General features: G+C 43.0%; 5 protein-coding genes and 1 long non-coding RNA gene across 11 annotated transcripts; 2 read left to right on the top strand and 4 right to left on the bottom strand.

The window, feature by feature from the left end:
- Positions 1-5,441: 5,441 nt before the first annotated feature.
- NAA35 (N-alpha-acetyltransferase 35, NatC auxiliary subunit) lies at positions 5,442-28,483 on the top strand. 4 transcript variants are annotated; one of them, XM_053408879.1, is made up of 23 exons: positions 5,442-5,465; positions 6,094-6,226; positions 7,455-7,488; positions 8,809-8,923; positions 9,535-9,609; positions 10,865-11,032; positions 11,722-11,788; positions 12,371-12,414; positions 13,027-13,077; positions 13,451-13,534; positions 13,986-14,100; positions 15,498-15,676; positions 17,535-17,594; positions 17,671-17,777; positions 18,408-18,474; positions 20,632-20,730; positions 21,498-21,676; positions 22,449-22,585; positions 23,268-23,335; positions 24,409-24,549; positions 25,005-25,127; positions 26,209-26,289; positions 28,145-28,483. In XM_053408879.1, the coding sequence occupies exons 2-23, from the start codon at positions 6,103-6,105 to the stop codon at positions 28,202-28,204; spliced, it is 2,178 nt and encodes a 725-aa protein (XP_053264854.1). In that variant the 5' UTR covers positions 5,442-5,465; positions 6,094-6,102; the 3' UTR covers positions 28,205-28,483. The 4 variants fall into 4 exon arrangements, with proteins under 4 accessions (XP_053264854.1, XP_053264852.1, XP_053264856.1 ...); XM_053408877.1 differs by lacking the exon at positions 5,442-5,465 and adding an exon at positions 5,551-5,669; XM_053408878.1 differs by lacking the exon at positions 5,442-5,465 and adding an exon at positions 5,756-5,822.
- Positions 28,484-29,996: 1,513 nt separating this feature from the next.
- On the bottom strand, positions 29,997-56,146 carry GOLM1 (golgi membrane protein 1). Its single transcript, XM_053408890.1, has 10 exons — positions 56,054-56,146; positions 45,536-45,686; positions 44,578-44,757; positions 41,702-41,756; positions 40,077-40,179; positions 38,966-39,098; positions 36,529-36,697; positions 32,230-32,541; positions 30,608-30,730; positions 29,997-30,266 (listed from the first exon to the last, which is right to left on the bottom strand). Exons 2-10 carry the CDS (start codon positions 45,662-45,664, stop codon positions 30,193-30,195), a joined length of 1,278 nt encoding a protein of 425 aa, XP_053264865.1. The 5' UTR covers positions 45,665-45,686; positions 56,054-56,146; the 3' UTR covers positions 29,997-30,192.
- An 8,367-nt stretch (positions 56,147-64,513) lies between these two features.
- Positions 64,514-78,668, bottom strand: LOC128423564 (protein starmaker-like). Of its 2 annotated transcripts, none has more exons than XM_053408884.1 (5): positions 78,328-78,668; positions 74,141-74,251; positions 72,379-72,432; positions 68,751-70,047; positions 64,514-64,832 (listed from the first exon to the last, which is right to left on the bottom strand). In XM_053408884.1, exons 2-5 carry the CDS (start codon positions 74,213-74,215, stop codon positions 64,567-64,569), a joined length of 1,692 nt encoding a protein of 563 aa, XP_053264859.1. In that variant the 5' UTR covers positions 74,216-74,251; positions 78,328-78,668; the 3' UTR covers positions 64,514-64,566. The 2 variants fall into 2 exon arrangements, with proteins under 2 accessions (XP_053264859.1, XP_053264860.1); XM_053408885.1 differs by having other exon boundaries at positions 74,141-74,246.
- Positions 78,669-80,758: 2,090 nt separating this feature from the next.
- Positions 80,759-89,730, bottom strand: ISCA1 (iron-sulfur cluster assembly 1). Its single transcript, XM_053408894.1, has 4 exons — positions 89,569-89,730; positions 86,094-86,147; positions 84,770-84,875; positions 80,759-83,357 (listed from the first exon to the last, which is right to left on the bottom strand). The coding sequence occupies exons 1-4, from the start codon at positions 89,647-89,649 to the stop codon at positions 83,209-83,211; spliced, it is 390 nt and encodes a 129-aa protein (XP_053264869.1). The 5' UTR covers positions 89,650-89,730; the 3' UTR covers positions 80,759-83,208.
- Positions 89,731-89,842: 112 nt separating this feature from the next.
- Positions 89,843-96,186, top strand: LOC128423574 (uncharacterized). 2 transcript variants are annotated; one of them, XR_008332798.1, is made up of 3 exons: positions 89,843-90,119; positions 94,490-94,569; positions 95,627-96,186. It is a non-coding gene; the product is annotated as an uncharacterized LOC128423574 (long non-coding RNA). The 2 variants fall into 2 exon arrangements; XR_008332797.1 differs by having other exon boundaries at positions 89,853-90,024.
- Positions 95,365-136,922, bottom strand: TUT7 (terminal uridylyl transferase 7). The gene is made up of 29 exons (XM_053408861.1): positions 136,736-136,922; positions 133,013-133,528; positions 129,408-129,586; positions 127,733-127,849; positions 126,032-126,209; positions 125,211-125,299; positions 123,873-123,924; positions 121,512-121,581; positions 119,919-120,045; positions 118,104-118,223; positions 116,902-117,036; positions 115,072-115,252; positions 112,004-113,154; positions 111,280-111,430; positions 110,463-110,549; positions 110,128-110,228; positions 108,125-108,182; positions 106,686-106,789; positions 106,073-106,162; positions 105,873-105,986; positions 104,664-104,741; positions 102,589-102,766; positions 99,988-100,035; positions 99,800-99,891; positions 99,380-99,495; positions 98,776-99,092; positions 97,960-98,033; positions 97,747-97,810; positions 95,365-96,362 (listed from the first exon to the last, which is right to left on the bottom strand). The coding sequence occupies exons 2-29, from the start codon at positions 133,506-133,508 to the stop codon at positions 96,295-96,297; spliced, it is 4,635 nt and encodes a 1,544-aa protein (XP_053264836.1). The 5' UTR covers positions 133,509-133,528; positions 136,736-136,922; the 3' UTR covers positions 95,365-96,294.
- Between the last annotated feature and the right edge of the window lie 6,060 nt (positions 136,923-142,982).

Below are 142,982 nucleotides of genomic sequence, written 5' to 3'. Positions count from 1 at the left end.
CCTTTGGGAATTAAAATGAACATACTAATTATAGACTGTAGCAGGTTATCGTCTTTCCCACGCTTGTACATTTTTCTTGGAGCCTTTATACACATTCCTCATAATTTCCTAATCCACAGAGTATGCATAGTTGTTCTTCATACTTTCTACAGTTAAGAGTTCTACACATAATTAACTGTATTGTTATTCATCACTCATTTTTTGGAAACATATTTCTTGTTACCATGGTACATTAAAAATGACATTCCACATTGCAATTTATTAATACCATTTATATGCCGCCCACGATCAAAAAAATAGAGACATGGCCAACTAAAATAAAAGTACATGAAAACTAATACAATAAAATGTACATCAGAATTCACAAGTAACTAAATTGCAGTAAACCACTTAATGGGGCCGAAAGGCTGAGTAAATGAATAGGTCTTCAACAAGTGTCAGAAGCACATTACCATCAGAGCTTGCCTAATTTCAGGAGAAGTGATTCCATGGAGTGGCTGGCATGGCAGAGAAAGCCCTCCTGCTATTTACCAGAAGATGAACATGTACAGACTGCGGTATAACCAGGAGGGCTTCATTTACAGACCTCGGTGGTCAGGCAGGTTCATACGGGAGAAGGTGCTCTCTCAGGTAGCAAGTAGCCTGGCCCCAAGTTGTTTAGGACTTTAAACAGCATCAGCAAAACCTTAAATACAACCAGCGCAGATCTTTCAGAAGTGATTGTCATATGCTCGCATTCAGCAGCACTACCTAAGCACCTTGTGATATTCTACCATTGCAAAACTCCATGGCACTGCTAGGTGGCTGAACACCTCCCTTTTCGTCTACTTGGCAGGAGGGGAGGCGTTCTGCAGAGCTTTGCTGCCAGTCCATCTGGGTGGTGGAACGAGGGTGGCACCCCTTGAGGATGCCGTCTGAGGTGGCCACTTCACCCTGTTTGGGACTTGGGTCTATATGTATGACCCTTTGGATGAGCAGCAGCCTAGAATATTTCTTGACAAACAAGAAGCCTGTGCAAAGTGCAACAGCCGTGTGCACTTGCAACTCCTTATGCTTTATGTGTTCTAAATGAGGTTACCGTATGTATTTGTAGCTCTGTATCAAGTTTAACTTTGCCTTTTTACATGATCAAATGAGATATGCAGCAAAAATAAACAGAACTGCTACTGTAAGCATTTTAACTCAAACGTTTGATTTTACTGTCTCTTTGAATGGGCTGTAGTTGCTTTGTTTAAATCTACTGTATTAGTTTGTATGTTTTTATTATTATTTATGATTATTACATTTTTATTTCTTACTATGCCATTAGCTGCCCTGGAAACATAAATTTATGTCTCAGGCGTGGGGTATAAATTATGAAAATAAATATGTTGCAGTGTGAAGTGTTTCTTCTTCATCATCCAGGCTACTTTGTTCAATTTCCTTTCCAATGCAGTGTTCCAGGTATTGCTCCCAATGTAGTCATTGAGCATGCTCAGTTATCAGTGGGATGATTTGCCAATTTTCCCCTTGAGGGTTCTTAATATTTTATGTATTTTGGATGCGCCACATACCTTGGGGTTCCCCCAAGACTGCCATTACTTCCCTCTTGCATATGTGTAGTACCAGGCAATGGAACTCATACCTGGACATCTGAATTAGAGGGAACAATACCAGATAAATATACTTTTTAAAGCCCAGTGGTCAGGGACCAGTGCTCAGGGATGATGGGAGTTGTATTCCCAAAACATCTGGAGGGCCGAGTTTGCCTATGCCTTAGTTAGAGACACCACTGAAGACTACCAAACCTTTGAAAATGCAGAGGTAGATTTAACTAAGGATGAGAACAACCATACTGTCTAAGTTCCTTTATTTTTTAATATTTCAATTATTTTCTTTTTTAACCTTTTGTATTATATTATTATTATTATTATCATTATCATTATTATTATTATTATTGGTATATGTCAATGTAAACATATATTTTGGTTGATGGGTGGTTTTTAAAATTGTATTAGCCTGTATTTTTTTTAACCAGTAGTTGATATGGCCACAATGGTTGAAAAGAACAATAATAAACTAACACATCTGAGAACCACCATACCACGACGCTAGAGCATTAGTTTTGCATGCAGAAGGTTCCAGGTTCAATTCCCAGCACCTCCAAATAGGGCTGGAAATGTCCCCTGCCCCAAACCCTAGAGAGCTCATGGAACCTCTGGTGCACAGATGTTGGACTACAACTCTCATCATCCCCAGCCAGCTTAGCTAATGGTCAGAGAGGATCACCCTATCTGCATAACCTAGGAATTCTAAAATATAGACGCGCTTTTACTCTCGCAAGATTGAATATATTGCCCTCGGCTGTTCTTGAGGGGCGATTCCAACAGATTCCACACGAAAAACGCTTATGTCCCGGTGGAGATGGCAGTACCGAATCATTGGCGCACGCCCTTCTGACCTGCACTCTTTATAAAGACTTGAGGAATGACGTTATCACCCCTCTTTTATTGTCCATTCCGGGTCGCCCAACCACTGCCACAGTGTCTTTTCTCTTGGCAGACAAAGATAAGCAGGTGACAGCAAAGGTTGCAAGGTTTTTAGCTGGGGTTTATTACCGTTTAACATTTATTTAAAATATGTGATAAAATGAAGCAGGAAAACAAACTGGAAAAGGTACAAATCCTATGACGTAAAATTGGAATTATGAATATATATTTAAAAAATTAAAAAAATTCCAGTAGCACCTTAGAGACCAGCTAAGTTTGTTCTTGCTATGAGCTTTCATGTGCATGCACACTTCATGCACACTGTAGAAATGTGCATGCACACAAAAGCTCATACCAAGAACAAACTTAGTTGGTTTCTAAAGTGCTACTGGACACGGGGAGACACACACACACACACACACACACACACACATAATAATAATAATTTTTTATTTATACCCCGCCCTCCCCAGCCAAGGCCAGGCTCAGAGCGGCTTACAAGCAATAATGAAAACAAGATGAATGATTACAACTTAAAAACAAAAATAGAATACAACATTAAAATAATGGAACATTAAAATATTAAAATGTAGCCTCATCGCAGGAGGAGAAGGAAAAGAAAAAAGAAAGAGAGGGAGGGAGGGAATCAAATTGGCTGCAAGCCAAAGGCCAGGCGGAACAACTCTGTCTTACAGGCCCTGCGGAAAGAAATCAGATCCTGCAGGGCCCTGGTCTCATGAGGCAGAGAGTTCCACCAGGCCGGAGCCAGAGTTGAAAAGGCTCTGGTTGAAGCCAATCTAACTTCCTTAGGGCCTGGGACCACAAGGGTGTTGTTATTTATGGACCTCAAGGTCCTCCGTGGGGCATACCGAGAGAGGCGGTCCCATAGGCCATGAGGGTCCTAGGCCATGAAGAGCTTTAAAGGTCAAAAGCAGCACCTTAAATCTGACCCTGTACTCCACCGGGAGCCAGTGCAGCTGGAAAAGCACTGGGTGAATATGCTCCCATGGCAGAGACCCCGTGAGGAGCCTCGCTGCAGCATTCTGCACCCGCTGGAGTTTCTGGGACAGCTTCAAGGGCAGCCCCGCGTAGAGCGAATTACAGTGGTCAAGCCTGGAGATGACCGCCGCATGGATCACTGTGGCCAGGTCGGGGCGGGAAAGGTAAGGGACCAACTGCTTGATGCGGCGAAGGTGGAAAAATGTCGCCTTGGCTGTTGCTGTAACTTGCGCCTCCATGGAAAGGGAGGCGTCAAGGATTACCCCCAAACTCTTAACGGAAGGCAATGGCACTAATTGGGCCCCCGCAAGTGAAGGGAGTTGGTCCCTCATCCCCATGCCATCCCGACCCAGCCATAGGACTTCTGTCTTCGAAGGATTTAGTTTCTAAAGGATTTTGTTGTTGTTGTTTAGTCGTTTAGTCGTGTCCGACTCTTCGTGACCCCATGGACCAGAGCACGCCAGGCACCTCTGTCCTCCACTACCTCCCGCAGTTTGGTCAAACTCATGCTGGTAACCTCGAAAACACTATCCAACCATCTCGTCCTCTGTCGCCCCCTTCTCCTTGTGCCCTCAATCTTTCCCAACATCAGGGTCTTTTCCAAGGAGTCTTCTCTTCTCATGAGGTGGCCAAAGTATTGGAGCCTCAGCTTCACGATCTGTCCTTCCAGTGAGCACTCAGGGCTGATTTCCTTCAGAATGGATAGGTGTGATCTTCTTGCAGTCCATGGGACTCTCAAGAGTCTCCTCCAGCACTATAATTCAAAAGCATCAATTCTTCGGCGATCAGCCTTCTTTATGGTCCAGCTCTCACTTCCATACATCACTACTGGGAAAACCATGGCTTTAACTATACGGACCTTTGTTGGCAAGGTGACGTCTCTACTTCTCAAGATGCTATCTAGGCCTGTCATTGCCCTTCTCCCAAGAAGCAGGCGTCTTTTAATTTCGTGGCTGCTGTCACCATCTGCAGTGATCTCTAAAGGATTTAGAATATATATATTCTACTGCGTCAGACCAACACGGCTACCTACCTGAATCTGGAATTATGAGGCAGAATGGAGGGAAGTCTTAGCTTGTATGAGCAAATAACGAAAAAGTATCATAAGGATGTATTTAATATTATAAAATGGAAAACTTAATAAATATATTGTTGTTTTTTTAAAACCGAGAGAGCTGGAGCCTCGGCTGCACAGTTAGGAGGAGCGGGGTATCTCTGCCCTCAGGTTTTACCTCACTCGCTTCTTGTGGACGCAAATCCCCAAATTTCACGTGGGGTGGCAATCTTTATAGTGCAGGCTTTGAAACTCAGGGCTACACTGACTGGGTAGTGTGTCCCAGACCTGGACCTGTTTTAATTCTTTGTATTACCTTTTTAACCTAATGTGCCGAGCCTATTTTGGGGCTATTATATGTTTTATATACATCTGCATTTTAGATTCCCGGCGCTGGCAACTAAATTTTTACATTATTGTTTTAGGGTAATTTAAATGTCACAATGCCAGTAATATCGTTTGAATTTTGTTTTGTCAGGTTGCTTCTCTCTAGTATTTTTGTCTTATCCTGCTATGGCTGTATGCTAATGCAATAAAGGTTTGATGATGATGATGACCTCACTCCCAACCTTTCTCAGCTTCCTGCCCCCCGGCCACAGGACCGCACTTAATCCATTAAGGTCGCCCCCCAGCAAACGCGGCCCTAGAGACTCCCCCCCCAAAAAGCCTCCCCGCCTCAGGAGGCAGACGCCATTCTCGCACCCGACACTCACCTGCCCGGGGCGATCCCTGTGGGGAGCCCGCCCTGCATTGCCCTCGGTCGGGGTGCGGAAAGGACGGGAAAGCGCGGGACCCCCCCCCCAGCCCCCTTCGCACGACACGCGCAGACCCGCTTTCCTCCAACCGCTTTTCCAGGAGCGGCTGCCCCCGAAGGAAGCGACCCGGAAGTCCGCTCCCAGTCTCTGGGAAGAGTTCCTGATTTCTTATCTCTATGGCGAAAGGAAGTACGGGCGCGACGTCTGCATCCCTTGCGGGGAAGGGAGGGGGGGCAGGCAGGTGCGCGCGCACGATGAGGAGGGGGAATGTTTTGGTCCTGCGCACGCGCAGCAGGCGGGCCGGCGCTTGGGCGTTCTCTCTCTGGTCCGCGCCTGAGAGTGGGAGGGGAAAGCGGGTTCCTTCGGCTGCGCTGCGCGAGGCGAGCGACTCAGGTGAGGCAGCCGCGGGGGGGGGAGGGGAGAAGGTCGACCGCTTCCCTCCCCCCCCCCACCCGCTTTCCCTTTTCAGCCGTTAGGCTCCGAGGCGAGACAGGGAAGGGGCCGTTTCGGGGCCGGGGAGCCTCATTCCGCCGCCCGGCGGAGCAGGTGGGAAGAGGCCCCGCCTCAGGACTGAGGCTGCGGAGGCGTCTCTACTCCAGCCGCCTTGGTCGGCGCGGGGGGGGGGGTCAGCAATTAACACGTCACGGCCAGGTTTTAAAACTGGCTCTCTCTCTCTCCCCCCCCCCCATGATAGTCTGAAAACCACAGTGACAGGACAAATGAGCACAGTTAGGCCCCTTTTCAAATAAAGCCCTTCCACGCCTCTCCCCAGTTCCAAAGGACCAGGTTTGAATGCTCTTTCTTTGTTTCCTTGCAGGTTAAGATCATGGTTATGAAGGCTTCAGTAGAAGATGATGATTCGGGATGGGAGCTCAATATACCTGAGAAGATGGAAAAGAGTAACACGAGCTGGATAGATATCACCCAAGACTTTGAGGACTGCTGTAGAGGTAAATTAACACCCCACCCCCCAAAAAGGTTTTTCTCTGCACAAGTTGATGCCATGCCCTCAAAACGTCTAGAGGGCAGATATGATACAGTCTCTGTAACTGAAAGATATTGTCGTTGTAATATAAAAAAAGGTGGAGTCTGTGTCACATGAACTCTGCTGCTACGCCTGCTGCCTGCCTCTCCTTTGATGGGGAGACATGCCAGGCAGAAACTTAGTGGAGAGTTGTGGACTTGACTTGGACCAGTTTGAAAAGTCCTTCCCATTTCCTCCATTACTCTCCCACCTTATGCGCCAACAATCCACTTTAATTAGTGGCAGCAGCTGCTTTTTGCCACTTGCTGAGATTAGGGGGTTGAAGCCCTCTTGGGGGCTGCCAAGATTTGTTTGTGTGTGTGTACACACACACACACACACACACACACACACACACTAATGGATAGTGGAGAAATCAGGATTTCCCTTTTTTCTTGTGCAGCACAGGTCCAGAGGTTAAAATGGGGTCACTGGCCCAGAGATTTTAAAAAATCAGCCATGCCAAATTCTGTTTCATGCAACCCTCTTTCAAAAATACTATACTGTACTTTCTTCTTGGTTATTCTTATGATAGAGGCATGAATGGCTTACCTTCCTCTTTTTCTGGGAAGGGCAATGTTGACATTAGATGTGTATGTGCTGGACCTGAGCCCTAATTTCGATGAATTGCTCAGTGTATTTTGTTATGATTCTCTAAAACCCTGGATTTTAAAGTTATTTTCAAAATTCTGATTTCTGCTTATTTCTCTTCATCTTTCTACTTATTTCTCTGAGTCCTGCAGCTTAGTTTAAGGAGACAATCAGAAGATTCTACTTCTCTTTTAGATTAACTGCAGTATAGTATGTCTTCCAAATCCTAAACTATGCTTAGTGAAAATAAGCCAGGATTGAAACTCATGTTTTGAACTTGGTTTGTTTCCACTAACCATACGAAGATCAACCATGTAAATTCAGATTATGCAACAAGCTTTGGTAAAGGGCAGTATATAAATGTAAGCCTCATGTTGCTCACAAAGTATGGAGAATGTATGAGCCAAGGTTGGGGAAAGTTAAGCTTGATGTTTTAATACTAAACTGGAGCTGAGCATTATGTCAAAACCAATCCAGTTTATTTTTCTTATTTATTATATATAATAGTTTTTGTGAGTAGTTATGTAAAGTTTTTGAGTTGTTCTTTTTTAATTTCCTTGTAGAATTGAAGTTGGGCGAGTTGCTTCATGACAAACTGTGAGTGAACCATTAAAAACAAGTTCTCATAATGTTTTTCTCGCATCTTAGTCTGAAACAAACACATAGAAGTGTCATCTACTGATTTTTGTGGTGCTTACTCTTAATCATGTGCTCTTGACAAATCTGTTAGCTAGTTAAAGAACATTAATTAACATTGTTTTATGCTATCAATCTGAAAACTGTTTAAAGCAACCTAGAGCTTCAGCATTATGCACACTATGCTCGGGAGGACTTAATTCTGTATAAATATGGTATAGTCATACTTGCAGCCTAATAACCTGCTCAGGAAAAAAAGCTGTTTAGGACTGGGGTATACAGTTCCTATATAAACCAGATTCTTATGCCTCAGCCAGAAACATGCTTAGTCAGAAATAACTATAGGTAGAATATTAATCTCTGGAACTGTTTTAACTGGCCTCTTTCATAATTGTTAATTCTGCTGCTTAGTTAAGTCCTCAATTTCTTAAAGCTTTGAAACCTTAGAAAGCTTGGGCACATAACATACATTTGTAAAAGCTTTGTAAAAGTAGATGAAGATTATAATCATTCAGATTATGGAAAACAATTAAACTCGTGTTCTATATTTCTTACATTTGTTCACTCTATTTTTTTCACTGTGGATATGACAGTCACAATAATTGCAGTCCATCATATATGTATTTTACGCATGCATGGAATGCTTAAGTCTATTAGCAGATTTGATTTCAATGTAAACTCTGACATCTGTGGACACAGATGAAGTCTCCTCCCTGAGAATGCTAATTCCTTTACATCAGTGATAAGAAACCTCTGTGGCCCTCCAGATATTGCTGGGCTACAGTTTCCATCATCTCTGACAATTTGCTGTACTCTTGGGGTTGTTGGGAGATGGAGTCCGACAACATCTGTTGGGCAACAAATTCCTTATCCCTGTATCAGGGAAGCACACTTGCCAGTGTCACGGTGAGACTTACTTCTGTGTAGTCATGAATAGGATTGAATTGCTAAGGTATATCCATAGTAATGAATAATCTTACTGCTTCATTAATTCTGCATTTAGCTGGTAGTTTGCTTCTCAGTGTGCTGAATCTCCCAATTCCTTCCTTTAAAATGTTTTTGAAGACTTCATATATACGTTCTGCATCTTACCAGGGCATCTTACTATTCACTTAATTTAAGGTGACTACTCACCAGTTGCATGATATGAATACATTGTATAAACTCTTTGATTTTATTTCACAGTATTTGGCAGTTATGCTTTGAAACAACTTTTGCCTCATATATGAATTGATTAGTTCCAGCTTAGGTTTTCTTTTCTGTTTGTGTTGCTCTCCTTAGTTTTGGTCTTTTTGAAGCAATGTCTGCTATTGAAATGATGGATCCCAAGATGGATGCTGGTATGATTGGAAACCAAGTTAATCGAAAAGTTCTTAACTTTGAACAAGCTATCAAGGTTGGCACACTTTGTGTTTTTGTCAGCAGCTTGGTGATTCATGAAAATGATTATCATCATTTAATGAACTCTAATATGCTAAACTTCAAATTTAAAGCAGTGTGTAATTTCAAATCTACATGAGTGTAGAACAGCTCTGTTCCATTATTATTATTATTATTATTATTATTATTATTATTATTATATCCCGCCTTTTTCTTCAACAGGGTTTAAAGGCAGCTTAGTACTAAAATAGATACAGTGTAAAACATAGGGGATGGGAAGCAATAATTAAAAAACAATTAAACATCAACTCTCTCTCTCTCTCTCTCTCTGTGTGTGTGTGTGTGTGTGTGTGTGTGTGTGTGTGTGTGTTGATGATGTATTAAAAAATGCAACCATTACAATAAAACTATGCATGGAGGAGAGGTTCTAAGAGAGGAGGCAGAGAGAACTATATGGACTCTTGTTCCATCACACAGCACTACAAACTCAGCAGAAAGCTGCACACTGCTTCTAGAGTCTCACTTCCATTTGTACACATCACTTTCGCGTCCCTGCCCCCATACATAGGCTGATGAAATTTAATTTGCCAATGATGGAAATTCATGTGTGCACTCTCTCTTTTTTAGGATGGTACCATTAAAATTAAAGATTTATCATTACCTGAGTTGATAGGGATCATGGACACTTGTTTTTGCTGCTTGGTAAGAATATTATGTTTTTATGTTTGATTAGTATGAGTACTCCAGGAGTGTTTTGGTAGAAGTTCCCAGTCAAGTTACTAGTTAGAACAGCTTATCAATTTTAACTCTATGGAGTTTCTGGAGATGCAGTTCTAAACACAACTACTAGATTTCTGTTAATGTGGGTGGGATTACTTCTGAGTAGACATGTATAGGAGTGCACTTTGAATTAGGGTCCAGATTAGAGCTATGGTATAGTTCTTCCAGACAAATAATTTTTAAAACATGGCTCAGTTTGCATAATCAAACTTCTGACAAAATGAAAAATGTACAGTATTACATTTCATCCTCCCAGATTTTGTTTCCTTTGCAGAAATAAATTTATGAATGTAAACTAACATTGGGTAAAATCCAGGAAAACCAGCCATGCATCACCCACTATGCTAGTGCATCCTTTGGAGGGAAGGTGAATTCCAAGGCTAGGTAGATTGCAGCCCTTACTGGTGCTCTTGTAGTGAATAAGGCTGTGTTTGGAGATCTGACCTATTTGGCCCTGGTCTGTCTGCCATGCCACAGCCTCCTACATACAAATGCCCTGATAAGAGTAGTGACAATCTTGCAGCTACACTAGTCTTGAATAAACATCCCCTGCACAGATCCTGACTGATGTCTAGATGCTTTCCTGCAGGACATGGTAGTGCGTCCGTTGTTGGGCCAATCACATATGCTGTTTTATACCTCGAGCATATGTGAAAGAGCAAGTGAAAGGTCATTGTCCCTGACTTCCTTTCGATTGCAGTTTTCTGACAGGGCTTCTGTTTTAAGGCCCAGCTTATTGTGGAGTTTTATACCTGGTGAAAATGTGGTAGAGCAAGTTGGAAGGTCATTGGGCCTGAAATCCTTAAGAATGAATGCCATTTTCTGGTAGCACCTCTTACGTTGCCACTCAAAGTTCATTTGTGCATGAAGTTTCTACTCCCTACCTTCTATGACTGCCTAGGATTCCAGATTGTGTCCATGAGCCTTACTACTTTATAGAACCTATTTGGTGCCCAATATTCACTGAAGTATAATGGATGTAAAACACATTAATGACGTAAATCAGAGCATCTTTGTTTTTTCATGCTGTCTGTAGAATGGAGTAGGCAATACTCAAATGAACATTTTCCCACCTCTTTTGGATCGTGGAATTGAAGTTAAATATTTAGTTACTCTTTAGTGAAAAAATATGAATTGAGTAACAAAAAGAATTGAGTAAGCTTGATTTCTTTTTCAGATTACATGGCTGGAAGGCCATTCTTTGGCACAGACAGTATTCACTTGCCTTTATATTCATAATCCAGACTTTATAGAAGATCCTGCCATGAAGGCATTTGCTCTGGGGATCCTCAAAATCTGTGATATTGCTAGAGAAAAAGTAAACAAAGCTGCAGTATTTGAAGAGGTAACTCATTGTTCAGCTGATGATTTCTCCTACCCATTATTAGAAAATACAACTTGCCTTGTACAACTTTTTTTAGTTTGCTGCTGTCTTCCAATTGTAGTTCCTGGTGTTAAACTCATAATTAGTTCTTTATTTCATAATTCTTTATTTCATAAAAAATTATATACCTTTCAATTGGTTTTTTAAATCTCATCGTGGCTTACAAAAAGAATAAACAATGAAATTATAAAAAATTGCGTGGGAAACTGATTTGTTAAACAGGTTCATGGGCAGCAGTGTTTTGTAACACTATGTCAAGCATAGGCAACATGATGCCTTCCAGATGTTCTGGACTACAAGCCCCAGCATCCCTTACCATTAGCCATGCTGGAGTCTGTAGTCCAGAACATCTGGAAGGACACTAGACTGCCTATACATCAGCTATATTATTATTCCAGGAAATTATATATAGCCTAGAATAGTTATCTTTGTTCCCTAGTACTTTGATGGAATGATGATTTTAACATTTTATATTACATTTTACACATCTTGCATTTTTTAAAAGCAATCTACTCAAATTATCTGTAGGCATAGCTTCCACCTAAAACTAGAGCCAGATTTTCAGTGCTTTGTGCATAAAGTTATGAAGGAAGCTGTTGTTGGTAGATACACCTTGATTGTAGCACTTAATTTTTCTTTTTTGTGTTTAGGAAGATTTTCAGTCTATGACGTATGGATTTAAAATGGCGAATAGTGTGACAGATCTTCGCGTTACAGGTAAGAGCTGAAACAATTCGGTCCTTTTTCTGGGAAGAAAGTTGTGCTTCATAGGTTTTAAAGGATAAGATTCTAGTCCTATGCACAGTTACCTAGGATCCAGTTCCATTGAGCTCCATTGAACTTTGACATAAGTACTAATGCTCAGTCATTATGCACAGATTGTACGGTCAAGAAATTAGCTGTATTGAGATGGTCCTCCAAATGTCTTATCAAAGCCAAGCTTGCCATTATGTCCGATCTTGGTTAGGATTATTTGAAATACAATACCTTCAGAATAAGAATGCTGTCACTAAATTAGTGAAGGCAAATCAAAATAATAGATTTAGGGTTCTGAATTTTAAGATTTTAAGGGCTAAGGAACCTATGGCCTTCCAGATGTTGTTAGGTTGCAACTCTGGCCATCATTCTTAATAGTGGGGGCTGATCAAAGTTGTGCTTCAACATCTGGAGGGACACAGGTACCCCCTCCCTGATTTCGTTAGAATGACTGTTGCATGTAGCATGGAAATGTTCACTTAGATACACAAAGGAGTCTGCCAAGTGGCATTTATGCTTCTAAACTGAATTACATTTTTCCAGGTATGTTGAAGGATGTTGAGGATGACATGCAACGGCGAGTTAAGGTATATTTCTTTTATTCCCCCCTTTTTTATTTTATATAGAAATTTGTAGCACAGTTAATGCAAGCTAAATATAGCCCCAAAGTGGTAAAGAGTACAATATAATATAAAACACAGAATCACAAACTTCAAGCTGTAGTTGCTGACTCTTAGTTGATCTGCAATATGATGTAACAATCTGGTGGCTCTTCATAAATTCTGTCATAACAAAACATGTCTTAGGTTCTGACACCAGGACCAGGCTGTATTTATAAATATAGGCCAAATTCACATGTACAAGCACCTGGGAAGGAGATCATGGTGGCTTTGCTCCTTCGTGGTTGTTTTGCTGCTGCACAGGTCTAAGCCATTGTTTTGCTTATTGTGTTATCTGAACCAATCTTTATCTTATGCCTTGTCTTAGTGAATGAGGACATAGAGTGCTCTCATCTAAACAGATTACTAGGAAGGGATAGGTAATGGAAGACTTTATAAACTACTTAATCCAAAAATTTCTAAGCACTGTGTATAAAACAAAGATCTATAAACTATAAATAGAATCAACAGAATCTGAAAAGTGAAATTTGTACATCACTTAATATCCAATTAAATTGTTTCTAATGTGTGTTATTGTAGAGCACTCGAAGTCGACAAGGGGAAGAGAGAGATCCAGAAGTAGAACTTGAAGTAAGGATGGTTGCATGCTATTACAGATTGTTAAAAGGTTACTTGAGCAACTTTTAGTGACCTAGAATATGCTCTAAAATAAAATATTTCTCAAGAAACTACAAGGAATTATGCAAAAAGACCAATCACATAGTTGTTTATTTTTGTTTTGTTTTTTTACAGGGCTTGAATTACGCACCAGATTATCTAGTATCTAAATATACATTAATCGCTTAAGATGCAATAATTTAATCTTATCAGTAATAAAGTCCCAGTATTGGAAAACAACTTTTGTATATATGAGTAGTAAATGTACTTGTAGCATTTTGTCTAAACTTTATTTTTCTGGAAATTTGGAAATAATTAATTTTGGGATTGTTTCCCCCCCCTATAGCATCAACAGTGCTTTGCAGTATTCAGCAGAGTGAAGTTCACCCGAGTATTACTGACTGTATTAATAGCTTTTACCAAAAAAGAGGTATGATTGCTACAGAGTATTGCTGCTTCAAGTGTTAAAGGCAGATGGGTATGTGAAACCTCGCTGTTCAGTGACCCCTTATGGCTGAATAAAGATGCTGGGGCCAAAGAATGGTCGTGCTGGACAGGAGGCTGCTGTCTTCATGTCCTGCTTATGAGCATCCGAGAGGCAGGATGATGGACAAGATGTGCCCTTCATCTGTACCAGTAGCTGTTTTATGCCACACTAATGAAGCCTTTAGGATTACTATCAATTGCAGCATGTATAAAACAGAAGCATAGCTTTAGAGATAAACTTTTACAATTATCTAACATATATAACATTTTTGTTGCATAATTTTATTGCTTTGTTACTTGACCATATGGTAGACATTTATCCGTTGCTCTTGAAATACTGGTGTTATTTTATTGCCTAGTGTCATTCACAGAGATTTTTTAATTGCCTTTTTAAGACTAGTGCAGTTGCAGAAGCTCAGAAGTTGATGACTCAGGCAGCTGACTTGCTTTCTGCTATCCACAATTCTTTACACCATGGCATTCAGGCTCAGAATGACACAACCAAAGGGGGTAAGCAATTATCTTCAGAAGTGTTCTCTGCCTTTGTTCTCTGTTGAGGTATAAAATCACTCAGTGGCCTGTTGCTACTCTCATCTAGGTTGATCTTTTGTCTTGATCTATTACTTTACCTTCTAGTTATTCAATCATAGATGTTTTTATTGAACATCCTTCATAATATGTGGTTGTTCAGCTAATGCAGTCTTGTTCACAGATGCAGAACTCTTGTCCACAGAATGTAAAAGGTTGCAAAATTCTGTGGATTAAGAATCATTCAGACAGCTTCCCATCTTGTAAAACTCCAAAAGCCGCTCTAAATAAATGGGCATTGGAGCTATTTCAAGAAGGAGAAGGTTCACATGTCCTTAGGGAGGTTATTCTAGTGCAAGATTGTGGAAGCTTTTTAGCCCAGTGGGTCAGATTGTTATCTCTCCCACGTCTTGTGGGCCAAGTGTGACAGAGCTGCCCCCCAATCAGTCACCTGTTGGCACAAGGATGTCAGGTGATCTATATTGCTTTTCTTCAGAAACTCCTTTCAAAGCACTATTTTGCTCAGCAATTTGAAAAGGGCTTTTCAGGCACCACTGATTTGCAGTACAAACACCCTGTCTGCTGAACCAGGTTTTAAACTGCCCCACTCCAGATGCTTGCGCTCTGCACACAGGTGGGGTGTGGCAGAGCTTTTGTGGGTATTGGCCAACTTGGCAGCAATCTTTTACCTCATTTGCCCTCGGGATGTTATCAAATGATGCTATACCATGCTTGATGGCATAGACTTCCCACGATACAGTCAGAGATTTGCATAGGTGCTGTGAAAAAGCAATCATCTGGCTCTCATTGATAACAGTTCACTAGCTGTGATTTGATACGTGTGAATCAGTACAAGGTTGTTTCTCAGAACACCCGACTGATGAGTCATAGTGGGCTATGGCCCTCTTAAAAACTCATGGCCAAAATCCAGTCACGTTGCATGTAGCTCTGAGACAGCGTCATCAGCACAAAGTAAAGCATACATTAATACACATAAAATGGTTTCCCTTCTGAGAAGAAAAATGCGCAGTCATAAATCATAGTCACTTATTGATATATTGGGTTTTTTGCAGGTACACTACTGCTCAAAGCAGTTTGCAAAAAAAAAAGAATCTGTCTAAATACAACAGTACAAATAATCATAATGCATAATAGCAATTACAATGCCACTAACAAGTCTAAATTACCTTGAGCATATTATTTTTCTAATATTCATTTTAAATTGCTTAATTGACAAGATGAAATTGCTTAATATTTTGAATGCCTTGTTTTCCCCCCACCCTAATTCCCCCCCCCCAGATGAAGTAACTAGTGTATGATACAGCACTTAATTGGGATTAAGAATAGTAATTGAACGTTTGTCTTTCTTTTTTTATTAGATCATCCTATTATGATGGGTTTTGAACCCCTTGTTAATCAGAGATTGCTTCCTCCAACTTTTCCTCGATATGCAAAAATTATTAAAAGGGAAGAAATGGTCAACTATTTTTCAAAACTTATAGACCGAATAAAAACTGTCTGTGAAGTTGTCAATTTAACTAATTTGCACTGCATACTGGTAAGTATCAACACTGTTAGCTTTTTGTTCATAGGGACATAAGAGAATGTTACTTGAATAGCTCCCGGGACTTGTGCACAAATATCGGCATACTTTTTCTTTGATTTTACTTCTTGTTGTTTCACATATGGAATAAATGTAGAGGAAACTTAGACTATAAAACTTTGATGAAAACTAGGGAGAGAATCTTGGTGTGAAAACTGGGGTGTATTCAGTGGAGGCAGACATCAGCATTTCTTCTCACAGAAGGCAAGTTTTTGCTGATTTCCCCACCACCACCCACGGCAGTCCACCTTGTTATATTTGTTATACAAATTCCCCCCCCCCCAACCCTCAGTAGCAGCTTTTCAAGGGGTGCAGGGAGTGTGGCTGCAGTATGTAGGGAGGATCTGTGACAACGATGTTGGGAATCTGAGGTGAGATGCCCAGGCAGTGGAAGTTGCCCTCAGTGCCAGTCATCATACAGAAGTTGCTTAAGGTCCAAAAGAGTTTACAGCTGCAGAAGATAAGGCTTCAGTAATTTAGTTTTGAACACTGATACAGTCATACCTTGGGTTACAGACGCTTCAGGTTGCATTTTTTCAGGTTACGGACCGCCGAAACCCGGAAGTACCGGAACGGGTTACTTCCAGGTTTTGGCGGTCGCGCATGTGCAGAAGTGCTAAATTGCGCAGAAGCGCCGAATCGCTACCAATGCGTGCGCAGACGCGCTGTTGCGGGTTGCGAACGCTGCAGGTTGCGAACATGCATCCCGCACAGATCACATTCACAACCTGAGCGTCCACTGTGTATTCATACAGCTGGTAGTAGTAGTAGTAATAATAATAATTAATAATAATTTATTATTTATACCCCGCCCATCTGGCTGAGTCTCCCCAGCCACTCTGGGCAGCTCCCAATCAAGTGTTAAAAACAATTCAGCATTAAATATTAAAAACTTCCTTAAACAGGGCTGCCTTCAGATGTCTTTTAAAAATAGGATAGCTGCTTATTTCCTTGACATCTGATGGGAGGGCATTCCGCAGGGCGGGCGCCACTACCGAGAAGGCCCTCTGTCTGCTTCCTTGTAACCTCACTTCTCGCAATAAGGGAACCACCAGAAGGCCCTCGGCGCTGCATCTCAGTGTCCGGGCTGAACGATGGGGGTGGAGACACTCCTTCAGGTATTTGCAGATACAGATATATACAAGTTCAAAGTATTTATGTTGCTCCAGCAATTCAAGATGTAACACAGACTTCACCTCACTTCTCACGGTTGACCCTGACACACTAGGACAGACTCCGACACAGACAGCACAAGACCCCAGACACAATGAGCTCAGGTCGGCACTGGACCATTGTCATAGCAACTGGCTTGGCTGACCTTGGACCTGTTGGCTTATCTCATACATGGGGTGATTTGTGCTCATGAAGGAAATTAAGCCCTTCCTCCATGTCCAGTTCCTCCAACAAATTGGGTGTCCAGTCTTGCGCAGACAGAAGTGCTTCCACTTTGTGCCACTGCTGGCTACAACCCTACAGTTAATGCAGAACTCAGGGAAGTTTTTATTTTTCTTCTCATTCTATCTGTCAAAAAATTCTCCATACCAAATGGAGATAGTAAAACTCAGCCAACTCTCTCACTGTGTCTTAGAGAACCAATACCCCTCTCCCTTTCAACACTTTAATGGTATCTACCTCAGCAAAGTGGTCAAGGAGTAGACAAACAAATCAAATTATAGGCATTTAGGAGGTTATTATGGAGAGTCCTTTCTAATGGACTCATATGTTCACTGGAAAGCTGAATTTTATTTCTTCATGGTGTAAATCTTTGTGTTATGCTAATCATAATTTTCCTCACATTCTGTTTATAAATTAGGATTTTTTCTGTGAATTTAGTGAACAGTCACCTTGCGTTCTTTCAAGATCATTGTTACAGGCAAGTAGAATACAGAAAATACGTTTTAGGTGTGTGAAGTCACTGTGTGAAGTAACAAATTTACTGTTTGTTGCAGACTACTTTTCTTGTGGATAACAAAAAGGTATTTGGTACTCATCTCATGCAAGATATGGTGAAAGATGCCCTGCGATCTTTTGTCAGTCCTCCAGTACTTTCACCTAAGTGAGTAACAAAATCTAGTTTTGAGATTATTATATGCATGTTTACCTCATTTCTCATTATTTAACAAACTCACACAGCATCTGACTAGATTCAGTTAAATGAAAATTGTTCATGCTTTGGGTCCTATAAAAGGCAATTATTTGCAGGCTGTGATACCAGAATGGGACTTAGATGCTACCTTCTACTGCATTGTAACTCTGTACGTGAATAATGGCCGATCATTTGCCTCTCCTTGAATGTCTGTAAGTAGGCCAAAAGGAGGTGATATTTATCTTCCTCATCAGGCAGTCCAGCATGACTGCAGTTGTTCCCATGTAATGCCAAACTTTTAAAGAGGAACACAAAAATGTTAGATGTAAATCTGCAAGGAACGCTTAGAACCTAAAATATGTTTATCTATTTTCCCATTCAGGATCATGCAGCTTTTTATACTATCAGCTGCTTCATAAGAATGGAGTCCCTAATGAACACAATCTCTCACTAGTTTTCAATGCTTTTGGTTTACACATCCCCTTAGAAACAGTTCTGAGATCAATATGGCACAGCCATATTCAGGATGGTAAGCCAACCCCTTGATTTTACAACACTGCAGGATTTTCACTTAGAACAATTTTGTCCCTTCTCTCTTAGATGTTGTCTATATAATAACCACCAGGCTAAGGACTACATTGACTCCTTTGTCACGCACTGTGTTCGAGTGAGTATTGATGGCATTACAGCATATCTAAACACTTGTGCACATTAAGTATAAAAGATGGTATATTTTCATGTAAAAAGAGGACTGTTGGACCAAATGTTCATCTAGTCCATCATTCTATTCCTACAATGGCCAACCAGATGGCTATGAGGAGCCCACAAACAGGAGGGCGGTACTACTCTTTCGCTTGCATTCCCCAGCCATTGGCATTTGGGGGCAGGCTGCTTCTGCTCCGAGAGGTAGTGCATGACTACCATGACCAGTAGCGTTTGATGGTCTTAAGTGGCATGCATTGTCTAGTCCTCTTTTTAAACTTTCCAAGTTGGTAGCCGTTGCTACATCATGTCATAGGGAATCCCATAGCCTATGCGCTATGTAAAGAAGTACAGTGGTACCTCCGGTTGTGAACGGGATCCATTCTGGAGCTCCGGTTGGATCCCGAGGTTTCCGCAACCGGAGGGACTGCTTCTGTGCATGCACGCACGGCAAAACACTTCCAGGTTTGCCACATTCACAACCTGAAGTTTAAGTTATCAAAGGGTAACATAAGCCAAGATACTACTGTACTTCCCTGGTCATTCCTGAATCCCTTCTGTGACACTGGGGGTTGATATTATGACAGAGGGAGAAAAACGTCTACGTGAGGACCATGATTTATAATATAACTCCTTGGGAAAGGAGGAAGCCCAGCCTGAAGTTTTGGTTTCAGTAAGTTTTGTCCCCATGGCAGAAGTAAATGGAGAAATTCTGGATTTTACTGTAGCTGTGATTGAGTAGCAAGTGTCGCCTGCCCCCAGCACAGATTACTCTCCTCTTCCTTGAGTTTCTTCAGTTTATCTGCCTGTAGGGATTGAAGTTACTTACACTTTGCAAGCTTGGATGAAGCAGTTGAGGCAGCAAAAGATAAAGTACAGAGATAGTTTGGATGGGCATTCTAAGTCACCTCACCTTGTTTTTGTGTAAAACAGACCTACCTCAGTCCGATGCTTCCCCTGCAAGCAGCATCTCATTGGGTCCTCAGGCACCTGATTAGGCTTTAGCGCTCCACCCAAATTGCAAGGTTCTATGGGAAAAGATAGTATCTATGAAGCAGAACTCTTAAGGGTGCAGAGATCTCTGTGATGGAGACCTTAAAATACTTAGGAAATGTTCAGAACATTCTCTATCGCCTACTCTTCCTCCACCCCCAATAAATAGGAAAGAAAGAGGACTGACTCCTCATCCTTCTGAAGGCTCCTTCTCCCTCTTTACAGACTGTCCCTCAATGCCTGCTAAGGGCACTGGGACCCTTGCTATTCCTGCCCCACGGAGGATTAGATGAAAGAGCTATTGGGGTCAGATCAACCTTTAGAAGCAAGCTTTGTCCTTGTTTGATGATGGATAGAATGTTAACGTTTTAAAAGGCTTGGAGAGATCTAAGCAGAGGTTTCCATAGTCTGCATGCTGAAGAGCAATTCTAACACAAATGTTGAGCCTCCAGCTTTTACCATATAAGGCAGTGGTAGCAAGCTTTTACTTTGTTACTGCATCATTCTACTGAATCAGTGAAGTTAAATATCAGGCAGCGGGGGATAAGAAACTGGCACCCACCTTAATCAAGATGTCACTAGTAGCAATATCTATCACAAAGCTTATAACTGGCTCAGACTCTGAATCACTGATCCCCTCATCTCATACTGTCTTTGGTGAACCTCCCAACAACTAATCATGGACCTGTCAGAGAAAAAGAAAAAGTTTCTGCCAAATCCTACTTTTTATCCCTGTGATTTCTTTGCTAGACACATGCAGAAGTTGTATCAAGTGTGTCCAGTTGCATCTAAAGCATCGTCTTTGAAATGAGTGGCATCTTTCTACACCTGTTTGTTTTAGCAATATGCAGGATGTGTTTGGTTCTGTGTTGTCCAACCAGCACATAGACTTAGATAAATAGCACCCTGACTGCCTTAAGTCAGCACTGCAATTGAGCCAAGACCTCAGCCAGGTTTCCTTTGTTGGTGTTTCAAAAGGGCCACGTTGGGCACTGATGGGCACAAACAAAGTGTCAGGCTACCTCTAGTTAACTTAAGGAACAGCCTTATGATGTGTAATGCAAATAAAGTCTAGGGTGTGAAAATGAAGTACAAGTCTAAAAATTCACCAGACTTTCTTTTTCCCCAGCCATTCTGTAGTTTGATTCAGATTCATGGGCACAACAGGGCTCGTCAGAGAGATAAACTTGGCCATATTCTCGAGGAATTTGCTACTTTGCAAGATGAGGTAATTCAGAGGGAGACACAATACTGTGCAGAGCATAAGATCATGAACAGTGCTTTGTGTTTTCTATCCTTCCCCCACAACAGCTCTTGTAACGGTCAAATGTGTAAGGTGTGCAGTCAGCATTAGAACCTTGGACAGAGTTTCTAATGGCCAAGCCTATCTGCTGCTGCTATTCCTTCCTCGTGCCTCCAAGACCCCATTTGCAGGCTTGCTTTCTTGTACTTTCCTTGCTGTTTCAAAAAGCACTTAAATTTAATCCAAATTTCATTGTCCAGGAATATTTACCTTTAACTTTTGGGGGAAAATTTTTTTCTTTACACATGGCCATACTATGTTTTATTGACAAGTGCTTTATCTCCTTAAAATGATGTGGCATTTACACAGGTGTATTAAAGTAGAGAATATGCACTGGGATTAGTGAAAGGAAAAGCATTTCACAGTGGGAAAATGCTGATTATAGTGGTTAAGAAATGTCTAGGTTACACAAAAAAATTAATGTGCCTAAGAAGCAAATTTCTGGGGTGTGACATTCTCTGGGAAACAGAGTGCTTAATTTAATATAAATTAGAATATTTTGAGCATGACCTACTACTCCTTTGAACACTTCTTCAATTTTGCTGTTTCAAATATATGACATTGTTGTCATCTAGCTTCCAGCTCTGGATCTGGAATGTGACTGCAGGCATAAATCGTGACTCTTGTCAATATTGTTTGGCAATTTACAGACGTGATACTTGAGCATAACGCCACTTTTTTCAACTTGTTAGGCAGAAAAAGTGGACGCAGCACTTCACAGTATGCTGCTGAAACAAGAACCCCAAAGGCAGCACTTGGCCTGCTTGGGCACCTGGGTCCTTTACCATAACCTTCGCATCATGATACAGTATCTTCTGAGTGGGTTTGAACTGGAACTCTACAGTATGCACGAATACTACTACATATATTGGTAAGAGGAACAAATTACTTGGGAGCAGGGAGGAGATATTGTTGTCCGTAAAATACAATGCATTCTGTAGCAGAATAGGCAGTGTACCATAAGTGCATTCTTTGAACTGCTATTTATACTGCACAAGATTTGCAAGAATTTACCGTAAATTGCAAGGATGTTTGTTGTAGGGCTGGGCAATATCTGGTTTTTAACATTGTGATATATCGTCAGGTAAATACAACAATAGGCTGATGTATCATGATGTTTGAAATGCATCTCATCAGCTTCTTCCTCCCCGCCTTACAGTAGGAAGAAGCAGCCAAGATACATCGCCCAGCCAAGCCCCAGTACCTCTCCAACTTGTGTGTGAGCCAGAGGGACATTTTTGAACTGCTCAGCTGAGGCATGGAAGCCTTTCTGTGCCTCAGTTGCACTAGTAGTGTGATAGCTAGAGGAAAGATCCTGCTCTGTGCCTGCTTTGTGGTTTGCTGCCCGCTGCAGGAGGCAGAGGAGAGCTGGACCGGTTAACAGACAAGCGCATTCTCTGGCTTCAAGCAGTTTATTGTGAGGGCAAATATTTTGAACTGGTTTATCACAATATGGACTCAAAACTAGTTTTCAACAATCTGTCACCATATTGCCAAGGCCTGGTGTGTTGCTTATACTGAAAACCTGTTTTTGTATTTAAGGCATTTATAATGGTGCTTTTCAGCTACTCAAGAATGTGGTCTTGGCCATCCCAGAAACGTAACCAAACTTCGCCTAAATTTTGTACTGTTTTCTGCTGTAGGTATCTCTCTGAGTTTCTCTATGCATGGCTAATGTCAACACTCAGCCGTGCTGATAGCTCTCAAATGGCAGAAGAAAGAATAATGGAAGAGCAGCAGAAAGGCCGGAGTAATAAGAAAACCAAGAAAAAGAAAAAAGGTATAGCTGCTTTTCAAATACCTTGAAATTGATGTTTTTCCTGTGTTCAGCCATCTAAATAAGGTTCAATAGGTATTTCACTTATCTTCATATAGTATGAGTAATGTTTGTTGTTAACAATTTTAAAATGTAGATTCATAAGACTGTTATCTGTGACTGAATAATGAAACTGAATGATGAAATTGAATATAACTATTTATAGTTACTTTCCAAAATGGGTAACCACTGAATAAAGTGTTTTATTCTCTGTAGTCTAGGGATTACGGAACTAGATCTCGCCAGTAGGCCAGATCCTATTTCCCCTACTACCCAACCCCCAGGTCAGATTTGGCAAGTGCGTGGGGGAGTCCATCTGTTAATCACCTGATTGAATCCCCTGTGATTGAAACCTTACTAATTGGCTGAACATTGGTGCTTCACTTTTATTGTTGGGTAATAAAACTCCTAATTCATCTATTTATCATCCTATTTTAGTTCTTTATACAGCAACAGTTCTTCTGCCCCTGAGAAGTCGAAGCATGATTTTTGTTATGGCTACATGAATCTTGTAGTTAATTTTGGGTTTTGCAGGGTAGTAGGTCTGTCACTTGCAAAAACTGCCATAGTTGTTTACATCCTGGCTTTTTTCATTCTGGTGAAATCAACATTACATGGTAAATATTTCTGTATACGGAATTTGCAGCTCGTCCTCTGAGCAGAGAGATCACCATGAGCCAAGCCTATCAAAACATGTGTGCTGGAATGTATAAGGTGAGTGGTGTCTTGTGGATTGTGATTGTAAAGATAACTTTTTTTAAAAAAAGAAAAGGAATTTGGATACTTTTCAGAAATAAGGCAAGAAAACTGTACTTGAACACTCCTAAATGACTGCATGTTTTCCTAAGTAATGCTTTGTGTAGGAACAGTGCAAACATAACTTAACTATGAAACAATTTCAGTTGTTGGCTAAATTGGATCCCAGACTAGTTAGTATCGCTCTTTCAGCTCAAAAGCTAGCTATGGGTTGGGCTTGGCAGGGGAATTTCTGGTGCTGGGAGGGAGAGAGCATGTGATCCTATAGTTTAAGAATGAGCAGTGTTATGTCTGCATTCCGTGACACTTTTCCAAATGAGTTAGTGTGTGGATAGAACTATAGTCAGTGTGTTGTGGTGTTAAAAACAAAGATTATGATCCAAAGAAACTGTGTTTGTCCTCACTTAAGATGGGATGCATTTTATATGCCAGATAGTACCTAAGGAAGTGTTGGCATTCTTTTTGTTTTGTTTTGTGATGACAAAGCAGAACTAGCACACACAGATTGTTCTGTACAACTTGTATCAGAAATTCCTCTCCTTTATACTGGCATAATTTGTTTCTAAGGTGTGAGGCTACTGGAATCAGTTTGGCAGATTGGTAAATACTTTTCAGTTGTAACACCCCTTTCAAGAGACCAATGAGTGGAAACCATATGTGTCACATTTCATTGTGTTGCAGCTACATTTATTTTTCCTCTGGCCTCTTTCTGGAGTCACTTGTGTCTGTATGTGCACCAGTGCTTCTGTTGCTGATACAGTGGTACCTCAGGTTACATATGCTTCAGGTTACAGACTCCGCTAATCCAGAAATATTACCTCGGGTTAAGAACTTTGTTTCAGGATAAGAACAGAAATCGTGCAGCGGCGGCGCAGCGGCAGCAGGAGGCCCCATTAGCTAAAGTTGTGCTTCAGGTTAAGAACAGACCTCCAGAACGAATTAAGTTATTAACCCGAGGTACCCCTGTACATTGCAATAAGCAGATTTCTCATTCTGTGTGTTTCTCTTCCCTGTCCCTGTTTCTCCTGAAGACTATGATTGCTTTTGATATGGATGGCAAAGTGAGAAAGCCGAAGTTTGAGCTTGATAGTGAGCAAGTTCGGTACGAGCACAGGTTTGCCCCTTTCAACAGTGTCATCACGCCACCACCCGTACACTATTTGCAGTTCAAGGTGAGCCACAAGAACATTACAGGACGTGTGTATATTATATGGTTTCTTTTCCCTTCCTCTTGGATCTTTACCAGTTTGATGGGTTTCCCTCCATTGTAATGGAGGCAGGCAACACTCTGTTCAGTAAGCAGGGCATATCCCAAGGTTCCTTCTTTATTTGCCTGCCTACCTTGGGGAGCATGCCATAGTTAAAACCAAAGCACATGAAATAAAAAGCCATTTCCCCAAGTGTTCATTAGTTGCAAAACATTAAATCTTTTTAAATTATTTAATAGATCGCCTTTTATCCAATTACAAAATTATACAAGGAAGAACTAGGGAGTAAATGTGTAGAAACTATTTTGCTTCATTGTGCTGTCACCTCTGTGCCTCTAAAGTGTAGCCTCATTCAAAAGAAGGATCTTTCTGGGGGATTTTGGCTATTCTTAAAGGATGCTTATTTTTCTCTCATTTAGGAAATGTCTGACCTAAACAAATACAGTCCTCCACCTCAGTCCTCTGATCTCTACATGGCTGCTAGCAAACACTTTCAGCAAGCTAAAATGATCCTGGAAAATATCCCTAACCCAGACCATGAGGTGAGATCCTTTCTAACATATTGCTAAGAATTGGCTGTATAAATTGCTGGCATTTGATTGGGGTGTTTTTTAAACGGAGAACATTTAACGTTGCTTCAGTTACAGAATTGGAATTATCTCGGTATACAAATAGTATTGAAGTTTGCAAAATACATTCAGTGTCCCCAACTCTGCTAGTATATATCCTTATTAGCATCAAATGTATCTCCCATGCCCTAAAATACCTGAAGTCTGTTTGAGTTTATGGTGGATGGAGATTCCTCTTTTAGGTTTCCCTTCAGGTGGCAAATGGATTTTAGGATCTGCTTTGAACTAACAAAAGTACCTTTTCTTCTTACCCCATCTTCCAAAATCTTATATCCAAGTCTATAGAGTAGCAGCTGCAGCTGTTTTGGTTTGGCTGATGACAGGTCTTGATGAGGTTCCATGTTTTGAAACTCATTTTACAGAAGTCCCCTTCCTCTTAAATTCAGCAATGGTTTGCTGATCTACTCCTATTCCTGAATTGGAGGATAAAGATTCTGTTGGCCTTACTGTTCAGTGGTGGTGCTCAGCTCTCTTCAGACTTCCTTTTTTTAGATGGCCGTTTCTACATGTGCTTATGGATTTCTTCGAGCCCTGACAGTCAAATGAGGTGTTGATTAGCTAGCTGTTTTAGGACAATCAGCTGTACTTTATTCACTGCCTTCACAACTTAAGTTCACTTTGGGATTTGGGTTAGAGGATCAACTCATCTCCCCATGTGTTTGTTGAATGAATGAATGAATGAATTAGGGTTTGTATTTTAAGTGCTTTTCCTTTAAAAGCTATTTGCCATATTCTAGCACATTAGGTACATTTCAGCCCCACTGACTTCAGTTTGACGTTAGTATGCATTCAAATTTTAACTGCATTTAAATCAGTTTGACTTAATACTTAATATAACTTGAAAGCAAAGTGTTGGTGTTTGCGTAAAGTTTTGCTGCTTTTTAAATAATACAAAAAACGAATACAGTAAACACTGCAAGTGCCATTTTATTGTGAATTCAGTTCTTCTTTTTTCTGTCTGTGAACTATATCAAACTTTAATATTTCTGTTTAGGTCAACAGAATTCTTAAAGTTGCTAAGCCCAATATTGTGGTCATGAAGCTGCTGGCAGGAGGTCACAAAAAGGATTCTAAAGTAAGCAGATTGTTGCTAAATTAATATCACTGCTTTTGAAACGTAGCATTGGACTATCAGAAGGGGTAGATGTATTGCAAATACGTTACATGCTAGCAGGCCGTGATTAAAGAGTATATTTTTAATGGCACACTCAAGAATTGGTGCATAGTTTCAGTTAAAATGGCAGATAACAAACTATATTGGTGGGGCATGTTGCTGTAACTACTTAATAGTATAATATTTAATACATTTATTCTAAAGGACATTGTGCTATGTTGTAATACAGTGGTACCTCGGGTTACATACACTTCAGGTTACATACGCTTCAGATTACAGACTCTGCTAACCCAGAAATAGTGCTTCAGGTTAAGAACTTTGCTTCAGGATGAGAACAGAAATCTTGTTCCGGCGGCGTGGCAGCAGCAGGAGGCCCCATTAGCTAAAGTGGTGCTTCAGGTTAAGAACAGTTTCAGGTTAAGTACGGACCTCTGGAACGAATTAAGTACTTAACCCGAGGTACCACTGTACCTTAAAAGTCTTGGTTGAGCTGCAGCCCTTTACCAAAATACTTGAGAATAAGCCCCATTGAACTCCATGTCCTGATTCGTACATAACACCAACCCACCAGTTTTGGGGGTGGCGCTGTGGGTTAAACCACAGAGCCTAGGACTTGCCAATCAGAAGGTTGGCAGTTCGAATCCCCGTGACGGGGTGAGCTCCCATTGCTCAGTCCCAGCTCCTGCCAACCTAGCAGTTCGAAAGCATGTCAAAGTGCAAGTAGATAAATAGGTACCGCTCTGGCGGGAAGGTAAACGGCGTTTCCGTGCGCTGCTCTGGTTTGCTAGAAGTGGCTTAGTCATGCTGGCCACATGACCCAGAAGCTGTACACTGGCTCCCTCGGCCAATAAAGCAAGATGAGCGCCGCAACCACAGAGTCATCCGTGACTGGACCTAATGGTCAAGGGTCCCTTTACCTTTACTTTCCTAAGTGAACACACCCGATCTCCACTTCCCAGACTAGTGTGCAGATTGGAATGTAGTTCTCTGTAGGAATCTCACACCGTATTTTTATGAAGTGGTTGAGGGCTGATTTCAGTGCTTTTTGTTCTTTTAAAAGATACTAGCTGCCTTGCACAGCTCAAAAACATAGCTCCCACCACTCAGGGTGAAAATAAAGCTGTCATTGGAGTGGCAAGTCATGAGGATAAGACATCCCTCCCAGAGACTTGTATAGAGGAAAGAATGGCTTTTTTCCACGCATTGTCCTTGAAAGCCTCCCAGGATCATGGTATGAGTGAAAATGACAGCTCCATAGCTGTCAACGTTTCCCTTTTTTTTAAAGGGAAATTCCCTTATTCTGAATAGGATTCCTCACAAGAAAAGGGAAAAGTTGACAGCTATGGACAGCTCAGTGGGTTTATCATGAGCTGCTATTCCCAGAGCCAGTTTCGACCCCATTTTCAAAATGTGTGGCAGCAGCTGCGCTTTAGTCACTCCAGGCAGTTTGCGCCTATGAAATGGGAAAAAATAAAGCCATCCCTTATATTGCAAGTACTTTGAAGACCCCCAAAGCAAACCCTAACCCCCCCCCAAAAAAAAATCAGTCTGCACACAATCAGGATGTATTCAAAAGGCACATGAAATGGATAAAGACTGGCCCATCCATCCCTAGTCCGATATAGTGCACTTGGCAGCGTATCTAATTTTTGCGTAAGTTCTGTATGGTTTGTGTCTGGAAGAGATGGTAAAGAGTGCTTTGTCTCACCTTTTTGCTGTTCATCTTCAGGGTTTTCTCACTCTTGGAATCCAAAATGCTTAATTAAGGAGTCATTTGGACATCCTTTAAAGTATCTTTCAATGCTTTTTCTTCTAGGTTCCGCCAGAATTTGACTTCTCCCCTCACAGATACTTCCCAGTGGTGAAGCTTATTTGAGGCAAAGGATTAGAAGAACAAACAATCTATAATATGTACAACAGAGCTGCTTTGGGAGGCTTTTATACTGTGCTCAAAAGGGACATGATTCACTTGGACAAAAGTACTGTTGTATTGGGAGTAGCTTTATTTTGGCTTCCACACAGCCTGAGTGACAACTGCTGTTTTAAAGTGGTTTGTGTAATGTTTTACCCTTGGGCCTGATTTTAACAACTTCATTGTTAAAGCATTGTATGTTTTGGTTTTACTTCAGTTTTACCCATAAATCATTTTTATGAATGGCTTTTGAATATTTGTCAGCATTTCAGAACACACTTGCCCACTTCAAAGGTACCCTGCAGTAAGGGAGCGGTTATATTTTGATGACTAAAAAGCAGAACTCGCCTCTGAAGGAACAGTGGTAGGCTCTGCGGATGTGCTGCATGTTTTCATTAGACCACATATGAAATGTTCTTAACTTACACACACACACAAAAGTGTATTGGAGTTTTGCTAAGAAATAATTTGGAAGGCATATCCTTTTAGAGTGCAAAATCTTCAAAAGAAGGGGGTGAAATTTCTGGCCACTGGTTGAGTATTCTAGACAGATGTCTTTGGATTTAATTGCTGAGAGTTTGCATTCAGGACTTGACATTATTTGGCAAGCCTTTATACATACATGGTTGCACCTTTCTCTCCATTTTTTTTAAAGGCTGCCCTATACCAAGTTATTTCCGTAAATTGTAAGACTTAAAATGATTTGGACCACTTTTATTTGGTTAGCTAAATGTTCTGTGCACTATTGTCATATTTTAGTTTTTGAAGCATAATACAGTTGAGGGTTTGGGATTTTTTTTTTGTTTACACGTTTGAAGTATCAGCTAAACAGCTGTAAACAGCACCATTAAAGGTAAGGATATGTCTATGCAAATAAAGAGCCAGCTAGTTTCATGGAATGTTCTGTAGAATACATGTTTCCTTCTTCATAGCTTAAATAGGAGACCTAGACACACTGTATAGTACATTTTGTTTCCCCTTGAAGTATGTTTTACTTGGAATAAGATACCATCAACCAGGCTATTTGGGTTTTTTTACTCTTTAATTTAATTCACCATTGATCGAAATAGGTTTTCATTTCACAAAGACTAGGCTGTTTTATTGACGTAATCAAAATCAGCTACGTAATGGCATATCTAATTGGTTAGCCTTGTGCTTATGCCACAAGTGGAAGGTAATTGCAAAAGAAAGGAGGCCATTTTTGTTATTACCATCAAGCATCCCCAAGACAGTTCTGGAAGGTTAGGGGATTCTCCAGAGATTTTCAATAGCTGGAGGGAGGGGTTAGGATTTGGGTGGGGGTATCCACCCCCTGCCTCAAAAGTGCTTGTGCAAGGGCACCAACTGGATATAACCATTAGCTGATAAACATGAAAAAAGATTATGGAGCAACAAACTTGTACCACATTTACTATGTGCCTGTTATTTTTAAGGGTCACCACTACGGTCAAGGATGAATTTCAACAGGTATAAAGTTCTATGACCCTATACTGATTCCACTTCAGTACCATGCTCTTTCCGATTTGTGTGATAAGATTAGAGTACTGAGATTTGTTTTACATTAAGATACTTCGTAAGAAATAGTTGATACTATCTGAGGCTTGTAGATTCATCTTCTCCATGTTTTCAAGTTGCAATAAGATCATAAATCATGCTCTTGGCTACTACTATGGGCAAATATTTCAGTGTTTAAAAACTGGTTTGTCACAGTTCAAGGAGAACCAGAAGAACAGGTATAGATTCAATTTTTTTAAAAAAAAGACTTCCTCCTGAAATGTTTTCATGGCACACTTCATAGGAATAGTAAGAACATTACATCAGGAGACAAGTTAATAAGGTCAGAAATTATTTAAATAAACCCTAATTGATCCGCTTCAGTCTGACATTTCAAGCCTTGAAGGTTTCAAGCCTTGTCTCAGTGTTTGTAGTTGTTTCCTGCAACAACTCATTATTCACAGCCTCTGTTGATGTTCTTCGCCAAGCTTAAATAAGTGGTTTTGCATGTTGGGATCTTCAAGTTTCTGGACTGAAAAGAAGAAATTTTATGAAATTCTAAATACATAGAGTTCGGTTAATTAGATATTTAATCACAGAATATTTAAACATAAGCATTATGCCTGTATGTTGGTCATCGTGCAAAATTTACATATTTTCAACTGACAGTTTTTCACAACATAATGGCAGCTGTCAGGGTGACGTCCCATGTTGCTAAATTAGGACAAAGTTCGCTAAATACCCAGTTCGAAAATGTTTTAAATGTCACTGAACTAATGAAAAATCTGACTGATCACTGTGCAAAATAGTTTTAAGGTATTCTAGAATATCTTTGAGAACTATGACCTTCAGAACAGAAAATGCACCACTTACCATTAAAGTTACTTTGGTTGTCAACAAGAGCAGCTTGCTTATCTGTTTCAGATTCCGCCTCGTTCATTTCTAAATTGTAGTCCACTACGTTATCCTGGTTTGCTGTTTTGATTCCAAATTCACCTGCAAAGACAAGTCAGAATAATTCTTTTTATGAATCTTACTGAATATAAAAGTTGTCTTTTACTGTAGAGCATTCAGTATTTCAAATATTAACACTGGGCTTTCTTGGCTCATTACAATCAATCAGTCAACCAACCAACCAACCAGCATAGGCACGTTACATTTTCAGTAGTTAGGCGAGATTACTAATGGTTTTATTTAAATATTGTAATACCTGATAGTGCTCATTTGTCTCTTAACACCTTTATACCCTGGTAAATTCTTGCCACCTGATCATTTCTTTGAGATACAGGCAATATTTGCATTAGTGGCATGCTAAATCAAACATATTCTCATAGTCACCTCTTTATTCCTCCAAGGGGTCTGCTGTATGATCTCGTCTTACCAATAGGTAAGGTTCTTTTAACAATTAGCAAGAGGCTGGGTGGCATGTCCTCCCTTAGGGTTTGGAATTAGGATGATCTATTTTAGAAACCTGCTAAAGGTAAAGGTAAAGGGACCCCTGACCATTAGGTCCAGTCGTGGCCGACTCTGGGGTTGCGGTGCTCATCTCACTTTATTGGCCGAGGGAGCCGGCGTACAGCTTCCGGGTCATGTGGCCAGCATGACTAAGCCGCTTCTGGCGAACCAGAGCAGCGCACAGAAATGCCGTTTACCTTCCTGCTGGAGCGGTACCTATTTATCTACTTGCACTTTGACATGCTTTCGAACTGCTAGGTTGGCAGGAGCAGGGACCGAGCAACGGGAGCTCACCCCGTCATGGGGATTCGAACCACTGACCTTCTGATCGGCAAGTCCTAGGCTCTGTGGTTTAACTCACAGCGCCACCCAGGCCTTGTCAATGCAGTAGAATGAGTTTTGGATGTGTAGCATACTGCTCTACTGCAGGAATGGTCTGCATCCAGCACTCCCAAGAAAATTGACATCCTCTTCACAAAATGTTTTATTTAAAAAATAATTTTGACTTCCTATGTTGTGAGGCCCTCAAGGCTTCCTCCACTGGGGGAAAAATACCATTCCTACAGGTCCAAGTTGTTTGAGACCTCCCCAAAATCTGTCTTTAATAAACTGGGCACACACACACACTTTTGACCTCTGACCCCTGGCCCGGCTGCCCAAACAAGGTTAGTCACTCCTGCCCTATGATAACCTCTAGCACAAAGAGGGAAAGTAGTATGTTCAAAGTGAAACAAGCTCACTTCTAAACATGGTTTTGGAACTAAAGATGCTCCACCATTTTGTTTCTAGTGGTAGATAGACAAATAATATACTTCAAATATTGTGGGGAGGAAAACAAGCAAACATTTGGCATTCTGCTTCCTCAGCGATAACTATTAATTATAAACAGGAATGGAAGTTTGACACCAAGTGCTACACCCAAAACACAGTTTTTCAGGAGTGATAGATGTCAAACTACAGCTGGTTATATTTTTCCTTTGCTGTTTGTTTATACCCTCAAATATGTCCTTCCTGGACAGCAGCCAAGCCTTTATACTAACCAGTCTTTCTGGTCTCCTGTTCATCCTGCTGCAGCTCATCATTTAAAAGGTGCTCTCGTTCAACTTCTTCATCGTCTGCTTTTGCTTGATTGGCATTTTGCTGGCGCATAACTTCTGCCAATTTGCCTGCCTGCTTTTCTGCTGCTACTTCAAGTACATTTTTAACTTCTTCATACGGCTTCTCTTCCATTCCTGGTTCTGGGGGCAGACCTTTATTATCTGCGTTAAGCTTAGCAGCTATTTGTAGGTTGTCCTGTTCAAGAGAGTGTTCCTCTTCCTTGGGTTCCTTTTCGTTGACAGCAAAAGCAGTTCCTTTTGTAAACAATTGTAAAAGCACAATAAGAACACAGTGCAAGAATGGGATTGGCATGAAAATTTAAGTATTTTAAACTTAAGCTGCTTTTCCTTGCCTAACTTGTTTCACAGAATGGGCACACCAGCTATTGAAACCAGAAGTCCATTGCAGTCTTTTGGTTGGTTAAAGGAAGCTTGTCATACAAGACACTTACTGAACACATTGTTCCAGTTCTGGAGACCATCCTGAGCGTCTCTTTTAATATTCATGGACTGAGAAAGTATATGGCTAGGAAAGATCTGGAAGGCATGCAACCTGATCTAACCTTTACACTGACTTGAGATCCTCCATGCCAAAACATTCTTCATTCATTAGGTCCTGTTATCCAGCACAGTCAAATCAAGTATAAAATGGAGGAAGAGGTGTTCGCAAGGTACATGATAAAGGTAAAGGGACCCCTGACCTTTAGGTCCAGTCGTGGCCGACTCTGGGGTTGCGGCACTCATCTCGCTTTATTGGCCAAGGGAGCCGAAGTCATGTGGCCAGCATGACTAAGCCGCTTCTGGTGAACCAGAGCAGCACACGGAAACACCGTTTACCTTCCCGCCGGAGCAGTACCTATTTATCTACTTGCACTTTGATGTGCTTTTGAACTGCTAGGTTGGCAGGAGCTGGGACCGAGCAACGGGAGCTCACCCTGTCGCAGGGATTCGAACCGCCGACCTTCTGATCGGCAAGTCCCAGGCTCTGTGGTTTAACCCACAGCGCCACCCGCGTCCCAAGGTACATGATACTGAAGGATTAATATGAAACTGGCAATGTGTACGGTTTTGCTGCTTCCAATGGGCTGTTCCACTTTCAGAGTATGGATAGTAATAGTTGATAAATAAAGAGGAACTTTCACCAGGTGTATTTTGTATTATTTCATGTTTACTGGGCGGGGTCTAGGAATCAGCATGATGGCGAATGAGATGGGACTTTTTCACTCAGTAAAACCTCCCAATGTCCACACCTGCAATCCCTTAAAAAGGACTCTGAATAAAGATGGAAAATCAGTAAATACAAAGCAGCAAGTGAACATATAGCAGAGTTTTCTGGGCAAGCTGGATATTTCTCCTTAAGATCAGCAAAATGGGTGCAGATTTTTATACGCTTCTCTCACGAGCTAGATGTTCAACATTCATCTCACAAATAGCAGCACAAAATACACAATGACGCAGTACAGGTATGACTCACTTGAGTCTATTTACCTGCTGTAAGCAGATTTTACTACCATCCTCAAGGCAAGAGAAAGTTGAGGGGGGTATTAATCAAGGAGGTGCATCAAAAGCGGGGGGGGGGGGGCAGGATCTGGAATCTCATTTGGGTTTGGGACAAAGTTCCATCTTCAGAGGACAGCTTGGGACAGGATGTGTCAATGCCCAAATGGTATGCAGAGATACATGAGCAACAGACTGATCAACAAGAGAGGAGTGGAATGTTGCATGCAGTGTCAGAAAAGCAGCTTAGGATCTAGTAAATTTTTCACTGTAACAGCAGTCAACAAGCATAGACTTGCTTAGGCCAGTTGGTTTACAACAGAGGTGGTTAACCTTTTTCGAACTGATGGCCACATACCCGCGGTAGGTATGGTCAATGGTATTGTATGTACACCTGCACGCACACATGCAGCTATGTACATTTAGGAATGAAGAAGTTTTATCTGCCATTTTGCCCTCAACTGAATGTTACTTCTCAATGTCCCGCTGCACTTAACTTGAAAGCCCTTTCCCCCAGGCCTTAACTTTGTATGAGGGAGAGAATGTGTGCGATTGTGGTAGTGGCTCCCTTGGAGCAATTTTGGGAGTACAGTCTCCTCCTCTGTGATGATTATTCTGCATTAACCATCTGAACTAGGGGGGACCAAGGCAGCACTGCAAAGGCTTTCTTTCATTGGTGCAGCAGGGCAGGTGTCCTAAAGTCTGAGCTATCATTTAAATAATCATCTCTAGTCCTCCAAGAAAGAAAGTTAAGAGGCAAGATGTGCAGGTACCTTCTGAAACTATTTCTGTACAGTGAGTGTTGTATATTTTTCCAAATACTGAGGAATGATCCCTGTTGATTAGCCAGCAACTCACTGTGTGTGTGTGTGTGTGTGTGTGTGTGTGTGTGGATATATAATCATGTTGTCGGGGTGGTTTGTGTTACACCACATTCCTCATGGCAGCCATTTTGTGGCTGGTGCTCACAGCAGTCTCTTCAAATTCAAAATGTGCACAGGGGTCCAAAAATGTTGGGAGACCCTTGTTCCACACAGTGACCTATCAAGCAATAGCCACTTCCACACTACATGGTAAAGGTAAAGGGACCCCTGACAGTTAAGTCCAGTCGTGCATGTCTCTGGGGTTGTGGCACTCATCTCGCTTTACTGGCCGAGCAAGCCGGCGTTTGTCCGCAGACAGCTTCTGGGTCATGTGGCCAGCATGACTAAGCCACTTTTGGCGAACCAGAGTAGCACACAGAAACGCTGTTTACCTTCCCACCGGAGCAGTACTTATTTATCTACTTGCACTTTGACGTGCTTTCGAAATGCTAGGTTGGCAGGAGCTGGGACCGAGCAACAGGAGCTCACCCCATTGCAGGGATTCAAACTGCCGACCTTCTGATCGGCAAGCCCTAGGCTCTGTGGTTTAACCCACAGCGCCACCCATGTCACTACATGATAAAGATACAGTACAGCAAATGTGACTTAAGACCTTTCCTGCTTTGCAATGACACACAGCATGGAATGGCATTATAAACAAGGGAGATACACTGTTGTGTTTCCAAATGTCATGTGAGCAGCGACTGAGTTTGTGAAAAAATACCGGTGCAGCAATGCCTTGCAAACAATAGGGTCTTTGGTTTGGATTACAGACGGGAAAATCCCTTTTAAAACCTAGCAGCAAACAGAAGGAAAATGAGGCCACTAATCAAACACCTGGAAAATGGTTTTAACCCAGGACCAGATTGCCCTGTCTAGGATCCCCATCATTAGCTGTGACCATATTTCATTCATTGGTGGGGTGGGCGGGAGCCCAACGAAAACTGAAAGCACATTCCCTTGTTTTACAGGCAATGAAAGCATCGCTTCAAGAACTGAACACTCACATACCTATATTTCTAGCATTGCTAAGCTCACAACATGACTACTGTTAAGATAGTAGCCCTGAGAGCCTGAAAGTGATAGAATCACTGTTTCAACTCTGGCCAAAGTCACAACTTTGTATTGGGGAACAAATCTTATTCATGCAAAGTTGTTCTGTGTTTTGGACTACAGTGGTGCCTCGCAAGACGAACGCCTCGCAAAACGAAAAACTCGCAAGACGAAAGAGTTTTCCGTTTTTGAGTCGTTCCGCAAGACGAATTTCCCTATGGGCTTGCTTCGCAAGAAGAAAGCCCATAGGGAAATCTCCGGGGACCTCTTTTAAATGCTGGCGGTGGGGAGCAAAGCCTTTCGCCCCCCTCCGGCCTTCAGAAGAGGTCCAGGAAGGCCGGCGGGGGCCGAAAGGCTTTGCTCCCCACCGCCAGCATTTTAAAAGCTGTCCGGGACAGCGGAGAAGTCTCCGCTGTCCTGGGGGCTTTTAAAATGCTGGCGGTCGGGAGGAAAGCCCTCCTGTCCCCGGAGCTTGCGGGGCGGGAGGTGGGGAGCAGGGCTTTTCTTCCCACCGCCAGCCTTCAGAACAGCCTTCTGAAGGCTGGTGGTGGGAAGAAAAGCCCTTGTCCCCCCCCCCCCAGCCTTCAGAAGAGGTCGGGGGACAGACTGTCCCCGGACCTGGTCTGAAGCGGTTTCCATAGGAACGCATTGATTGATTTTCAATGCATTCCTATGGGAAACCGTGCTTCACAAGACGAAAAACTCGCAAGAAGAAAAAACTTGCGGAACAAATTAATTTCGTCTTGCGAGGCACCACTGTATTTGTTTTAGATGCTAACCCCTGATAAAGAGATTGGAAATTAATGGTAATCTTTGCTACAACACTTACCTTTTTCTCTTTGATAAACTAGTTCTGCCACATTTTTTATGCTGGGTGGCGTTGGCTTTGAGATTTCTAGTTTCAAAGAATCATCAGAGATGTAATGTTTTCCTTGAAGTTCATTTCCCTGTTTTGTCAGGTCACGCTGCCCGAACTCTGTTGGCTCTTGAATATTTATCTAAAACAAAAACAAAAAAACAGCCCTACTTGATTCATACAATTCTTCAACGCAAATGAATAATCTACTATTAGAATTTTTACTTTAAGTGGTTTCACAGCAAAATTAAAACAAAGTCCTTGCTAGAAACTGAATGACAGTAAAACACGGCTGTTTTCCCTTCTTGTGGCTGCTTCACAAGCCACAAGATAATGCAGCCTGCTATGTTTGGAAGAAGTTACATTTGACAATAGGTAAAGGGACCCCTGACCATTAGGTCCAGTCGTGACCGACTCTAGGGTTGCGGTGCTCATCTCGCTTTATTGGCCGAGGGAGCCAATGTACAGCTTCCGGGTCATGTGGCCAGCATGACTAAGCCGCTTCTGGCGAACCAGAGCAGAGCAGGGAAACGCCGTTTACCTTCCCGCCGGAAGGGTACTGTCAGGGAACTGCCATCGGAGCCAGGAGTGGAGGCAAGGCTCCCAAGCGATGCCGGAGAAGGGCCCAACAGGGAGAGAGGGGACTCATCAGCCGGGGAAGGAAATCAGTGTGACACCAGGGAGAAAGGCGGGCAGAGGCGGGCTTCGGAGAGATGGCTCCAGGACTCTTCGCCAGAGACCAGCGGGGAGAGCACAGGTCCTCCACTGCCCACGCCCACCCTGCGCAGAAGACTTCCGCGCAGGGAGGCTAGGCGGAGACTATCCGTCAAGGAACTTTTATGTTGGAAGAAGTTCAGGAAACGCACACTGACGGATTCTGCCAGTGACTGAGACAGCCGCGGAGTCAGGGCTGTCCAGCCAGGGAAAGGTTTATCCAGGCAACCTTGCCAAGAGTGGCGGCAACTTACGCACGAGCAACCCCCAATTTCCATTACAGGTACCTATTTATCTACTTGCACTGGCGTGCTTTCGAACTGCTAGGTTGGCAGGAGCAGGGACTGAGCAACGGGAGCTCACCCCGTCGCGGGGATTCGAACCGCCAACCTTCTGATCAGCAAGTCCTAGGCTCTGTGGTTTAACCCACAGCGCCACCCACGTCCCAACATTTGACAATAGCTACATGCATATATTTCACCGCATGCCTATGACCTGGGGAGCAGGTCCCATTAATTTCTAGCGGCAAGTTAAACACTTTTCTCTCCTACTGAAATCAGAAGAGACTAAGGTAGTTTTCAGCTTTACCACATTGTGACAGGATCTAACCGGATTTGTGATTGATCTCTCCACATAATTGTCTGCTCTTAAGAAAGGCTCATGCAGGGGGATGACAATTTTAATCAAGGCCGCTGTATGAGGAGAGTCAACCTCCCCATAACCCTATGGGGGGGGGGACACCCATAGAGCTGCTATTAGCGACAGAGGGAAAAGAAAACAAGCATCCTGTATGTTTGGATCAGGTCTGTGGCAGTGGGGAGAACAAAGCCTTCTTCCTCCCCATGCCAGCTTTCAAAAGATTATTACTTCAGGTGATTCAGTCAGAGTTCTCTCATATAGTTGGCAGAGAGAGAGAGAGAGAGAGAGAGAGAGAGAGAGAGAGAGATGAAGGGAAGGTAATTTTGGCTTTCATGCAACGTGACGACTTACAGGAACAAACTTTGAAAGCTATTTGGATACTTGTGAGCAATTTTATTTTTAAACGCATTATAAAAACTCACTTTTTACGGTTAATCATTTCCGGAAACCTTCACAACTTTATGAAAATGTACTAAGTACAACTTTTATGTGCCACTCCCTGTCACCTATGGTGACAAATGATTTTATGTCCACACAAAAAATCTCAGTTAAGCAAGAGGAAGTTTACCTGTTGGCATAGAATGGAGCTATACTATTTACAAAAAAAAAAAATGAGGGTCAAAGGTTTTGAAGGAAGAAGGTGTCAGAAATCTTCAAACAACAGGTGTTGAACTGAAAGTTCCTTGTTTAAGTTCAAGAACTTAAATAATTTAACTGAAACAATGTTGATTCTTTTAAGTTGCTGCTGTAACATAATTCTAGTCACCGGACTGGGGAGTTAGATAAGCATGCCAAAGTTTGGCAGTTCTAAAGTTAAATGAGCACACTGGAATTCCAAAAGGTCAAGGAAGCAACAAATGGAAAGAATATGCATTCAAAAAATGGAGATGGGAAGAGAAGTATTGTGGTTTACCTTCTTCCTACTTTGGGCCATCAACAATTGTAGTTGTTCAGCCCCATATAGAGGTCTGGATAACGGCCTGAATCAGTTCAGCCAGCCTGGTTCACCTAAAATTTGTGTATAAATACCCCTCTAAAACAAATTTTAAAAACTTACTTGATCATTTCTCTCTAATATTTTCGAACTATTCTTCATGTCTTCTGGTATCTGACTGCCTTTCTTGCAGGCTGCTTCTATCCTTTCTTCACATTGTTCTTTCAGTTCCTTCATCTGACTGATACATTGAGACCTAGAACCAAGCAACAGAATGTAAAATGTGATCTTTAAAACACGAAAGATCTGCACAACTTGAAACCCACAAAGTCAAACACAGCCTGTCAGACACATACTCTTGCCTTCTGCCTGATTGACAACCTCCTTGTTTTTGTAGTTCTAAAGAGATCATGAATTGGAGGTTTATTGAGCCCCTCGTGGGGCTTGTACAGTCACAAATTGTGCAGGCTCAGTGGCAGATTTATAGCTTTGCACAGTAAGTGCAGAATTAGGGCCTCGTGGTCCTGAGTAACCTCCCATCTACTAGTGTATATTGTTAACCGAGAGGCTATCTTTGAAACAGGACTACCAGCAATGTATTGCCAATTGCTGAATTTGAGTGTTTTAGTTGGTTGCATCGTTTCTGCTTTTCACTTCTCCTACTCCCTGATTAAAGTTAGTACAGGCTGGTCCATTAGCAACTAGGGCTTAGTTCAAGCAATTAAAAAGTGTTCAAGCAATTAAAAAAGGTCCCAAAAATCTCAAAGCCGCACTTGTTCCTGTCCGACCCTGGCAGACATTTCTGCCAATCTCCTGAGACAATCAACTCTCTGCACCACTCAGCCAATTGGAGGCCAATTGTCGTTGCCGTGATGACAATCCAGCTACATTAGCAGATATACTTTTCTGGTAGACCCAGGAGCCAGCAGAACCGAGGAGGGATGTAGGTAAGGCAAGTTAGAAATATCCTATATTTAAATGCGAAATTGTACCCAACCTTTGTCGTTTTGGTTTGTTCACAGGTACAGTATTATAATTAAATTCTTAGATTTGTGAGCCAGTGAAGCAAAATATTTACAACAGCAAACCTGATTTTTATATATTTAATCACATTGATTTCAATGTAGGAAACATATTGTTTAAAATCTAAATATGTAACAAAAGCTAGTGCTTGAATAACTTGGCTTGTGGCCATTTTGCCTATACAGAAGCTGGCCAATCGTCACATACTTACATGTCATATGTAATTTTTTTCTGAAGGTTTGTCTGGTTTTTCTTAAACCTGTAAATGTCAAGTTGGAGCCTTCCACATTCCTTCTGCAGACCCCTCAAGTTTTCTGATTGAAAATTAAATTTTATTAAAAACAAGCAGAAGGAGAAAATAATGAACGATGAGTAGGAAAGAACATTCTTATTTATTTCACCAATTATTCATAGTAATTAGATTAAAACGCTGCTTCAGTCTTTTCGGTTTATGTGACCTGTGTAGCTCAAACATATGCATGTTTAGTAAATTCCACTACATTCAACGGAGTTTACTGCCTGGTGTCTGTGAAATCCATACGGCACAAGCAGACTTCCATTTGCTCCCGGCGACTTCTCCTTCCTTTCTGCCCCCCAAAATCTGGAGCAGGTTTGGGGGCAGTAGCGGGGGCGGGGGGGCGGGTAACAGAAGTTCTGGTGTGCAAGCAGAAGCCTATTCTGCTGGTGAACGGGCACAATTGATTATCACCCTATACATGAATTGATAAGGAATACAGCCTTAGAAGCATTACTGGAGGGACCATGAAGCTATCATCCCAACTTCCATCTGCAAGAAGAATTTTCTGTTCACCTGAGTGCAGATCTACTTTTCCCTCCCCTACTTTTCCAAAGCTCCCCCTCCCTCCAAAAGAAGAAAAAGCACTTTGGGTTATTTTGTTTGCTTTTGCACCAAAAAATACTGGGAGAATATTGAAAATGCACATTTTTAAAAGAAGAGTATTAACTGTATTTTCCTCCATATAACGCTTTGAGTTAATCCTTATAGTCTTGAATGATTCTAGCCTGAAATCCAGTAGCCTACGACTTCCATTCCTATTCTACCTGGCTCTTTTCCCTTGAGATTTGTGGACCTTACCTCCTGCAACTACCTTTAAGTCCCTCACAAATCAGTGTTTTTTTTAAGATGAAGGTTCTCCTCCCTGGATACAGTTATTTATCCGTTGATGTCTGGTTAAATAAGATTTATTTATTTAGCTCTCTCATCACAGTTCATATCATTAACTGCTACATTAGAACTATATTAAGTGCATAATTAGATGAGACAGCCATGTCTAGCTCTCTTTAAATTTTTGAAAACACAGCCATAAGTAGCCAAATTTGAAATGAGGCTATTGCACTGGGGGACAGGGGGAGGAGAGAGGGAGCTAACACCATGGCATTTAATTGATGATTATTCCCTTTTCCCAAAACTATCCCCAATTGAGCAAACAGAAGCTGGCAGGGGCACCATGGCAATATTAATAAGAAAAACAGCATTGAGAAAGGTTTTAAAAAACCAAAACCCTCCCCCACAATGGCAATCTTGATCTAATAAAAGAGTCCCTTTCCGGCTGCTTTTAAGAAAATAAAAAAAAAGGATTTCCTAGGTTGACCCAAGGCTCTGTCTTCAAGTAGTAAGTTTCTAGGTCCCACAGTTTTATTCTGTCTCTGTTTAAAGCGGGTGGGGGGGGTTACATTCTGAAACAGCTACAGCTGCCCCCATACTTTCCTACTATTCCAGCTTTGGGGGAAATGTATCAGTAGACATACAATGGGCAAAGGTATAAAAATAAGCAAACTTAATTGCTGTGCAGATGGTGCTTTGCTGAGATTTACCTTTCAAATTCTGGATCAGTCTTTCATTTGTTGTAATGTTATTCATCAGCACTGCCTGTATGAAAGAAAGAAAGAAAGAAAGAAAGAAAGAAAGAAAGAAAGAAATTGTTTGAGTGCTTGAAAAACAATGGTTTCCATTTCTACATTATCCCAGCCCTATGTATTCGTTGCCTATGTTCACCAGACAGGAAAATCAAAAGAGCTAAGATCGCAGATTGGCCATGGGGCCAACAAGAAGACTCCACTGGAATGCTACCTAAATGCTGGGTAGACTTTTAAGAAAACAAAAAAATTGTCCCCAAGTGGCATAAAGAATCATCTTTTTCGGGGGTTATTAGCACAAGGATAGGTAGAATATACATCACGGGTCAGCAAACATTTTCAGCAGGGGGTCAGACCACTGTCCCTCAGACCTTGTGGGGGCTGGACTATATTTGGGGGGGGGGAATGATGCAAGAGCACCAGGAGCCCCAGTGGCTGCTTACCTGTGTCTTGCGAGTGGCAGGGGCTGCCGGTGGCAGCAGGGGGACAATGAGTGGCAAGCGAAAGGGCTCCAGAGAGAGGCTGCTTAAAATGGTGGCCGCTGAAGCACTGCTGCTGGCACCAACAAAGCCCAGCCCCCTCCCTCCTCTAGGCAGGGCAGGGAGAAGCCAGGAGGAGGGAGGGAGGAGGCGCCACTGCCGTGTGAGAGAGAGGGAGGAAGATCAAAAGAATGTGTGTGCTGGCAATCCACGCAGCGATTCCAGGTCCTTAGTTTGCCTCCCCATGATATACATGAATAATTATAACTGTTTCAGCTGTGATTCTCAGGATCATCAAAGCATCCAGCAACAATACGCAAATCGGTATACTGCACTTTTAATTCATCCCCAAACATGAAGCTCTTTCCTTATCAAGCTGCCTCAATTTAGCCTACAAGTTAAAACTGTGTGTGTAAACTCTCCTCACAAAGAGAGAGACCACTGAGGAGGCTGGTACCATTTGCTGCTGCTTTGACAAAATCCTGTGAAGCCGTATGGAGCTCAAATTCAAACTAGCTAGGAAACTCCGCTTAATTATGTGGGCATAAGATCTGGCAAACGCCTTGTAGCTAACCCTGCACAAAGTTAATGCAGGCAGCAGGAGAAGGAGAGATCAGCAAACACAGAAGGCCTTTTGTATTAGCTCTCCTTTAAATCTTGTTCTTAAAATAATACAGCAAGCCCTTGTTTGTGTAAAAAAGAGAGCCGATTCATTTATTACAGCTAGAGCTTAGATATCGGATCACAAAGTTGAACTGTAGCTAGTTTTGCAAAAATGTCTTGCTCCAGCTGGAGGGCAGATGGTATAATCCTGCTGGTAGTAATTTCCTGGAGAAAGAACAGCTACATAAAAAAATAATCAATTCAGAGCATACAAACTACTTCATTGTATATCTGTAGTATACATGTGTCAGTTTATTATGATCAAGGCTGTGCTTGACTACTGTGCAAATACAGAATTATAGGTATCAGATGGATAAGCCATGGTTGGCCCCACCCTGGCTGATGTTTAGACTCCCCCAAACTACAAGCAGTACAAACCTTGGCCTACAGCTCATGTTTTGCCTGCAGCAATACAGATTGGCTTAGCTCCAGGCAGTGCAGCAGTAGCAGGATGACCAAGCAAGGAACAAAATGGCTGCCGTTTTTACTATGAGTGCCTGTGGCTTCACACACTGGCATGGTTTGGCTTGTTGCTGCCTGTGAATCAAGGCCATTGAGTTGTATCCATTGGTTGCAAGGGCAGAAGGCAGCTTGCAGTCCAGTCTTTCTCTTCCTCTTCTCCCTGATGTAGACACCAAGGACCCTCTCTAGAGCGGTGGCTCCCAGTTGGTGGTCTGTGGACCCCTGGGCTCCCACGTAACCCACCCAGGAGGTCCGTGGCACCTTTCACATAACAAAAGCTTGGCTTTTGAAAAAGGGGAGGTCTGCAGTACTTAGCTAATTGGCAGCCACTGCTCTAGAGCGTTGGAGGAGCTCCTGAGTGTACATAGTTGCAGTACAAAGGAATTGGCCAATCCTTCCATCCAATTTTGGGCAAATCCCCCATCCCTCTGCAGTGGAGAAAAAGCACACCAGGTTGCGTTTGCAGGTACATTTGTATGGAGCCCAAGAAACCTACCAAAAACCTCACAAGGGCACTTCCACAGCAGACTCTCTGCTAAAATGTGTACATTTGCATGTACCTTTTTAGGATCATTCTAGATACTGAGGTTTTTCTAGGATGAAGTAACAGCTATGACTCAACCACTCAAAGGACAGTGTGCTACAATTCTTCCACTGTGGAGAAACGGCTAGTAATCAACGTTCAGACTGTTAATCCAATCTGCCAGTAGATGGAAATGATCCCACCAAGCATGACATTTCACATCCCTCGCAATGTGGAAGGAGCTGTTTGTTAGTCTCACAGCTTGTCATACCATCTTCACAACACCCCACCTCAGTTTTCCTCTTACGTTTTTTGCCCCTCAAGAAGCTGCTTACAGCACAAGGTGTGTATGTAATAATAAACTCTCTTTAAAATGCCTTTTTATTTTTAACCTCATTGTTTTGAATGTTGTGTTTGCCACCCTGGGCTCCTTTGGAAGAGTATTCTTTATTCAATAAATAATCATTTTATATTAAATAGTATCTATACAGTTTTAAGGCACCTTCCCTTTCACAGACAGCAACAATGGCGAGGCCCTTTCCATTATGGTAGAAGAGACGCAGTACCGGGATTTTTTTGACCCTAAAATAATACTGGATAAATCCACAGTCTCTTTTGCAAAAAACGACTTAGCAGCAGTAGGACAAAGGAGGAGCTGCATAGAGAGGCCCAGATCAGAGCGACAAGGATAAATAAATAGATCTCACCTTCTCATCCATGTGTATTTTGTTAGTGTTTTCCATCTGGAAGTTATGCAGGCTCTGAATTCTGTCAATCTGTTCCCTCTGTTTTTGCAGCTCTCCTTGGAATTCATTTTTTTTAATTTCTACCGCACCTCGTTCTACAGCCACCCGGCGGACTCTTCCTTCTAGCTCCATTACGCGGTTCTAGGAGGCAGCAGATAGAAAAATCCAGAAGAGAATGTTGGCAATCTTTGCTGTAAATGTGTGTAATCAAAATTTTAACTTCCCATTCTATGCTTGCAGAAAACAAAATTGGACACCGCACAATTACCAGTCACCTGTGAGCCCATGCTAAATGCTTCTAGAACATGGGATAGAATGGATGGTAAGGGGGGAAAAATCACTAGGAATATTGATAATCAGTGCTGATGTGAGGAAAGATTCTTGTTCCTTGGGTTGGGGACAGACAGGATTGTGTGTAGTTAACAGGAAGTGAGGCAAAAACACTGAGTACAGAGAGAATGAACACAGAAGGAGCTATTTTCTCTTAAGTAGGGAGTAAGGCAGAAAATGGACCAAGGGGCAGAGGCACTGGGGAGCTGGGTGGTTGTTCCACACACTAATTCAAAACAGCCAGTCCCAACTTTGTCTCTGGGTCTGTGTTCATATATGTGTATCCATAGGCATGAGAGAAACAGAGTTTTTTACACTGATATAGCAGGCAGCAAGGGTAGCATAAAGCTCCACAATTTCCTGGTTGAGAAGGATTCAGTATTTAACTACCATCATCACAACCTTTTCCCAGGCACTTCTCTTTTCTCTCATTATTTGCTCTCCTGGCCAGCATCCAAATTCCTGTCAGGTATGATGATTTGGAAACCCTGAAGTGCTTTTTAAACTTCAATAATTCACTGCAATTCTGAAGAAAGGGAAACCTCTTTGCTGATTCCATCAATGTGGAAAACCAATAGAAGAGTAATACCTGCAAATCAATACTGCGGGAACTTGCAATCCAGTAATTGAATCCCAGAACTATTATACAAGCCACAAGTGCCGCGACTAGGAGGGGTGGAGACTTCATCCCGCGGCGGCTGTTTCCTAGGCCCACCATCTCAAAGTGAAGATGTTAATACCTGTTGATTGAAAGGGGGGAAAGGCATATTTACACTTCCCTTCGCTGAACTTGCAATTGCATCCACGTCACACCAGAGACACTAACAGCCCAGTTACAAGCTCAGAAGTAAATCCTGTCGATTTCAACACTTAAATCTTATAAATTCCAGTTCTCTTGTTCTACAAAGATGGATAAACAAAAGACAAATATAATCTGTAAACAAACGAAATAGTCTTTAAAAAGTTTCTACCATTTGTTTTACGTAGTATCTCCTATTAACATCACTCAATGATTATTTTTTTAACTGTACATGAAACCTTGAGATCATTTTAAGATTAAGGTAGTTGAATGAATGAATGAGGCAGAAAAGGTATTAGTTACTGAAACTGATATATTTGATCATCTTCAGTTGTATCTCCTTGAGTAGCCCTATGGCAGCTGCTAGGGAAGGGGAGAGCCGCCTCAGCTGGAACACTCAGCAAAGTTGGGTAGATCATGTCATATCAGTTCTGAATTTTACACAGGAATTATCTAACTTATACAGTGGAACTTCAGTTTTTGAACATACAGTCATACCTCGGGTTGCGATCGCTGCGGGTTGTGCATTTTCGGGTTACAGACGCGCCAAACCTGAAAGTACCGGAACAGCTTGCTTCCGGGTTTCGGCAATTGCGCATGCGCAGAAGCGCTAAATCGCACTTTGCGCATGCACAGAAGCACCAAATTGTGTCATGCACGTGCGCAAATGTGGTGCTGTGGGTTGCAAACGCTGCGGGTTAAGAACGTGCCTCCCGCATGGATCACGTTCGCAACCCGAGGTTCCACTGTAATCCGTTACAGAAGTCCTTTCGACTTCCGAAACATTCGAAAACCGAGGATCAAAGGGCTGTCAGCAAGTTCAATGGGGAAAATGGAGAAATGAGAAATCGACTTCCGAGGCACGTTTGAAAACAGAAGCATTCACTTCCTGGTTTTCAGTGTTCAGCTTCCAAAACGTTTGTTAGCCGAGCTGTTCAAAAACCGAAGTTTGACTGTACTGTACACTTATTATCTGGAGGCAAGGGAAGGGGAAACTAACTATTCTGCTCCTTCATTCACACAACACATTGTTACAACATTCATTTAAAAAAGCAATTGTCTCTTTCTGCATGTGTTATGCTTGCGTTTGCATCTACTTTAGAGAAATATTTCCTTGTCAATTAGGCCTCACTCTCAACAACCGTTTGGCAACATGAGCAAAACTCCATTTCAACAAACCCTGCTATGCCCTGGAAGAAGCGGTGGCGAATGAAAGTTTAGGTTTAACAAAAGTTCTTACTGTCACCCATTACTATAATCCTCAGCACAAATATTATAGAAAATGTAGGAACAATTGTGTTCATTTATTGCCTGGCTTCTCTCTAAAATAAGATATCTCAAAACGCAATGCAACCAATAGATTATACTAAAGAATAACAATTTAATAATGTGTTCAGTTGATTGCTTTGTGTTAAACACACCATTAAAACATGATATATAATGGGATTTAGCAAATATATAGAGCTGAATTAGTACAAGCCTCAATGAAATTAACGAAGCTTGAACTAAATAAGAAGTATTAATATTCAATATGCTATCTTTACCAGTCAGCCAGGCCCATTTTTATCCATTCCACATTGGGTGGGTCTTCACAGAGAAGTGCCTTTGAGGCAAGAGCAAAGTGCCCCTTCTATCACTGCTGTGGCAAAGATTTCCCCCCTGGTTCAGATCACATATCTCTTGGTTTTTAAATCAGACTACATCTTGCATCAGCAGTTATTAAGGCTGCCCTTGAAAACTGTTCAGTGGTGCAGAATGCAGCTGATCAGCTTCTGGAAGGCAGGAAGATTAGGGAATGCAAATTACACCAGGGTTCCAAAGTCAGCCTTCCAAGCACAGACCCAGGATGATAAATGTAATCTCTAAAGCCAAGGATGGCTAATTTGTGGCCCTGCAGATGACAGCTCCCATCATCACTGACCGCTGGCCATACTGACTGGGGCTGATGGGAGTTGTGAGTCCCACAACATCTGGAGGGCCACAGGTCAGCCAGCCCTAAATTGCCCAAGGCCCTTGTTGTTGTTGTTGGTCGTTTAGTCGTGTCCGACTCTTCGTGACCCCATAGACCAGAGCACGCCAGGCACTCCTGTCTTCCGCTGCCTCCCGCAGTTTGGTCGAACTCATGTTAGTGGCTTCAAGAACACTGTCCAACCATCTTGTCCTCTGTCGTCCCCTTCTCCTTGTGCCCTCCATCTTTCCCAACATCAGGGTCTTTTCCAGGGAGTCTTCTCTTCTCATGAGGTGGCCAAAGTATTGGAGCCTGAGCTTCAGGATCTGTCCTTCCAGTGAGCACTCAGGGCTGATGTCCTTAAGAATGGATCGGTTTGATCTTCTTGCAGTCCATGGGACCCTCAAGAGTCTCCTCCAGCACCATAGGCCCTACATACCTTGAATAGCAGAGCAACCTAGCAATAATGAACAAGTAGCTGCCCAGAGGAAATGGCAGGCTCGCTCACAGCATTATATTTGCTTAGCAAATTACTGGTTCCACTTAAGACATAAAGGAGAGAGACACTTAAGACATACAGGAGAGACCTATTAGGATTGAATGCTTTTGCTTTCTCATACAGCTCATTTCAGCAAGGACATCAATCACTGCAAATCCAGATAAGAGATGCCATGGAATACAATGAAGAGACAATTTCACCATGACGTGTTCCTCCCCTTTCCTGGTGATGATATTGTGTGACTGAGGATAGGTTGGTCCTTGAGCAACAAGCCAGGGTGGATGCTAATCATCACTATCCTCTCCAATGTTCCAAGGCAATCTTTATGTTCAACTAGGGACGCGGGTGGCGCTGTGGTCTAAACCACAGAGCGTAGGGCTTGCCGATCAGAAGGTCGGCGGTTCGAATCCCCACGACGGGGTGAGCTTCCATTGCTCGGTCCCAGCTCCTGCCAACGTAGCAGTTCGAAAGCACGTCAAAGTGCAAGTAGATAAATAGGTACCGCTCCGGCGGGAAGGTAAACGGCGTTTCTGTGAACTGCTCTGGTTCGCCAGAAGCGGCTTAGTCATGCTGGCCACATGACCCAGAAGCTGTCTGCGGACAAACGCCGGCTCCCTCAGCCTATAGAGCGAGATGAGTGCTCAACCCCAGAGTCTTCCACGACTGGACCTAACGTTTACCTTTAGGATCAACAAGATCCTCAAGGAGGATCTTGGTAATACTATGTCAAATATAAAAGGTAAAAGAATGAAGAGATACTGAATGCTTCTGAGCTTCATCAAAGCCAGTTCTGGAAGTCTTCCAAACAAAGTGTCTTTTAATAAGGAACACATCCTTTTCTCCCCTTATGATTTGTACTGAACCAACAGTGTAGGGCAGAAAGCAAATATTCCACATTACCATGTCTGACTTGAAGTTAAGCCCAACAACAATAAAAACACTGCAAATCTTAGTCTACTGCATGCTGCAAATCATACTTGAAAGAAGTGATGCCACAAATAAAGGCTATTTATCTGATGAATTATCAGAAAGTATAATTCTGACAGCATACGGCTGGTAGACATTGCTTGCAGATGACTTGCTTCAGTTATCAGGAAAAGAGAAAGTCTTTCCCTAGAGGCACCGTTTCCATATGGGAGGGAAAGAGGAAGGACCGGTAAGTACATGCTGAATCACTAAACGGAGAGACTCAAGCCAAGAATGGATAAATCTCTGTGGGATCTGTGGAACACATGGCAGAAATCACTGGCATTTCTGTTTAAACCCAAATACAGCAGGCTAATGTTTTATTTATTTATTGAATGAATGTATACAGCCACCTATCAATAAATATTCTCTGTACAGCCTTACACCAAAACATTTCTGAAATATACACAAATTAAAGCAAATAAAAACAGAGGAAACTTCCTTAACAACAGAAAGAGCATTACAAAAATGTACAGCCCAGACCATGGGTAGGCAAACTAAGGTCTGGGGGCCGGATCCGGCCCAATCGCCTTCTAAATCCAGCCTGCAGACAGTCTGGGATTCAGCGTGTTTTTACATGAGTAGAATGTGCCCTTTTATTTAAATAACCTCTGGGTTATTTGTGGGGCATAGGAATTCGTTCATTTTCCCCCCCTTCAAAATATAGTCCGGCCCCCCACAAGGTCTGAGGGACAGTGGACCAGCCCCCTGCTGAAAAAGTTTGCTGACCCCTGGCTCAGACAATGGTGTCCAACAATTCTGTGAACTGCCCTAAGACCTTATGATGAAGGGAGGTATATAAACCAAAACAAATCAAAACAAGAAATGTTTGTAAGGAACAGAATGCAATGTTGTTGCCAGTTCACAACCCTGAAAATATGAGTATATTGCTCAAGGCAAGAGGCAAAAATGGCGGCTTCTACTCCCATTTCTGCCCTGGTCACATGGTCTGGCTCACTTCTGTCTGCTGCATAGTCTTCCAACTATTTTGAAAGCTACTATTTCTAGCCTTGAGTCCTGCTCAAATCAACAGGCAGGGAAAGGGGTTCAAATGACAGGAGAGGACAACTGGAGGAACAGTAAAGAAAAACTTTGCTGCACTGGGGAATTTAAGGTTTGCACACATATTTTCTGGTTTGGGACTCATCCAAAACACAGTGCAGTACTGACTGTATTCAAATAGGAGGTGGCAGGATTTGTCTAGGTCAGATATGTTAAAATTTTAGCCGCTAAAACAAGTAACAGTGTACTCACTGGTATTTTAAGATTAGGAATATGGGAAGCTCCTGATATCAAGTCCATGTAGTTCAGTGTTGACAGTGACTGGCTCAGAGCAGCTTACAAAAACTAAATCACTAGAAGGACCTAACAAAACAATATAAAAACAGTTAATAATTTCTTCAAGGTATTTATAAGCAACCTTCTGGGGACATGCCTCCACAAAGTGATGCTTAAGAAGGGAGTCTACTTTTTAACATAAATTGTTAAATTATAATTAGTGAATGATGTATATAATATATATATATATATAATCTGTATTATGGTTTGTTTATTTACCGGTATATAGTTGTACTTCAGTCTTTACCAAAATGTGTTGGCCACTGTGCCATTTAATTACATTTCATATTTTCAGTAACTACTTTGAAGCTTTGCTGCTTTTTGCTTGCTTGTTTAACCCAAAAAGCCTTCTATTTGTGATCCAAAGATGTTGTTGTTGTTGTTTAGTCGTTTAGTCGTGTCCAACTCTTTGTGACCCCATGGACCAGAGCACGCCAGGCACCTCTGTCCTCCACTGCCTCCCGCAGTTTGGTCAAACTCATGCTGGTAACCTCGAAAACACTATCCAACCATCTCGTCCTCTGTCGTCCCCTTCTCCTTGTGCCCTCCATCTTTCCCAACATCAGGGTCTTCTCCAGGGAGTCTTCTCTTCTCATGAGGTGGCCAAAGTACTGGAGCCTCAGCTTCACAATCTGCCCTTCCAGGGAGCACTCAGGGCTGATTTCCTTCAGAATGGAGAGGTTTGATCTTCTTGCAGTCCATGGGACTCTCAAGAGGCTCCTCCACCTTAAACCAGGTGTGTGTCAAGGGTTGCTAAAAGGCGCATTTACACACTATTTGCTTTAACAGCCAAGCTTCCTTTTGAAATGTAAATGGAATGTTAATGAGTAACACTTATAGTACTACAGTACTGCTTTACAACCACAATTACATAGTTCTCTGACCAAACCAAGAATTTGGTGGTAATTGATACTGAAATTGGTTATTCTTTACCAAATAACATTTTTTAAAAAAGCATTTGTCTTTTGCTGTATTATCAAAGATCCTGCCTGGAATGGATGGTTGCTTTATCAGTAACATTCCATTATGTTCGCTTCTTGCTTTTATAAGCAAAACATCAGAAAAGAGTCTAATCTTGAGAACTTAGAAAAGTAGTTGAGAAGTTTAAACACCCTCACCAAACTCTGCACATGGTTGAGTATGTGTGTGCATGAGTGTGTCTGTGAGAGAGAGCATGCATGCTGTTCTACACTCTTCCCCTTTTCCCACAGACCCCAGTCAACCCTTTACTACTTTGTTCCCATAACCTGGGGTACAGTACATTTTAGAGGCACTTATTTTACATATCCATTGCCGATCTATGCACAATGCAAAACAAGCACACACAGAGAGAGAGATAAGTATGCAGCCACCAATATCCCCTGAAGTCTTTTCAGAGCCCCATAAACTCTACATTCAGGGAAGGGTCAGAAATTGAGCAAACTCCAAAAAGTATTTTTTTTTCAAAGGGCTGGGAATAACTTCATCATGAGGCCCCCTGGTGATGGTGGGTCCTTGAAGAAACCAGATGTTATGTACTGAGTTGAATAGGATTCAGAATGCAGCAGTCTGATTGGTCCGCAGGAGCCACCCAATCCAACGCCAGGTGGAAGTGAATCCGCAACCTGATTGGCGTACAGGAGAATAACAGAATTAGCCAATCACGTGGGACCCATTGTGTAAATAATGTATATAAAGCTGACATTTTGGGGGAACTTCCATTCCTCACTACTATGAGCTGAATAAAGAGCATGAAATCCACTCTCGACTCCAAGTAAATTTCACCATGGTGCCCCATAGGCAGAAAGCACACAGGGAGAAGTTGCCATGGTAACAGGAGGCGTGATGTCATCATGGGGGAAAAGTGGGTTTTTTGCAGTAGGCTTTTGAAATTGAAAGGGACGCGGGTGGCGCTGTGGGTAAAAGCCTCAACACCTAGGGCTTGCCGATCGAAAGGTCGGTGGTTTGAATCCCTGCGGTGGGGTGCGCTCCTGTTGCTCGGTCCCAGCGCCTGCCAACCTAGCAGTTCGAAAGCACCCCCGGGTGCAAGTAGATAAATAGGGACCGCTTTCTAGCGGGAAGGTAAACGGCATTTCCGTGTGTGCTGCGCTGGCTCGCCAGAGCAGCGATGTCACGCTGGCCACGTGACCCGGAAGTGTCTCCGGACAGCGCTGGCCCCCGGCCTCTTGAGTGAGATGGGCGCACAACCCTAGAGTCTGTCAAGACTGGCCCGTACGGGCAGGGGTACCTTTACCTTTGAAACTGAGGGGGGATACTGGAAGGCACTGGCTGGAGGCTGCACTGAGCGGCGGGGGTGGGGTGGGGGCTGGATGGCTGCTGCTTTGGATCCAAGCTTGCTGAAGCTACTAGGGGAGCAACAAGAGACACTCTTAGGCCATATTCTCCACAGAAGGCTTTAGATGTAAATATGTGTAAAATAAACCATATTTCTGAAAAAGACGCTAGTCTCTGCTGTACCACTTTCCAAAGGAACACAAACCCTAGTTAAATGCCAAGACCCCTGGAAACTCTTGCTCGGCAGAGATTGGAGTGGCCTGTAACATTATGTTAATATCCAACATTATGCTAATATCTTAAAAAGTGTAATATAAACACCGACAACTGGCTAGCGAGTGCTCCAATTGGAGAACAGCCTTTACCGAAGGTGTCGTGGGCTTTGAAGACTCTCGAACTTAGGACGAAAGGGAGAAACATGCTAAGAGGAACCCACGCTTGGCAAACCATCGCCGTGATCAACTCCCGCCCAGAAACCTATGTCCCCACTGTGGAAGGACGTGGGGAACCAGAATTGGCCTCCACAGTAACTTACGGACCCACTGTTATAACTGTGTTTATGGAAGACAATCTTGCTCCGTTAAGAGTGATCGCCAAAGAAGAAGTTAATATCCAAGCCTTCATATGTATTCCAACTGATTAAAAAATGCTCACCGTAATGAACTATATTTTCCCATCAAAGCATAATAAATTACACTACAATGGTTCTATTTTTTTCACAGTCAAGATGTAAAGAACTGAAGTCGCAGTCTGCATGAAGTTTGATTCTAAGGGGACAATCCTATGCTCAGTATAAAGTTGGCTGAGTGATTTCAGGGCACCACGTTAGTGCTTTTGCACTGTCAGAGAAAGAGCTACATTGGTTGGGCAATCTTATTCCCTTGCATGCATCATCAACAGAAGGGAAGAAGTAAAAGCTTCTCACGCACCCTTCCCATGCAGCCTGCAGCAAAATGGCAGGGCAATAGAAGTGGCTATTGCCCTGCCTTGTAGGTTCCCGCTCCCTCCATAAATATGCAGTGAAATTACTCTGTAAATAATTTAAACCTGATGCACAGTGACGTAATTTTTGGATTCTTGTGTCATAATTTGCACACTGTCTAACAGCAGAAATAAAATAAAGCATCACTCATTATCATAATCACGTGCAGTGTAATCCACCTACAGAATAATGCAACTCCCGAATAAATAACTCCCCCTCAGGTGTCACTTACTACTGATACTTGCTTAGAGAATGTATTTATACGGCATTGTTTTTTGAATACACCTAGAGGGCCATATAAAATTGGTTGACTGCAGCCCACATGATGAGGGTAACTCGTCTTCATCATGAGAAATGTTTGTTTCTGAATTGTTAACTTTTCAATGTACAAAATAATGCTGAATTCTTAAGAAAATACCTGTCTTCTCAAGTGGTATGTTTTAAAGCTACCATTAGTGTCATCTTTAGTGTACTGCATTTCAATTCCTTAAAAGTACTGAGACTAATCTATGTATTATCGGGACAAAAAAGAGAGGGCTTAAGCAATGCATACAAAATAACCACCAACACTTTCAGTGTTTGCAACACAAGCATTTTATACCCAAAAGAATAGCTAACAGCAGCAAATCAAGTTAAAACTAGTCTACCTGTATTGTCAAAGTGATGTTAAACTTTTAGAAGCTAAAAGGGGGGGGGGGTAATTTTGAGTAAACTAGTTAAATTTTTTTCTATCTCCATAACTGCGCTACGTATAGCCCAACTGAGCAATCCAAAGTTTGTGTTTTTGTTACAAGATTTGGTAAAGGGACCCCTGAGAATTACCGGTAGGTCCAGTTGCGGGCGACTCTGGCGTTGCGGTGCTCATCTCGCTTTATTGGCCGAGGGAGCCGGCGTACAGCTTCAAGGTCATGTAGCCAGCATGACTAAGCCGCTTCTGGCGAACCAGAGCAGCGTATGGAAACACCGTTTACCTTCCCGCCGGAGCGGTACCTATTTATCTACTTGCACTAGACGCGCTTTTGAATTGCTAGGTTGGCAGGAGCAGGGACCGAGCAACGGAAGCTCACCCCGTCAGGGGATTTGAACTGCCGACCTTCTGATCAGCAAGCCCAAGAGGCTCAGTGGTTTAACAGAAATTAGATACTACAGTAGATATGAGAATCTGAACATCAAAGAGGAAATACTTCAAAGATACCATGCAGCAATTCAACAACATTTTCGAATCCCCCGCAAAAGCACAAAGACATATTAATAAATGTCACAACCTGAAACACTCAGTATATACTATCTGAATCACAGAGTAGATTATTTAACTGTAGGGTCTTAATCTCAAGACATTCCGTAGGCCCTCCTAAAAATCAATTAATGACTTCAGCGTAACTGGATTCGTGGCAACTTGAAGTATCTCAAACATAAACCAGAACTGGGAATTAGCCTGCATTTATGGGATGACTTTTTCAACCAGTACAAGTAATGAGATCCCACAACCTACATCCTTCTTCTTTCCATGCCCCTTTCAGAGGTGCCAACGTCAACAGTGGTCTCTTCTTAAGAGCAACCATGACTGAGCAGGTTTAATTTTCCAACCACCACCAGCTACTTCACTCCCTAGAAATGTCAGATTGCAACCTTCTCAAGCCAAAAGTCTTTTTAAGGGGTGAGGAGCCAATAATCCTGCTGGACTGCGCTTCTTCTCGACTTTTAGATGGGCAGGAAAGCCTTCGGGAGACATTGCCAAAGCGCAGGTGAGGCTCCCCGAGGAAAGGAAGAGCGCGCATTCCGATTGCGCCCATCCCCACCGTTCTCTCGTCTGGTGGGAGAAGGGGGGGGGTCTGCTGGGGACGCCTCGATTTGGGAGGCGGGGGGTGGGAGCTGACCTCGCTTTAAAGCGCCATCGGAGCCCCCGATAAAGGCAGAGCCCCCTTCAGACCAGAAGAACGTGGGGAGACTTCGGAGCGCCCCCACCTCCCCTCGCTCCAAATGGAAAGGTCGAGGGGAGCGCAGGGAGAGACGACCCCGCCGGCAGGGCAAGCAAGCGCGCCCTCCTCGCGCGGGGACTTCGCTGCGCCCCGAGGAAGACCCGCGGCTCGCGGAACCGCGCGCGCAAGAGAGAGAGAGAGAAAGAGCCGGCCGTGCGCGGTGCGCCCAGAAGCCCCGGCCTGCGCGGAGACGCCTCCTGCCCCGCTTTCATTCCTCGGGGAAAGGAGAGGGCCTTTTTCTCGGCGCAGAAGAAGGCAGGGTCTGAGGAGAGGCAAGGCGGAGAGGGCCGCTGGAGGAGGCGCGGCGCGTTTGGGGGCTCACCTTCCGCGCTCCGCGCCGCCTGTCCTCACCGGCGAGGCCCGCTCCTCCCGCCGGCTGCCCGAGGAGCAGCAGGGCGAGCGCCGCTCCCTGCCCCCGGGGAGAAGGCGAGGAAGCTGCCCCGGGGAAGGTTTCTCCTTCCCGCCGCCTGGGCAAACCTCCCCGCCTTCCTTCAGTAGCCGCCGCCGCCGGAGCGTCTGGCTGAGGGAGAGGAGGAGGCGGCGGTGGGGAAGCCCAGAGGCGAGCCGGAGGAGCTGGCGCTGCTGCTGCTGCTGCAAGGAGGCACTGCGGGCAGAGCAGGAAGTGCAGCAGGCGGCGAGGAAGCGGCGGGAAGAGCTGGCGAGGATGGCCGGGCAGGTTGCGCGCCGGGAGCTGCCCCCGCGCCGCCCCCGGCAGCCGCTTGCGCGCGCGCGCTCCGAGGAGGAAGAAGAAGCGGCTCCGTCCTGCAGCACCTGCTCCCTCTCGCCCGCCGCCCGCTTCCTGTCTGGGGAAGAGGGGCCCGCGAACAAAGGCTCCTCCGGAGAAGCGCGAGACAGCAGCCGGTGGAGCCAAACCACGCGAGCGTTTCGGGGGGGGGCTGCTGCGCTCAATAGCACGGGGGGGGGTCAAGGTACACATTAGGGCGCACAGAGGGAGCGTTTTATTAAAGGAAATTGAAAATAAAGAGGAACGCTTCCTCGAGAAAATGCACAAATGCAATAGTAGTACGAAAGAAGGAAGGGCCGTTAGTGGTTTGCACAAACCGAAATATGTAGGTTTAGAACACAGTAGAAGTGATCCCAAACGTTATTAACACACTGCTGCCGACTAAAAGTTGCATGATGCAGCAGAGAACATCAGCCCTCAGTGATGCACATATTCATAAAATAAGCATGAAATGGGATGGCTGGCACAATTTCAAACTATGCCTTCCATGGGAAGCCTATTGCTCCAAAATGACACAAAGGCTCCTAATGGTCTTTTTTTGCAAGAACAAAGTGATCAAATCTAAGCTAGATGTTTAGGATTGCAGACCTGTTTAACATAACCTTAGCATACCAGATTTGTTCAGCCAGTGAAAGGAACTTTGTTTTCTTTTTCTGTTATTTGCCTATACAGTGGTACCTCGGGTTACAAACACCTTAGGTTACAGACTCCGCTAACCCAGAAATAGTACCTATGATTAAGAACTTTACCTCAGGATGAGAACAGAAATCGCGAGGCAGCGGGAGGCCCCCTTGAGCTAAAGTGGTACTTCAGGTTAAGAACAGTTTCAGGTTAAGAACGGACCTCCAGAACGAATTACGGTAAGTTTGTAACCAGAGGTATTAGATAAACAGGAAGAAATAAAGGAAAGCTTTGTTAGACATTTCAAAAGCCTCTATAAAGCTGGCAGTGAAACAGATGAAGAAATAACAAAATACCTGCAATGGAAAAACATACAGAAGATACGGTAATTAGGGATAAGACTGAATACATAAACTCCCCTGTATCTACAATGGAAGTACAGTGGTACCTCGGGTTAAGTACTTAATTCGTTCCGGAGGTCTGTACTTAACCTGAAACTGTTCTTAACCTGAAGCACCACTTTAGCTAATGGGGCCTCCTGCTGCTTCACCGCCAGAACACAATTTCTGTTCTCATCCTGAAGCAAAGTTCTTAACCCGAGGTAATATTTCTAGGTTAGCAGAGTCTATAACCTGAAGCATATGTAACCTGAAGCGTATGTAACCCGAGGTACCACTGTACATCAAGCGATAGTAAAACCTAAAACAGGAAAGTCCCCAGGAAAGTCTTACCACAATGCATTACAAAAAAAAAATATAGAGGATTCCCTAGTGTTACCTATGAAATTATTGATAAATAAAATTTTGGAAGAAGGGAAAATACCTAAAACATGGCAGCGAGCACACATAGTAATGATATTAAAACAGGGCAGAAATAAAGAACTTATAAACTACTATAGACCGATCTCCCTACTTAATAATGCTTATAAAATATATGTGGATATCTTAGCTACAAGATTTTTAAAAGTATTGAACAAATACATTAATCAAGATCAGGCTGGTTTCCTACCAGGCAAGAAAATGAGCAATAATATAAGGGTAGTAATTAATTCAATAGAATACCTGGATATGAACCCAAACAAATAAGCAGCTTTTATATTTGTAGATGCAGAGAGAGCATTTGATAATGTATCTTGGAAATTCCTTGAGAAAACAATTGAACAAATGGATATGGGAAACAATTCGCAAGGGGCTTAAAAGCAATATATGAAGGGCAAAATGCAAACCTGATAATAATGACATGACAGAATACTTTAAAATCGAAAAAGGGACCAGGCAGGGATGCCCACTTTCACCTTTATTCTTCATCCTAGTTTTAGAAATATTAAATGAAGAAATAAGACTAGACCAAGAGATGAAAGGGATAACCCTAGGAAACAAATCTTATAAGTTACGGGCATTTGCAGATGGTTTAGTATTGATGGAAGAAAACCCAGAAGAAAGCACCCAAAAGGTATTAGAGAAAATGGGAGAATTTGTCAAAGTCTTGGGGTTTGCATTAAACAAAGAAAAGTAATGGTTAAAAATATGGGAGCTAAATAAAAAGAGCTAGAAGAAAAATCAGGATTGAATATAGTAAAAAAAGTAATATATCTGGGTCTACAATTACAGTGGTACCTTGGGTTACAGACACTTCAGGTTACAGATTCTGCTAACCCGGAAATAGTACCTCAGGTTAAGAACTTTACCTCAGGATGAGAACAGAAATCGTGCGGTGGCAGCGGGAGACACCATTAGCTAAAGTGGTACCTCAGGTTAAGAATAGTTTCAGGTTAAGAACGGACCTCCGGAACAAAGTTCTTAACCAGAGGTACCACTGTATTGGAGAGGAATACATTGATTTTATTTTATAAATTGATTTTATTTGATAGTTTTTATGCTGAAGGGAGAAGAAACATCTAATATTCCCTTCATCTTGTTAGATGCAGAGTAGAAGTCTTGACATCAACATCACTATGTCAGGGATTTGATGATCCCTGAAGTATTGTACTTTTCAATTTTGATTCTTATCTCTAGAGATACCTAGCCTGGATCTCTGTATCCCAAGTGAGTCTGAAATTATATTCTACAATTACTCAGATGATACTTGCTCCTTTGGTACGTTAGTACCAAAACAGGAATGACATCTCAAGGCTGACAGAAAAAGTATCTGGTTCTTCACATGGTCAGGTGCCTTTTAGCAAGATTGCATTAAACATTTTCACCTAAAGGCTTAGATGAAAACTTTCCACAGAAGACAGGTCTGGTTAAGGTGCAAAAAGCCTATGACAGAGGATCACACCATGGGGTTAAAAATCTGCCAATGTGATAATACAAATGCCTTGTACATGGACACATGTTCCTTTCTGCAAGGAACCATTACAGGACTGGAACTTAAGTGCTTCCAGATGTGCTGCTTCAAGCACATCTGTGGACACCCAACAGATGTATAGCAGGCCTTGCACCTGAATTTTTAGGGCTCCTCCACAGCCTGTTCATTCATCCTGGTTTGCAAAGCTTGTTGTTGTTGTTTAGTCATTTAGTCGTGTCCGACTCTTCGTGACCCCATGGACCAGAGCACGCCAGGCACTCCTGTCTTCCACTGCCTCCCGCAGTTTGGTCAGACTCATGTTTGTAGCTTCAAGAACACTATTCAACCATCTCGTCCTCTGTCGTCCCCTTCTCCTTGTGCCCTCCATCTTTCCCAACATCAGGGTCTTTTCCAGGGAGTCTTCTCTTCTCATGAGGTGGCCAAAGTATTGGAGCCTCAGCTTCAGGATCTGTCCTTCCAGTGAGCACTCAGGGCTGATTTCCTTAAGAATGGATGCGTTTGATCTTCTTGCAGTCCATGGGACTCTCAAGAGTCTCCTCTAGCACCATAATTCAAAAGCATCAATTATTTGGCGATCAACCTTTATGGTCCAGCTCTCACTTCCATACATCACTACTGGGAAAACCATGGCTTTAACTATACGGACCTTGCAAAGCTTACTCAGTGTTTATTCTTATTTGTCTAGAGAGGAAATATAGGACAATGAGCATTCATCCTGATTCGCTTGCAGGCTGTTTGCATATCTTCCCATCAATGTTTTGTTCATCCCATCCCTTTCCTAACCACAAAAGTCAATGCTGTTGTTTTTTTAATAGATTTGGTGTGCTAGGGTGACAGAGCACTTCAATCCATTTAAACTGCGCAAACGTAAATATCTGGTATTAACTTGAATCCTTCCCACAATATTGTGACAACCTGGAAGCACCCTCAGAAATAATAATAAAAAAAACATTTTCATTCCATGAGCTGCAGAGGGCGAAGGAACAGTAGGCAGCCAGAACAAACAGAAGGTTGGGAGGTGAACTTTAAACATCCACATCCGCACCCAGCAAACATGCACATACAAACCTTCGCTGGTTGCCTTTGTCCCAGAGGCACTGCAGTTACTTAACCAACTTGGCAAGACTGCACTGTCCCTTGCAAACGCACAACACCAACTGTTACAGTGGAAGCCAGAAAGTATCCTTCCAGGGGTGCATTTCTCCTCAAAATCATGATCCCCCCCCCAGATGATCACTTAACTTTAGTAACATTAAACATGGCACCTTTAGAATAGTTATTTCAAGCGTGCACCTAAAGCAGGGGTCAGCAAACTTTTTCAGCAGGGGGCTGGTCCACTGTCCCTCAGACCTTGTGGGGGGCTGGACTGAGAGACAATGGACCGGACTATATTTTTTTGGGGGGGGGAATGAACGAATTCCTATGCCCCACAAATAACCCAGGTATGCATTTTAAATAAAAGCACACATTCTACTCATGTAAAAACACACTGATTCCCGGATTGCGGGCCAGATTTGCAAGGTGGTTGGGCCGGATTCAGCCCCCGGGCCTTAGGTTGTCTACCCATGACCTAAAGCAGGGATCAGCAAACTTTTTCAGCAGGGGGCCGGTCCACTGTCCCTCAGACCTTGTGGGGGGCCAGACTATATTTTGAAGAAGAAAAAATGAACGAATTCCTATGCCCCACAAATAACCCAGAGATGCATTTTAAATAAAAGCACATATTCTACTCATGTCAAAACACGCTGATTCCCAAACTGTCCGTAGGCCGGATTTAGAAGGCGATTGGGCCGCATCCGGCCCCTGCCTACCCATGACCTAAAGCAAGGGTATTGTTCCAGTTCCCTTTGGAGGGGTAGATTTACTATAGCAAAACTCCCTCTGGCAAGGGGCAACCACATTGCAGGCGATTGCTGGAGGCAGCATAAAAATAACATTTATGTATGTATGGACAGTTCCCATCATCCCTGACCATTGGGCATGCTGGCTGGGGCTGATGGGAGTTGGAGACAACATAATCAGAAGGCCTGTGGGTTCCTTATCCTGGTAATAGATGCCTAAGGAGTGGTGCTCCTCTCAAAGTAGTATTGGGGGTGGGGTGGGGGTGGGACTGGGACTGGGAAGCAGATGAGAAGGAAAGGTGTCAGGCGTGTTCTTTCCATTCTTATGTACCCTTCATCAAACAAGTTATCAGAGGGCAAGGTACCAAAAAACTAAAACAAGAGAACAATGCATCATCAATGAAGCACTGACACAATATAGATTTCATAAATATTACATCTCCCTCTTTTTTCTATAGATACATTTGGTGTAGACACACAAAACTCCCATGTCAGTGAAAGCTTGATGGAAGAGAAAAGTGCCAACCACATTATTATTATTATTATTATTATTATTATTATTATTATTATTACCCCACCCATCTGCCTGGGTTTCCCCAGCCACTCTGGACGGCTTCCAACCAAATATTAAAACAATACAGCAAAAGAGGAGGGCACAGTCCAATTTGTTCTTTCCTAGAAACTTCATTCCATTCCCCCACTTCCAGTTTTCTACCTCACCCTCCCCACCTGGCAGTCAGCATCCTGTGCACATTGGGTATGCCAAGCTCTCATTGGGCTGTTCCTCCTCCCCTTATTTATTTTTTCCTTTTGTATTTCTGCAACCTTTTCCCTACCTGACCGAGCCGGTGGCGGGGGTCCATGGGCCAGCTAAATGACCCCCATGGGCCACTTTTAGCCTATGGGCCTTAGGTTGCTGACCCCGACTTAAAGCAAACAAGACTAGACACAGCTTAATCAGATGCACTTTTAAAGATTTGGAGCTCACAGTTTCTTTTCTTTTTTAAAGAATATTTATTAAGTTTTCCAATTTTTTAAACAAACAAACAAACAAAACAAACAGAAACATTAAACAAAGGCATAAAATTCATAAACCATACTTTTAAATAACAAATTTCTCAGACCTCCTCATACTTCTCCTTCTTGTATCCCAATTAAGATTATTTGTTCAGCAAATCCTTCATTTAAAGCATTACAGCTTGTAACATTACCTTATTTTTCAAACCCTTTCCCCCCCATCTATGTTCTTATATATCATTGCAGCTAGAAACCTCTCAATTTCAATCCAACACCATCTAACTTTCTTAAATTTTACAATATTTCTGAAAATAGTCCTTGAATTTTTTCCAATCTTCTTCAGCCGACTCTTCTCCCTGGTCACGGATTCTGCTCGTCAATTCTGCCAGTCCCATACAGTCGATCAATGGAGCTCACAGTTTCAAGTCAATGTTTTATGGTGGCACTGGTGCACCCAATGCAATTGATCCATTACTGACCCTTCTCTTATAGCCTGGCCATGAACTCCCTCTCCCCCCCCCCGATTTCTCCCATCTGAGTGGCATAAGCCTCTACAGGGTGCAGCTGTTGTAACCTGAGTTGCTGTATCAGCCAGTGCAACGACATTCCAGATGTTTTGATATCAGACCAATCTTATGCGGTTTGGGGTGTCTCAGAGGCCACTGACTTGAAGGGCCATAAATACACCAAACCACATAGGATTTGGCTGAACATCACAATCACAAAGCGCAGCATTGCAACATTGACTTAAGAGAGCGAAGGTAGTTCTGCATAGGAATTACATGAGGCTGCTGCCATCTCGTGGCCAATTCAAGACACTATTGATTCTGATATTTGACTCATTAGCCGTTGCAGCACGACAGATGGCTTTATTTAACTATTCTGTGCTAGTCTGAGATTCAGGTGTTGATTTATTTACACTTTTTGTTGTCTTTGCTCTTTGCACCGGCTCCTTTATATATCTGCATCACAAAGCAGATTGTTAGATTGGGCAGCAACACCTTAAAGGAAGATTCTCCCTGGTTCTTCAAGTGTAAAAAAATACATAGTGAAACATCCATTAAATAACTTTTGATCATTAACAGATTATTAATGATAACTCTGGAACTTGATGGTTAAGTTGCAATATTAATTGCTATGTTTCTAGTTTTCCAGACCATCAGTAACATGACAAAGTTATGACGCCTGTCACTTCCAGGCTATGTACTGCTTCTGTCATGTTCATTACTCAGTGACTTTGAATAATATATTTAGGAGGTCCTTAGAGGTCATTGAGCCCAACCCCCTACTCATTGCAAAGGAAACTTGCCTAGGAGGTAGAGCTATTGCTCTGCAGCAGTTGCAACTCCCATGAACAAGCTAGCATTGCAACTTCTCCCAATAACAATCTAGTCAACCTGTTTGTAAGTGACATGGCTGCTACATGGCAGTGTTAAGTTCTTGAAACAAACACCTATATGTAGGGAGTAGGGCTGGGCAACATCTGGTTTTCAACATCGCGATATATCAGCAGCTAAATATGCAATACAGTGGTACCTCTGGTCACGTACTTAATTTGTTCCGGAGGTCTGTTCTTAACCTGAAACTGTTCTTAACCTGAAGCACCACTTCAGCTAATGGGGCCTCCTGCTGCCGCTGCTGCACAATTTCTGTTCTCATCCTGAAGCAAAGTTCTTAACCCAAGGTAATATTTCTGGGTTAGCAGCGTTTGTAACTTGAAGCGTATGTAACCCGAGGTACCACTGTATGCTGATATATCACAGGGTCTCTTCACTTTGCCCTTTCAGTGCCCTCCTCATATATACGATGCCATATATACACATGTGGAGCTGAAGCTAGCTGGGGATAAAAAGGGCAAGTCATGGGAGAAACAAGTGATTCTGTCTGGGGTCAGCTAGACAGATTTTTGGCAATTTGATTCTCCAGAAGGGAAATGAGGACAGCAAACTCGCCCCTTGGTTGCGCAACTGCACTGAAGGTGGCTGCAGCCAGATCCAAAATATTTCTGAATGTAAAAAGGTGAGGTCTTTCAGTGATCAGGTGGCCCTACAGAGAAATGTTAATAACCCAAATACAAGATTGTCACATGATAGAGATAGAGGCAGAGGCAGAAGCAAAGGATTACGCTTGGTCTAGGACCATTGACCATTGGCAATGATGAGAGTTGGAGTCCCACAACATCTGATCCCTGGTCATGGCAGATGCCAAAATGCCCACAGACGCAAATGGCTAAGTAGCACCACACAACTCACCCAAGACCGAAAGGTGTTTAATGCCATTTCAGACAGATTTTCTCCACTGTCAGACCCTGCCCTCCAGTAAGTCTGTGTTTTGTGCAAACAGGACAACCATATTCTCAGAAAACTTGAGAGAGTCATCAACTATCCAGCCCTTCGGGATCAAGGGGAGGACGTACTCTGTAAACTTGGCAAAGGTGGTTCCTGTGACTCCGTAGCTGTAAGACGATTTCCTCTCCACGCCAATTGTTTTGGGTTTCCGTTTTGCAATGCCTTTGTATAACTTCCACTGTAGATCCCTCAGGCAATCAAAAGTTACATAGCCTGTTTCTTAAAAGAAAAAGAGAGAAGAACACTAGATGCAAACATTGCTTTTATTATTCAAAAGGGGGGGAGGAGGTATGGCAGAAATAGATTAAAAAGCAACCACGAACAAACCAAGCCAAGTGAAGCCAACCCAAACTGAAATATACTCAGAGTCGCAAAGTGATTTCATGCTCTTTATTCAGCTCATAGTGTTGAGGAGGAATGAATGAATGTCCCCTCAAAGTATCTGCTTTATATACATTATTTACACAATGGGCTGCACATGATTGGCTAATTCCGGAATTCTACTGTAAGCCAATCAGGTTGTGGATTCACTTCTATCTGGAGCATGATTGGGTAGTTCCTGCCAACCAATCATACTGCTGCATTGTTCTAGGACCAATCAGACTGCTGCATTCTGAATCCTATTGTTCTAGGACCAATCAGACTGCTGCCTTTTGGATCCTATTCAACTCAGTACATAACACAAGCCAACCCCAAGAGTGCCAAATATAGCCCAGTGAGGAGGACTGAGCATGCCCAGTAGGCATGGAATGTTGAGTACCTGTTGGAAAAATCCGCTCCACTTCCCAGTGGGGAGGAGTTGTGGTGGATCGCGTGGCCACCCACTCCCCAGTGGGGGCGGGGGACTTTGTCCCCCATTGCCCAGGGATCCCGGCCATGTCAGAGCCCGGCCGGCCAATCCGCTGGCCTGGGGTGTGTGTGTGGCCGGGACAGTTTAAACCAAGGAGTGAGCCGGAGGACTTCCTCTTGGCTTGCTTCCTCAATCACCAGCCCTCCCTCCCTATTTGCAGGTTAGGCACTGGCCTTGCTATGGACTTCAGTTGGTCACCTTGGTTGTCCAAGGGGCCTGGTAGGAATTTTTCCACTTGGCAAATTGGCTCTGGCCACTTGGTTTTCGCCAACCTCCTAGCAATCATCACAACTTTGTTAGGGTTGCGGTTAGGCATTGTTTGACCTTGTGGGGGGGAGGGGAGGTGTGGCCATCACCTGCTCCTCCAAGCTTAAGGGTATTCCGTTAAAGGAATCCGGGGGTGTTGATCTTGTCCGAAGCCCGGCTGGGGGGCTAAGGCCTTGACACGACCCCGACGGGAACACCAGGGGGAGCTTGAGTTGGTTCGCACCGACAGGGCTCTCTCTACCGGTGGTTTACCCTGACTGGACTTCCTGCACTGTGGGCAGGAGTCAGATATAGTCAGGTCCAATCAATGCCTAAGCCAATACCGCTCACATTCTGTAATTCAATAAAGTTGTGGCCAAATTTGCCCAATAACATAAACCTAATATCTCTGTCCTTGTGTGAGTTATTTCCCAACGAAGGGGTGGTTGCAGGGTCTCGATACGCAACAAAAACAGAAAATGGGAGAAAGGGAAGAGAAGGAAGTGGCCTGGTTCTGCCGTTTACCACTTACATTATCCTGGAGGAGGTCATGCCTGATAAGCTGAACCGCTGGAATAGGACCACTCCTGTTGAGGAGAGATGACACACTGCAACAAATTTGTTGCAGCTCCCACTTGCACTACTACCTCTGCAACAATTACTGCTACTAATTATATATTTGTAGGGACGCAGGGGTGGCGCTGTGGGTTAAAGCCTCAGCGCCTTGGGCTTGCCGATCGAAAGGTCGGCAGTTCGAACCCCCGCAGCGGGGTGCGCTCCCGTTGCTCGGTCCCAGTGCCTGCCAACCTAGCAGTTCGAAAGCACCCCCAGGTGCAAGTAGATAAATAGGGACCGCTTACTAGCGGGAAGGTAAACGGCGTTCCGTGTGCGGCTCTGGCTCGCCAGATGCAGCTTGTCACGCTGGCCACGTGACCCGGAAGTGTCTCCGGACAGCGCTGGCCCCCGGCCTCTTGAGTGAGATGGGCGCACAACCCCAGAGTCTGTCAAGACTGGCCCGTACGGGCAGGGGTACCTTTACCTTTAATTATATATTTGTAATTTCCCCTGCTGCCAAGTTAAGAAGAGACACTTTTATAGCTGATTAATTGATCAGTATATGTTTAGTGGGATTGTATGGCACGTTGGGGATGGGACAGTACCTCTGGTGGGGGACACGTTGTGCTCTTCCTAGGGTGGGTTGTCCCCACCTGTGGCTCCTAGAAGCTGTCGGCACGCCGCAGTGGCCACACCCTGGGAACAGCTTCGACTGGCCGGCTAAACCAGATGAGGGTAACTGATGGGTCTCAGTGGGTTGGAGACTTCCCCTACCTGCGAAGTCAGGCTCTGGGAGATTGAGCAGACAAGACCAAGAGTGGGTCCAACGGTCAAGAAGGCAGCTACAGTGGTGCCTCGCAAGACGAAATTAATTCGTTCCGCAAGTTTTTTCTTCTTGCGAGTTTTTCGTCTTGCGAAGCACGGTTTCCCATAGGAATGCATTGAAAATCAATTAATGCGTTCCTATGGAGACCGCTTGCCAGGCTGGCGGTGCGGAGAAGGGCTTTTCTCCCCACCGCAAGCCTTCAGGACAGGTACGGGAACAGAGGGGAAGGCGCGCAGCGCTTCTCCTGTGTTCCCGGGGCTTGCGGTGGGAGGAGGGTTTTTCCTCCCCACCGCCAACATTCAGAACAGCATTCTGAATGTTGGCGGTGGGAAGGAAAACCCTCCTCCCACCGCAAGTCTTCAGGACAGCCATCCGAAGGCTGGCGCGGGGAGAAGGTCTCTCTGCCCCACCGCCAGCCTTCGGAGGAGCCTTCCGAAGGCTGGCGGCGGGAGGAGGTCTCTCCGCCCCACCGCCAGCCTTCAGAGGAGGTCCGAGGACAGTGGGGAAGACGCGCTGCGCTTCCCCGCTGTCCCGGAGATTTCCCTATGGGCTTTCGTCTTGCAAAGGAAGCCCATAGGGAAATTCGTTTTGCGAAGCACCTCCAAAACGGAAAACCCTTTCGTCTAGCGGGTTTTCCGTCTTGCGAGGCGTTCGTCTTGCGGGGCACCACTGTACTGCATGTATTGTAGAGGGAAATGAGCGGCAGATGGGGTTTGCCAACCTGTGAAGGTACCCCATCTTGTTGGCATCTGTCTGCTTGAGAGAGACAACAGATTTCACCTCTGGGAGTGAAGTCAAGTTAGCAGTAGTGAAGTGACCTTCCTGGGGGGCAAGCTTGGGAAATGGGTATGGAGATCCTGGGAGACAGGGTTGTGTTTGAGAGATAGGGATGGAGATGGGAAAGAGGATTTGTCTGAGGGAGAACTGGTTCTGATTTGAGTGGAACATCCACAATGAGAAGACTAGAGCAAGAGGAAAGAGCCTCACAGCTTAGATGGGAAGACTGGGTTAAGTGTCTGGGGGAAAGTATACAGTCAGGAGTTAACTGGAGGGCTGAGTTTGAGTCAGGAGAGGTAGAAGCTGTGAGGATACTGTCTACTTGGGTCTCGTTCCAGTCAGGAGGGGAGAGTTATTCTAGGAAAAGAGGACTCCCAAGCCAGTAACAAGGGGTGAGGTGATCCCCTGGGTCTGTAATACTAATTGGAATACCTCAGGAATGGGATTGCTAAGAGAGTGGGTAACTGGGGAAAAAGTGCTCCTCGCTCATGAAATTGTAAATTGTAGACATTCATTTAACTGAAGTACCATGAGGTGGGTCTGCTATACTTAATTGGGAGCAGTTAGTGGGGCGAATCTGCTACATATTAACTGGTGTTAGTGGTGGGATCCGCTACAGGGGTGCTTTCATCATGGTAGCAATCAGGCCCAAATAGTTTTAAGTCCACCTCATAGTCATGTTTATGATCAGAACTAAAGCTTGAACATCCAGTCTCTGCTTGCCTGGAGTCTTCGTGTCATGCTTTTTCCATTGCCAACCATAAACTATTTAATTTTCTATACTTTCACTTAAACCCACTCATTTGACTAGGCTGTAAATTGTGCTGGAGCCTAAGAGCTCCCTTCATTCCTACTTGTACATAACAGAATAAAATTTGCTAACCTCGAACTGTTGGTAGCCTATGAGTGGGTTGCTCTGCTAACGCAGCCCGAGACAGTAGTTTCTTCTTTTGCAGCTTCAGTGTAAAATACTGTATTCTGCACAATATCTCTCCCGAAAGACACTGCTTTTGAATGGCAGAAATTGGCAAGGACATGACCCTCTTGATTAAAACCAGGTAAGGAAGCAGGTGTGCTGGTGGCAGTTCCATGAGGTAATGTTTCTGTTGCGTTCTAGAAATAACGCTTTTGCTTTTTAATTTAGACTGAGTGGAAGGCACAGGTGCAGAAGTATCTTTCGCTTCTTGGGAGTCCTTTGCCAAATCCGGATCCCGTGAGTCTTTTGCCAAATCCGGATCCTGTGAATCTTTTGCCGAATCAAGATCCTGCGAGTCTTTAGTTGAATCATGTTCCCATGAATCTGGATCTTGTGAGTCTTTAGTCAAATCAGGATCCTGTGAGTCTTCAGTCAAATCAGGACCCTGTGAACTAGAGTCCTGTGAGTCTTTAGCCAAATCAGAATCCTGTGAGTCTTTAGCTGAACGTGAATCGGAGTCCAGAAAAGCTTTAACCAAATCTGGATCCCAGTAGTCAACATCCCATGAGCCTTTAGCCAAACCAGGATCCCAGGAGTCAGGATCCCAGGAGTCCTGTGCCAACTCAAGAACCCATGTGAAAGGATCCCAGGAGTCCTGTGCCAACTCAGGACCACGCGAGTCTTTGGTCAAATCACGATCCTGTGAGTCTTTACCCAAATCAGAATCATGTGAGTCCTTAATCAACTCAGAATCACGTGCATCAAGATCCTGTGAGTCCTTAGTCGACTCAGAATCCTGTGAGTCCTTAGTCAACTTAGAATCCCGTACGTCAAGATCCTGTGAATCTTTAGCCAAGTCAGATTCCTGTGAGACAAGATCCTGCGAGTCTTTAGGGGAACCGGAATCCTTTGAGTCATGATCTTTTGAGTCTTCAGCCAAATCACGATCCTGTGAATCTGTAACCATAACAGGATTCAGCAAGTCAGGATTCAATGAGTCTCTATTGGAATCCTGTGAATCTTGAGCCAAATCAAGATCTTCCTTTATAACAGCCTCTTCCTGAGATGCGCCACGGTCAATGTGACGACATTTCGTGACCTTCAAGGTTATGCCACCTTCATGCTCTCCAAACTGTCTAATAGATTTTGTGATTGAATGGATGGCATGGAAAAGCGATGCGTGGGACTCCATAAAAGGCAGCCTATTGACATGCTGTGCTTGCCCTTGTTTAACGCTTTGAGAGGTCATTATCAGTTCTGACACCTGCACCAAAAAAAGACACAATGCCCTTATATCAAGCAATGGCCAGAGGCATAAGTCATAGATTAAAACATTTCTACCCTACCTCTTGATCTATGGATTCTACAAGCCAGTTAACGGCAGTGCTTGAATGAAGACAAAAACCAATAAAACTGAAAAAGCACAGTAATACACAATGCAACAAATCGAGAAAGGGCAGCACCAGTAATCTCTCAGTGAGCCTCGGAAGCTCTCCGGGAGAATGCTCCACCTTTGGTTGGAACTTAAAGGAAGGGATGGGAGTTCCACCCTGCTGGTGCCACTGTTAAAAAGTCTCTACCCACTATGGCTACCAACCAAACATCTGACCCGGGGGAGATATAGAGCAAGACTCCCACCCACCCCCGTTCATTGATCATGCTGGCTGGGACTGATGGGAGTTGTAGTTCAGCATCATCTGGGGAGCAATCCATCCCTGAATTAAGGTATTCCAGGCGGGGAGCAATTAGGGTTCGGCTTATCACTTCTTTCAATGGTTTTAATGTAAGGAAAGGAAAAAAGGAAACAATAAACAAGGGCTTGCTATAGCGTGGAGTGTTTTTGTTCAAGGTCCCAGCAGCTCCCTTTATTCCTCCTTCTCAATTTTCCACCCCTCAACAGCAATCCATGCCCACTGAGCATGCTCGGTCTTCATGGGCCTGTTGGGTTTCCCTCTCCATTTTTGGGGAGGAGGTGGTGGTTTTGTGTTTGTGTACACTGGTGTCTGTTCCCGACATCATGAACAAGTGGGGCTCCCCCTTTGATTTCTATGGGTACCCTTCGCTTCCATCTCTGGAGACATTTAAAAATACTTCCTTAGTGTGAACCATGAAACCACCTGCCAAAACAATGAAATGAGTTTTCATTGGGCTGCTTTGGGTGTTCCCCCCTCCTTCATGCATTTATTCCTCCTAGATATCCCCCCCCCAGTAAAAATTTGGGTGGTTTTGAGTTGGCTGATACCTCCTTGTTGTGTATGTGTGTGGTGCAGAAAAGGGTTCAAAGGCTTTTATTATTTTACAGTCCTGTGCCATGCAGCGTTAAAGCCATCGTTTTCCCAGTAGTGATGTACGGAAGTGAGAGCTGGACCATAAAGAAGGCTGATCGCCGAAGAATTGATGCTTTTGAATTATGGTGCTGGAGGAGACTCTTGAGAGTCCCATGGACTGCAAGAAGATCAAACCTCTCCATTCTGAAGGAAATTAGCCCTGAGTGCTCACTGGAAGGTCAGATCCTGAAGCTGAGGCTCCAATACTGTGGCCACCTCATGAGAAGAGAAGACTCCCTAGAAAAGACCCTGATGTTGGGAAAGATGGAGGGCACAAGAAGAAGGGGACGACAGAGGACGAGATGGTTGGACAGTGTTCTCGAAGCTACCAGCATGAGTTTGACCAAACTGCGGGAGGCAGTGGAAGACAGGAGTGCCTGGTGTGCTCTGGTCCATGGGGTCATGAAGTGTCGGACATAACTAAATGACTAAACAACAACATGCCATGCAGCTTGTTTTTAAACTTGGCTTCCCATACATCAGTAGCAAACTTAAAAACTAGTTTCTAATATATTTGCCTTCCTACCATCCTGGCCCTGAACTGGAAATGCATGGAGGAGGAAACAACAGTGTTAAGATCGTTGCACCCATGCGGGTGCCGCTGTGGTCTAAACTACAGAGCCTAGGGCTTGCCGATCAGAAGGTTGGCAGTTTGAATCCCTGCGACGGGGTGAGCTCCCGTTGTTCGGTCCCAGCTCCTGCCCACCTGGCAGTTCAAAAGCATGTCAAAGTGCAAGTAGATAAGTAGGTACCATTCTGGTGGAAAGGTAAACGGCGTTTCTGTTCGCCACAAGTGGCTTAGTCATGCTGGCCACATGACCCGGAAGGTGTCTGCGGATAAATGCCGGCTTCCTTGGCCTATAGAGTGAGATGAGCGCGCAACCCCAGAGTCGTTCGCGACTGGACCTAATAGTCAGGGGTTCCTTTACCTTTACCTTTACCTGTTCCAAGCACAGTTGCCACAGATACTGTTCCGGAGAGGAAAAAAGCATGCTTTTTTAGAGAGGAATTATCCCAGATAAACCTGTTCTGGAAATGTCATTTTATGTTAGTTAGCTTGTGACAACCGGCTTGTTCGATCATCTGAACAGCACCAGATCAGGGGGGGAAATGATGACTCTCCATGGATGCTGCTGAACGACAACTCCCATCATCCCTGACCACTGGCAATTCCTTTTTCTGCTTTTATAAATCTTATTTTTAAAGGAAAATTATGAGAAGAAAAAACTGCAGAACGGTCTGTTGCTTTTTCATTGTGAATCACTCACATTGCAGCTGTTCTTGGCTGGCTCATCATCTGGACTCATTTCAGCTGCACTTTGCTGAAAAAGAAAACAATTGAGCTCTGGGAGGCAGAAATCAGAAACTATCACCCTTAGAAAAGGCCTAAGATAGGGCTTCCCACTTTCACTTTTTAATTTTATTTTTAAAATAATATTTTTATTAAGTTTAACAATAGAAAAATAGGACAATAAAAACACAGAAAAACAATATAAAACACAACAATACAAACTTTCACAATACATAAAATACAAACATTTAACAAAAGGGAAAAAAAGAACAGTCAACACACAAAAAATAAAATAGGAAAAAACACAAATCACTCTTTTCTAGTTATTTATCTTCAATTAACTTATTTTCCTGACTTCCTCACGCCTCCCTTTTTTATATCCCTTTTTAACAATTAGTTCAGCAAATTCTTATCCTACCCACTTTCACTTTTTAATTTAGTATATAGCATAGAGAGGTTAGCTAACTTGGATTACACCCAAGTATTTATTTTGACAGAGTTTATATACTGCTTGATTGTAATAAAACCTCAAAGTGTTTTGAAAAAAGAATAAACAATAAAACTATCAGTTGATTTCAACTGTGTTTTTTTAATATTTAAAACATTCAAAATATAATTAAAAGCAAAATAAGCTAAAACCAGGTTTAAAACCATGACAGCTTCTATGACACAAGATATGAAACTCTCAATATGAAATATGAAACTCTCAGAATTAATGGTTGGTTTACTCCTGTGTATCGTTAGGCTCTTGCATTCATGGGTGTTTGCTACAATTTTAGCGATTTATTTATTTATTTATTTGTTAGTTAGTTAGTTATTATTTCTGAGATTTAGATCCCTCTCTTCACCATAGATGATCTCATTCCAGTAATGATATAGAATGCAATAAAATATAAGATGCATTTAAAACGGGGGGGGGGGATTAGTTATAATAGAAAAATAAAACACAGAGCAAAACACTGATCACCATCTTGCTGTGCAGGCCATCTGCACACATGTTCAAAACGAGTGGAAGAAGCTGGCACCCCAAGAGAGACAGCATTGGTGCCTGCCAAACCTTGGGGGCAGGAGGGTGTTGAACAACCAAGGGGCCATCACCAAGAAGGCCCATTGGTGAGTAATGGGTTCTCTGACCTCACGTGTTGATGTCATTATCAGAAGTGCTTCTTTAGCAGGTGGCAAAGGACAGGCAGGACAGTACAGGGACAGGTGCTCCTTTAGGTAACTGGCTCCCAAGCCATTCATTTTAGTCTCTCCAATTGTGAAATATGACAGGTTTCACTCTATAAATGGTGCCATTTCAAATTAAGTTTGATCTGGAATTTGTTATTTTTTAGATTTGCTTTATCATTTTAAGTCACCCAGAGAACTACCCTTACTTAGTGACTGATAAATAGAACGGATGAATAACAGATTTCCTAAGGAAAGCCCACAATGGAGATGTTGCCAATTTTATCATTATGATCCTTATGTGTGTATGTGTGTGTATTAAACCTCTCTTTCAACAAATCAGAATTCTGTCTCTTAGCCATTAAAGTTACAATCTCTTTTTTGAATTTAGTATATACATGCTTTGGTTTTCATTTGTTTCCCAGGTAAGTGTTTTGTGTATTTCCCCTCGACTCTGATAAAAGAAAAGATTAAAAAACCAGAAAGGAAAGCTATAGATAAATAAAAATATGGATAAAGTGGAAGCGACTGCAGAATTCTCTTTGGCTTTTTCATTATGAATCACTCACTTCGTAGCTGAAGAGAAACAACTCATTCTTCTCCCCATCGTCTATTCCCTCGCTCTCCTCAGCTTGACTCATCATGGCTGCACTTTACTGACAATGCAAAACAACTCTGTTCTGGGGAGAAAAAGACAAAGAGGGATATGCAGCATGGACTTGTTGAAGTTTAATGTTGTTACAAAGCCAGAGGAAATTTCTAGTTGCTGCTTCATATTGTTTTAAACGCAATGTTGGGTTTTCTTGAACATGGCACTTTGACTGGATTTATCATGTTGTGAATTGCCAACCCCCCCCCCACAAAACCACAGCTAGAGGGGCAAGTAGAAAAAATATAATTGAATATATAAATAAATACTGACAGGGTTCGCGGATGCTGAAATAACTTGGCATGCCTTGGGTACTATACATCTTAGGGTAGCATGACTTGGGCAGGGCATCATTCGCTGTCTCAGGCAGCAAAAGGTTTGGGGCTGGCCCTGGCTGCTTACTAATTCAGGATTATGCTTCATGCATCTGTTGACCCATGAAAACCCACGCCAGAATACATTTGCAAGTCTTCAAGGTGCCAGAAAACTCTTTTGTTGCTTTTAATGCAAGAGATGGAAAGTTGCTTCCATTTCTCCTGATACGTTTGCTCAAAGTTTGCAGTAAGGCTGGAAGACATTGGCTATATTTTAAGCACCCTTCCCGACTTGTTTGTGGGGAGGTTATATAAAATTGTGTCAAGCAAGTGTTATCCCATTCTTTCCAGTGCATTTTCTCATAACTACCCTCATTGCTAAATGTCTGGTTCTTTTTGGGGAGGGGAGAGTATTTGTCGCTCAAGAGCTCCAGGTCAACTTCAATCACACAACCCGAATCTGCCAGTATGTGACTGAATCCCACCTGTTTGGAAGTGTCCTAGCATAGGAGCCCCTTCTGTGAAATGTACCCATAATCCTCTTTCCAACATGTGCACAAAGGCACTTCCAGATGGTCTGCTTATTCACACAAAATTGTGTTGCTGTCCCACCTATTCTAGTAGACCAATTATCCCATCAAAATTACAAAACCGATAGGAAAAGTGAGGGGAAATTGCACTAGCAGCATTAGCTGGCAATGTCCCATAACCTCTGCAAAAACATCAGGATGACAGGTGTTCAATAAAGCAGGTGACAACCTCTAGCGAAATTTTGAGCGAAAATGTCAGCGTGAATGCACAGGAAATTTTGGTTGCCTCCAGAGGACCTATTTGCTGAGCATTCCCTCGAATTTGTGTGTGAGGAGGCAAGATGACCTTTTGTCCGTTTCACCGTAAGTGTTATCCCACTTCCCACTGAATTTTCCCATCACTGCTTTTGGGTAAGCAAGCTTGTGGCAGAGAGTTTCAAATCCAGGATTTTGCAGACTTGGGAAAGGTACAAATAAGGGCAATCAAAACTATCATGGAAAAAGATACTTTGACACAATTTGGTCTCCTGTTTCTCTTTTATTGAAGAAGAACAAGGTATTTCAATGCCATCATCATCACAGAGTTTTCTTTGGACATGATTGAAAATGTCTAGTAAACAGATTGCTAGTTGGGTGCCGATGGGAGCCAACATGACAGTGATGGCAGAATGAGAATTGGGGTGGCTGTTTGTTCTGTGGTATTATGCCATTGGACAAAGCCTTAGTACAACTTTTGATTTTGTTTCGTATAGTGGTTAGTACTCTGCGTTGTGAAATGTATTGCTATGATTTGCTTTAATAAATGTGCAATTTTATTTTGTTTTTAAGTGCAATAAAAATGATCATGGATGTGGAGTGACTCGCCTGTAAGGAAAGATTGCAGCATTTTGGATGTTTTAGTTTACATACCGATAAGAGGTGGCATGATAGACGTCTACAAAGGCATGCCTTGCAGGGAAAGTGGAAGGATATTTCCCTCCACCTCCGTCTCTCATAACACCAGAACTCCTGGACATCAAGTGAAGCTGCCAGAAGATTCAGGACAGGTAAAACAAAATCCTGTACTTCATGCAGTGCCCAATTGAGCTATGGAACATGTCCCACAGGAGGCAAATTAATGGAGGGCCTTCTGGTGGTTCCCTCGCTGCGAGAAGCCAAGTTACAGGGAACCAGGCAGAGGGCCTTCTTGGTAGTGGCACCCGCCCTGTGGAACGCCCTCCCACCAGATGTCAAAGAGAAAAAACAACTACCAGACTTTTAGAAGACATCTGAAGGCAGCCCTGTTTAGGGAAGCTTTTAATGTTTAATAGACTATTGTATTTTGATATTTTTTTGGAAGCTGCCCAGAGTGGCCGAGGAAACCTGGCCAGATGGGCGAGGTATAAATATATTATTATTATTATTATTATTAAGCTATCAATGACTACTAGCCACAAAGGCTATGCTCTGCATCTGGTTGGCCTCTGTGAAAACAGGACACTGGACTAGAGGGGCCTCTGGCATGATCCAGCGAGCTCTTTTTACATTCTTAACCAACCTTAGTTCTGTAATCTGAATTTGCCTCTATGCAACTGAATCCCTAACCCCCCCCCCCCGCAATTGGTGACACCACCAGTCATCATCCTCTGTTTGGCTCTGTCTAGCACAGAGGTTTTCAACCTTTTTGAGTCCACAGCTCCCTTAGCCAACTACATTCTTTCTGTGGCACCCCTGTGGGCAGTGCCTTTTTTCCTCTCTCTTAAAAAATGTTTAGGGGTACTCTCATTCCGACTCAAGAAAATCACCATTTTATAGTTCAAATCGGGGAAAATAAATACAGTACAGTGGTACCTCAAGTTACAGACGCTTCAGGTTACAGACTCTGTTAACCCAGAAATAGTACCTCAGGTTAAGAACTTTGCTTCAGGATGAGAACAGAAATCGTGCAGCGGCAGCAGGAGGCTCCATTAGCTAAAGTAGTGCTTCAGGTTAAGAACAGTTTCAGGTTAAGAACAGACCTCCGGAATGAATTAAGTACTTAACCCGAGGTACCACTGTAAATGGACAAAAGTACAAAGATTCACAAAATGTTTAGGGGTATGCGTACCCCTGCGTCCCCACAGGGGGGAAAAGCACTGCTTGTGGGGCTCAGAAGCCCAGTTAGGTCACACCTTGCCTGCAGAGCTGGCAGCCTCCTCCCCTCTCCCCTCTCCTTGGGAGTCCTCTGGGCAGTCCCTGCTGCCCTCCCTCGTCTCTGAACTGCCCCCCAACCCTGCCCCAAAGAGAGGTGCCTAGCAGGGGCACCATTCTCTTGTGGAGCTTTATAGCCAGCAGGGCTGCTGCAACAAACAGCTGTGCAAGCCTTTGGGAGGTGGAGACAGGAGAGGGCATCCGAGGAGGAGGACGGAGGGAAGGAAGGAGGGACAGAGACCAGTGTTGCCTGCAGCACCCCTGACCATCATTCAAGGCACCCCAGGGTGCCATGGCGCACTGGCTGAAAACCACTGGTCTAGCAGTTTGGGAATGAAATGTCTCAATCACAGTTGTTTTAAATTTCTGTTGACCTCAAGTGCTCAGCAGGGGACACGGGTGGCGCTGTGGGTTAAACCACTGAGCCTAGGACTTGCCAATCAGAAGGTCGGCGGTTCGAATCCCCGTGACGGTGTGAGCTCCTGCTGCTCGGTCCCTGCTCCGGCCAACCTAGCAGTTCGGAAGCACATCAAAGTGCAAGTAGATAAATAGGTACCGCTCTGGCGGGAAGGTAAACGGTGTTTCCGTGCGCTGCTCTGGTTTGCCAGACGCATAGCTGTCAACTTTCAGATTTGAAAATAAGGGATCAGCAGCCTCACCTGTCCCGGGGAAAGTCTACGGAATATCTAACAGGGATAGCAGTGGGAAGCAGCGGGAAACAGCGCTGGAATAAGGGAATTTCCCACAAAAAAAGGCAGAAGTGGCTTAGTCATGCTGGCCACATGACTCAGAAAAACTGTCTGTGGACAAACACTGGCTCCCTCGGCCTGTAATGCGAGATGAGCGCCGCAACCCCGGAGTCGGTCACGACTGGACCTAATGGTCAGGGGTCCCTTTACCTTTACAAGTCCTCAGTAAAATCTGTCACAATATTTGTACAATTATAGTTATTTTTATTTACTGGGGGGGGGGCTCCCCTGGCTACATGGGCGACAGAGTGAACCCTCCCACCCAGCCTGGAAGCTGCCCAACTTTCCCGGCTGCGCTAGGAGCCTTCTCTACCCTTCACACGTGCCAGCATCATCGTTACTCACGGGATTGATGCAGAAAGCAACTTCCAGGAACACCTGGACTCAGAAGATTTCAGGGCAGGTGCATTTTGGGTTGCTAGGAGACGGCGGGGGGAGCAAAGGACGCTGCCTCCAGCGCCAAAACAAAGCCTTGAATCCTTGGACTGGCTGACGGGGCGGAGTCGCGGCTGGAAGGAACCGACGGGGCGAGTCGGCGCTGCAGAAGGGCGCCGATCTACTGGATCGAAGGGAACCCGATCGGAAGCAAATCGTGCTGCCCAGAAGAGCAGCGGCGGGCCAGCAAGCGCTGCGAGGCCGGCAGCCGTCGGCGCGGGGAGAGGTTTTCATAGTGACCCCCATTATCACGCCACAACTTTCCCTGCCGGGGGGGCGGGCGGCACCGGGGAAGGACGCCCGGGGAAGGGAATCGGGCCGGGGCTGCTGCTGATTTCAAGGAGGCATCTGCCGTCGCAGCGTTTCCGGGCCCAGATAGGGCTGGAGGGAACCGATCCGATCATTGCCCTTCTCCAAACGGTGCCCGGACGCGCCGAGTCCCGCCCGTCGAATGCGAGAGGCGCGGAGCCCGGCGCCTGCTGTGCACCGAGGAGGCAGGAGGCAGATCCAGGCAAAATCGTTGCCCTGCGAGGGACCTCGGTGTTGTGTATTGAGTCAAAGGATTTTATATCTGTATTATTATTATTGTCTGTATTTGCATTAGGGTAAAGTAACTGCCTTTTGGTTCCAGAGGGTACAGCTACTATTGGTTCATTTAAGCTGCTGTATTTGGATCCTCTGTCTTACTGGTTTCCTCCAAAAGGCAGGACTGTGATTGCCTGATATTGTTCCCTCCAAAATGTATCCTGTCTAGCTAGTTCCCTGTCCCTATAAATGTAGCTCTCCCCTCCTCAGTTCTCAGTCTTGTTTGCTTTAATAAAGAAGTGTTACTACAGAACTGTCTCCAGCATATTATGTCAAGAGAGCTGAAATCACAAACCCCACGTCACAACACTCGGGATTCCCTTAAGGGCCTGTAAGACAGAGCTATTCCGCCTGGCTTTCAATTTGAACTTAGCCTGATCTTTTATTCCCCTTCCTTCCCTCCCCCTCCCCTTTTTATGAAGATTACCCGCTCTGGGATCCCACAGCTAATTCTCCCCTGGTCTCCTCACTGGCCCAAATAGGACTAATTTAGCCAGCTAGCCCTGGTGATCATCTAATGTTTATTGGGTGGATTTGCCCCCTAAAATGGTTTTTGAATTCTGAATTTATTGTTTTTCACCTTTTATGCTGTTTTTTGTTGCATCAATTAATTGTTTTAAATTTGTTGCTAGCAGCCCTGAGCCCGGTTTTCTGAACCGGGAAGGGGGGGTATAAATAAAATTATTATTATTATTAGGGCCAACCTTCGTGTGGAGAGTTGACACTCGGCCTGTCCCTGCCATCGCTGCTTGCTGCATGGGATCCCAAGCAGTGCTGGATTTACGTAGAAGCTAAACAAGCTATAGCTTAGGGCCCCACTCTCATGGGGTCCCCCGAAAAATTTAAAGGAAAAAAACCTGGATGTACATTTCCAAAATATAAGATAAAAAACAAATAAAATAAAACCTACATACAGCAACAGTGTTTTGTGTTGTGTAAGCTCCTATGATGCAAGTCTTGGGCCCTGCCTGGTAGCCTGCTTCCTAAAATATCCCTGGTTTGCTCATTTCTGTATCAATTACTTTGATAAAATACATGTTTTGTTATGTGCAAATGGCTTTAGGGACCTATTAGGTCCATAAATTACCATATAGCATATATTCAACACAAAAAACAGCGACAATTTGTTGTTGACAAAGGACAGCTGGACATATAAAGGGCCCCATTACCTTCAGTAGCTTAAGGGCCTCATCAAACCTAAATCTGGCCCTGATCAGAGTCAGAAGTTTTAGATGCCAAAATTCAACCCAGCCCCAAAGTTTTGATGTTTATTTAGCTTTGAGGGTGCCTTACTTGCTCAGTGCTGGAATTAAGTAATGGGCCTTTATTAGAAGCCAGGCTTGTGGGACGTGTGCCTTGAGGTTGGTGCAATGTCTAAATCCCTAGAAACCCCTAAATCTCTATACACACAGCAACCATGAGAACATAGCAGCGGGAGATGGGAGTGCAGGATGTCACCGTTGGCTCAGCTGAGAGATCAGCAACTTTTGGCTCTTCCACTCCTTTTAACTTTTTCCATTCTGACTCATTGTTATAAGAACTCTGTAACCAAGAACTAGTGATTGGGTTTCCTTTTTTTCTTCCTCCCTACCAATCCATTTTCCTTGAGTGTTGCTTTTAGATTATAAAATGGAGGGCAGAGATTGTCTTACAGATATTTGCTTTGGTTGAAGTGTAGGGTAAAGATCCTTAATCTAAAGCAGAAATCTAAAAAATTCATTTAGGATTGGATTTGATGTAGAAACTACAAAACGTGTTTTCCATGTTTAGCAAAAGGTAATATTTATTACATGTCAACATTACATTATTGCACACGTGATAGATGATTAATAGTTACAATCTCTTAAGCTACTGCTAACAAAAATTTACTTCCAATTTGCGCATTAGGCATTTAAATACAATGTACTTTCATAGTACTGAAGTGCACACTTTCATAAAACACAGAATATACAACATTTCTAAAAATATTAAGATGTAAGAATACAGCAATACCATTTTTACACAGTACTGTCTACATTCAGTGTCCTCTTCATTAAGAAGCAGTCAAATACTGGGGCTGTTCTCCATATGGAATTTTTGATTGCACTAGCCCAAAATTTCCACAGGGTAGAAATGCAGCAGTCCTAAGCAAAGGTTCTAATAGTCTCAGACATGCTCTTATTCACTGGCCTGGTTTGCACAGTACATTAAGCCATGGTTTAATGTAAATGAGTTTCACACTGGTACACACTCTATGTAGTGCTTATTCTTCATTCCTGTTACTGACACACCAAATGAAACAAGCCAGAGTCTAACTTCTTGTCATCCAAACCCAGCCTCATGTTTGTTCCCTTAAAACCAACCATGATCACTAAGTTTGTTTGGGAGGAAACAAACCCCAAACTTCAGTTTGGAAAAATTTCTTTTGAGTCCTGAATCTTCCAACATACTGCTTCATAAGAAGCACATGAGTTCTAGTGCGCCAACATGCCAAAGTTGCACAGAACCGTCTTTCCCTCGTTCAAGCATTTTTTTAAGTTGCACATTTGGTAAAAAAGGTAAAAGACTCGTGGATGGTTAAGTCCAGTCAAAGGCGACTATGGGGTTGCAGTGCTCATCTCGCTTTCAGGCCGAGGGAGCCGGTGTTTGCGCACAGTTTACCTAGTTGCACATTTAATTTACTATGTAGGAAAAGCCTGCCTTGAGCTTTTCCAAGGAAGTCTGCAAAGGCAGGGATTCCACAGCTTACCAGTTTGATCCACTGCCGAACTGTCCTCACAGTTAAGATTCCCGCACTCCCAATGTTTAACTTAAATGCCAAGGCCTGAATGGGTAGAACTGTGGCAGCTGATAAGGTTATTGCACTAGTAATCTTGCACTGAAACACATGTACCTTCTTCCCAACACTGCATAGCCCTCTCACATCAAGCATAGCATGAATGCCTGTCTATATAAGATAACTGCCAGCGTTAGAACGTTAGTTATATAGCCTTATGAAATGCTGGGGTGAAAAAATGGCTCTGTGTTTTCTCAAACTAATAAAAGAGCCACCACCTTCTTATGTGCAACAATATGTTAGCTGGAAGATCATATAAGCAGGCTTGTTTTTTAAAAAATGCATTCTTAATATGAAACATAATAAATCTCATTGAAATAAAAACAGCAGATTTAAAAAAAATTACTCCTCCCTCCCTACTTGAACAGTCGTTATCAACACTCAAAGTTGGTTTTACAAGTAAGATGTTTTGTTCTTATTTAGGTTGTAATTTGAAGACTTCTTAAAATTAACTCTGGCCACAAGCTGTTAGGGTAACAAAATCACATCACCCAGAAAAAATAGTGTCCTCTGCTGCTTGACAGGAACATAAAAATAAAATAAAATATCTAGACTTAGGAAATGTAGGGAGTGGTTTTAGAATTAGCTTCAGAATATTTTTAACCTGATTAAAACAAGCAACATCAAAGATTCTGCATTACCTTCTTTAAAATCACAGTGACTACATTGTTCCTTAAAATATTAGTGACTTTCCTGGTGGCAACCAAATATTATTAATACCTCTTAGAATAACATAGGATGGTGGGAGAGAAGAGGGGGCAGAATATCTGCATGTGTATGATGTCTGAAATGCAGATTAGATTGCAATCCTAACCCTACTTACTTGGGAGTAAGTTCCACTGAATTCAAGAGGACTTACTTCAAAGTAGATATTGTTAGGACTGCACTGTGACTCACCTCAACTCTGTTAGATCATATGCCCCTCAAAATTCAGACTTAACATTTGAAGAGAAAGTACTAAAAATACTTTGTAAAATTCTAGTACATGGTAGGATTATTTTTGCCTTAAATCATGCATTAATGTTAGGCCTACAGTACTGGAATTCCTTCTAATCCAAGATTTAAAAAGTAGCCATATGGCCTTAATACAATATTTTTCAGTCTTGCAAAATATTTGTGAACAGCTTTTTGCAGATTGAAATTTGAAGAGGTATCTCACAGTAAACCTAAGTGTTCTGAGCTTCTGCAGACCAATTTCTCTCCACACTCTTAAACCCAAAATATGCAAGGGCTAAAATTTAACACACAGATTACACTTTCAAAACACAGTACTTTTATTCTCCTGTAAAGGCAGCTGTATATTACAAAGCCTAAAGATGTGAAAACACACACACTGAGTGATTACTTCAGAAAGCAGTTTTGTGGTCTTAAAAGTTAACAGTCCCGATGTTTTAAATGTTAAAGCTTTCTCCACAACCACACGTTCCTTTGATGTTTGGGTTATTGAAAACAAATTCACTAGACAGTTTGTCTTCTATATAGTCCATTTCAGTTCCTAGAAGCGTGAGTTGCGCTTTCTTTTCAATAAACACTCTAACACCTTGACAAAAAGAAGAAACAATTATGAGATTTGAAAGAGAGCAAATTCTGGATTCCCCACCCCCCCCACCCCATGCAAAATATTTGTGAACAGCTAATCTTTGTCCTAGCATGCATCAAGACACATTATTTCACCCAGAGACAAGCTACAAAGACCTCAGGCCTGTTGTACTACAGTTTAACACCCCCCTCCACAAATTACCATATTTTTCGCTCTATTGGACGCACTGGACCATAGGACGCACCATAGGAGGGGGAGAACAGGAAAAAAAAAATTTTTTTCTTGTTCTCCCCCTCTAAGTCAAGGTGCATTCTGCGCGTTCAAGGTGCGTTCACCCGAAGCCTTTCGAGCTGCTCTTTGGGGCTGGCGGGGGGGGGGGGGGAGCGCTGCTTTCCCCCACGGCCAGCCTCCAAACCAGGTTGGGGAACAGTGGGAAGGCGGCGCTCCACCTCCCCACTGTCCCCTGAGCTTGTGGGGCTGGCGGTGGGGAAAGCAGCACTTCTCCCCACTGCCAGCCTCCAAACTAGGTTGGGGAACCGTGGGAAGGCGGCGCTCCGCCTCCCCGCTGTCCCCCGAGCTTGTGGGGCTGGCGGTGGGGAAAGCAGCGCTTCTCCCCACTGCCAGCCTCCAAACCAGGTTGGGGAACAGTGGGAAGGCGGCGCTCCGCCTCCCCGCTGTCCCCCGAGCTTGTGGAGCTGCACAGCACGCCCCAGGCTTCAGGATGCAGGCTGCTATCTGCAGGAACTCCCGCCGGGCTCCCAAGGCTTGCGGATAGCTTCCTGAAGCCTGGAGAGCGAGAGGGGTCGGTGCACACCGACCCCTCTCACTCTCCAGGCTTCAGCGAAAGCCTGCATTCGCTCCATAGGACACACACACATTTCCCCTTCGTTTTTGGAGGGGGAAAAGTGCATCCTATAGAGCGAAAAATACGGTAGATTGCAACCATTGCATGGTTGCCCTGCTCTAACTGCAGAAAAAGTGCTTTCTTTCTAATTCAGCATAATTCTAGTCAGATTGAGCTGATGCCACCTATTAGTGATTTATTTTCAATCTCTTTAAAATGTCTTGGCAGTGTCAATTCTGATGGACCATTTTTGTCCATTCAAAGCTGTGATTCAAAGCATAAACTTAGAAGTGCTGTTCCAGTATGTGAAACTTACCACATAAGAAGCACATTCAAATATTAGACCTTTAATGGCTAGTTACAGAAATCAAGTCTGACTGGCGACAGCATCAAGTTTATTGAGAGAAAGTCAATTTATCAATGAAGTGAATTAGGGTTACTTTTTAATTTACAGACACCAAATTTAGTGAGAAACCTGCACAACTGAGATTAAATGGCATTAACGATATTTTAGAGGAGGAGTAAAAAAGGACTTACAATTATCTCTGGGATACCAAAACACACTTACCATCCTGTACTACTTCCTCATCAGAGTCCCCCTTTGATTTTGTGTATTCTAGTGTATAAGAAAGTCCATTACAGCCTCTTGTACGGACACCAACTTTAACGCCTACCTGAAACATAAGTTTAAAAAACCAGTAAGAAAACTTTTTAAATTAATCTAAAAATTTCACAGCATCAGCAGAAATAGAAATTGTTTTCAAACATGCATAACCTCAGCTAATATGATTAGTACATTTACACTGCTGCACAAAGTAGAATTATAAAATAGAAAAAATGTTTTTTAAATGGTACAGAATGTTAATACAGCAAGCCTACAAGGCAACAGTCAATTAATCTACTAAAATGTCATGTCTGCATAGAAACGAAGGCCTGACATTCTCTGGTCTCCCAATCAGGAAAAGGTAATAAAGTTTCAGTGACATCAACAATTTGTGCATGATTCAAGCCTGGTAGATTTCATAAGTTGCATCCAACTGTATCCACCTGCTGATAGACAAGCATCTTCTGGATAAAAAAACCTAAGTGTAAAAGGGAAGTGGTGATATTTTTTGCCAATTCTACCTTTCCTTTACCCCAAAATCTTCTGCAGACATTTGAAATACCCTTTGAAACAGCATAGGAGGTGGTGCAGGGGGTTATAGGAACATAGAAAGCTGTCATACAGAGTCAGACCATGGTCCATCTAGCTCAATGTTGTCTATACTGAATGACTGCAGATCTCCAGGCAGAGTTCTCTCCCAGCCTTAACTGAAGATGCCAGGGATTGAACATGGAACCTGCATATAAAATGGATTCTCTTCCACTGAGTCTCAGCCCTTCTCCAGTGGAATCTGCAAGCAAGCAAGCAAGCAATCCACACATTTCCTGCTTCCAAATGGAAGCTTTTGCTGGATCTAAGAGCCTTCTAGCAGCAGTGGGACACAACTGGATACATCCCAACAGCACTAACTTTTTAAGGACTGGGACAATGGACTTAATAACGAATGAATCACATGTTATTCCAGACATTCTCACATGATATCAAGACACTCAGCATGTTTCACTTTATTTTTAATACATGTGAAAAAACAACAGTGAAGCTTCATCACTATCAACATGCAACACTCTAAAACCATTTTCACCAGGAACAGCATTGCCTTTCTCCACTGTTGAACATGCAGTTGCAAGATTAGTATAGTTTCAAATTTAAAATACAAAGTCCATCATTCACTCTATTTTACAATGTATTAATTCACAGGGTATCGGCTAGAACTATAACAAACAGCAGCACATGTAAACAAATATTAAACAGATGAGTAATGTCAGGCATACTCTCCATCTCTACTTACATGGTCAGGTTTGTCTTTAAGCAGTTGTTTTATCTTCTGCACAGCAGATGGGGTCTGAAATGTTTTTAGGAATAGCTTTGGATTAGATGAATACTCAGCTGCATCTTGTTATCTTAAATCAAAACCTGTTTTTCCCCACCACTTTCAGAGCCTAGGTTCAGTACAAATTCTCATATCCCCACGATCAACAGCTCATACTAGCAACGAACAGCAACTATTTGATTTCTTGGTATTTTAAGATCAGGTTGTAACTAGAGATCTGTGAACTTCACTCGGTTTACTTCAAAACTGGGCTCAGCGTACAATAGAACTCCTCAGCAACTCTAGTTTTATCAAGCACAATCCCAGAATTTGGTTGCCACACTTCCAATGGCATAACATGGTCTCAATCCACTACCCATCTTTGAATCCAGCCCAATGTCTCCTTTCCTTTCCATTTCCCTAATTTGATGGCAACTGGGATACCTCAATCCTTGGATGCTGCAAGGCAACTTCCCAGGCACCTGAGAAAAATTGTTTCCCCAAATCCTTAGTATAGACATCAGGTGTCCTGGAGACTACTATGTTGCTGCTGTAACACACAAAGTGCACAGAGGGAGGCACATCAGCTCAGATAATAAACAGAGCACAAGAACAACTTTCTGGAGAGATGTCGCTTTGTTTGAAATTAGAGTGAGCATTAAGAGTTGGATAAATTTGTAATCCAAACCAAGTAACCATGAACTTAGGTAATGCCACTAGTTCTAAACATCTTCAATTACCGTACATAAATAAGGTGACTTTCTGGAATGGATTCTACTCTGATTACCCCTAATTGTCACAAACACTGCAGCACAGAAACCAATGCAAATTTCTGAGAAAAGAATAAACTTCAGTAAAGTATAAAAAAGGAATCAACTGTCAGGGATAAATCACCCCGAGTAAGCGAAGCTAACGTATTTTTTGCCCTATAGGACGCACTTTTTCCCCTCCAAAAATGAAGGGGAAATGTGTGTGCGTCCTATGGGGCGAATGCAGGCTTTCGCTGAAGCCTGGAGAGCGAGAGGGGTCGGTGCGCACCGACCCCTCTCATTCTCCAGGCTTCAGGAGAGCCCCAGCACCAGCCGCACAAGGTCGGGGGACAGAGGGAGGCGGAACACCGCCATCCCGCTGTCTCCCGAAGTGGTTTGGAGGCTGACAGCGGGGAGACCCCGCCGCCAGCCCCGCAAGCTCCGGCGACAGTGGGGAGGCGCAGCGCGTCTTCCCGCTGTCCCCGTACCTGATCTGAAGGCGGGCAGTGGGGAGAAGAGCGCTTCTCCCCGCTGCCTGCCCCGCAAGCTCCGGGAACAGCTGGGAGGCGCAGCGTGTCTTCCCGCTGTCGCCGGACCTGGTCTGAAGGCGGGCTGCGGGGAGAAGAGCGCTTCTCCCCGCTGCCGGCCCCACAAGCGCCTGGGGGGGAAATAATTCCCCCCCCTTTATTTCCCCCCCAAAAAACTTGGTGCGTCCTATGGAGCGAAAAATATGGTAACTCTTCATTAGAAGAAACAAGGTAAGTTCAAAAGCGCTAGGCTTAATGAGCACAGCAATTATTTGGTAGGTCTTGCCCCTACGAGGCAGTTGCAGAGGCTAAAGATCCCAGCCTTCCTACAACTGCCTAAATCCCCTGCTCTCCTGGGTCCTTCCCAAGCAATCTGAAACTTCGCCATTGCACCTGTCTCTGTTCCTCCCTTTTCATACCTCTTTTGGTCCTGGGAGACCAGGGGAGGAGGGCAGCCTGTCACAGCAGCAGGAGGAGACACCCTGGATTCTTCACCAGCCTGACTCATCTCTGCCTCTTGGCTCCATCCTGTCCTGCTTCCGGACTTCTCTCTGCCACAGACTCTCCCTGCTCACCAAACCCTGTTCCCTCTTCCAACACCTCTAACCAACTGAGCTATCCAGGCTGACATCCTCCTCCCAAGGCTTCTCCCTCTGACCACTCACTGTCAACCCACCACCAATCCCCAGGCTCTGAGCCATCATCCCTTGGGGGCTCTCTAGCTGGTGCCTCTCACCATTCCTTGATGTCCAGCCAGTCCATGACATCAACCGCTCAACCTGTATATGCTAATCATAGTTAACAGCTTACCATGAAGAACACACTGATCTTGACTACTTTGCTCCTTCCTGCTACCAAACAGGAAGAACAAACCACGATCTTGGGCATAGGGTTATATCCAATTCAGGTGACAAAACAAGCCACATTTGTTCTTGCCTTACTGACTACCCAACCAATCTGTTTAAGTTGGCAGGGGGAGAGAAGGGTCAGGCACAAGGAGGCCAAGGAATGAACCTAGCAGGTGCCATCCTGTTCCCCTGCATGCACTCCTCAAAGAAGTTGTCCAGAATATGAAAAGAGGGTTTATGAAGGAAGGAAGAAAAAACATGCTATGCTACTCATACTGCGTTTGGCCTATGAAAAAAAATTCCTTTCTCATATTCTTCCCCCACTTTGTAAAAAGAAAAAGAGATTCCAATGATCAGAAACAGAGGATGACTATGCTACATTTTCAATGGTTGCATGTAACATATTCAGTGGCTGGAACTTATCTGAAGAGCCCTATGTGTTTTGTTTAGGGAAGTTTTTAATATTTGATGTTTTATCATGTTTTGAATATTCTGTTGGCAGAGTGGCTGAGGAAACCCAGCCAGATGGGCAGAGTATAAATAATGAACTGATACTACTACTACTACTACTACTACTACTACTACTACTACCACTATGTATCTGGTCCACCTTAGCAGAAACAGGACTTTCCCAAGTTAATTCCTTTCAGGCAAAGGCTTGGGAAGCAACGAGACTGCATGGGGGGGGGGGGCGCCTAAATTATATAATTGGTATCTGAATGATTGGTATTAGTAACTGTACAGTAGTACCTCGGGTTACATACGCATCAGGTTGCAGACTCCACTAACCCAGAAATAATACCTTGGGTGAAGAACTTTGCTTCAGGATGAGAACAGAAATCGTGTTCCGGCGGCGCGGCAGCAGCAGGAGGCCCCATTAGCTAAAGTGGTATCTCAGGTTAAGAACGTACCTCCGGAACGAATTAAGTACTTAACCCGAGGTACCACTGTACTATAATTTGGCATTCTTATTATGAGGCTATTATTGGACTGTACTGTAATTGAAAACGAATGAAAATTCTATTTTACACACACACACAGATAACCTGCAGGAGGAACAGCGTAAGATCTCCCTCCCCCCTGTGGCGAATGGCATCTCCCAACAGAGGCAAGGAGGGGAAACGCTTCACCCTGCGAACTTCCGCCTGCCACCCCCAGTTCCTGATGTGGCCTCTAAGACCTGCCCCTCCCCCAGCCCCTGGAACACGCCGCGACTGCGCCTGCGCAGTCCTCTTGTTTACCGGCCAGCGGAGGGTCGAGAAGCCCCGCCCCCAAGCGAAAGGTGAAGTGCGCGCGCACCCGCCTTCCCTCACCCCCCCCAAGGACTGACCAGTGTGAGGGCGGCTCTAGTGGCCTGAATCTTCCTCTTGCTCACGGCCCGAACGGTGGCTCTGACCATGGAAGAGGCCATCTCTCCCGCTCCGCCCTGTCAGCCCCGTCCTCCGAGGTTGTCCATGGACACGGCGCACGGAGCGACGCGCAGCTCGACGTCACGGCGCGCGGGTGGCGTCACGGGAGGGGGCGGGAGCTTAAGGACGGCGCGCTCCTATTGGGTACGCAGCGGGCCAGTGGGAAGTCCGCCGTGAAGGAGGTGTCTCGCGCACGCTCTCTCTTCCTCCCACGTCCTTCTCAGGATGGCTGACCAATCAGCGGAGAGAGGAGGAGCGGGAGAGGCGGGAAGAATTCGATTCCGGCCCTTGAGGAGAGAGAGAGAGCGAGCGAGCGGATCGCCCGCTGCGGAGGGATATGAGGGCGAGGGGCGCCGGGATTAGTTCTCTGCGCGGAGGTGTAATACTTAGGAATACGTACTTGGAGCAATAACAATAGGAAAAACAAAACATTTGCTTTGTCTTATTTAAAACTCTCCCCCCACGCATTGAGGTCTGTCAGAAACCCAGGTTGCATTCTTTTATTTTGGGTGCCTCAAAATAAAATTCTTTTATTTTGGGTGCCTTTTGTTGTTTAGTCGTGTCCGTCTCTTTGTGACCCCCTGGACCAGAGCACGCCAGGCACCTCTGTCCTCCACTGCCTCCCGCAGTTTGGTCAAACTCATGCTGGTAACCTCGAAAACACTATCCAACCATCTCGTCCTCTGTCATCCCCTTCTCCTTGTGCCCTCCATCTTTCCCAACACCAGGGTCTTTTCCAGGGAGTCTTCTCTTCTCATGAGGTGGCCAAAGTATTAGAGCCTCAGCTTCACTATCTGTCCTTCCAGTGAGCACTCAGGGCTGATTTCCTCCAGAATGGAGAGGTTTGATCTTCTTGCAGTCATAGAATAGAATCATAGAATCATAGAGTTGGAAGAGACCACAAGGGCCATCGAGTCCAACCCCCTGCCAAGCAGGAAACACCATCAGAGCACTCCTGACATATGGTTGTCAAGCCTCTGCTTAAAGACCTCCACAGAAGGAGACTCCACCACACTCCTTGGCAGCAAATTCCACTGTCGAACAGCTCTTACTGTCAGGAAGTTCTTCCTAATGTTTAGGTGGAATCTTCTTTCCTGCAGTTTGGATCCATTGCTCCGTGTCCGCTTCTCTGGAGCAGCAGAAAACCACCTTTCTCCCTCCTCTATGTGACATCCTTTTATATATTTGAACATGGCTATCATATCACCCCTTAACCTCCTCTTCTCCAGGCTAAACATGCCCAGCTCCCTTAGCCGTTCCTCATAAGGCATCGTTTCCAGGCCTTTGACCATTTTGGTTGCCCTCCTCTGGACACATTCCAGTTTGTCAGTGTCCTTCTTGAACTGTGGTGCCCAGAACTGGACACAGTACTCCAGGTGAGGTCTGACCAGAGCAGAATACAGTGGCACTATTACTTCCCTTGATCTAGATGCTATACTCCTATTGATGCAGCCCAGAATTGCATTGGCTTTTTTAGCTGCCGCGTCACACTGTTGGCTCATGTCAAGTTTGTGGTCAACCAAGACTCCTAGATCCTTTTCACAAGTCCATGGGACTCTCAAGAGTCTTCTCCAGCACCATAATTCAAAAGCATCAATTCTTCAGTGATCAGCCTTCTTTATGGTCCAGCTCTCACTTCCATACATCACTACTGGGGAAACCATAGCTTTAACTATACGGACCTTTGTTGGCAAGGTGATGTCTCTGCTTTTTAAGCTGCTGTCTAGGTTTGTCATTGCTTTTCTCCCAAGAAACAGGCGTCTTTTAATTTCGTGACTGCTGTCACCATCTGCAGTGATCATGGAGCCCAAGAAAGTAAAATCTCTTACTGCCTCCATTTCTTCCCCTTCTATTTCACAGGAGGTGATGGGACCAGTGGCCATGATCTTCGTTTTTTTGATGTTGAGCTTCAGACCATATTTTGCGCTCTCCTCTTTCTTTTTTTTTTTTATAATTTTTTATTGGTTTTTCAACATATAATATAAGACAATACAAACAACAAACCCTAACAAACAAACATATAAACATATATAATTTCATAAATTTTCTCATATACCCAATTTCAACGACTTCCCCATGCCTCCCTTTTCTGCATCCCTGTTTTAAATTTTTTCAGCAACCCCTGGTCTGAATTACTTATTAATTCCTTTCTTTAACCCTTTTCTTTCCTCTTGTCCAATCATTTATCGCTGCAAATCTGCTATGCTTTACCCATGACATTTTAACACTCAATAATTTTACAAGAGTTTTTAAGATAAAGTTTAAATTTCTTCCAGTCTTCCTCCACCGTCTCTTTCCCTTGGTCACGGATTCTGCTCGTCATCTCTGCTAGTCCCATGTAGTCGATCACCTTCGTCTGCCACTCTTCCAGTGTGGGTAGTTCTTGTGTCTTCCAATACTTTGCTAGTAGCACTCTTGCTGCTGTTGTAGCATACATAAAGAACGTCCTATCTTTCTTTGACACCAATTGTCCTACTATGCCCAGGAGAAAAGCCTCTGGTTTTTTGTGAAAGGTACACTTAAGCACCTTCTTAATTTCATTATATATCGTTTCCCAGAAGGCCTTAATCCTTGGGCACGTCCACCAAAGGTGATAGAAAGTACCTTCAGTTTCATTACATTTCCAGCATTTATTATTGGGCAAGTGATAAATTTTTGCAAGCTTGACTGGGGTCATGTACCACCTATAAATCATTTTCATAATATTCTCTCTTAAGGCATTACATGCCGTAAATTTTATACCGGTGGTCCATAACTGTTCCCAGTCAGCAAACATAATGTCATGACCAATGTCCTGTGCCCACTTAATCATAGCTGATTTAACCGTTTCGTCCTGTGTATTCCATTTCAGCAGCAAGTTGTACATTCTAGACAGATTCTTAGTATTGGGTTCTAACAATTCTGTTTCTAACTTTGATTTCTCCACCTGGAAGCTGATTTTCCTGTCCTGTTTGAAAACTTCATTTATCTGGTAATAATGAAGCCAGTCTCTTACTTTAGACTTCAATTTCTCATAACTCTGTAAATTCACATTTCCACCTTCTTGTTCTACAATTTCCCAATATTTTGGCCATTTAGATTCCATATTATGTTTTTTAACTTCCTTAGCCTCCATTGGTGACAACCACCTAGGGGTTTTATTTTCCATCAGATCTTTATAACGAATCCAAACATTGTATAGTGCTTTCCTAACAATATGGTTTTTGAAACTTTTATGAATTTTTACCTTGTCATACCATATATATGCATGCCATCCAAATCTATTATTGAACCCTTCTAAGTCCAAAATGTCTGTGTTCTCAAGAAGTAGCCAGTCTTTCAGCCAGCAAAAAGCTGCTGCTTCATAGTACAATTTTAAATCCGGCAGGGCAAACCCCCCTCTTTCTTTTGCATCAGTTAGTATCTTAAATTTTATTCTGGGCTTTTTGCCCTGCCAGACAAATCTCGATATATCTTTCTGCCACTTCTTGAAACAATCCATTCTGTCCACAATCTGCAGTGTTTGAAACAAAAACAACATTCTTGGCAAAACATTCATCTTAATAACAGCAATACGGCCTAACAAGGAAACGGCCTAACAAGGAATGCGCTCTCCTCTTTCACCCTCATTAAAAGGTTCTTTAATTCCTCCTCATTTTCTGCCATCAAAGTTGTGTCATCTGCATATCTGAGGTTGTTGATATTACTTTAGAGTAAATCCCATTCAATGCAGTGAGACTAGCCTTTGAGCAAAGGTATAATAATAATAATAATTTATTATTTATACCCCACCCATCTGGCTGGGTTTCCCCAGCCACTCTGGGCGGCTTCCAACAAAACACTAAAATACAATACTCTATTAAACATTCAAAGCTTCCCTAAACAGGGCTGCCTCCAGATGTCTTCTAAAAGTCTGGTAGTTGTTTTTCTCTTTGACATCTGGTGGGAGGGCGTTCCACAGGGCGGGTGCCACTACCGAGAAGGCCCTCTGCCTGGTTCCCTGTAACTTGGTAGAATGAGCTGCACTCTTAAAGACATAATTTGGCGTCTCGTTCAATAGGATTGTTGAATAAATTAACTGAGAGGCCTTTTGACCAATTGCAGTAAATGGTAAAGGACCCCTGGATGGTCAAGTCCAGTCAAAGGCGACTCTGGGGTTGCGGCGCTCATCTCGCTTTCAGACCGAGGGAGCCGGTGTTTGTCCAGTCAGTTTTCTGGGCCATGTGGCCAGTAGGACTAAGCCGCTACTGGCGCATGGAGGACCGTGACGAGTGCAAGAGCGCACGGAAACGCCGTTTACCTTCCCGCCGCAGCGGTACCTATTTATCTACTTGCACTGGTGTGCTTTCAAACCGCTAGGTTGGCAGAAGCAGCGGGAGCTTCACTCCATCACGGGGATTCACACCATCGACCTTCCGATCAGTAAACCCAAGCAGCTCAGTGGTTTGGACCACAGAGCCACCTGCGTCCCACTGCCAATTGGAGAATCATGAATTCAGCATCAATAAGTTTTGGCAGACTGACTCCATTTCCTCAGGTCCGGTGTTGATTTTAGTTCCCGCAGCTTTTCAGAAAGCAGTCCCTGTATTAGTTTGCACAATCCATCCAAGACGAGGATATGCAAAAAAGTTATTTGACCCCGGTTGCAATACCTGCTAAACTATTCCTGATGTAGGTGGAGCCGGATCCTTTCTGGGTTCTGGAATTTGGCCTCTGAACCTAGTGCCTTGTTTGGGGCTAAAGCTCCCATTCTTTCTGAACACTACCTATGCTGACTGGGGCTAACAGGAGTTATGATCTAAAATATTTAAAAGACACCAGGCTGGGGCAGACTGCTGTTAGCAGACATCCTTTATTCTACAGCTATCTTTGAACCACAGATTCCAGAAGAAAGCCAGTTTACTGGGTCATAAAGGAGCTTATATGAACAAGGTTTCACTTTTGTAAGTACTGCTTTGAGGGCATCTGTCAAAGGTGGCGTGAAAACCTATTAAACAGAACCAAGTTCTACTATGATCTAAAGATATTGGGGACGTGTGATTAGAAATGCTTCGCAGTAATTTTTATACTTCCACTAGTTGACCAGAGAGATTTCGACATACAGCACAGTGACTAAACTTACTAAACGTATGCAAATTGTATAACAAGCTCCGCATAGCAGGTCAACTGCTCAGATGCTTACTTAAATGTACAGTGTCAGGAATTGTGAGAAAAAGCCTGAAGTACAACCAAATGCAGAAATTTATCTGTGCGGTAGTACTTTAAACAGCAGACACTTGGACGCATGCTGATAGGGATGTCCATCCCACTGAAAGTGATATTCCAAGGGTGAGTAACTTCTGATTTCTGTCTACCTGATTTGCACTGACTAATCTCCAGATCAGAGATTGTCAGTGAAGCTGATTACTGAACGTTTTACATCCTTTGAAAATCCAAACCAACTCTGAAAAATTATTAGCTTCAACTGGAATACCTGTAACAGTTTATAGTGCAAGAGGGAAGCACGCAGCTCTTACTGGACTTTTCCCTCCCAACTACAAGGCCATTCTTACCACCAACTGCTCTGTAGGAACGATCCGGATGACTTGTTATATGAGGACATTGTTCTCTCTTTTTTTAAAAAAAATGTAAAGTCTAATGTTTTGTGCAACCTGCCTTGGAAGGATACATTGAAAGGATGAGTAACTAATAAATAAGACTAAATCTTCTTTATGATTCATACAATACAAAAAAGGAACTTTAAAGTTTTCACTTGGTTGGTTTATTTCAAGGTCATAAATAACAGTGGCCTAATTTTTTGCTGTATATTTTTCCTGGAAAGGGTATGTTGTACCATATCCAGAAAACCTGACATTAAGCCTTGATGACAATAAAAAAGCAAATCCTTGTCTACTTCATGGATCTTCTTCACTTTTCAATAAAGCAGAAGTGGATTCATTTTAACTGCCAAATATACCTCTTGTTTCCTTATAGGAGTTTTGTGTTTTTTGTGTGTTGCAGACAATGGGAAAATATTACAGCAGCAGCAAACAGAACCAGCCTCTCAGCCTCTCCGTACAGAAGCACAGCAGCATATCAAACCATAAAACAACAAAGGGAAGAATTCATTCAATGGCACTGCTTTTCTACAGAGATTTTACATAAAAGTTTGCTTACGTCCATGTGTTAGCTCCCCACAGATTAAAATATTTGCAAATACGGCAGTAGCAATCCAGAAACATTTCAAAACACTTTTACGCAAGGAATCAGTAAATGATCATAATTAATAAATACCCTTTAAATCCTTCAAATATAATATTTTGAAGGAGACACTATATTTGGCTTGCACATCATTTAAGTGCACTCAAAACATTCTGATCGAATGTAGAAACTCTTAGAAGTGGTTTGAGTTAGGAACCTCCCTGATCTACATGTTTTACCTAGTAAATACAAAAACATAGTTTTCTATTAAAATGCTCATCTATTAAGAGCTGGGATTCATGGTATGAACAAACATTAAAATCCATTGCTTTTTATCTTTAGCAATTTAATTAAAATAAAATGTGTTTTCTTTAAACTTATATTGAAGACTGTTTGTGCTGCTGTTTTGTGAACCTGGAGGCTATAAAGAAAATAAACATTTAAGGAAATGGACGGTCTGTATTGCAACGTAAGATTGCTTCAATCCCTCATGAATCTTGATGAGGCCTCTTCTGTGAAGCTTTTCCCTGAGTCATATATTTACTGGAAAGGCTGCCTGTAGATGGGGAGAAAGACCACAAAAATGAGTAAATAGGTAGAAACCAAACTAGTTAACTTTTTAGTAAGATATGGTTTTAGTTTACAATGATGCAAACTCAGCAGAGCCAAGAAAAACGGGGCACTTGGACACTTCCAAGTCTATTCCAAGCTACCCACCATGTCTTTGACTGTAACCTCCTGTTACACATCTACAGTAAAACACCTTCTTTGTTTTCTCTAAGCATGTCTCTGTCATGAGCTTAAGGTATATTTATCCAGCGGCAACAGCATGCCTCCACTTCTGTATTCCTTTCTTGGGTCTGTTATTTCTGCCCATACATTCTGTCACTAAATTTGTTTCTCTTGAAGTTTCCAATCTAGCGCTTCATACAAAGCCTCTGTAGATGCAGCAGCTATTGGAAAGCTGCAAGTATCCCATTCTTTGTTGAAATGCTTGAGTGGTGGTGGCCGTGCAAGTACAGGCATTCTGGGATAAGACCTTGTCTGGATCTATTTCAACTGGTTTAAGGCCTGGTGTTGTCATTTACTAGTGCCGTCTTGATCACTCTGATGGAAGGAGAGGGGACCTCAACTCTGTTGGTTCTTCTAGACCAGGGTGGGGAACCTCTGGCCCACCAGACTTCCCCATTTGGCCTGCAGGGCTATTTTTGCCAAGCCGCACCCACCTATCCCACACCTGATACAACATGACACCAAGAGTGGGACAGGTTAATAATAATAATAATATTAATTTATTATTTATACCCCATCCATCTGGCTGAGTCTCCCCAGCCACTCTGGGCAGCTCCCAATCAGTGTTAAAAACAATACAACATTAAGTATTAAAAACTTCCCTAAACAGGGCTGCCTTCAGATGTCTTAAAAATAGGATAGCTGCTTATTTCCTTGACATCTGATGGGAGGGCATTCCACAGGGCGGGGGCCACTACCAAGAAGGCCCTCTGCCTGGTTCCTTGTAACCTCACTTCTCGCAGTGAGGGAACCGCCAGAAAGCCCTCGGAGCTGGACCTCAGTATCCGGGCTGAATGATGGGGGTGGAGACGCTCCTTCAGGTATACAGAACCGTTTAGGGCTTTAAAGGTCAGCACCAACACTTTGAATTGTGCTCGGAAACGTCCTGGGAGCCAATGCAGATCTCTCAGGCCCAGTGTTATATGGTCCCGGCGGCCACTCCCAGTCACCAGTCTAGCTGCCGCATTCTGCATTAATTGCAGTTTCCGGGTCACCTTCAAAGGTAGCCCCACAGGTAAAGATGTGACTGGTGGAGAGCTATGCAAGGGACTTGTTAAGTCCTGTGAAGAATGCTCCAGTACACCAAACGACCAGCTGATTGTCATGCTTGCAGAATGCTATACATAGGCCAAGTCTAGTTCACAAACCTGACTGGGGACTCAAGAATATTCTTCCTTTCTGTTTCTTTTTTTCTTCTTGTAAAAGCAGTCCCTTAAAAAGAAAAGCCAGGAGTGACTATTTGAAGATAGCTATTGCAAGATGTAATGGCAGCATAACATTTAAAATATGAATTGTGCTACGCAGACAAAAGTTAATTTTTTACTTAAAAAATAAATAAATCACACGTGGTAACTGTTTACCTGATTCAATCGACCAGAGTGCTTAACAGCACTGGATAAAGGGGACCCACATGGACTTTCCAACTTCAAGGCACCTGGGAAAGTTAAAATCTAATGAGATTAAAATTTATCTTACAAGAAAAATCTACTTTGGAAAAATCCACCTATTAATTGGAACAGTAAAAAGCATGCCAAAGGTCAACTTTCAAAATATTTTTTTCTCCCTTCAGGGCATTTCTGATTTATTTATTTTTAAAATAAAAATAAATTCTCCCACCCTCTGGCTTTGTATTTGACAACCACCAAGGCTGCCATTTGAAGTAGGGGCTTTCCTTGCCCCATGCTCCCATTGAAAATATCACATATCTTAGGCTGCTTTTACTCTCTCTCTCTCTCTCTCTCTCTCTCTCTCTCTCTCTCTCTCTCTCTCTTCCTAGGGGGGGCGGAAACAGCTTCAGTGGGATAGCTTTTCAACAAGGAAATGGCAAAAAGGGAAATGGTTAAAAAGCTACCAGCCACTCCTAGGAATCAAACAAAACATCTCTCCAACATTTACTCTCCCTACTGAAAAGTATTTCAGAACCACAACTTTAGAAAAGTTTTATGGGACAATTTACTGCATTCATCCGTTGTGGGAGGAGGGGGAACTAATTGTTTTGTTAATGTTAAGCTTAAGCTTATATCCTGTTTCTTGAAAATTTTAAAAAACAACATCATATTGGTTGCCCTCGTCTGCAAAGAAAAGAGAAAAGAAGGCCACAAGTGTCATTAAAATTCCCAGTTGACCTTAAAACATATTTTTAGTACCATGAACACTATTATTGTTGGGTTGAATACCTGCAGCTCCTTTGTGCTGAGGGCACTCCTTTTTAATATGTCCTTCCCTTCCACAAATAAAGCAACGCTTTTCTCTGTCTTCCTGTCGCTTCCATTTCTCTGCTGGCTGCTTGGGTGTCTTCTCTTTTGCAGTTTCCATTGCTCCCCTACCCAATTTGTTTTTGTTAGGTGTACATATCTGCAATCTCCCATCTTTTAGCAGGACATCTCTTTCTGCAATTTTAACAGGGGTCTCTTTTTCCTCTTTACTTCTTTTTTCTTTGTTTTCTGTGTATCTTTGGTTTTTAAGATCTTCACTCTCATGCCGTCTTCTGGGTCTAAGAATGCATGAATCACAGTTAGATTTCTCTTAAGGCAGCCTGAATATGAAAAAATGTACTAAAATCCCCTTAAGGCTTGCTAAATGTCACACTAAAGCATTTATATGTGCTAAGTATTACTACACCAAGGGGCTTCACACCCAACGTTCCCCAGTGCACTCATATTTCCAATCTGCTAACAATGGTTAGGAAATGGGGAACATGTCTGCACTGCTGTCAGTAAAAAAAAAAAAAAAAGCACAATTAGAGGCATATTATCCTTCAGGAAGACAAAATGTACTTACTTTCTCCGCATGGGACAGTCTTTCATGAAATGCCCAATTTTACCACAAATTCTGCAACATCGATCATTTGGGGCCAGTTCGCCTTCTGTCAGCACCTCTGGGTCAAAAAAATACTCCTAACAAAAATACAAAATGTTAGCATTGAACTGAAATGGGCAATTCTTTCTGACTAATGCAAAATAAGCAAACACTACTGGTTGCATATTGCTGTGTTTTAAAATTACAGCAAGGACTAGTGAAACACCTAAGACAGGGTTCCTAAAGTGTGGCTCACAAGCTGAATTCAGGTGGTTTATAATGATTTTAAACTTTATTTTTGCAGGTACTTTTATTTCTTATCTATATAATTCAAATTGTAATGCAGTTCAATACAGCATAGAACATCTTAATAAAATGTTGTTAGATTTCTAACACACTCACCATTTTTGAAGAGTATTCTTTAGGAAATCCTCTTACCGGGGTGCCAAACACCCTCCGACCATTTATAAAAGCCTTCATTATAAAGTTTGTCACTAGAGTAATCAAAACAAAAACAATGATCAATTAAATGGAAACAGAGTCAGATAAAAGTATATCTCTGTACAACATAATTTATGGCAATCACTTACTTTTTCTTGACAAACCAGCTCCAAGATTGTGATTCAGGTCGAAGGGATCTGCAAGAAGAGTGTTGCAGGTTTTAACAAAACCCATATTAAAATAGCTTGTGAACAAACAGAATCCAAAGAACAAAAAAACTAATGGGAACGCGGGTTACATTTTTAACGCTGAGCCACATTTATAAAACAGATTTCTTCCCCTTCGTCATGTACAAAGAAAGGGAAAAACACTGAAGAGTGATCTAAGATTTTGATGACAAGAAGATGAAAAACCTTCAACAAGATAAAGCAACAGTTGTTCAAACTGAAAAACTAAGCCAATCATTTTATTGCAAAAAAAATGTATATAGAGAAAAAAACTGTAGTACAGGGGAACCCCTACTCACTCAGGGGTTCTGTTTGCGGCCACCACGCAGAGCGAGTGGAGATTCCCCTGTTCCGCCCCGGCCATACCACCTTTCAGCGCCGAAAACAGCGCATGTGTCAGTGGGAGCGTGCATGCTGATCGCACGCAAGTGGGGGGACACCTGTACAGTGGTACCTCGGGTTACATACGCTTCAGCTTACATACACTTCAGCTTACAGACTCTGCTAACCCAGAAATATTACCTCGGGTTAAGAACTTTGCTTCAGGATGAGAACAGAAATTGCACGGTGGCGGCACAGCTAGCTAAAGTGCATTAGCTAAAGTGGTGCTTCAGGTTAAGAACAGTTTCAGGTTAAGAACGGACCTCCGGAACGAATTAAGTACGTAACCAGAAGTACCACTGTATAGTAATCCATAGGCAGAGGGAGCAGGCAGAAAAAGAAGCACCAGTAAAACGAGTCTGATCCTTGTATTTACTAGTTTATTAAGAATAGAGAGGCAGGGATTATATAGATAACACTGGACGGCCAAACAGAACTAGTCACTTGGGGATTACCAGCATGAGCTCCCTGACAGCTAGCCAATAATATTCTATGTCTATTCAAGGGACAGCTAGAGCAAATGCAAATCAAGGCAACAAGATATGCAAGAAAGCTGGAGTGATAAAAGGCTACCCTTTGATGGCCAATATCACGTGCCTAGCATGGCCCATGACACCACATAAGACACAGAAGGCAGGATCACCGGAAACAGGTTCAGAGTCCAATGAGCGCATACTACAAAACACCTCTATCAGTCTACTTTATATACCAATCTAAATTGGGGTCTAGGGACGTGGGTGGCGCTGTGGTCTAAACCACTGAGACTCTTGGGCTTGCCAATCGGATGGTCGGTGGTTTGAATCCCCACGATGGGGTGAGCTCCTGTTGCTCAGTCCTGCCAACTTAGCAGTTCAAAAGCACATCAAAGTGCAAGTAGATAAATAGGTACCACTCCGACGGGAAAGTAAATGGTGTTTCTGTGCGCTGCTCTGGCTTCGCCAGAAGTGGGTTAGTTATGTTGGCCACATGACCCGGAAGCTTTCTGCGGACAAACATCGGCTCCCTCAGCCAGTAAAGCGAGATGAGCGCCGCAACCCCAGAATCGTTCGCAACTGGACTTAACTGTCAGGGGTCCTTTACCTTTACCTAACTTGGGGTCTATTGGTGCTTCCTTCCCCCTATATCTCACATCCCATTGTTTAACACAACGCCTAGCCTAAAGGTAAAGGACCCCTTGATGGTTAAGTCCACTCAAAGGCGACTATGAGGATGCAGCACTCATCTCGCTTTCAGGCCGAGGGAGCCGTCATTTGTCCACAGACAGCTTTCTGGGTCATGTGGCCAGCAGGACTAAACCGCTTCTGGCGCAACGGAACACCATGAACACCAGAGCGCACGGAAACACCGTTTACCGTCCCGCCACTGGTACCCATTTATCTACTTGTACTGGCGTGCTTTCGAACTGCAAGGTAGGCAGGAGCTGGGACAGAGCAACAGGAGCTCACCCCGTTGTGCGGATTCGAACCACCAACCTTCTGATCGGCAAGCCCAAGAGGCTCAGTGGTGTAGACCACAGCGCCACCCGCATCCCTATAACGCCTAGCCTACTTCAATCTCAATGTATGGGGCAGCTTTTTCATGGACTAGAAGCTTCCACAGCTGAGTGTCAAAGAAGAAAAGGGAGCGTGGTACCCTTCTCAGAAGGCATCAGGAAGCATACTGTGCAGGTGCATTACTGTCAAGTGGACAGCAATGTTCTGGGAAAGTCAGTGATCTCATCTGTGCTCATGCCAGGTGGGGCTCAGTGCTGAAGCAACAGACCTGCGGTGTCTGCTGTCTCTTCCCACCCCTGGTAGTAAGGGTCCTAGGTCCCCCCTCCCATATTCAGTTGAGCTAAGTGGCAGTTGTGCCAAGGCACTGCTAGTTTACAGTCAGCATCCAATAACTGTAGCATCACAGCTCATGATGCTGTGTTCATACAACAGCTCGTGCTGTATTTTTAAAACTAATTTGCCAGTACAATGCTTTTCCAATCAGGTTGCTAAAATGCAAATTCCTTTGAGCAGTTTGCTGCCTATACTGTGACGGACCTTTAACTGTATTACTCCCCCAACAGAAATTAAGCATTTCACCAAACCTGGCCCCGTTGTTCAAATGTATTTGTTAAATGATGAATAAAGCTCTCATAATTTAGAGGAATACCTTCAATAACTATGTATTTTGAAGTCCACTGCTTCTTGAATGTTGTAAGCAAACTTTTTCTTCGGATGCAGATAACGTGCTCTTTAAAATCAAATTCTTCAGTATAGAAACGTAGAAGTCCTAGCCATAATTCACCAATGGATTCTTTGTTTTTACCAAAGTCTGGCCAAACTGTAGGCTGGAAGTGAAATATATATATGTATATATCTTTTTCAGGTGTAGACAATAGCATGCAATTTACTGATCTCTTGTCACTCTTTGCCTAGATGTGTGAATTGTTCCCACTTGTAGAAAGGGTCAATTTGCCAGTTACCCTGGGTCTGCCAGGCTAAAGAGAAGCACACGCTAGCCCAGGGGTCAGCAAACTTTTTCACCAGGGGGCCAGTCTACTGTCCCTCAGACCTTGTGGGGGGCCGGACTATTTTGGGGGGGGGGGGATGGTGTGGAAATGAACAAATTCTTATGCCCCACAAATCACCCAGAGATGCATTTTAAATAAAAGGACACATTCTACTCATGTAAAAACACGCTGATTCCTGGACCGTCCGCGGGCCGGATTTAGAAGGCGATTGGGCCAGATCTGGCCCCCGGGCCTTAGTTTGCCTACCCATGGCCTAGCTCTATCCAGTGGGCTGCTGGGCTGTCAAGGTATTGAATTTGTGTTTATGTAAATTATTACAATATATCGTAAGCCACATTGAGAATCATTGGATTGAAAGGATGGATACAAGTCTTCTACTAATTTAAGTAAATTGGAGGGTTCCTAACTGAGAACTGCTAGCAAATCTTACGTCTGCTGAGATCCTCGGATCTGGCTGCAAATATTTTGCCAATCATGAGCTACCAAATAAATGATGGGTTAAAATGACCCCATCTACTTGATTGGCAAGCATTCCCAATATGAATTATGCAAATCGGTGTGATAAGAATGAAACAGTTTCGATGGTTCATGTAAGTAAGGTTCCAACTGCTAAATATATACACCACAATTCAGGTTTGTAAGGGGTTTTTTAGGGTCTTACTTTTATTAACTCCCCAAAAGCCTTTGAAGTGATATTTTTGCACACACATAAACTAATACTTAAGTAGATCAACAACGTTCTGTGGGATAATCTGCCTCATATAATCAACATGTTTAAGTCTAATTAATGAAGGGGTTAAGACCATAGAGTAAGCTGTCCTGCCAGGCTTAGCTTACCTCGAGAATTACTAATAATCAAGCCTTTGTTTCCCTCTAGCCTACATGTGAACTCCAGTGTGCAAAGTGTTCTGAGCTGCTGCCTCCAGCCACATGGCTCTAACAAGCCTCTTTTAAGTTCCTGTACCAATAATTTAGGAACTTTCACCAGTTTGGAATTAAACTAAGTTTTACTGCCTATGCAACATGAATCTGACCTCTGGACAGTTTAGAAGTGAACCATTTTTATCTTACCAAACGTGCTCTTTTTCTATGCGAGGGAAAGAGGGAATATTTGGAAAGAACTTAGAAGGGCATATTTCAAAGGTCTAACAGACTATATTTCCACACTTTGTTGAATATTTTTGATTTAAACTCTCTGCTGGAGCTCTCTCACCAAATAAGACTTGTCCCAAACTCCTTTTATATCTATATTTTTTTCCTTGTCACCAACACATTCTACATTTCACTGTGTGTGCTCTCAATAATGTTTTCTTTCTATCTTGGCAAAAAGGAAGTAGCTAAATGCAATGAATGAAGAAAATGAACAGAACTGGTTCTGATCTAAGTATCTGCTGACATAAATATTAGTGAATAACTTAAACATCATTTTAAGAGGGCACTAGATCTTTAGGATCTTTTGAGCACAGTACTGCCCTTTTCTCACGCCATACAATTAAGGTAAAAATGACCAACAGCGTCACAACGTCCTCTGCAGTTTATAAAAAGTTACGACTGGGATCATGAAACACAAGGTAACATACATCGTTAAGTCTGAGCAAACGTACTTATTTCCCCCCCAATTTCCCATGGTCAGTTTGACCTCATTAAAAAGGTTAGCAGTGTAACTTTACTTAAGATTACATAGCAGAGTTGTTTTCATATTAGCCAGACTCACCAGTTCATCTGTTTTGTCAAAGAAATAGACATTCCAGCCATCAACTAGAATTTCGGGTTTCTTGGGCTCTTGGTATATCTAAGAAAATAAATATTAAGACTATCAGGGAAGGAGGTTAGTGCTTTTGAGATGTTTTCAAGTGAGTGTGCAAGCATAACAGGGTAAAATCCAATGCTGTGCAAGCTAAATTCCAGTCCTGCAACAGGACTTTGCTTTCCTCTCTTCCCCAGCCCCCACCGCATTCCCAAAATCTGTTCCAGAGGGTCTCCCGGCAGTGCAGAGCAGTTTTTGAGTGTTTGTAGGTGTCAGCGCTGCCCGAGGTCCCAGCTCACAAAGGACCAACGCCGCTTCGTTGTTAAGTATAAAAGTCTTTATTGAAGTTCAGTTTCACTTTCACAGCCGCAGCGTGCAACCCTACGTCTCAAACTCTAGACCGCTGAAGCTCCGTCTGAATCTCCTCCCCCCTGACACCAGTTTAAGACTCTAGCCTTGCTCCACCTCTTCCTTTGTTCTTTCCTCCTCTGGGTCCGCCTGTCCGTCGGGGTCTCGCCCTTCCTAGACTCTTCTGACGCTGAGTCCCCTGAATCTTCCCCCTCCCTCCGGCGGGCTTTAGGACCTGGTTCCCAATCCGGGTTTCCTGCTGTCCCGCGCGCCTGTACATTTGAACTTGGCGCGCGCGCCCAGCCTGCCACTTTCCTTCTGACCGTTACACTGCTGCTGTCACTGCTCCCCCCTTCGTGGAGGCTAGCTGGAACTGACCTCCCCTCCGTTTCCCCACTTTCCGATGGAGGCGTGGTCAGCCCTGACTCATCTTCTCTCCCCTCTGGAGGAGACGCTGGTCCTGACACATGTGACTCTTCCCCCCCCACTACGCTCTGGTGGGGAAGCTGGTCCTGATCCCCCGCTGCTGCTTTGGGAGTCCCCGCTGGCCCCTTGCTTCTGGTGCGTCCCCCCTGGGACCCCCCTTGCCCTGACCATCGGCGCCCCCTTCTGGGAATCTTCTGATTCGCTGGAGAAGCTCATGGAATCTCTCGGGTCACTGTCATACTCCCCTACGCTGCCCTCGGATTCCTCCCCTTCGCTCTCCATTTCCTCTCTCCCCTGTGCTTCTGCTCCTGAGCCCCTGACAGTAGGGGCTACAAGAAGGAGGGAAAGGCGAAGTCCCTATGCACAATGTTGTGCGCACACACACAGGCTTAAAGTGTGTACCTCTTGAAGTACAGGAATGACAGGAGGGTTTCTCTGCTGAAGGAAGTAGAGCACCATTAGAGTATAGGCATAGGAAGATAGGCTGCCTCTAGATGCATCACCAATATCACACATCTGAAAAGAGGGGTGGAGTAGAAATTAGTGGAAAAACTTAACGGCTGTCACTTTTTCTCCCCCAGTTAACTAGAACATTGATGTACCTTTGTGAATACTTTCATTGTATAGCAGAGATATTTTACTCTTGGATCAATAGCTGCATAAGAGGACAAGAGTCTTGTGTTATGCAGAGCCTAGAAAGAAATGAGATTAGAATTTTGAGATGGATTGGTGCAGGAGGAAAGCAACTGTATGACTTGGAAAGCTCTCTGAAATACCTGTCACAAGAAACAGCATTATTTCAGAAGCATGCACTTGGAATGTGGAATGTGCATGTACACCACAACCACAATTTTTTTTTACTTGCTATCTAAAAATTAAACAACCTTGTTTTAAAAATACCGAGTGAATAAAACACATAATTTCAACAAAAATATGCTCAAAATCACAGTGCATGTTTGGACAAATTTTAATACCAACCATTTCTACAAGACACTGAAGTAACTACCTTGACATATTTATTTTTTTGATTTCCCAAACTCTGTTGATCAGTTGTCCACATGAACCCCATTTCTGTTCATCATAAATACAGAAGAACTCATCAATGTAATTTGGAAAGCTGTTTTTCCTCCATAACAGTAGCCCCATATCCCATTTGCTATATCTCCAGTGGCTATTTGAAGAAGTGCTTGAATTTCAACTAGGAGATGTTCTTACCAATGTATTATACAAGCTGATGTCTACTTCCAGACCACTTCGTACATGAAAGAACTTGACAATTGGCACTTTAGCAGTTGTTATCGGTAATATATTTCTTAGACCTATGGAAGTACAAAAAATGAAGATTTATACCAGTTGAACTACATGGGAATTATGTTGGCTGAAATTCAGCATTGTTAAGTACACAATGATACTTAGGCCACAACCCTATACAGTTATTCAGGAATACATCTCACTGAACTGAACACATCTCATTTTCGGCAGTGGTTTTCAACCATGTTCCAAGACATACTTAGGAAGCCTAGGGTTCCATGGAAGCTTATCAGGGATTCCTCAATGTGAAGAACAGTAACAGAAGACAGACAATTTACCTTTTTCTGCAATTTACACCCACAGGGGAGTGCTGAGTATATTACAGAGCACAGTCAGTTCAGGAAAAGTGATGGCAAGGCCTCAAAGCCCAGGCTAGCACACTCTACAAATGCCTTATAACATGCCCCCAAAGTTTTAAAGCTATGGGCTACAACATGCCTGGGTTTTCCCATACACTTTGTCCAGTTTTGACAATTCCACCCAGAGGCCATTTTCGGCGGATAAATCTCGCCTATGTCTGGCGCATTCTGGATGTATGGCAGCCCTAATTAACTATGACCAAGCTGGCAATGACAATGTTCTTCCAAAAGAGAACAACATTAAACCACACAGATCTGTCTAGTGTATTTGTTTTAGCTTTAGAAATATATATGAAGTGCTAGCAGCCTGGCTACAAGAAGACCTGGCTTCATTATTGATATTCCTCCTAAATTTTATATCTTCATCATTTTATGCAGACAAAGGCTATGCTAATTGTGCTATTTTTTTTGTTAGGTTTATTCCATCACCACCATTTTAGGTCATTGCAAGAACAGATTTGCACACTTTATGGCAACTAACTTGCATGTTTTCATTTTGATTGTGGGCCAATGGCTAAGGGCAGACAGAGTCGCAGATATGTGGGCTAACAGACTTTAAGAATGTATCTCTATTATTGCAGGCAGACCAATATTATCAAGTATTGTGCATCCAGGAGGGTTTGGGGGGAAAATTAAAATTTGATTGTTAGGATTCTGTACCAAAAATCAAATGAATGCATGCTAAATCAGGGAAGATGGCCAGTCCACCAATAACTAAGCTAAATTTCTCCATTCATTTATCACATGAATGATATGCAAAGAGAAGTCAATGCAAGTGGCTTTATGGTTTTCAGACATACTAGAAAGCTCTTGTGGCTAAAGTGCATCAAAGGCCTGATCCGAAATTTAAACTCCTTTCGTGAGTGTTTAGCATCGGCAGAATCTGAAATTCACAAACACCCTCACACAATTCATGTTCCTGTGTGCATGGTTTAAAAAACAACAACATACAAACCAACCAACCACATTTTCAGCAACAGTTACCTGAATGTTTCTTGAGCACTCTTGCAAGTTCTTCAATAATTCTTATACAGTCAAGTCCCTGTGATAAAAAATACATCATAATCCTTTTTTAAAGCTTTAAAAACACAGCAATACGACAAAGCTTAAGGAAAAAAATTGCTCCCCAATATTACAATTGCCAGCATTACAACAGGCAGATCAATGGCTACAACCCGCAGACCTAGTGAAGTTGCCCCACTGGAACAGGAAGTTACATCTGCAAAATGCTTTTGTTCTGTTTGTTGGAATGTTTCTTTCTTTTAGATTTTTGTAAGAGGCAAAACCTAATTAAAATTAATTGTAAAAAACAAAAACAAAATTTACATCTGCAAAATGGGACTTCCTCACCACATTCCGCCCCCCCCATCCCTTCAGAGGACTGGTAGAACCCATATAATGGATTTGGGAGTGATGCACCGGGAGAGGAGAGAAAGAGAAAGATCACTCCCAATGTGGTGAGTAGAACATCTTTGTTTACAGGACAACTTCACTGGAGGTAACCCAGTGAGTGTATGTGGTTTTTTTTAAAGGCCCTCTCATTCATATTGAACTTTTCTTCTATCATGAACCTGACTGTGTAACAGATCAATCCATACGGCTTTTAGAACCTCCAATTTAGAAAACGGCAAGCATAAACTTGATGTTGCACTCAACATCTCACAGCCCTGGTCAGTTTTTCGTCTGGCTATCCAGGTAAAATTTCACAAGGGGCTTCCCAATGAAACCTTTCATAATTCCAGTTTCTTGTTAAGGCTAGGAGGGAGGGGGAGAAAAGTAAAGACACTTTTTTCTGCTTCCTGCAAGAGACAGACCAAGGCCAATCTGCTATCGGGAAAAGACTGGCCATCGTGAACAAGCAACAGCACTAACGTGTACAGGTTGCCCGCAAGACACAGGTGTCTCTTTCTTTTGCCTTCCCGTGCAATAGGTTGCTGTACCCAACTACACCAGATTTACATAACGAATAGACTGTTTTCAAGTGCAAATTATTGTGACTTTGTTTGTTCTCCTTCCCACTTAACACATCTGAAGCAGTTGCCAGTGAAAGCTGTGCAATTTTTTAAAACCCCAGAAATAAACAGTCACCATGATCAAGGTGTCACTAATATTTTAGGAGCTATGTCGGTGGTTTTATGCTGGTATCAATGCGACAACAGCATTGTAAGTGGTAGATTCAGGTAGGTAGCTGTGTTGGTCTGACGCAGTCAAAATATCTAAATATATAACATATAAAAAAACTGTCCAGTAGCACCTTAAAGGTAAAGGGGCCCCTGACCATTAGGTCCAGTCGTGACCGACTCTGGGGTTGTGGCGCTCATCTTGCTTTACAGGCCGAGGGAGCCAACGTTTGTCTGCAGACAGTTTTTCCGAGTCATGTGGCCAGCATGACTAAGCCGCTTCTGGCGAAACCAGAGCAGCACACGGAAACGCCGTTTACCTTCCTGCCAGAGTGGTACCTATTTATCTACTTGCACTTTGTGCTTTCGAACTGCTAGGTTGGCAGGAGCAGGGACCGAGCAACGGGAGCTCACCCCGTCGCAGGGATTCAAACCGCCAACCTTCTGATCAGCAAGTCCTTGGCTCTGTGGTTTAACTTACAGCGCCACCCGCGTCCCTTTTAGCACCTTAGAAGCTTTTGTGTGCATGAAAAAGTGTTGGTCTCTAAGGTGCTCCTGGACAATTTTTTTATTTGAGCATTGTAAGTGATTACTGAATACCCTTGGGGGGGGCGGGACCTGAGAAAGATGCTTAGTAGATCAGCCTGTGTCTTCCAGAGGAATGAACTTTTGCTGGCACAATAGAATCTCCTCTTCTTCTGCCCCCTGCACCGCCCTCCCCAAGAAATCTGTACTGGAGGTTTGGAGAACCCTCAAGAGGAGGGGAAGGGGAACAAGACGAAGGGGGAACAGCCCACTGTGCAACTGAGTATCACCCATAAACACACTTATTTGTACTTGTCGTGTTGCTCATGTTAAAAAGGCTACCTCAGCTGTCTCCAGACCATCAACTGTCATACAAATATCGAGATCACTTTGCTTGAAGCCAAATCCATTCTTTGAAGAGCCAAATAAGTTTAATTTAGTGCCTGTAAAGGAGGGTGTATTTCAGAGAATTATTTGAGCACGTTAGCATTCGTTAGTAATAAATATTGGACAATCAGGCCAAGAATAAAGAAAACGAGCTGTAATAAATATAAAGCATATCCTTAAATTTTCTGCTAGGTAACACATTCTGTAGTAACTGGTTTGAGATTAGTGACCTAAGGACATCATAAAAATTACTTTAGTACTTTGAAAATAAATATAATCACAAAGAACACCTGGAAACTCTTGTCTGATGAAATTTTCAAGATTTTGCCGTATATATTCACGAGCCTGGTCTTCTATAATGTTTGGAGCAAAGTCCTCTGTTGAAGAGACAGCATATATTCATTTAGAAGCAGAATTATGATACCAAGTAGATGCACTAGACAGATAATTTCCTCTATAATAATAATATTATGCTACACATTAATTGACTGATGGTATATCTAGTTAACTTGAGGAATCAATATGAAATCTATAATGCAATACGCAATGCTGTTAACCTAAAGTAACAGAACCAATTACAACTTATACACCTACATTTTTGGACAAAACGTTTGCGATTAGACGGTATCTTATATTGTGGTAAGCAGTGATGTAAGAACAAAGACATATACTTTACATTTTATATTAAATGCTAGTTAATATACAACTTCCCAATGAATGTGTATTTTAAAAGTGTTTCGTGGGTTTTAAGCAAGTACGCATTAGTGTACAGCCTCATCAGTGGACCTGGTTTCGAAACTGCCAAATAGTTGCAAAACAGTGAGGGATGGCATGATTGGCAGCAGAGAAAACTGCAGGTAGGCAGAGGCACTTAATTCTTCCAACTACTTCCAACTTTCTTCTGCTCTCATCTTACAACCCTACCTCCAGAAATCATTTCCTCCAGCAATCTGCAAACACACTCCCCAACTCTAACATGGCAGAAGATTGTTGAGTGGAAAATAGCCCAATTTTGGGAAATACTAAGAAAAATTACTTGACCCTGTTTGTTTGTACAAGTATTAATTTCCAAAAACTTTCAACCAAAATGAAGTTCAGTCAACTTACTATAACACTGGATGCACACTTGATCCAAAGTATTTAAGAACTTGGGTGTTAATGGTGGCAAAGGGTCTAGCTCAATTTTTTTGAAGTCTTCTGGGCAGTCCCTCTTTAGATGACCTTCTCGCTTACATAGGCTACACACAACTGTAGGTGACTGTATCAAAGAGAAAGGAAGACATACTTAAAACTTTTCTTTTCTCTGAGCTAAATTACACTCTCAAGCTTGCTAAATGATAAGTTGGAACAAGGCCTGGTAGGAGACAGCAAACATCACCTAGCTTAAAGTATAAATGGGGAGATAATGAATATATCTGTTATCAGGAATGGCCAGGCTATGGTTAACGACACTCTCTGTACATCAGTAACAGCTTATCATATTATACATGTCTGACTGCAACTTCCAACTGTCATGTCATACTGACCGTGTTTAAAGCCTGCCATGCTATTTGCTCAAACCTGTGAATATTTTGACATGTGGAAGAAACTCAAAATAACAGTCAGCTTGATTATGGATTGTAGAAATTATAATGCATCAATGGAATTTTTTTATTTAAAAAACAAAAAAACTTGTTCCTCTAGTCCCGATTTATGACTCTGGAATTAAATGACATTTGTGGGACCAAAGACACAGCCTCTAATGTAGATTAGTCCTGCCTCTACAGATTAACATGCAATGGAATGAAGGAACTGCAGCATAAATAGTATTTTACAATTTAGATGTTATTACCTTGCCTTTTGTGAAAGAGTATTTATTAAACTCATAGAAGAAGTCAGATTTGCCACATTGATCTATGAGCATGTTGCTTTCCAAAGACGCTTCTTTTTCAACATTATCTTCTTTATCCAAATCTGCCCTTGGAAGTTCATCTGCATTCTTCCTAAACTCACTGTCTTCATATTTGACAGAAATAAACAATTCTTCCTCTTCCGATAGAGGCTCTTCAACGCCAGATCCAGTGTATGTGTTATCCAGCTCATCTTCAGTATTGATAACATTACCAAGTTGTCTCTGGTTTATGATACTGTGAACTTCCTCCTCTTCTTCTTCTTCCTCCTCCTCCTCTTCTTCCACTTCCTCCTCCTCCGAATTATCCATTTCAAATACTTGCTCCTGGATTGCTGGTTCCAGTTTGATCAGGGAATCATCCAGTTCATCAGTTCCTTCTGTGCTCTCTGCATCCATGTCAACCTTATCGTCTAGTCCACCGCCGCATTCTGAACCAAACCCGTCAAGAGCAGCTACTGTATTCTGATAATTCTCCATATCGGAAATGCTGTCAGTTTCAACATCATGCTCACCAGCTGGAACGGCAAGGTCTCCACTTTCACTGTCTTCATCCAAACCTTGATTGATACCCAAACGTCCCTGCCATTTTCTATCCCGTTCGTGCCCATCTTCTTCTTCCTCTTCATTTCCACTCTCTGTCTCCTCACAGCTCGGTTTATATTCCTCATTGTCGCCTGAAATAAATTCTTCAATTATGCAGTCTGAGTCCTCATGGGAAACACCTAAATGCTCTATATCATCTGCCAACTGCTCTTCCACAAAGCTTTCAGCACCAAACACCTGAGAAGGATCTAACGCAGGTTCCTGAGGAAAATAAGAACTTTTCACGCTAGCAGTTACACAGCTGTCCATTGGCGATTTCTCTGCCTCATCATGTGCATTTTGTATGTCAGGGATGCCAGGTTTAGGAGCGCTCTTCTCCGGCTCTGACAGTACCAAGGATTCAGCAGGTCTCTTTTGGTTGTTTTTTGTACTTTGTTTATGGGGCAAGGCAAAATACTTGTAAGTTGCCCGTAAGCAGTGAAGAATGTATTCATAAACTAGTTGACTATTAAGGGTTCTTGCCACATTCCTCTTCACAGAGTAAGGATCTGGGGGAAGCAAGAGTCAAAGTCAACTATAACTTACTGAAGGTGTTACGGTAGGTCTTAATATTATCATCCCCACCCCCCAAGGTCTAGGTGAATAATAAGATTTCCTCTTGGCACTCAAAAGATCATAAAGGAGGCATCAAGTGTGCATCTCTGGGAAGCCTCTCTCTATAGCAGACACCCACTTCACAGATTTATCTATCACATCTGAGGCATGAATAAAACACACTTAAAGCCACATAAACAGATGGCTATTAAAAACCCACAGGATATACTTCAATCATTGAACTTAAGAGAAAGCAATGAAGCTTTTTAGTCAACAGCAAGCTACAGAAAGCAGGAGTGGCTAACCTTTAGCCCTCCAAGATCCCATTGAGAATACAGCTGCCACCAGTCATGACCATTGGCTACTCTGACTGGGGCTGATAGTTGAGAATCCCAATACAATAAAACCTGCCCACCAGGTGATATGGGTCATTATGCCTGGACTGTGAAATTCCGCTCAATGCCTCATTGACAATAGGTCAAAACATTTTCATTTAGGTGAGCATGCTTGTTGAGTCCAACTGCCCTGGTTTTGGGGGGTGCTACTGTTACTGTTCAAAGGGACGCGGGTGGCGCTGTGGGTTAAACCACAGAGCTTAGGGCTTGCCGATCAGAAGGTTGGCGGTTCAAATCCCCACGACAGGGTGAGCTCCCATTGCTCGGTCCCTGCTCCTGCCAACCTAGCAGTTCGAACGCACGTCAAAGTGCAAGTAGATAAATAGGTACCGCTCCGGCGGGAAGGTAAACTTTGTTTCCGTGCGCTGCTCTGGTTCGCCAGAAGCGGCTTAGTCATGCTGGCCACATGACAGTGAGCTGTATGCTGGCTCCCTCGGCCAGTAAAGCGAGATGAGCGCCACAACCCCAGAGTCGGCCACGACTGGACCTAATGGTCAGGGGTTCCTTTACCCTTTACCTTACTGTTACTGTTCATGGAATGTGGTTATTACTTGAGTTTATTCTGCTTTTGATGGTTTTATTGTTTTATACTTGAAACTGTAAGCCATCCTGAGGGTCTCCGTAGGGATGGAAAATAAGAAAACTATTTTCATGAAATAGATCTTTATCAGAAATATTTTGCAGCAAATGATTCTCTCTAGGAACTACTTTACACAGCTGCTTGAGGTGAGGTGGGGCGGGGGTGGGGCGTAAACCACCTAATCTTTACCTCCAAGTGATGCAGTGATAAACTGCTTACTGCATTGGCCCGGATATAAGCCACAATTTTTTTTCTAAATTCCGGCCATGAAAAGTTAGTGTGGCTTATATTCGGAACCTTATCACGCGGCTCCCCTCCCCGGCCCCCGAAGCAGCCCAGGAGCGCGGAACGAAGACGTGTGTTGAGATTCTTGCATTGCACTGGGTTGGACTAGATGGCTCTGGAGGTCCCTTCCAACTCATGACCAGCAGGTGCACAGAGGTGGCTTGCCACAAAGAACCAGTAGTAATGGAGACCAATGTAAAGGCATGCTCAGTGAAACTGTTGTTCCATGCGCCACGGCCAAAACCAAGAGTCCTTAGACAGTCGTAATGAACACAAATAGAGAAACAACAAAACAAAACTTAGTCTGAGTCTTCTCAGCTGTAGCTAATACTGACAGTAAGACCTGTTTGGAGGGTTTTAAGCAGAGGTTGGATGGGCACCTATCATATATGATTTAGCTGAGATTGCTGCATTGCAGGGGGTTGGACTAGATGACCCCAGGGTCCCTTCGCGCTCTACAGTTCTTAGATTCTATGATTTGAGTGGTACCTGCTTAAGAAGAATGTCAAAAGGGGGGGAAAGGATAGTCTGCTTTAAATGCCAAACAATACACATTTCTCCAACAGGTAATACAAACCGGACCTTCCTGCAAACGAGCTACTTTCAAATACCTTCCACAGCAATCCGCTTTTTAGGCCAGTCCTTCGATTCACGAGACACTTTTTCTTTGAGGCGTATGCTAATGACTAAGTCAGCCAAATTAAACTCCAGGGCGTAGAAACGAAGCAGTTCAACCCAGAGCTGTCCAACTGGGACTAAACATTGATGATCCGAATCAAACACTAAAGGAACCTGCCAGTTAAAACAAAGGCTGGATTATCTGATTTGCCTGGCATCTGCACTCCAAAGCTGAAGAAGAGAAGAAGAGTTTGGACTTGATATCCCGCCTTTCACTCCCCTTAAGGAGTCTCAAAGCGGCTAACAATCTCCTTTCCCTTCCTCCCCCACAACAAACACTCTGTGAGGTGAGTGGGGCTGAGAGACTTCAGAGAAGTGTGACTAGCCCAAGGTCACCCAGCAGCTGCATGTGGAGGAGCGGAGATGCGAACCCAGTTCACCAGATTACGAGTCCACCGCTCTTAACCACTACACCACACTTTGGCCTAGATTTTGAAGATTTAAGTTCAAGTGAAGTACAGTGGACCCTCGGGTTACATACCTCTCTGGATACGTAATCTTCGGGTTGCGAAAGTGGCAAACCCAGAAGTATTTTTCCGGGTTTCGCCGCTTGCGCATGCGCAGAAGCACTCTGTATGCCACACACATGCACAGAAGCACTCTTATCGTGCTGCACACGTGCACACAAGCGGTGCCTTCTGGTTATGGATTTTTGGGGGGTGCACGAACCCCTGGAATGAATTAAATTTGTATCCAGAGGGTCCACTGTAGGAGAAAAAGAGCTGTAATCTGGAATTTACCATATATTCCCCTGTACTGTATTTGCATTCATCCACTGTCATGCTGGGACCAAGTAAGCATGCACCCCAAATGAGCCCACCAGGGGAGCGAGCAGGTGGCCTAGGAAGGCCTTCCCACACTGGGGAATGAAGGGAAGAAAGCCTTTCTCCTCTTCGTCTCTCCCTCCCCGCCACTGTCACCAAGGAAAGGAAGTCTGCATTTAAAAACAGCAGACTTCCTTCTCTGGGAGGCAGCAGAACAGCACAGGCAGATGAGGGGGAGACTTGCTCCCCTTCACCCACCACCAGTGGTAGCAGGAGAGCACAGGGGTAGGCAAGCTGTGAGGTGATGCTTCTTTTGGCCAAGCTGTAAAGCTAAATGGGTGGAGGCAGCAGCCCCTAGACAAGGGCTAATAAATTTGCAGCTGTATAGTGCAACCTTGTACTCAGATCTGCAAGATGTACAAAAAAATCATGGGATTAGATAATACCTAAGTATTTTAGGCACCCAAAGACATACAACAGAATTTCTATCTGACATTATTACAGCTGGAAGTACAGTCATACCTCTTGTTATGTTTGCTTCAGGTTGCGCGTTTTCAGGTTGTGTCCCGCGGCGACCCGGAAGTAACAGAAAGGGTTACTTCTGGGTTTCGCTGCTCGCGCATGCGCAGACACGCAAAATGATGTCACACGCATGTGCAGAAGCGGTGAATAGCGACCCGCGCATGTTGCGTTCTGCTCGTGTTGCGAATGGGGCTCCGGAAGAGATCCCATTCGCAACCAGAGGTACCACTGTAATTGACTTCAAACATCAGATTATCAGAGCACAAGCTTCGTTAGACAGGATCTACCAAATATTTTGACATAATTCTTCAAAATCATCAGACAGTACCTTCAACAGACATATGTATAAAAAAAGTGTTTGAGGCAATATAAAAAACAGCAGAATAGTTTCTTGTTTAATTCTAGATTGCTGCTACTTTTTAAAAATAAAAGTGTGTGAAGGGTTTAAAACTTAAATTCCAGTCTTAAAATTGATACCTTTCCCCGCTTAGGAGAAGTTTCCTTTGAAGAGCCAGGATCCTCGACAGCAGGATTGTGCTCCCAGACCACAATGTCATCTTCAACTTCTTTTAGATTGAAGTTCACTAGTTTGTTCAATGAAAACCCTCCAATCTAGCAACAGGGGAAGAGAAAATGATTAGAAGTCAAATTCCTCTCAGCAAGCTTCCCGTGAGTCTAGGATTATCCCCCCCTGAACAGTCACTGTCCACTAAGACCCACCAAGCTTCATAAGAGACTATAAATTTTTCTTCCAGTTCCTCATCGCTTTGCACATACAAAGTTCTCTCCTCTGACATTACTTTTGCTAGTCACATGGCTTATAGATGACCTGGAATTTTTCTTATGAGCCAATACTGCTACCTTAATGTTTTGCTTTATGTCTGCCTTTCTTGTTTTTTTTCTTGTTTTTTTCCTTAAACCCCCCCCCCCACACCCTCACCTTCCTAAAATTGCACTCAAGGTAGCTTGTCAAGATCATCTATAGAAATACAATAAATAATCTAAACATATAAAAACAGGAGCCAAAATAAAACTATTGTTATAGGAGGAGTAAAATCTTGCACAGGTGAACGGGTCGACTCTTCAGAGACTCTGGACCCAAATAGTTGAGGGTGTTAAAGTTCAACATCAGCACTTTGAACTGTGCTTGGAAGATATGGTCACCATCACAATCCCTGTTAATAACTCCATCACCATGTTCTGAACCAGATGAACTTGGGATTTCATCAACCTGAATACTGTGACGTCATCTGCTAACCTCACTGTTCCGACAGAGACAGACAGACAGACTCCAGGTAATTTATTAATTTAAGTAGCACTAGTATCAATGCAGGTCCTTGTGGGACCTCACTGTTAACTCTCTTCAACTTAACAATTTGGAAGAGGGTTTTTTTTTTTATCTTACATCATAACTGCTAGTTCACCTAGGAGTCTTTGGTAAAGAAGTTTCTTCAAAACCTTTAGAAACCTCATATAATATCTGAAAGATCAGATGTGAATTGCAAACCATCAGATTGGGGTGTATTAAAGCTGTGCACGTAAGGAAAGAAAGAGGAAACATTTGAGCTTGTGGAACTCAGACGATTGTCTAGATGCTGCTACTGTTTGAAATGCATTCTTTCTCTCTCTTCAATACTTTTTATAGAAGTTTCAGAAACCTTTATGCAAGGCACGCTTACCCATGATCCTAAATATACAGGCAGAAAAGGTTCTTTCCTCTGTTGCAGAAAGAAAATGACCATTAAAGCAAAGACATAAGGTGGTAAGCCACCCTCTTCAGGACGATCTGCACAACAGAGCTATAAGAAAGGAAAAGGAAAAGAAAACATTCATTGAAGAGCACTGTCAGCAAGCTTCAGAATCCTATTAGATGTGGCCTGCTGTTAAGGGAATGCTGCTATAGTATGGAGATCTTAAGCACCCTGCAGGCTCACATCCTTCTATGTCCCCCACTTTTGATGTGTGAATTCCCCCACATGGCTTTTATGTTTAGAGTAAAGATAGAGAAGTGTTACATATGAACAGGAATTTTCACTCAGATAAAACTGTTTGCAAACCCATGTCTATCCAAGCTAGCCAAGCAGCATTGTAGCTATTAACACGCTACCATTATCAGCTCTGAAAATGAACAGAATGGGAGAATTTGCGCATCAGAGGAGGGGGAGAGGAAGGTGTGTGAGCTCAAAGAGCACCTCCAATCACCTAACTGTGATTATGATATCAGGAAACATATCAGGAAACTTCAGTGGACTTCGGTACTGGGTACAGATCTCGGATCCCTGATTTGAGTTTTTTTTTTTTTAAAGGAGGTAGGAAACATGGCTTTGAAAGTTTGGGCAATGGATTTTAGTGGACAAAAATAAGTGTGCTGACTTTGACTCTGCCCATGAATAGTTATGATCACACATAGCCAGGATTACAACAGAAGCTATCTGTTCCAACTTATGTCGTGCCTTATGAATACTTCTGTGCTTGGTTAGATATAGATACATAGGTAGAACAAGTCTTACCTCCAGGGTCTTGTCTGATTTGAGCCAAAAATCTCTTAACAATCAGGAGAGGTATCACTTGAAGCACCAAGCTATATATAAAATAGCTAAACTTGAAGGGGCTGCCTCAGGTTTCTACCATTTTCCAATCACTTGCTATGACTATTGTTTCAGAGTTATAGCAAGTTGGAGGCCACACAAATTCTTCAGAAAGAAGTATGTTTCCTAATCCAATATTCAAATGCTACTAAACCGAGTTCAGGTGTTGGAAAATTTAGCTGTGATTGTCTAAAGCTAACTTTCCCCCCATGTTTAAGAAACACATTATTTCAGATAGAGTGGCTGGGGAAACCCAGCCAGATGAGCGGGATATAAATAAGAAATTATTATTATTATTATTATTATAGTAGCTGGCATGCAACATTCAATCATGAATGCAGAAAGGCTCAGCTAGCTCCAAAGCGTTAAGTACATTTGCTTAAATTAATTATATATACAGAATAAAGTTTTTTAAAAATTAAAAGACAGAGTACACATTGTACACACAACCTTAATCATGGCCAGTGTTAGAAACTGAGATATGAAAGCTAGGAGCTACATGGCACTTTAAACCGAGGTTATGGGCACAACAACGGAATGTCTAGGTGTGCTTTTTAATAACAAGAATACAAAGCTGAAGATGAACGAACTGCAGCTAAAATATTATGTTCATTGTTCACATGGTCTAGGTCCTTTCCCTGCTCCCCCCCCCCCAATATTCTTAAGAGGGTCTCTTCTCCAGTCTTCAGAGTAGCTGGAAGTGGGGAGGCAGAAAAAGGTCCTCCTTTCCTTCCACTCTGCAGTTTTAATCTGAAATCTTAGGTGCAGTATTGCGCCCAGAGCTCAGAAACTGCTCGAGCTAATAAAATTCCCTGTCGCAAAATGCGCCTAGAACAATGGGATTTTTGAACACTGATCATGGCAAACAATGTAAGTATTTGTGCTTTGCTACAAAGCCAGACTTACCTTGGCCCAGTGTCTAAAGGCAATTACCAGGGCCACAAGAGGAGGTTCTAGTTTTCCTAGTTTAGCCAAGTGATTTGTTGTCAGCCAAGCGTTTTCATTCCCAGCACTTACTCTGCAAACAAGGCCACTAAAATGATAAAAGACAGATATGTAAAAACCATATTTTCACTCCCTAGGAAAAGCAAACTAAGGGTAGAACTGGAAATGAGTGGATACCGCAGAAAACAGCATTTCCTTATTTCTCCCAGAAATGTGGCAGAAATAAGCAAGATATGACATCATGACAACAATGTTGGTGCATCACATGCTCTTCTACTAAATGTTATTCAGGAGGTGAGGAAGTGGAACAGCCGTGAAACTGGTATTTTCAGTGGCAGTCACTGAATGGGTGGTTCTAAAGACTTAAATCACAGCCGCCATGATGTTTTTTAATTCACAGATGAGATACCTGCTTGAAGAGTGAGATTTTTCTATTTAGAGTTGAATCAGGCGGTTGGATTAACATGCAATAACAGGGGCCAGTGTTCCATATATAACAATCACAGTTGACATACTTGGGAATTATTGGATCCTAACTTATGTTTGCTTTATTGTTGTATGAAAGCTCATTTGTATACTATGGTGAATCCTCATTAGCAGGGTTTCAGGAAAGACAGGCTAATGGACTGTCATCCTATCAAGGAAGTAGCTAGAATAATTTCTGCTTAAATGTCTGTACTGAAGCTATAATATATACATTATGACTGCATAAAACTCACTTAATATGACGTGGATTATGCTTAATTGCAGTCATTACTTGCATTAGCCTTCTAACAGATAATTATGCTTTGGAATAGCACTTTAATGACTCTTAAAAACTACATTAGCCTACTTTTTAATAGATGATTTACTTACTTCAGTTGGTAAACAAGCACTATGTAAATGTAAACCATTCAATTATGCTATGGCTCTTATTAACATATTAATAAACTGTAACAGCTTTAAGTAAGTAGTGCTATGTAAATGGTTAGAAAAATATACCAGAGTGTAGTCCTTTCCTCTTTTTAATATTAAAGTTGTGCCAGCTGTTCTTGATGTTTCTCATAGCACAAATATGTCTATTGAGAAGTTCTGAGTTCAATGGGGCTTACTACCAGGTAAGCAGGGACAGGATTGAAGCATTGGGGAGATATCCAACGTTAGTCATATTCAGAGTAGTCCCATCAAAGTTAATAGACCTAAGTAACTTAAGTCACAAGTCTACTATGAGCATGACTTAGCTTGATATTATCTTAGTAAGACCCTAACCCTAAACTTATTTACAAGAAACTACAGCTGGGATAAGGCTTTATGCTTGCATCACATGTGGAAATTGCTTCTTTTTGTTTTGTTTCTTTTGCCCTTTGAAGGCAAGGGTGCAGAACTGACGTGATTCTTAGGGCACTGATGAGAGTGGAAGGAGCAGTCCTTACTGTTAGATTCTAATTTGTTTGCTCACATTACTATGGGAATCAATGATTTGGAATGATTTAATACAGAAGCCAACAGAGATGTGTGGATCTTTAATTTACATTGTTCAATACTATACACACACACAAATTTGCTATCAGAGACCTTTGTTTTTCTTTGCACACCACCACAGGCACTCTAGCATGGAAATCTGCATCAACATCAACAAAAGATTCTAAGAAGGGGAAAAAGAAAGCCACATTAATCATGGTACTGAAGAAAAATAAGATGTAAAAACTGTCTCACACACAGAAGAGCAGAGGAAAATCTACTCCCTTGCTGGTCTTTTACATTCACATGTATGCAGTTTTCATGTGACAACTACAGTCAACCCTTTGATGCTATAATGTGCTGGTTCTCCTGATAAATACCTCTTCAATACATACAGGGTTCAGCTGTCAGTGGGCAAAACATTTGCCCACATGAATGGAGCTTCAGATGGTCATCTGAATCCATTCTTAAACTGCAAAAATTAAAGACCAGAAGAAACCCTCTAATGATACTAATAAATAAAACTAGTCAGCAACAACAACAACTGTTCCGCTTAAGCCACACAAACCCATGGGCCTGATCCTTCACAGCTTGACCAGTGGTTCAGGCCCTTAAAATGAGCGATGGAAATGCAGCAGTGTTTGCCTGTTCTTTCTCTCTTCTGAGTAAGTAAACAGACATTTTTGGGCACAATATTATCTCTGCCATATTAAATCTAATATTTGAAGACTAAGGTATTTATCTAAGTTTCAATTTACACATATATTTTTTTCTTCATTCTGCTTCTGTTAATTACCAAGGTATTAAGAAGGGCCACCAACTACCTGTTTTTATAAGCATAATGGAAACAGGCAAATGAATATCTTTATCCAGACATGAAGCTTGGTCCACATGGTGCTGATTAGGTGGCTGAGCTTGAAAAAACACCCGTAAAGCAATGGCTCAGGAGTAACTGCTAATAGTAATCATAATAATAATTTTATTAATTATACCCCGCCCATCTGGCTGGATTTCCCCAGGCACACTGGGCAGCTTACAGCAGATCTAAAAACATCAAGCGCTAAAAACCTCCCGATAAAGGGGTGTCTTCTTAAAGTTGTGTAAATCTCCTTGACATTTGAAGGGAGGGTGTTCCACAGAGAGGGCACCACTACCAAGAAGGCCCTCTGCCTGGTTCTTTGTGGCTTCACTCCTTGAAGTGAGGGAACCAGCAGAAGACCCTCAGAGTAGGAAATCAATGTCTGGGCTGAATGATGGGGATGGAGACGCTCCTTCAGGTATACTGGCCAAGGCCATTTAGGGATTTAAAGGTCAGCACCAACACTTTGAATTGTGCTCGGAAACTGGGAGCCAATGAAGGTTCTTTAGGACCTTTTTAATGTACTTATTAAAGATGTGGAAGTATGTGGCAAGAAGGCAAACCATGTTAAGATAATTGACAGGCAAACAGAACCAACAAAATGACTGGCGAGACAAGTCTACGGGCTATGCTTACACTCACAATAAAATGTGTGGCTTAGTAGTACACAGATTGTACTTACTGATCAGTTTGTATAACTGACACCCCTCTTGGTGTATAAAAAATCAGGAACAATTGTTTCAGATAATGATGCACCAACTAGCATTAAATGCCAAGGACTGCCCGTGTTACAAACCTTATTTTAATTATTGGTATTCGTTAGCCAATCTGCTTTATTCGGGGTTCTTAAAAATAGTTACAGTAGAGTTTTGTCCACCATCTTAATGCAGGTTTTGGGGTGAAGTGGCAATTCCTGATTCTAGCCTGTGGAACCAGCAGTCAATATTCCAGATAAATCAAGACAGAGTACAAGGATCTAAGAACCTAAGAGCCCCCTGTATCAGGCCCATGTGGTCCAGTATTCTGTTCTCACAGTGGCCATCCAGACATCAGATCACTTCCATTTTCCTTCAATCTTCCCTTATAAACCATCTCTTTTAGCCTTTTCCTCATATCCTGAATGAAGCCTTAACAACAAAGAGTTGATGGGTTGCGGTTGTGTATGGCCAAGTGCATACTATAGAGGTGTTGCCTCTTTTTCTGCTACCTAATACATGCTAACACCTAGGCCCCATCAGCTCTAAGAAACATTTGGCTATACTTTTCTCCTGTAGCCAAAATTTCTGGGGAGCCGTTATGATCCATATGATTCCTCCATTCTTTTTCTCAAGCTATGGTTTGTTGGGCTTTGGATGAGCTGCTTTGAAAGAATTATAAATCAACCATTCCAATCCAGACGTCTATCTAGTACCATCTTCCACCACTGTGCTAATACTCTCTCCTCTTAGTTGCTGTATGAAAATAGGGACAATGGCACCAATCATTAGATACAGGCAGTCCTGTCCACTGCCTACCCTCAAGAGATATTTGTTTGGTGCTACTTGCACAGAAATGACATTCTCACCCGATGTGGGTGAGGACATGGCTAAGTCGAGATATGAATGAATGGGCCTTACCACTATTCTTCAGGCTCTCTTGTACAAGTAAGAGAACATCTGGTTGGGACATCTATAAAGAACAGCAAAACAAAAACTATAAAATTTTAACATTTACTGACGTTATTATTTATTTTGAAATATTAGTATAGTACTTCATGACATTTAACTTGGGAAAACTAGCTGCCTGGTGGTACTTTAAAAAGAAGAGGTGGCTTTAATGCTAAATAAATAAATAAATAAGACCAGACAATCATTCAGGTCATGTATCCACAGCAGTGACCTGTAATCAGCGGAGGAATGACCGCTGGGGAAATATGCAGAAAGAAGAAACACCATGGTACATCTGTGTCAGCACAACCAGACACCCTCACTTGCCCCAGCTGCAACAAAACATGTCTTTCCCATATCAGTCTCACAGCCACAGCATGAGCTGTAACTCTCCAATGGTTTGAGACACAAGATCTACCCACCCGGGAAGAATGGCAGATGAAGCTGATGGACTACATGGAATTGGCGGAAATGACTGGCAGAATCCGAAACCAGGGAGAAGAGTCGGTGGAAGAAGATTGGAAAAAATTCAAAGTATATTTACAGAAATACTGTAAAATTAATGAATGTTAGAAGGATGCTGGAATGAAGCTACATGGTTTTAGCAGAAAGGTTATAAAGAACTAAGTAAAAATGATTGTTAATGGGCCAAAGTGTAAAATTTAAGGTCAGATTGTGTTAAGATAAATTATAGAACAAAAATTGAGAAAGATGGAAAGGATTTGCTGAAATAGCTAATTGAACTAGAATACAAAAAAGGGAGGTGTGAGGAGGTCGATGAAACAAGTAAATGAAAGATAAAAGATATGGAAATACTGGACATGTTTTTAAATGTTTTTCTTTTTTTTATTGTTCTGTTGTATTGTTTTTTGCCTTTTTTTCTTTCCTCTTTGATGTATTGTAAGGTATTGTTTTGTTCTGTTTAACTTTTCATTGGTTCTTTTTTTCTTTTTCTTTCTGTAACTATTAAATCTCTAATAAATATCATTAAAAAAACAAAACTCTCCAATGGTTTGACTCTTCCACTGTCTCTGGAGACAGATGGATGCCAACCAATAACCATATTAAAAAAGAGAATCTCATTAAAACCTTAGTTCACATCAATAGTTATTTAAGGTTTTGTATATGCATCTTTGCTATGCTTTGCTTTATAAACTGCTCAAATTTATAACTTTCCCAGAGCTGTACGCATGCACGTTGATTTTTATAGTACCATTATGGCTGCTATGAACCATGTAAACTTAATTTGGCAGCAAAGCTGCTAGAATCCCCTTTATACAATATTTCCTGAAGAAAATGATTACTTACATTAGCTGGAAACTGGATATCTAGATTTACATCTGAGTTTTTGAAACCAAATCTGCTGCAAGAAGAGCCATACAGTCTTAGAGAACAATCTATAGTGAATGAAAATGGAAAATTTCAATTTGAAATGCAGAACAGGGGAAAATACTTTCTTCTCCACAAAGAAGTCTTGACCAGAGCAGATCCAGGAATAACAGGAGTTTACACTCCCCACATCCATTCCTGGTTAACCTATGTTCTATCCATGTTTAAAGGACATGAATATGAATCTGATTTAGCGATATTTAAGCACTGCTTATTTTTAGCCATTATGCTGGCTTCTCCTTTAGCAGTTCATCTATTTTACAGCGCTGGGTCTATATTTTGCATCAAGTAACTAAGATACTGGGACGCGGGTGGCGCTGTGGGTAAAACCTCAGCGCCTAGGACTTGCCGATTGCATGGTCGGCGGTTCGAATCCCCGCAGCGGGGTGAGCTCCCGTCGTTCGGTCCCAGCTCCTGCCCACCTAGCAGTTCGAAAGCACCCTTAAGTCAAGTAGATAAATAGGTATCGCTTTATAGCGGGAAGGTAAACGGTGTTTCCGTGTGCTGCTCTGGTGCCGGTTTCGCCAGAGCAGCTTCGTCACGCTGGCCACGTGACCCGGAAGTGTCTGCGGACAGCACGGGCTCCCAGCCTCTAGAGTGAGATGAGCGCACAACCCTAGAGTCTGTCAAGACTGGCCCGTACGGGCAGGGGTACCTTTACCTTTACCTTTTTAACTAAGATACCATGGAAATACAACCTGGATCACCATTTGTTAAAGACAATTATAATAAAATGTTACCTGGCAATTTCTGATGCAATACACTTTCCATGGCAGTTTTAACTCCAAGCCGTTGTTCCAAGTCTTCATTGTTTAAACCAAACTCTTGCACTACTTTCTCAATGGCAACACCAATAGCTTCAATCTGCAAAGGCGTTGGTGGAGGTAGGGCAGTCAGCAGTTGTTGTTCTTGCTTTTCCTTTAGAGATAATATGCAAGAAATATATAATTTTTTTCTCTCAGAATCATTTTAATAATGTAAAAAGTACAGTTTACCTACTTTTATTTCTCCATATTATTTTGGGGTTTTTTTTGGGGGGGGAGAACCAATTCTAATGTCCCTGCAAAGAGCATTTCCAAAAGTATGTCCTCTTACTAGCTAAAACATCACAGATAATATTTACTCAAAGAAAAGCATTTCTTGTGCAAGAGAAACAAATGTAAGAAGACGTACTATGTTCTCCTATTTGTATTGTGGTAGTAATGCGCATAACAGTTTGCAGAACAAAAAGGTCCCTAGGTAACCCAAGGAGCTTACAACATAAATTCAACGTTGTTTAGAAAAACGACAGCAAGGGTAACAGGCATCAACCTGGGAAGCCAGGTGCCAAGAGAAAAGAAAGGTATTGAGATGGTAAAAAAACCCACCAAAAAGAGGAGGGCAAGGCAGGTCATCTTAAGCAGGGGATTTCAAATCCATACCTTGCGTTTCCTGCTCATGCCCAGATCCAGCATGAACCAATTGCCCCAACTTGAAAGGCTTCCACAACCTTGTCACTTTCTGATCTTGGCTCTCTTACCCAAGTACATCCCTGGCTGCAACATTCGTTCCTGCGTTTCAACCTCCCTCAGCTTCCTCAAGGTCTCTGGCTCCCACAAATGGCTTTGCTATTTTCCCCTTGCGCCACCATCCGAAGACATCTTTTCCGGTAGGGATTTGGACTGCTGAGTCAATAACTTTTCTAATCAACTCCCTAGAGCAAGCATGGGATGTGGGTGGCGCTGTGGGTTAAACCACAGAGCCTAGGACTTGCCGATCAGAAGGTTGGCAGTTCGAATCCCCGCGACGGGGTGAGCTCCCGTTGCTCAGTCCCAGCTCCTGCCAACCTAGCAGTTCAAAAGCACGTCCAAGTACAAGTAGATAAATAGGTACCACTCCGGCGGGGAGTATAAACGGCGTTTCCGTGCGCTGCTCTGGTTCGCCAGAAGCAGCTTAGTCATGCTGGCCACATGACCCGGAAGCTGTACGCCGGCTCCCTCGGCCCATAAAGCGAGATGAGCTCCGCAACCCCAGAGTCGGCCACGACTGGACCTGATGGTCAGGGGTCCCTTTACCTTTACCTTCAGAGCAAGCATGGCTCACCTGCTTCAGCCCAAGGACTGCATTAGCTGGTGGGTCCTCCTCCTTTGGCTGCAGGCCACTTCCTCTTGCACACACATGCAGTTCACAACATGCACCTATTACCCCTCCCTGCTTCATCTCTATTGCTCCCTCCCCACTAGTCATAGGTCCCAAGCACAGAACATCCTGCCCCGAAGCAGGGAAGGTTGGAATAAGGTTGCTAAGAGGGGGCAATGTAGGGGCCCCCATGTTTAGCTGCTGCTGCTCATCAGCTACCATACTGACATGTGATATTTTGAGCTTTCTCTTAATAATCTGCACAACACACACAAACAAAACCCTTGTAATGCTTCTATAGCTCTGACCGGTCACTGACTCACCTTTATGTTTTTCTTGTGTCTCTTTTCTTTTATATGCTTATGAGCAAAAGCCACCGACTCAATCAAAGTATCGCATAATTTGCAAGTATATTTGGCTGTTGGGTAACTTCGAGGGCGCTAAGGAGAACACAATGTATTAAAATGTATTGATTTTAATTTATTTATTTCCTAAAATTTATTTACCGCTCGATTGTAGAAAACAACAACTTCAAAGTGGTTTACAGAAAGATTTCAACTGTAATTTAAAATGCAGTCATAACTCGAACGCCTTGGGAGTCTAACATTCTGGCTCCCGAAGAATCAAAAACCAAAAGTGAGTGTTCCAGTTTTTGAACGTTCTTTCAGAAGCCAAACGTCTGACGGGGCTTCTGCAGCTTCCGATTGGCTGCAGGAGCTTCCTGCATGCAGCCAATCAGAAGCCGCGCTTTGGAAGTCAAATGTTTCGGAATTCACGCAGACTTCCGAAACAGATTCTGTTCGACTTCCGAGGTACGAATGTATACAAAAAGTTTAAACCACAATAAAATAGACTAAAACAAATCAAAGCTTCTACAAATATATCATTTCACAATGTTCCTGTCAAGACGAGTCACCTGGACTCAGAGTCAAACCATTTGTCAGAAAACATCTAGGATCATTTAAATAGCACTGAGAACTAGCATTTCAGTCCTATAGGAAAGCTATGATACGTATCTCCATTCATGCTGAACGGACCTTATTTCCAGTTCACTTAACAGCATGGTCTTTCCTGCACAGGCATGATACTCATATTGAAACATCTAAGTACTACCTATTAAATCAGGCAGCTCCCCTGACTCTAAAAATTGCTTAAGGTCCAATAACGTGCCTTTGATTCAGATTTGAAATGATTTTTACATATTCATTCCTTGGGCCTAAATCTGAGCTGCACATTGATTGCTTCACTATCTGTGATGACAAGTGAGAATTTTATTAATAAAAATTACCCAGACATTTCATATTCCTGGATCAGCTCAACATTTAAGTTATGTTAATGATTTTGTTGTGTGATTGGAATTTTTACCAGAGACTATGGATATGAGAGCTAACCACTTCAAAGGGATTCTTTCCTTGAGAAGAGAGGGGAGAATTAGACCTCTTGACGGACTAACTCGCAACACACACCCTCCTGAAAGTGTCTGCAACCATACAGAGATGTGACTTTTAAGAATAATCTGGGTAAGCCTTCCCATTTTTTTATTCTAGTACTTTGGCTTATGATGTTTAATATGAATTACATCAGATCATCAGTGTATCACAGAAATGGTAAGAATAAGAATACTTATATAGCATTCCAGCTCTTTAGATTTTCTACCTATTGACCATTTTGCTGAATGTTAAAAAAACCTTCAAATATAAATACAGTACGTCTACTCTGCCCAATGCAAGATTCATTAAACCCAAGTAATAAATTACAGGTATTCATCCAAATTATTGCTGCTCATCATAATGAACAAGCAGCGCTATCCCCTTGTAAGCATTTTCAAATACATAAAAGTAATCTGTGGTTAAACATGTTCCTTGCTTTCCCAAGTCCTTTCCCACCATTGTTGCTCTTCTCATTTAGCAAGCATATTCCTAACTGGTATTCTTCAGTACCAATATTTGCACATTTCACCCCAAAACAAGAATATATATACATTGCAGAAATAGCTACCTTCCTCAGCCTGTAAATGAAGTCTCGCTTAAGTCGTTCTTCAGCCTGTTGAAGCCCTAGCAATTCTTTTGCTGTCAGCAAAGACTCATCTATAACCGGCCCATCCATATCCTCCTCTTGATCGTTTTCTTCTTTTCTTATCCGTCTTGATCTTCTTGGCTTCCTATGTTTCTTTGTTTCTTTTGAACAGTTATTAGAACAAAGTTGCTGTAAGTGCACGGCACAAATAACGACTGTGACCTTAGTGCATTTCCGCACCTAAACAAACCATCGTTGAGAAACCATTCAAGCTTCAGATGGAATCTACAGTTGCGATGCAAAAACCCTTGAGTTTGCAACCCAACAAGGGAAGGCACAACATAACATAAGGCACCTAGAACATGAAAAGATGTGCAGTACAATCCAATGCCCCCATCGTACCCAGCAAGACTTCATTGGCAACCCTATCCTTTGCTCACTTACCTGGGAGTAAATCCCTTTGCCCTCTCACTAGCCATATATAAAACTTTGCTGTTACTGTGCATAGGGTTGCAGTCTTAAAGTATCACTGCTTTTATCTTCCTACAAATGCCGTTTTGGGAACCTTTTTAATGTACTTATTAAAGAAGTGGAAGTACGTGATAAGAAGGCAAACCATGTTAAGATAATTGACAGGTGAACGGAACCAACAAAATGATGAAGTACATTGTTATGGAGTGGATTTTTTATTTGGACTCTAATGCCAATAGGGTTGCTGTGGTCCCCAGAAACTGTCTGGAATACAGTAAGCCCTCAACGTACACTGGGGTTACTTGCACTTAAAGCCAAAGCTGCATATGGGTGGGACTGCCAGTTTCCCCCTCCCCTGACGCCTGTCCCCTTTTTTAATTTTTAAAAATTATTTGCCAAGCACATAGAGCTGAATGCATACAAGTTAAATGTGTGCAAGCTGTCAGGTTTACTGTATTTGCAAACCTTTTTTTGCCATGTAAACTACTTCACACTCTGTGTACTCCTCAACAATTATGGGGTCGTCCTGTGTTGCCCTGTTTTTCAGTTTAAAAAAAAGTTTAACTTACTTATGGGTCCAATTTACCTATCCGGACAAATGGGAAAGTGAAACTATCAATGCCTAAGCTCATTGAGACCCACCCCATTCCCAAGCAACTTCTCAAAATAGGGTAGGAAAACCTTAGCATTTTGCCTATATCAAAATTTCCATTTTTATGTGCTTATAGCACTTCAAGAGCACTGCAATAGATTTTTATGTTTGTATGTGTATATCATATGTATAGAAACAGAACAAAATGTACGTTCCTATGCACACACAAAACTAAGGACCCCAGGAGTCAATTTTAACATACACACACAAAAGTTAATTCTGCTGCTAGCTGTCAACGTTTTCCTTTTTTTAAGGGAAATTCCCTTATTCCGAACAGGATTCCTCGCAAGAAAAGGGAAAAGTTGACAGCTATGATTCTGCTCCAAATTGGCTTTTATCTTAACATAGTGCAGACTCACAACACTGATTCCTTTTTTGTAATAATAGGTGGTGATCATTTCGCATGGGGATTCCATACCTGGCCCCCACCTCGTTCTGCCATTTTCCAGGTCCAAAAGGACCCAAATGTCGGTGATTGCACATCAATTGGATGCACCTAAAATGGTTGTCATCTGAATTTTTGGGAGGCAGGGAGGACAGGCCTCCCTATTAGGCTATCAGGTAAATTGGATTCCTTCCATTATTTACTATGAGTCCAGAATTTCAGACACGCATCATTTTGCTTTCCCTTTCATTAACATTTAAGCGGAAACCAACAGTTTGTTTTAGTCTACGCTTTTGAAATGTGATACCACATCCTGTTTTGTTTAAAGTAGAATAGTGTTGAAATCAATCTCAGGGTAGTATTGAACTAAATTTTACTGAAATTAATGGCCATAACTAAATTAGATCCTTTAATTTCAGTGGGACTACTCGAAGTAAAACATAGTTGTCAAATTACCCTTAACCTTTATTTTCAGATACAACTTTAAACGGGTCTACTGAACCCCAATAGCAGATAAGCACTGTCAAAAAATGGTGAAAAAGAGTTAACTTGATATGATTTTATTTATTTTTTACTTAAATAATTTCCATACCACTTTATATCTCAAAAAATCTAAAAGAGGTTTGTTTTGCTTTCCAAAGTTTCCCAAACAGCTCCTGGTCATTTGAATTGCAATAAAAAATTGAGATCACCTTAAAATTCTCCACCCAACCAGGCACCTGTATGTTTTGCTGAAGGTGTGGGACTAATCTTGGTAACAGCTAGGCTTTTTGTTTAAAAAAATGGGAGGCGGCCAATGCTTCTTTATTCCAAAATCCTAGGTGTGTAACCTGATCTATGTAGCATCTAGCAAAAATTTATTCTGCCTCCTTGGAAAGGAGTCTACAAAATCACCTTACGGCTACAGCATCTGGCCTACTTTTTGCGTGTGTGTGTGTTGTTTGTCCTCCCCCACCAACTCCTTTATATAACACCTTACTTGTTGAAGAGTTCTGCAGAACTCAAAACCTTGTTATTATTTTGTAACATTCTGGCTGATCCTACTAAAGGTATTACCCAACTGTGAATTTTTGGAGTTTAAGTTTCTGTCTCTTAATATTTGTGTCACCAAACAGAAAACAGCATTATCCTAAGCATCCTGTTCTCATGCTACATTAACTTACAGCCATGAATGCAGGTGGCGGTAGAGGAAATCAAGTAGTTTAAAGATAGGGGTGGGGAATCTGTGGCCCTCCAGATGTTGAACTACAATGCCCATGCTAGATGCAGCTGATGGAAGACATGGTCCAACAGCAACAGAAGGGCAGCAGGGTTCCCAACCATGTCTTAAGCCGGAAATCAAGCTTTTACTTAAAAGCACATTTTTATCCCTTAAGCGCACCCACTCAGGGCTTTGGAAGTAGATATGCCCCTGGCACCAGTGAACATTTGAGTTGGCTATAACAGGTGGCTGAAGAAGGAAAAATCTCAGACGCTTGTTTTACTCAATCCATGTAGGGTACAATACACCCCAAAGTTCTCTTGTGTAAGCTGGGCATGGCCATCACCATTTCAGTAAGGATTGTGCAACACAGCTCCCCATTAGATTTTGTCCCCAAGTACCGATTCTGCCACATGGGCATTTGTGCAAGACTGTGTAAATTTAAGGACCTACAGTTTTGGTGTTTTAAATTTTAGATGCCATTCTTAAAATATTGGGACGACTGTTTATGAATCTGAAATATTTCCCCCCAACCATTTCTTGAAGGTTTCATAGTTACTAGGAAGGCAGATAACAGCACAGCTTTTAGCCACTTACCTCACACAGGATGCAACTGTGATTGCTACAAAGAAAACCCCACAATAGCTAAAGCAAGATATAGGATTGATATCAACCCGGTAGTTCTTTGGTTGCTTTTAAGACTAGCACGTATTGTGCCATAACTTAGCAATAGAAATCTTGAAATGTTGTAGCATGGTAGACTTAATATTTTCTAAGGTTAGAAGATACCTAAAGACAATTCTTAAGACTACAGTAACCCCAAAATACTTGAACATAGTTTAAAACACAAGAAAATGATCTAAAGGTGTTTATATTACCAGAATTTCCTTTCCTATCTGATAAATCGTCACTTGTTAAGTCTCTCTGGAGCTGCTTCCTTCCATTTCTGTTTCCTTGGCTCTCGCGCTCATGAGAAGAATCCTTCCTTGTTCTGTTAACCGCAGGAACCCGGGGTGTAGACCTGTACTCTCTCCAACTGTCTAAATTAGCATGATGGTTGTCAGACACCCACTTTTTAATTTGGTCCTTTGAGGCTTCATTTATCCTCATCCCTTGATTGTGAACAGTGTTTTTAGAAGAATTCGGGTGATTTGAAACACCGTGTGCTCCCTTTCGGGGACTTGTTCCATAGTGACCCAGTGCTCCCTTTCTTTTCTCAATCCCTATGTCCATCTTGTTGCCGTGTCCATTTCCATAATCATCCATTGCTTGGTAATCGTGACGTAAAGCACACTTCTGGAAATCCTCCTCATTTAAAATCCCCCGCTCCTTATTACGTCTGGCAAAGCACGGTTTTGCGGCATCTCCCATCATATTAGCTGTTCGCTCTTTCCCTGTGGGATGGGGAAAGAAATACGGCAAATGTTCAAAACGGGACAGGTAGGATGCCATGAAGAGGGCGGTGGTGAGTTTGACTATGTGGGAGACTTAGGGTCAAATTTCCACTAAGCTTACTGGGGCACCTTGGGCAAACTATTCTCTCTCACCCAGCCAAGCTTTTATTAGTAAACATAGAGTCACAGAATTGTAGAGTTGGAAGGGAATAGAAGGGTCATCTAATCCAACTCCGAGAAATGCTGGAATCTTTTATCCAATGGGGGGCACAACCCTGAGATTAAGAGTCTCTGAGCTATCCCACATAAGAGAAGCCCAGGCCAAAGGCCCACCTAGTCCAGCACCCTGTTATCACGGTAAGCACCCAAATGTCTATAGAAAGCATGCAAGGGAGAACTTGAGCACAAGAGCATTCTCCCCAGCTGTGATTCCCAGAAAACCGGTACTCAGAGTCATACTGCCTCTGACTGTGGAGGTTGAACAAAAATATGTTACCCCTACACAAACCAATTATCAGATTTTGAAATAAAGCATGAAATGTGAGAGAGGAGAGAAATGGGTCACAGAATAAAGTTTATGCCAAGTATTGTGACCATCCAAGGTAGTCACACTAATACTGTAATATATACAGATTTATACAAACTGCAGCGGATTAGCAGTTCCAGCAAGACTATTGCCTTTAAGAGCTCCTCTGAAGGGTGTGGGTGCGTACACAACCAACATTCCTCAACCTCTATCATTCTGCTAATGACCTAGAAAACATATGCAACACCTAACAACGAGCACTGAACTCCAAAGACTAGTACAGCAAATAAGAAGCTGATGAGGCAACTACGTAGCGCTAGCACTTTGAACTTCAAATTACAGGACTTGCCTCCTGCTCTTAACAGAGGCAGAAGTTGGAGAAAAGGAGTGGCATCAGTCTTAACTCATTCTATGATGAGTGTGCATGGCTTGTAGCTGTGAGAATTACATACATCCATAGCTGTCAAAATTCCCCACCCCTCTGTCTGACAGGATTACAGAAAGCAGCCAAAATTAACAGCACAACAGATAGAACCTTTGGAACATTCAAAGTGTACTGTATAAAATGGCACATAGAAAGAGAATTAAGTGAAAATAAAAGCAGGCAGCAACCAGACAAAAGCATTAACTCTATACATGCAGCAAAACTGTAAGAGATTTATTTAAAGTCCAGTCTGTTCTATCATTCTTGAGACTGAGGGCACTTTTTGTCTTCATGCATTCTTAAGGAAACCATCACCTGCTAAGCAATTTAATGTGCATGCAACTTACAATAAGTGTGCACATAAAAGCTAAGGTTATTTTCCTTAAAAAGCAGGACTTCTCTTTCATCTTAAACTGGTATATCAAGTTAGATGCTTTGAACACAACAGTGAATCTTTGTGTGAAACCATCACACCACAACCTTACACAGGAAGGGACCATAGGTCAAAGCCACACGATATCTTTAAAGTGATCCTATTCCACCGTAAGTCATGGCTTCACCAAAGAATCCTGGGAAAGGTAGTTTGTTAAGGGTGCTGGGAACTGTAGCTCTGCGAGGGCACTCCTAATAATTTTCAGCACTACAGTCCCCAGGATTATCTGGGAGAAGTCATGACTGTCTAAGTGTTTTAAATACACAGTGTGGGTTTGACTCATCCCTGGGCAAGCAGTATTTGTGACAAACTTCCTTGTTGCCAGAGCTTCTTGCTGGCTCTTGCAAGTGAGCAAGCTAGTGAAGGAGGGTTGTGTTGCTTGCTGCCCATCTAACAACTGAGATGATTGCTGTGCTAGCTGCAAAGGAACAAAAATGTATCCCTCCACATCCAACATGGAAACACAGAGGATTAGCAGTGAGGCGACAGATCACTCTGTTCCTCTTCCACAAGTGTGTTTGACAGAAGGCTCCCTTGAAAAACTAGCCTGCTAAGACCCTACTTGTCGGTGTTTCCATTTTGGCTGCAGATGAGGGGGCTTCCCCTTCATGGCCAGTATGGAAATATAAGTTACTAGCCTCTTTAGAGGCCAATACAACAGAAAAACAAAAATCTACAAGCTAGGTCCTTTTGTGGACTTCTTGATAAGGCTCTTTCCATAGGTCATTCAGCTTCTTTTTATGTACATTAAGAGATTCTCCATTAAGATGAGAGAATATCATAAGGATATCCTCAACCCTTCTGTTTTCTAATCATGTCTGGGGTAAGAGCTGACCACTATTTTAATTGTCACACAAAAAGGCACAGTGTCAGGGAAACATAATTTCTGCTTTATCCTCACCTTGAGTCCACCCACTTTTTCCTTTAAAAGTGCTGCTGGTTACAGCTGCCAAGCAGCAAGAACAGCACATGCTATGTTTGAAAGTGTCCAACCAACAATAAACTCCGGCAGTCACTACTCACAAGGGAGTTGTTCCCTGGACCCATCAGATACATGTAGCTCAGTAAATATGTAATTACTAAGGTAGAAGCCAATAGGCAGAGATTTTAAGACAGAAGGCTAAAGAGCACCTCTGAAACTTCCCTGCTTTGTCTTTCACATATGAATGCTACAGCAGGACAGAAGGAAGATAAAGCCTATTACTTAAATCAAATGTACATTGAGGCCTACATTACTTTATAAAAATTGTGTGTGCAGGTAACATTTCAGTCCCTATCGCAAACAGATGTAAAACCTCTTATGAAAAAGAGCTACCTTTCCAATGAACAAACCGATTTCTGCAAACCTCCCTGAGCCCCTTTAAGGATGGATGGCCAGTCTCGGGAGTTTCATCCTCCCCAACATCTCCTTAAGGCGAGCGGTGATCACATTTGAGTATTATTCTCCAATTAAAGGCTCGGCTACACAGCCCAATCGATTTTATTTTATTTTTTCCCTGCGGCCAGGGGGGGGGGCAGATTTTAAGTCCGTGAAACAACAACACACGGGAAAAACGCCTCAGGCACCGAGCGGGGGGTGATGGTGGTGGGCTCCCCTCCCCTTGCCCAGGCTGAGGTGACTGGGGCCACTTGGGGGGGGGAGGGGAAGAGCCCTTCAGGCCCACAAAGACCCCCCTTCCCCTTCCCCTCAGACCGCCCGTCTCCCTCGCACCCCCGGGAAACCACCGGCGGCGGGTGCGCGCTCCCCGTCCCCACCCGGGAGCCAGTCCGTGCCTCACTGCGGGTGGGGGGGGGAGAGAAAGACGGGTATGAGGATGAACTTACTCGGTAACCGATCTAACCGCCCTTCGGGCCGCAGCCTCCTCGCTTCCGCCTCCTCGCCCGCGCTGCCACGGCCGCCGCCTTATCGCCGCCCCATTGTACCGAGGCGGAAGCCGCCCGCAGCAGCAGCAGCAGCAGCCCCCGTCGCACAAAACCGTCCGAGATCCTTGCCCCCCCCCTCCGCCGCCGCCGCTCCTCGTTCCTCGTCCTTCCGCCCTCCAGCTCCTCCTCCTCCTCCTCCCTCTGCCCCGCCCCTCAGCAGCGCTCGTCGCGCCGCCTTCGCGCCATCCGGCGCGCGGTGCTTACCTCACGGTCTGCGGACGCCATGACACGAGAGGCAGGGGAGACGCCTCTCCCGGCCTCCGCGGCTGGTCGAGAGGAGCCTGGCCGTCGGAGGAGGAGGAGGGCTGAGAAGGCGCGCTGACAAAACACAAACACCCACCCACTACATACGTACAACCCCAGCCACAGGGGCGGGGTATAAATAATAAAAATTATTGTGAATTATTCTACGTAATTTTATTTGTATGCCACCTTTCCAAAAGCATGCTCAAGGCGGCTTAAAGGTAAAGGGACCCATGATCATTAGCGTACAGCTTTCTGGGTCATGTGGCCAGCATGTCTAAGCCGCTTCTGGCAAACCAGAGCAGCGCACGGAAATGCCGTTTACCTTCCCGCCGGAGCGGTATCTAGTTATCTACTTGCACTGGTGTGCTTTCAAACTGCTCGGTTGGCAGGAGCAGGGACCAAGCAACCGGAGCTCACCCCACAGCGGGGATTCGAACAGCCGACCTTCTGATCAGCAAGTCCTTGGCTCTGTGGATTAACCCATAGCGCCACCCGCGTCCCTCAAGGCGGCTTACAACATGAAAATTTTAAAAAATCGCATATTATTATTCATTGAATAGATTTCTGCTTTTTGAGGGGGTTACAACCCCTCACAAAGCTGTTTGGTGCACAAATAAGATGGTAGTAGAAAAAGATACAGAAGAACAAGGGGGGAGGACAGATTTCTTTCTGCCCGGCCTTTCCTTGTGGCTTTCTCTGGATGACTCTCTGAGGGGTAGAAGGCATTAATCCGCCCTGCTTATTTAATGGCATCTCATGCTATCGGGCACAGACACATATTTAAAACATTCCCTGCCTTAGTGCCCATACTTTCAGCAGAATATGTGTGCATAGCTGTCAACCTTCCCCTTTTTTGCGGGAAATTCCCTTATTCCAGCGCTGTTTCCCGCTGCTTCCTGTTCCTATCCCATAGACTGTCCCTGGGACAGGTGAGGCTGCTGATCCCTTATTTTCAAATCTGAAAGTTGACAGCTATGTATATGTTCGCTTTACAGCTGTTACTTCAAATGCAAGGGCATCAGTGGTCAGTGGGTAAGAGGCTGGCAGGGTACATGGCTCTGCTCTTTGCTCCACATTTATTGTCAACTTGCACAGGAAATGTATCTGTGCTTTAAATATTGTTGAATACTGTCCACAGTTGGCTAAAAGGGTGGGAAGGGGAGAATAATCAGTGGGTGCTGTGCCGGTCATGTGATGGCATGTCGCAGAATTCTAAATTATCATAATAATGTGGCTGTGGCTGTCGATGGGATGAAATTGTATTTCACCATCACTCATCATTGTGATTTATGTTCAGGGAGAACTGTAATTCCTGTGGAAGGAAGGCATGAGTTTCAGTAATGCTGTTTGGTTATGCTCAACAAATGGCAAAAACTACAAACATGGCATGTCTAGAAGGGCCAGTATTCCAGCTTTACTAGTTGCTGTTTTTTAATAGGATTGCCTAATGGCCTTCTGATTTATTTATTTTTGAATGATTTACAGCCTCTTCATCTACATATTAAAGTAGTAATAGCACGGTAATCTCTTCAAAATAAAGGTCTTTGCGACATAGCACCACACCCAAGCAGAAACTAGGCCAAACTAGCATATATGAATGACTCTTAACCTCATCTATGGACTGATTAAAAGGACTTAGATGTGATAGTGTCTCCTTGGAAATAATTGTCAAAATTGCTTCCAAAACATAATCACTGCTCAAGGTGTGTTTATAGCTGGCTTTTCCTTTAGATCTGCTGTCAGAGCATGTGTGAGAAGGCTTGAGATACTGACGAGTACACTATTATCCAAGGGTGCAAACCGGCGCACAGTGCTGCCAGCTATGTTGTCCTGCCTGAGATTAAAACAGTTTTTGATGGGTTCTTGAAGGTAAAATCTATGTTGAATGCTCATTTGCATTCTCCCCCTTCTCTTCTGAACAATTATATTAACATGAAAGAGAGGGAGAGGTGCTTTAAGCCTCATGCATGTAAACACTACAACTTTAAAGCTATTTAAGCCTCACACATGGGGGGGTGGGACACACAAATTAGACTTTTTGATTGAAATGCCAAAAGGTGGGATTTTGCCACCACATAGAAGGAAGACACCTAAGTGGAAGTATGACTAAAATCATGATTTCCAATGCATCAAACATGAGATTTTAAAAATGTACTGTATTGTTTAATACAACATAAAAATTGTAGGTGTGTGGCCAACTTAGAAAAGGGATTTTCATTCTGTCACACCGTAGGGAATGCCCCTTCTAAAACGATGTGCTTATAACTCATTCAATCAGGTGCAAATATATGCAGATTTAGTTGATTGTTGATTATTTATTAAATTATGCACTTAATATTAAAAAAAAAATAGTCAGGCTATAGCTGAACTATAAGAGAAAGCATTCCCTTTAGCTGGTCCCTTCCATACTAGAAATACAGACCTAGATTAACTTTGACTCTTCTAAGTTCTGCTTCTTCACTCTCTGTAGTGGTTATTATCAGTGCTATTTTTCTAGAAAAGAGGCACCACGAAGGATTCCCTTGTTCTCTTATAATGACAATGGTACCCACCAGAGCTGCCAGAACTGAGTTCCAGTGAATTCCAGCTGGGGAAAAAAGCCCTGGTTATAATCAATAAATTTTTGCTAGAAATGTTTCCTGAACTGGAAATATTTAAGGAATGTTAGATTCCAACACTATATTTGCTCTCTTGCTCACATAACTTACATTTGATGCTGATGTGTTCAGATCACCACCCTGAGCAATGAAAAGTCCTGAGGCACAACACTTATTGGTGTTCGATTTCCACTGGAATGCTTCAGAGTAGGTTGGGTGGAAACAGGAAGGAAGGAAAAAGGACAAGGCTCCTGTAGCTCCTGTCAGGGAGGGAATTTCAGTAGGCGTATATAAGCGAATTCCCTCTTCTTCACAGCTATTAAAGGCACAGAACTATTAAAGGCACTCCTTTGCTTATATCAAAAGGTTACCCTTTATATCAAAAGGATAGCCTTTATATCAAAGGTTACCCTCAAAGGTTACCCTTTGAGTAAGGCCTGCATTTAAATGGAAAAGTAGAAGAGCAAAAGAGCTGTCCTCTTTGGTATCTGGCCACCCCAGAAAGAGGCGGTATGAGGATGAAGACAGATTTCAATAGGAGGTCAAGCTAGAGATACTGGCTCTCTGGAAACATAATGTTTTGTGATATAAAGCGGTGGCGGAAACTGCCCCTCCGTCGCTATTCAGCAGCCCATACCACTACAGTGGTACCTCGGTTTACGAATTTAATCCGTTTCTGAAGTCCGTTCTTAAACCGAATCCATTCTTAAACTGAGGTGCACTTTCCCTAATGAGGCCACCCGCCCCCGGTGCCCTTCCACTGTTTGGTTTCCGTTCGTAGACCAAGGTAAAGTTTGCAAACCGGAACACTACTTCCAGTTTTGCAGAGTGTGTAAACCGAATTGTTCGTAAACTGGATTGTTCTTAAATTGAGATACCACTATAAAACATAAAAATATATTGACTTCCGGTCAGCGCCAGCGACAATGGTGGATTTCCTCTGATCTCTCAGGGGAACCCGCTCCGGGGATTTAGGGTCTGCCGCTGCGGCGAAAGCGGAGACCCGCAAAAAACCACAGGCGGGTGAAGCCTGTGGACTTGGGATCCGGCGTGCACCCTTTGCACCTCCCTTGCTCGCAGGGAGACCCCTTTTCGGGGCTCCGCTGTGAGGCAGGGTGAGCAGCGCGGTGCTTCGGATCGATCGCTTCATCCCCGGAGTGAAGCCGCACAGCTGTTGTCGGAGAGCGCTGATTTCTTTTTGGGACAATTCGGCTCTAAAAGTAACTACCCGTGAGTAGAACCAATTAGAAGATTTAAGATAAGGACAGAGGCTTAAAGAAGTTAAATTTTAATTGGAAAATCTTAAAAAGGAAGAATTAATCTGGCTTTAAAGTGGGGAGGTCTAAACAGGAAGTCCACCTTCCGCTTCTGTATACTGTATAGCCTGAAGCAAAGACATTACAAGCAAAAATCCTGCAAATTTATTTTGCAAGCCTAAATATTCGCTGTTTAAAGTACTTACCCCCTTTTGAGGAAGCAGGGGGAAACTTGGAATTTGACAATTTTGGGACTTAAAACCATCTCAGCACTGACCTGGGAATGGACTGCCTGGATGTTAAGAAATGATTTTAAAAATCTTTTGTTTTTGACAAATGGACTTTGACAGTTGCTTAAAATGCAAAGTTTCTTCTACCCCCTTCTGCATTCAAGATGGAGATCGGTAACTTTGTTTACTTCTTTCTGTTGAAACTGAACTGGCATTTGGGAAATTGTTAAATTGTATCCCTCTAGTGGGGAAACTCTGAAACTTTTACAGGAGCAAGTGCCAGCTGCAGATAAGAAAGCCTGGGAATTGACCTTGAGCATTCAAAATGCAGATCTCTGAAGCAATGATGAATGCAATGTACAAAGGAAACTTTCTGCTGGAAGGGCTCCACAAGAAATTGGATGATTTGACCCCAACAAAACCTGACAGCGGGGAACAGGAAAAGAACTGGTTTCAAGAACTGGTTGAACTGGTGGAAGGAGAAGAGGAGGAACCTAAAGCAATACATGCGGAACTTTTGACTTCACAGATGCAAACTGAGGTTTATAAACCGAGGTCATATAGTATGGACTTTGCTGAAGGACAGATTGTGATAACAGGATGCCAGTTCGGATTGGTAAAATGGAAGGATCCCATTTTACAGGGACCTACGGACTGTTGGAATATGGACATGGACTTGGGGTTGGAAGGGACTGATGGTTTGGGGGCCTACGGGCTTGGAGGTATCTGGATATACCTCCTGAAAGATTATTCAAATTTTAATTATAACTCTGGAAATTTAGCTGAATTGCTTAAAAGATGTAACTACCATGTCAGGATGGAATCTTTCAGGGATGTGCTAGTTGGTATCAAAGAGTATGAACAAAATCTGCAGAAGGGGCCTGGAGGGGACTTAAGAGCCTCAGATATCAGGTTTCCAGATTGAGAGACATCAGGGAATGGGCAGAAAGGACAGGCAGTTTTCGGGACCGGGGGGGGGGCTGAGGGGAAAAGTTTGGGAAATTAAAAGTGTTTATAAAATGCATATTAAGCTCAAAGTTTAATATAAAATAAAGCAAAATATTTGTGAGATTGAATAACTATTTGTGAGATTGAATAACGGTGGATAGATACTTCATGGATTTTGCAGAAATGCTGTGAGAATTTATGTAACTATATGTGGTTGATTTAAATTTTAAATAAGCTGAGAAAAGTATGTTAAGTAAATGGATAAAATTTTTTGGAAAGATGGGAGGGATTTGCTGAAATAATAATTTGAAGCAGAATACAAAAAAGGGAGGTGTGAGGAAGTCAAAGAAACAAGCAAATGAAAGTGAGATTATGGAAGTTTTGTTTTGTTTTTATGTATTGTTTACTGTTGGATTTTTCTTTTTGTTTTTCATTTTTGTGTTGTTATTTGTTGTTATTGTTTGTGTTTTATTTTTAAAACGTCAATAAACATTATTTAAAAAACACACCAAAAAAACACACATAAAAATATATCACAGTGGTTTAAAACATTCATAAAACCCATATGATAGAAGCATTAAAAAGTTTTAAATAACATGTCCAGTAGGTTTCTGCTCACACTCAAACATCCCTCTCTGCTCTCCATCCAGAGTTCATGGACTCATTTTAGCCAGACAAAAATATTTGGGATGCAAAGCTGGACCAGTGAGCAGTGTGTCTTGGGGAGATTTCTGAAGGCCAGAAGTCTGCATTTGGACCTGAAGTTTCCTACTCCTCACCCCAGCTACAAGATGATGGTGGACCATGGAATAAAATAATGCAAAACTCTAAAGTATAGGTGAGGGACAGAAGCAAAGCTGGGACTGTTTGG

This window comes from Podarcis raffonei, chromosome 11, assembly GCF_027172205.1.
Source record: "Podarcis raffonei isolate rPodRaf1 chromosome 11, rPodRaf1.pri, whole genome shotgun sequence".
Taxonomy (NCBI): domain Eukaryota; kingdom Metazoa; phylum Chordata; class Lepidosauria; order Squamata; family Lacertidae; genus Podarcis; species Podarcis raffonei.
Note: the sequence above shows the minus strand (reverse complement) of the source record. Positions and strands in the feature narration are given on the sequence as shown.

Excerpts from the sequence above, each read along its gene's own strand:
- GOLM1 (XM_053408890.1), bottom strand. The coding sequence starts at position 45,664 with ATGGTGGGCCTAGGAAACAGCCGCCGCGGGATGAAGTCTCCACCCCTC. Across the intron at positions 32,542-36,528 it reads AGTTTATCAAAGAGAAAAAG|GAACTGCTTTTGCTGTCAAC; the intron begins GTAAGTGTTGTA and ends TGTTTACAAAAG. Across the intron at positions 30,731-32,229 it reads ACAGGAGACCAGAAAGACTG|GTGAATTTGGAATCAAAACA; the intron begins GTTAGTATAAAG and ends TTGTCTTTGCAG.
- TUT7 (XM_053408861.1), bottom strand. The coding sequence starts at position 133,508 with ATGATGGGAGATGCCGCAAAACCGTGCTTTGCCAGACGTAATAAGGAG. Across the intron at positions 99,496-99,799 it reads AAGAATACTCTTCAAAAATG|GAGTATTTTTTTGACCCAGA; the intron begins GTGAGTGTGTTA and ends TATTTTTGTTAG. Across the intron at positions 99,093-99,379 it reads GACTGTCCCATGCGGAGAAA|ACCCAGAAGACGGCATGAGA; the intron begins GTAAGTACATTT and ends ATGCATTCTTAG.
- ISCA1 (XM_053408894.1), bottom strand. The coding sequence starts at position 89,649 with ATGGCCTCTTCCATGGTCAGAGCCACCGTTCGGGCCGTGAGCAAGAGG. Across the intron at positions 86,148-89,568 it reads CTAGAGCCGCCCTCACACTG|ACCCCATCTGCTGTGCAGAA; the intron begins GTCAGTCCTTGG and ends AAAACATTTCAG. Across the intron at positions 84,876-86,093 it reads TTAAAGACAAACCTGACCAT|GTAGGCGTTAAAGTTGGTGT; the intron begins GTAAGTAGAGAT and ends CTTATGTTTCAG.
- LOC128423564 (XM_053408884.1), bottom strand. The coding sequence starts at position 74,215 with ATGATGAGTCAAGCTGAGGAGAGCGAGGGAATAGACGATGGGGAGAAG. Across the intron at positions 72,433-74,140 it reads TGTTTCTCTTCAGCTACGAA|CAAAGTGCAGCTGAAATGAG; the intron begins GTGAGTGATTCA and ends TTTCTTTTTCAG. Across the intron at positions 64,833-68,750 it reads TAGGCTACCAACAGTTCGAG|AAACAGGCTATGTAACTTTT; the intron begins GTTAGCAAATTT and ends TTTTCTTTTAAG.
- NAA35 (XM_053408879.1), top strand. The coding sequence starts at position 6,103 with ATGGTTATGAAGGCTTCAGTAGAAGATGATGATTCGGGATGGGAGCTC. Across the intron at positions 7,489-8,808 it reads GAGTTGCTTCATGACAAACT|TTTTGGTCTTTTTGAAGCAA; the intron begins GTGAGTGAACCA and ends TGCTCTCCTTAG. Across the intron at positions 14,101-15,497 it reads GAATGACACAACCAAAGGGG|ATCATCCTATTATGATGGGT; the intron begins GTAAGCAATTAT and ends TTTTTTTATTAG.